Source organism: Enhydra lutris, unplaced genomic scaffold (assembly GCF_002288905.1).
Source record: "Enhydra lutris kenyoni isolate GAN:26980312 unplaced genomic scaffold, ASM228890v2 scaffoldscaffold68, whole genome shotgun sequence".
Lineage (NCBI taxonomy): Eukaryota > Metazoa > Chordata > Mammalia > Carnivora > Mustelidae > Enhydra > Enhydra lutris.
The window spans coordinates 11,658,246-11,772,708 of NW_019154152.1; the positions used below are offsets into that span (position 1 = coordinate 11,658,246).

Here is a 114,463-nt window from a genome sequence, read left to right on the forward strand (position 1 = left end):
AAGGGCAGACTGAGGCCATGGAGTATCCCTTGGCCTTCCCAGGGGAAGGCTGGTAATTGGCAGAACATGGATTTCACGGAGGCTCAGCCTGAAAACTCCTGGGTGACTCCCTCTGGCTGGGAGCCAGGATGGGCCCGCATCTGAGTCTTGGCAACTGAAGCCCAGGGGTGAGGGGGGAAGTGGGGAACTCGGCTCCATCTCACAGTGCTTCTCTGCCTCCCACTCAGCCAGGAGGATGCCACCTGTGGCTTCAAGGACAATGGCTGAAGGAGCACCAAGTCCTCACCAAGGGCCTGGCATACTTCCCTGTGTTCCCACACGGAGGACAGACCCCATCACGCCACAGGTGACAAGGCCCTTGTTGACAAAGGAATAAAAAGCCATGCCAGGCTCCAGAACAGCTCTAAGTTGTATGGCTTCTTCAACACCTTGGTAAGGTGGCTCTGGGGACCCAGAACTGAGGGTTGAGGCACTGTGTGGGCCTGCTTCAGGTCCAGGATCAGTCTGAGCTGCCCCATGAAAGAAGGGGTGACCTCACACCGGGGTAGTAAGCTCCCCACTCCTGCTGGGCAGGGGAATGAAGTGGTGGAGCAGATGGCCAATTCAAGAAGGGGAGAGGCAGTCAAATTTCAGTCCCTCAGCCCAGAACCCAGTAACGCTTCCTGTCTCCACTGCCCTGTGGATTTGGTGGGAGGCAGGGGGTGCTGAACTGGCCCACTGAGGATGGAGAGATTTGGGATGGACAAAGAAAAGGAAGAGAGGGAAGTTAGCCTGAGATGGGGCTAGACCAGATGCTTAGAAGGGCCTTCTGCCTAAGGTCAAGGTCATCTCCTTGGATGTCTGTCTGGAATATGGACCAGGCAGCACAAGATGCCAGAGCCAGTGGAATCCAGCCCCTTATGGTGCAGCGGGGAAAACAGGCAAGAGGGCAGAAACATGCCCAGCTCACACAGTGAACAGAAGGCAGGCCAAGACCTAGGACCAGGGACTTGTGGCCACTGCCCCACTCCACTACCTCCTCCTCCATACCTCTTCTGCTGGGGCACACCGCTAGGAAAGAAGGCTATGGATATAGCTCCTGACCCTGGGGAGGTATCCCCAGGAATGTGGCATTTCAGCAGGATAGGTCTGAACAGACGTGGCTTCCGTGGCTTCATACTCTGGGGAAGGTTTCACCTACCCTGGGGTTCTGGCCCTAGCTTCCTCACCTCCACTACCCTCCAGTGAGGCAATTCTCCTTCCAGGAGGCCCTGAGCTACCCACTCAGCCCCAATCTACCTCTTCCCCCTTAACTCCCCGCACCTGAGCGGGGGCGGGAGGGGGTGTGACTCAGTGGGATAAAGGCAGCTGCTATATTTGAATGATTACATAAGCCAGGAGGGAGGCAAGGTCGGTAGACAAGCTGAGGCTGGGCCCGGGAAGCAGGGTCTCCTCCATCACACAGCGCCTGCCTGGGCTTGGACAGGACTCCACGAGGACCTGGGAGGTGTGAGCTTGCATTGCTGGACTGTGAGGGATGTCCTCCCTACGGCTAACCACAGTAGAAAGGCTCTGTTCCCTCTCCACCTTCTTAGAAAAATAACCCTGGGGCTTCTAGAAACCTTATGGCCAAACTTAGACTAAGCCCCAGATCCTCCCCTTGAACTCTTTCCAGAAGGAGACAGAATGGACAACATGGTTTGTCACTGACTCAGAGAGTGCTTGCTGGGAGCGGGGCACCGGGCCTGAGGCTTTGCTCACCTGCACCTTCTGGGAGGGACCTGTGTTCCTTCTCAGCCACGCCACTTACTAGTCACCTGACACTGTCAAGTCCATGCCTTGGTTTCTTCACCTATAAAATGAGAATACCTTCCTCATGGGGTGGGTTTGTTGTAAGGATCAAATGAGAAAACACAAGCAAAGCCTTAGCCCTGGTGGCGGCGGGGGGCTTCACTGTGGCTCTTCAGTATTACCATCTGCGCCGCTGTCATCGTCAACACTAAGGACCGGCTGGAGGCCTCCCAGATCGGAATGACGCCTGTGCCCCAGTGACCAGTGACCCGGGTGGAAGGTGGGAACCCAGAGGAGAGAACTGATTCTGAGAGTCAGGAGCCAGACTTGCTGTGTTCCCCTAAGCAAGCTCCTGCCCTCTCTGGTCCTCAATTAGTAAATGAGCCCTCAATGAAAGACCCCCGAGGCCCTCAGCTCTGGAGCTCATGTTTGCAAGAGAATCCACCCTCCCCCCAAACTGGGGATTCGTGACTTGCGGCGTTGGAAGCTGCAGTGCTTCAGGGTGGGGGTATCCTGGGCTGGTATGAGCTGGGGGTGGGCGCCAGCACAAGGCCCATCTCCTCAGAGCTCCTTGGCAGCTCCTAGAAGGCCATGGGGGGCCCCTAGGAGGAGGAAGGCTGTGCCCACCCAAGCTGTGTTACCATGACGCTGGTCTCCATGGTGCCAGGCACACAGGAGGAGGGGCTGACGTGACAGGATCTGGAGGCTCAGGCCCTTGGGTCCCCTAGGCCTGTCCCTCGGTCCCCATAAGCCCCATGAGGTCCCCAACCTAAGGCCCCCAGGAGGGAGGGCAGGAAGGAAGCACAGTTTCTACCTCAGGGGGTCGAAAGAGTGCTAAGATGACTCGGAATGACCGAGGCACAGGGGGAGAGAGACAGGAGCAGAGAAGTGGCAGAGAGGGAAGGACTGAGGAGCTACAGAAACAGACGGAGAGAAAAGCGGGTGGTGGGGAAGACGGGTGGGGGGGAGGAGGACGCTGTCGTCAGGGAGTGGGCTGTGCCTCCCAGGCTGACAAGCGGTGGGAGGGCTGTCCAGCCCATCTCTTTGGTCTCAGTGTCTTGAGGTGGTTGGTGGTGGGAGGACAGAGTGGAGGAGGAGGAGCAGGGTGGGGGCAATTTTCCTAGAGAGCTTTGTTGTGGGGGCGTTCAGACACGTGCCATGTATGCGTGTGTGCGTGTGTGTGTTGGAAGTGCAGGCTGAGGTGTGCAGGCACGTGTGTACAGGGCATGTGTGCGCCCGTGCCACTGTGTCTCCAGGGTGATAAATACAGCAGGAGGAGCTGGAACCAGGGCAAAGAAAGTGCGGAAATTTCCACAAGCTGAGAGTGGTGTGGGAGAGGGGACATGCCAGAACTGGACCAGCTCGGGCTGACTGGGGAACCCTGCCCTGGTAGCTCCTCCCTGGGCCAGGCCCTAGCTGGGGTCAAGTGACTGGACACAGGCACACATACTCTTAAGTGCACACAGTATGGAAGAGCAATCCAGAAGAGCTTCCTGAAGGAAGTGTCCTATTGGAGGAGAGGTTGGGAGGTTCATGCCAGCTGTACTTATGTGTATATGTGCGACAGACAGACATTCCCCAGCAATTAGGGCCTGGATCACACGTTGGTCACAGAGCTAGCTAAAGAAACAGGAATTGTTTCTGGTGGGGGAAGACCCCAAGGAGCCCATTTGACTAGGATATGGTTACATTTAAGAGGCAAGAAGGGCAAAACCCCAGCACCAGAGGCATGGGGAAGAGGCCCCCAGGGCACTAAGCTGCACCACAATGGGCTGTTCATTGCAGGGTCACAACACCTTGCCCTTGCATCATGCTGTTCCGTCTTCTTAAGACACCTTTCCCCCTTAACTCCACCTGTAGAAAGCTGCTCATCTTTGTAGCCTCACCTCCTCTGTGGAGTTTTTCCTTATCAATACCCCTCCTGGAAGTGCTCCCCCGCACCGGAATTTACTTATGTGTTCCCCCTCAGTGTCCAGTAAAGCTCTGTACACAGTAGGTGTTCAAGAAGGGCTTGTTGAAGTAAAAGATACGAGGCCTGGAGAAGACTCTGGATGCCAGGTCTCCCTAGACATGTGCGAGAAGGGGATTACCAAGGGATAGTGCGAGTTACTTCACACATATTAGCTCATTTAATCCTCCCATTAGTAGGTACTATTAATACCTCCAAAGTAGACGTGAACAGTGAGGATCAGAGACCTCAGGAACTCAGCCACGGTTCCAGAGCTTATACATGGGAGCGTGGGCATCTGCCCAACGGGTGTCCAACACCCATGTTCTTTCCCAGTGAGCTGTGGGCAGGGGGGGAGCCACCAGAGCACGGGGCCCGGTGAGAAAGTCTCCACTCCAGGCCTCCCTCCAATCCCTTGGATCTGGGGGAAGGAGAAGGCAGGGCCCATCTTCCCCTCCCCTGTCCTATGGATTTCTTGCAGAGCCTGGGGGTCTCCCGAGGCCCTCCAAGGCTGCAGAACACTTTGTAGGGTGAGCGGGTCGGGCAAGGAGGAGGTAGGAGAGAGAAAGAGTGAGACAGACAGATATCCCACCCCATCGCCCAGCCCTTTCCCTCTTCCCTCCTCCCTCTCCATCCATAATGCTCTCCACCGACTGACTTGCCACAGCCTTCTCTCCCAGGGCTCACTGTGGTCAGGCCCAGACTTGGGTCACCGGGTCCTTCTCTCCAAACACCTCAACCCGCCCTCACCCTGGCTTGAACCCCTTCCTACCACGTATACCGGCAAGGCTTCCAGTTTTCAGGGCCAGCTTGGGGGTACCTCCTCCTCCAGAAAGCCCCCTCTTCTCCAAGAGCTGCTTCCCACCCCTCAATAGGTCTAGTTCTGGGATCTTGACACATCCTACCCCTCCCCCACAACCCCAACCTTAAATGTGAATATAAACCACTCAGGGTCCCAAGAGGCCCCATTTCTTAGAATCCCTGTGACCAAGACCAGCAGAGTCTCCTGCCCAAAACCACCCATCACGCTGTCGTCATTGCCGTAATTCATTACAGTTGAGACCTGAGGCTCCTGTTGGGATGTTGTCCCTGATCCCAAGGGAAAGCACTTTAAGTTATCATTAACTCCTGACAGTTCAGATCCCCTCTCCCAGTGGACATATGGGGCCACTTATAAGAGGAGAGAGAAGAATTTAAATCAGGAGGGATACAGAAGAGGGAGACTCCCTCCCCCTGAAAGAGTGACTATAGAAACGGACCTCAGGTTTGATTCAGGAAAGCTATGTGACCTTGCACAAGTCACTTCCCTTTCTCTGAGCCTCCCTTCTCTGAGCCTCCTCAGGAGGAGACAGTGCAGAGAGCAAGGTGCTGACCCACAGTGGGTACTTGGAAAAGCGCTACTCTTTCCTTCTGGCTCCTAGATTCTGGGAGTCCAAAGCACTTGGTGTTGCCTTCCAGAACATCACTAGTCTTGGAGTCAAAGGCAGGGCTGGGTCCCACCCCACACTCCAACAGAACACCACCTGGGCCTGGACAGCCACACTGGGGTCTCCAGAACCTGCTCCAGGACGGTAATGTTGAGCTATCCATGGCTGCCCCCTGGTGGCCCAACTGAGTCACTGCAGCCAGTCCCTGACCCTGGGCAGCAAGGCTGGCAGCCTAGCATTGGGGCATTTCCAGTCTTACCCACCAGACTCTCTCTAGGCCTCAGAACTAGCTGGTCAATCCAAGGTGAGATCCAGGGAAGAATTCCAGCCCCTGAGCACTTGGACGACAATCTTGTCCTAGCTGCAGGCAGAATGGTCGGACTTTCAATCTGTCAGCCTGGCCCAGAGCAGCCCACCTAGGGGAGGATAAGAGTGGGACTCAAGGGGCTTAGCCCCAGCCTATGAAACTGGCCAGGAGACCTATTCCAGTCTGACATCCACTCCCCCTCCTCAAGAGCCTGGAACACAGAACCTGGAGGAGCTTTCAGCTCCCCAACATCCCATTCCTACACCATTCCCCAGAGTGGGAACATATGAATCAGAGGTCAGGTGACCCATCTCCACCCCCTTTGCCCAGCCCCCACTGGCTGAGGCTAAGGTTGGGAGGTCAGCCTGTCTGCTGGGCCCCTGGAGAGAGGGCAGTAATGAGGCTCTAAGCAGAGGCAGGAATGTGGTGTCTGGCACCTTCCCAGGGAGTCCCAAATAGGTCTCTGAACAGCTCATTATCTCCCCCGCTTGCCAGGGCCTTGTCTTCCTGGAGGAGGCAACCAGGGAGTGCCCAGTGAGGGCAGCCTCCAGGGGTAAGGCAGGGCCCATCTCTGGAGGGCCATGCATAGGGACCAAGGGACACCTGAGGCTCTTCTTCCTAATTTAATAAAGCTCCTGTGACTCTGTGACCTTGTGTCTCAGAGGGGTTGGTGGGGGGCTGCCCTGAGTCACTCACGGGCTACACCCAGGCCCCGGCCCAGACTCTAGACTGCAGCCAGGAAAGGGGCTTGCTCCAGCTGGGGTATGTCCTGGCCAGGGTCAGGATAGGCCTTCCCAGCCCGGCTGCACAGGCGTGCAATGGGGATGGCATGGAGCTGGGCCGGGGCTCTGCCTGGGGCAGGAGGGAGGGGCTAAACAGCTTAGGGCCCCGGGTCCCCCCAGCTTCAGGGCACTAGGCACTCACCTTTGGGCCTCCTGAACTCCTGGCCCTTCCTACACCAGAGCACCTGAAACCCCCAGCCAATCACAGGCCTCAGCAATATAGGATAAAATATACAGATATATTTATATTATCAAAAGGCCCCCAAAGTGGGGAAGGGGCACCAGGAAGCCTGGGCCCTCCCAGTCAGGCTAGACTGGAGGGAGCTCCTGAAGTCCCCCAGGCCTGGCTCTAGGCTACAGAGAAACATACCCAAGAGCTCCCTCCCCATCCCAGTTCAGTGTTCCTTTAGAGCATCCACCGCCGTTTGCTGCTCTGGAGTCTGGGACAAGGGGTTGGGCACCCTTCCAGCGGGGCCCCAGGGCCTTGGGCCTCTGCAAGGATGGTGGTCCTCCAGATCTCCTGACTGATGCCCATCCCATCTCTCCAACCCCTCAAACTCAGTGTGGGTGACCCTGGTTGGGGAGCAGGCCAAGCCAGGGGCGCTGAGCACCTGGACAGAGCCCATGAGAGGTTCCTCCTCAGGCAGACCCTGCTGCCCTCCGCTTCCTGGCCAGGGAACCCCATGCTGCAGTCAGGATGCGGGGTGTGGGGGTGAGGCTTCCTCATGCACTCCCCGCTGGCTCACACTGGGCACGCAGGGCACGAGGGTGTCTGAACAGGAAGGCTTCATGGCAGCAGAGTCCCAGAGGCAGGGGCTGGCTTTTGCACGCTCAGACGTTGCGGAGGAGCTGTGGGAAGCCACAGAAGGCCAGATTCCATAAGCACGCTGGGAGGGTTCACAGGGCCGGTGGCCTGCTTAAGCTTTTGCAGCTACTTGGGAATGCCAGCCTGGGAGTACTCAGGTCAGCTGGGTCCCCCAGGGCCATGCAAAGAGGGGGCTCCTGTGAACTACACCAACCGATAGAGCCTGTCAGGACGCGGAGGAGGACGGGGGGTGTCTGGCAATCAGGACAAGTAGAGAGGGGACTCAGGCGGAAGGCACACCCCAGCCAGGCCCCAGCCCTCTGCCCACAGGGACAGAAAGCCACTCACGGAGAGGGGGTCCGCAGCGAAGGCGGCCACACTCCGGCGCATCTCGTTCTCGCTGCCACGCAGGGGGATCAAGGACACGCTGCCCAACCGGACCTCAGGCGCTGCCCGGGACACACGGGAGGGCTCCGAGGGCCACACCAGGCCGTCATGCTGGGGAGGAGGTGAGAGGAGGGCACTCGGCTCCCGATCCACCCACCATTCCCAGAAATGCCTCCAGCTCTGAGCTGAGGGGACACCCTCAGCTTTGATCCCAGGCAGTATAAGAAGCAGCAGGTAGAGGAGAACATGACTGTATCCCTGGCAAAACGCAGCCAGTGATGTTGCTCAACAACTCCCACCTCCAGGTCCACAAACTGCTCCAAGAATACGGTACCCAGAAATCAGTTCTAAAGGAAACACATGTGCGCCTCCTTCCACTGGGAGCCAAGACTATGGAATCCACCTGTTTTCCCTTTAGGCTTGACTACCAGGAAGCTCAGGGCCCTGGTACAGTTCTGTCTCTCTTTCCCCCCAGACAACTCTGAGCTCTCGTTTAAAATCTATGGCTTGAGTCCAACCTCCTCCCGCCACCCCATCCAACCCCTTCCTGGCCTGTTCCCACCTGGCCCAATGTGGCGACCACCTGACTCCCTCAGTCTGTCCTCCCCTGCAGGCCGCATCCAGAACGAGCCCTCTCAGACAAACCTGCACACCACTTTCTCACTTCAAACTCTCCCTTCAAACTGCTGACGAGGTTGAATTCGGCTTCCTGGGAATGGCCTTCAAGGCTCTGAGATCTGGCTCCTGACTCCCTCCCTTTCCAGTGTCAGCTTCTGGCACTCCTGGCCTCTCTCTTTGCGCCCCACCATGCAAGCTGTAGTTCTCTTGCCATGCCTTTCCATCAGCTGTTCCTCTGCCTGGAAACCCCCCCCCCCCCCCACCGCCTTTGCTGGGTGAAGGCTCTGTCACCCTCCAGCTCAGCTCCCATGACGCCCCCTCCCTGCTGCCTTCCCCACCCACCCGCCACCTTCCCTAGCTAGCAGGCTCCCTGGGCTTTTTTCTCTATCTCCACACACTGACCACACCAGGCTATTTAACAGGCCACTTCAAGGTTTGTTCCTTTGCACCTGCGGAGGCCCGAGGAAAGGGGCTGCACCCTTGGTCTCTAGCACGCCTGGCTTGGGGATGGACCAGAGGGGCCTCTAGGAAGGGCTTACTGAGTGAATGAACAAACCAATGAGTTTAAAGCAACTCAAAATCTACTTGAAGCAATTGGTGGCCACTAAAGCAAAGGAACAAACAGACCCATCCCCCAGAAGGATGCCTCCCAGGACCCCCTCCACCTGGTACCTGCACGAAGAGGAAGGTGGCAAACCACTCCCGGAGTTCCATCTGCGTCTCACAGCAGAGGTACCTGCAGGGTAGGGCACAGATCTGGACACTGCCAATCGCCTTTCTCCCCAGCCCACGGCCTCCAGGCAGGGCGCAGAAGTGGACAGTGGGGGAACCCCACAAGAGGGGACACGTAAACATTTCTCCACAGCCTGGGGTCTGAGGCTAGGGCCCTCACTCACCACTGCTGCTTCTCATGCTTCTCAGTCTCGTGCACCACCGTAAAGCCCCAGCTGCAGAGAAGGGCCAGATGGAGTCACATGGCCACCCACAGAGGCCTCCCAGCCCAGGTGCCCAGGACAGAGCCCAGATGCCTGGGGCAGAGCCGGGGGCAGACGTCAGGGCCTTCTTGCAAGCACGGCACATTCTGGCCACTGCCTCTTCCTCTCAGCCTGTACCCACCTCCACCCCACCCCCAGGCCTGCCCTAGTCCCTGAGAGATAACCAGGCACAACCCGCAGATGAGAGGAGAAAGTCAGGAAACTAGGTCAGGTGACCGCAATTCATAACAATAATAGCGGCTAGGCATCACTTTCCATCTCAAAAACATACACCACCCTCTGAAACAGGTGTACCATTATTCTCTGCGTTCTACAGATGTGCAAAGTGAGGCCCAGAAAGGTCCCAGAGGCAGTCGGTGAGGACTTCAATCCAGGCCAGTGGCATGCAAACACGAGCAAGCATAAGAGTCCCCACGACGTCTTGTTAACATGGACTGGTGGCCCCACCCCCAGGACCCATGACTCAGCAGGTCTCGGCTGTTTGCATTTCCAGGTGACGTTGCCACTGCTGGTCTGGGAGACCACACCCTCAACACTACAGAACCAACCCCTGTCAAGTTCAAAGCCTCCACTGTGCTGCACCCCTGACCATGGGTCCTGAGCTCTCACAAGCCCCAGCCCCAGCTCACCAGGTGGGGGGCCGCAGTTTCTTCTTCACTCCCAGGTAGACTTTGAGACTCCTGACAGGCCACTCCTTCTCAGGCCGGTGACTCTGGGGTGAGGGAAGGCAGAGGGAGGGCACTCAAGTCAGCTGGGGCAGGAACTGCAGGGACCTCCCCCTCCCTTTCCCCAGCCCCCTTTGCATCCCAGCACAGGGAACCTCCTCCAGGAAGCTTTCCAGACAAAGCCCTTCCTGTTCACCATCCAGCCCAGCTGAGCCCCCCAGGCCTCTCTCCCTGCAGCAGTATCAGACAGTCAACCCTCAGTCCCAGCAGGACACAGAGCAGTGATCCTCAGGCCCTCCCTGCTGCCCCAGCAAACCGGAGAACTGACCCGCAGCACCATCGCTGAACCAGACTGTGGAGGGAGAAGCCTGCACGTCATCCTCTGGCACCAAACTGAATGAGCGTGTAGGACCTGAGAGCCTTGGCTGGCTGCTCGTCTGTCTCTGGTTATTTATTCCTCACCCCTCTCCACCCCACGGAGGCTCCAGGGTTGACCGTGTGAACAGAAGACTTGTGGGGTCAGTAGCTACTAGCTCTTTGGTTCCACCAGGGGAAGGCTAATGACTCACACTGAAGCAGGACAGCTGTTTGGTAGACCAAAGGAAGAACTTTCCAGTGGTCTAGGTCAGGAAGCAAGAGACCGATGTACCGGGGAGGGTCAGTGGCTCATGGACAAGTTCGCCTCTGGCCCCCCTCTGCATATGGGTCTGGGCTTGGAAGTAGCAGGCTGGCTCTGAGGCAGAGGTACAGGGACAGTGACCCCCAAGGAAGAGGCGGATTGGGGGTGAAGCTCATGAGCCTTCCTCTTGCTTCGGGGGCCACCTGCTCGAAGCCCTGCCCCACCAGGCACCCCAGGCACCAGCCAGGCGCCAGGGTGGATGGTAGGGGACGGGGACTCACTTACAACCAAAACTGGGGGTCAAAGACTGAGCCACCTCCACCCTGCTCCCACCATTGCTCCCGGCCACCCCCAGACATGGTTCCTCTGCAGGAACAAAAAGAGGGGACTAGAGGTTGGCTGGGGACTGGCAGACTCCCTGTGAGGCTGCATAAAGGATGAGCAGAGACCTGGGTGCTGTCTCAGGGGATATAGCTTAAGAGGACTTACTGGCCCTACTGCCCTGCTTTTACCCTGATCCTCCCTGAGAACCAAGGCCCTGATGGGGGAACCCTATGTCTCCTACACATGGCACCCGACCTGACAACGGCCATGTGCCCAAGATGGCCTCGAGCAAACTGGGCTGCAGGCAGGAGAACATGGGGCAGCAGGATGGGAAATCAGGCTGCAGACATTGGGCAAACATGGTGTGGGTAGACACAAGGAGGAAAACCTCCACGCAGGCAGGGAAAAAGAAGGAAGGCAGGGAAGAAGCCAGGCCCAGAGCACTGAAGACATCAGACGGCAGGTTGGAAGGAGCCAGGTCACGGGGATGAAAAGACTTGAGACAGAGGTTGTGAAAGAAATGGGTCTGTGGGCAGGGAAAACAGCAGGCTCCGGGCAGGACAGGGGAAAGGATGTGTGGAAAACTAGGTTGCAATATGGAAGGCAGCAGGCTGAGAGAATGGAAAGCAGGCTGAGGGCCGGAAGAAGTTGAGCTGTGGGTGCCAGGGAAAGAGAACCAGAAGCAAGGGGTAGAGGGAGTTGACAGGGGAAGGAACAAGCTCATGGGTGTGACACAGGAACAGGGATGGTTCCAGTCAGGGTGTGGGGAGAACTGTGGGAATCAAGGAATTCAAACCAGGCTATGGCTCCCTGAGGATTCGAAAAAACTGTCCTCAGACTCCAATTCCTCAGGCTCTGGTCTGTGCGGTGTATGCATGGCACGTGTGACAGGAGTGTGGCTGAGACAGGGAGGGAGAGGGGGACATCAGTCAATGTGGGGCTTGGTTTCCAATCAAAGAGCTCATGTTTCCAGCATCTCTGAGGTATGAGGTCACTAGAAGAGAATACAGTTCGCCCCTTGATGCTCAAAGAACTCTGCAGAAACCAAGATTTTTCTAGAATGTGACTTTTCCCCAAATGCCTCCAGGTCTTTAACAACGGAAGATGCCTGGGCCGAGGCCTGGGTGTTTGCATATCCTGAATTGCCGGGTGTTGTCCCAATTTCAAATATTCTGTCTGTTGTTCCATAAACCAGCAAATACCAGAATTACCAACACCTAGGTAGCCAAACCACACCCTCCTGGGATTCCTATCAGGGCGCAGGGGCTGGCTGCCATTGGGCGAGCACCACTTGGCCCAGCACTGATCAGCCCAGCTACTGAGGCCTTGATTCCTGTACTTCAAGGACCAAAGAACTGAACTCTAATGCTAACAAATCTGGGTCTGAATCCCAGGCTACCATCTAGAGATTGCCTTAGACAAGTCACTTGAAGCCTGTTTTCTCCCCTGTGAAATGGGGATGATATTCCTCCTTGTAGGACAACAGTGAGATTAGGTACGGGGAGGGCTGGGCACCAAATGTTGCTCAATAAACATTACCATTTTTTCCTTTTTCTAGTTCTCCTGCCTTTTCCCCTCTGTGCTAAGGGATCAGCAGCTGCTTTTCCAGGTGCCTCAGCCATCCTCCTTCCCCTCTGCCCACAATGATGGTCTTGTTCTGCTCCGAGGGGCTCGTATAAAGAGGGGGTCAGGGACACATGAAAAAGTGCTCCACATCACTCGGCATCAGGGAAATACAAATCAAAACCACAATGAGATATCACCTCACACCAGTCAGAATGGCTAAAATTAACAAGTCAGGAAATGACAGATGCTGGCGAGGATGCGGAGAAAGGGGAACCCTTCTACACTGTTGGTGGGAATGCAAGCTGGTGCGACCACTCTGGAAAACAGCATGGAGGTTCCTCAAAATGTTGAAAATAGAACTACCCTATGACCCAGCAATTGCACTGCTGGGTATTTACCCTAAAGATACAAACGTAGTGATCCGAAGGGGCACGTGCACCCGAATGTTTATAGCAGCAATGTCTACAATAGCCAAACTATGGAAAGAACCTAGATGTCCATCAACAGACGAATGGATAAAGAAGATGTGGTATATATACACAATGGAATACTATGCAGCCATCAAAAGAAATGAAATCTTGCCATTTGCAACGACGTGGATAGAACTAGAGGGTATCATGCTTAGCGAAATAAGTCAATCGGAAAAAGACAACTATCATATGATCTCCCTGATATGAGGGAGAGGAGATGCAACACGGGGGGTTAAGGGGGTAGGAGAAGAGTAAATGAAACAAGATGGGATTGGGAGGGAGAAAAACCATAAGTGACTCTTAATCTCACAAAACAAACTGAGGGTTGATGGGGGGAGGGGGGTTGGGAGAGGGGGGGTGGGATTATGGACATTGGGGAGGGTATGTGCTATGGTGAGTGCTGTGAAGTGTGTAAACCTGGCGATTCACAGACCTGTACCCCTGGGGATAAAAATATATTATATGTTTATAAAAAATAAAATTAAAAAAAAAAACAACATAGCAAGAGGAAAAAAAAAAAAAGAGGGGGTCAGGGAAATAATATCCTGGAACCAAGGGAGACTGAGTGGAGGGGTGAAAAGACCCAGAAGTAAGTAATCACAGAAGGAAGCAAAGGAGAAGAGAGGAAGCATTCCCCACAAGGGTCTGTAGGAGCCCAGATTCATTAATAGAGGTGGAGCGTGCAGAGAGAGGGAGGTGATGGTCCTAGTCTGCCTGCTTTGCTTCCTCCATGGCAGCTAGGCCTGTCCAGTGTCCTCAGACGAGGCGAGGGGCAGGAAGTGCTGGAATCACTGCTAGGGCAGCAGTAGGAGCTCAGGCTAGAACCCTGGGCTTGGAAACACATTTCTGCTGCCCACCCCTGTGGAACAGCTATGCTCTGTGGCTCCTGAGGCATAGCTGGGACCCACAGGGTCATCACGGGAGGCAGGTTTTCAGCTGAACTCAAGTAAGGGCCTTCTCCCAGGTGGAACTATCCCCTAAAGACAGGGAAGTCCCGAGGGATGGATACAGTCCCTTCTCCCACAGAGTATGCACGTAAGGGCTGGCCAGCAGCCAGGGAGGATGAGCAGGGGCTCCTACCAAGGGAGGATTATACCACAAGCCTGTGGAGTCCCACCCCAGCACTTAAGAATCAGGGCAGTAGCACGGACATTCTGATAGCCTTGAAAGTCTCTCCAGGGTTGGAAAGAGGAGGACCCCAGGGGTGGCGGGAGATGAGGGCTGGGGCTCTAATTCAAACCTAGGGGCCTCCATTACTGGCCCCACAGATCCTACACAGAGTCCTCTGGAAAACTGTAAAGCATCACACTGATGGGCGTTCTACCTTGGGGAAAGGACTCTGGGGCAGGGTTGGAGGTGAAGGGCAGGAGTCAGGGTGGGAGCCAGTGCTGACTGGTAGGGGGTTGGGGAACCATGCCTGGAAATGGCCAAGAGCTCTGACTAGGTCCCCAGGCTCCCCCCAGGCTCACTTGGCCCCCAGGCGGTGTAAGGAAGCTGCAGCTGACTCATAGCTACTCACGGTCTCAGGGGCCCCGCTCCATGGCCTCTGGCTCTGTTTGATAGAGGATCAGGGTTATGGAAGAAGGAGGTCCAGGCCCAAAGCCAGGACAGTGTGTGTAGTGGTACATGGTGGGCTGTGGCAGGGACGTACAGAAGATGTTGGGGGCAGGGTGCCAAGGTCTGGGAGGATACCTGGCATGTGGACAGAGTGGGCATGGAGGAGGGACAGCCTGTGAAGTGGCGAGGACTACAGGGGCCACAAGTGGGGGCTGTCACCATAGGGCACATCCTTGCGGGTGCCGTGACAAGGCCCAGGCACAGGCGAGATGGCAGGAGCCTGATGGGATGGCATCCAGGTGCCACAGGGCACAGAAGAGTGGGCCTGAGAGTCTCCGGCTCTCCCCCACCACTAGCCGTCCTAGAGTCCCGCCATGGGGATGCTCCCACTGGTAGACACCAGCAGATGTTTGTGAACGGGTGTGTGAGCACACGTGGGCGCCAGTGCTCGCTGCACGGCCAGACCCACTGGGGCCACTTACCCGGATCTCCTTGTAGAGCCGGAGGCAGCTGCTGTTGAGGATGAAGTACCGATCGTGGAAGCCCCCCGAAGGCAGGCCCAGGCCCAGGAGGCTCCGGTCCTCACGGAACTTCATCATGCCGTGCTTGGTGTCACCCACGTGGCTGGCTGGGGGAAGACTGGAGTGGCCATGGGCTGCCCTGACCCCCAACCATGGACATGGACACCCAGGGAAGGGTCCCAGGATGAAGGAAGCCACTCCAGCCTACCCCAGCTGCCAATGAGCCCGCGGGCCACCCTCTGCCTGAGCGGCTCTGCCCGGCACCACCAGCTCCCGTCCAGGCTCCAGATAAAGGGGAGCCCCCGCCTGCCCAGTGCTACGGGCACTGGCCCCCCAGAGGCACCACCACCTACCCAGGTAGAGCAGCATGGCTTCCATGGACTGGTGCTTCTTCACAACCAGGTAGCTGTCTGTGCCCAGTCCATGCAAGATGGGCAGCACCTTCTCCGCAAAGTGCAGGGGGCGCTCTGGGGGGAGGGCACACCCGCTGTTACTGAGTAACGGGCCTCACAGCGCCGAGGCCTGGTGCGCACACATACCACCTACATGGCCACAGGCTCCGTCCACGCCCAACACCTACCAGCACCACCACACCCCAGAGCTTGAGGCTCCACACATCTGGCTGCGACCAAAGCCGACCCAACCCACGCATCCAAATCCAAGCCAGCGATCTTTCCTGTGTGTCCCCATCAAGGAAAACACCACCCACCAAACTGCTCAAGCCAGAAACAAAGCCTCCCCATCTTCCCTCCATATGTTGAATCTCTTTGCTTCTGTCCATCACTATTGACACACTGGCCCATGTAACCATTTGTCCTTGGACTAACCGTGGCCTTCCATGTGGTCCGTAGCACATGTCTCCTTCCCCGCCCCCATCTCTCCCTACCCAACAACAAGGAACAACCTCTCCCTACCCAACAATAAGGAACAACCTCTCCAAACTCCCATCGCTAACCCTTCAGTGGCCTTGCATTGTGGTCAGGCCCAGTGGCTGCCTCTGAGTCTATCTCCCACCCGACCCCGTGACACAAGCCCTTCACTGCCACCTCAGGCTCCTCGAAAGGGTGACATCCATGGCTACCACAGGGCCTTTCCCTGTGCCATTCCCACTGCCAGGAGGCACTTTTCTCCCCCTTTAGCATGTAACTCCTACTCTTCTTCACCTCCTAGCACAGGGACTTAAAGCCAGAGAGCCTGTTGTGAGCTCCAGCGGTGCTTTGGCCGTTTCCTGCAAAGCGGTCCTCACAGCCTCAGTTGTACAGTTGTCGCGGTGATCATGGCATTGCTGTCCATTCCAGACCATACTAACCCTTGTGAGGCGAGGGACTGTGTCTGGCCCCCCAGCCTGGTGGGTGGCACTCAACAAATCACAGGAAAACAAATGAACAGATACACGCTCATCCACCATCCTTCTGGGCACCTGGGTGGCTCAGACCTTAAGCGTCTGCCTTCGGCTCAGGTCGTGATCCCAGGGTCCTGGGATTGAGCCCTGCATCGGGCTCCCAGCTTCCCAGGAAGCCTGCTTCTCCCTCCCCAACTCCCCCTGCTTCTGTTCCCTCTCTTGCCGTCTCTTCGTCAAATAAATAAATGAAATGTTTAAAAACAAACCACCCTTCACCCTAAAATGCCCTTATCACCCCCTTCACCACCATGGCTCCCTCACACCACCACCTCCAGCAGCCTCAGGAATACCACCACACCCAACCCTGCCCCATCCCTCCTACACTCATCACCACCTCCTACTCCCTTCATCACCAATGCCATTATCAAATTCAGCATCCCCACCCTTGCAAGCAACATCACTCTGACACCAAGAAGGCATGGTCATAGCTGACGCCACCTACCTCCTTCATGGTCCTTCCCATCAGCCACATCACAGCCATCTCCTCAATCCCTGCTAGCACACTATCACCACCGTCACTGAGATGACAGTGTGACAGCAACACCCGTCATCCAAAACTCCCTTGACCACCACTGTTGCCACACTGTGGGGCGGGGAAGACAGACTGGGGATGCCGCCCAGACAGGTACGGGCCATGCCACTCTCCGCGCCAATCCTGGGAGCCACCCACCTGCCTCCTCCCTCTCATTGACCTCGAAGCAGGTCCAGTAGTCTCTCTCCCTGATGCCCACGTTCCTGCGGTCCAGGATCTCCAGGGTGAGCTCCTCAGCCGTCATGGATGCTGGGATCTGCGGTGGCCGAGAGAAAGGTCAGCCCACCCTGCCCCTGCCCCTGCTTTGCCACAACCTCGTTGTGTGATCCAGGGGCTGAGCCCAGCCCTCTGGTCCTCTGGAGTCCTGGGATGCTGGGGAAGTGTCTCTGAGTGGGCCTGAGGAGCTGGGTGGGGACGAGGCAGTGGGACAGGCTCAAGCACCAGCCACATACAGGTTCCAAACTAGGGCTCCCCCTTGGGATGGAGGCTCTGGTCCCCTGGTCTCCTGAGGCTATGCCTGGCCCAGCCTGACTCTTTGGAACCCTTGGTGGCTAGGTCCCAAGCCCCCACCTTGACATGCTGTTCTGTGTCCGCCTTCTTCTCCTCAAGGTACACTGTGCAGATGAAGTCACCGGCATGCTGTGAGGAGACAGGGCTCAGATAGAGGTCTGGGCAGTGGATGCAGGCAGCTGTCCTGAGCACCCACCCCCAGGCCCTATCTTTCACCTGGGTCCCACTGGCAGTGCCAGCCACACGCATCTTCACGATGGCAGTGATCTCCTCCCTCTGCTTCCTCAGTTCCTCCTCATCTACCTGGAGGTGGGGGGAGACACACAGAGACAGATGACCGCTGCCACCCGAGACGCTCGTCCCCACCCTCCATTGCCCGCTGGCCAGAGACGCACACTGAACACCACCACATAGTGGCCTATGAGGTCTTCCACCACTCGGCCAGCCTTGTAGTCCTGCCCGTCAGTCTGGAAGAGCGTGGGCCCAAAAACAATAGCCAAGTTGTGTGTGTTCATCTGGTTTGTGTCTGAGAAGCACTGGACGCTGGACAGGGGAAGACAGGAAGCTTGAGTGAGAAGTCCAGCCCAGAACTTCCCCACTTTCCCCTCCCAGTTCCAAGCAGGTCCATGACCAGCTCCTGGAGTCGGGCCAGGGAAGGTCCTGGTCAGAGTATACTGCTAGTTAGGGAAATAGGAATGGTCTTTCTGGCCACGTCTTGGGTCCTGGGGAGGAACAGAGCTGGGAAGCTGGGAGACCTGGCCAAGGTCCCCTGGGTCCTAGCTGAAACCTCCTCTATTCCTCCACCCTGCAGATCCTCCCCCCCGCCCCGCCGCCCTGTGCAGGAGGTTGGGAGACAAAGTGTCCAAGATCAGGGCACATCAAAAGTCAACATTCAGTTCCCAGACCTACCTGGTTCTGAGGAGAGAGCAGTCGGCCAGGTTGGAAGAAGAATCTTTTCCACCCCATCCCCTAGAGCCATATAATAGTAACGTTCCTCACCAGTACAGGTGGCTGATAAGGGCCTTCACTGTGGCACGGTTGACTGGAGGCAGGCGTGCCAAGAGCTCTCGATACCTAGAGATCTTCTCCTCCTCATCCTCAATCTCTGGGTGGGGAGAGAGATATCAGGTCAAGAAGTCCTCGTCCCCCCCCCCCCCAAAGCCCTCTCCCCTGTCCCACCCCTCTGGCTGCTCTGCCTCTAATCCTTGGGGACAGCATTTCCTGGTTCTGTTTAGAGTGACAATGGAAGGAGAAGCAAAGGAAGGGAGGGGAACTGGAGCTTGTCCCCTGGGGCATGCCTCGTCCAAGTGTCCAATCCCGTGGATGGGGAGTGGAAGGGAGGGAATCCTGGGACAGCAGTGGCCAAGCCAGCAGCACCAGCCCGAGTCTCAGGCTGGACAAGGCCTGCGGGGCCCACCTGAAGTGTCCAGCCAGGCCAGGCGCTGGGCGCGAGTGAAGAGCCCATCGGGCAGGTCTCGCAGGAAGCGCTTGAGTGCGGAGGATACATCATCCACGTGCTGCTCCCCCTCCTTGAGGCGCACAGACCTAGCGTCCTGCCGCAGGCTCTCCAGCAGCCGCTGGGTCTTTGACGTCTGCCCACACTTGCGGTAGATGCCCTCCGACGTCAGGCCTGGAGAGGGGTGGGACTGAGCCAGGGGCGGAGCCTCACAGCTGCTGTCAGAGGCCTCCTGGGAAGGTGGGGCTTGGCCTAGAGGGGGCAGATGGGAGGGAGTCTCCCTGGGTGGGGCGGAGCCTGTTCCAAGGGGGCAGGGCTCACCACACTGCGTGATGTAGTCCACGCAGCGATACACAATCACAGGGATATCCGAGTCTCCGAGCTGCTGCTCCGACAGCGTGTCCCCGGAGCTGGCCGCTGCTTTCTGGATGGCCCCCAGCCAGCCTGTGAAGTCCAGCCGTCGCTCCCCCTGGATATACAGAGTCCTGGGTGGGGAGGGGGAGTCGGTCACTTGGGAGCTTACCCCTGCCCAACCCCTCCCAAGTCTCTCAGACTGCCACAGGCTTCTGAGAGGGAGCTTCTGCCCCAGGAGTCCAGGGCTCACCTCCTTCGCTCCACCAGCACCAGCACCTGGTTCTCGCTGTCCCCTTGGACGGCTGTGGAGGGGCCGGTCAAGGTGAGGCCCTGTTCATGGTCCCCAACCGACTCCCTCCAGAGGCTCTCTGGGTACACACATCCCTGGGACCCACCCCCAATACACGGAGTTGCTGAGATATACCCCAAGGGCAGGAGAGGACATAGGAGGGCAGGCTGGCTCCTTCTGGCCAGGCCAGGGTAGAGTTCAGACTTCCAGGAAGGGGCTGGGGGCCTGGGAGCCCAGGATAGGGTGCCCTGGAATTTAGGGGCCCAGGGCTGGGTCCACGCACAAAGCTCCTGCAGTTTCCGAAGTTGTAGCGGCTCCTCACAGGGCCCCTCTGGGAAGACAGCTCGGAGCTCAGAGCCAGTGAGGGAGAACCAGCCCTCCTGGGCCCGCTGTAGGCTCAGGCCAGCTTTGTAGGGTAGGCGCCCAAGCCGTTCAAAATCCCGGGCCAGCAGATCTTCAGCCAGGGGAGGTATGAATGCCTGGTGGGGAGGCCAGGAGAAAGGGGAGGTAGCCGAGGAGGCTGCATCAGCCCACAGCACTACCTGTCTGGGACCCCCCAGCTCTCTGGCTTGTGGGCACGTACCGTTCCCCCCCAGCTGCCTCCTCTCTCTTCCCCAGGGCAGAACGCAGCACTGTTCAGGAACTCAGGTATCAGACCCCACTTCGTACCCACTCTGATGTGTCCTCCCCCAGACAACGTTCCCAGACACCTTCAGGGATGCCCTCCTCTCCCCTGTTGCAGCTCTGATTACAGTATTGTCACTGTCTGGGCCCCATCTGTCTCTCCCACCAGCAAAGGAACCACTGAAGGGCCAGGACCAAGACTGGTTCAGCTGGGTCCCGAGGGCTCAGAGGGCTGACCATCAGGAGGGTCACAGAAGACTGATCAAGGAACAAGTAAGTAAGAGTCACAGGCCCTCACAGCATAGGGGGACCCCATGGGGCACCTGGCTCTGGTCCCCAGGGGTGAGCAGCCTTCTGCCTCCTTCTTCCAGAACAAGGAGCTCACTCCTTCTGGAGTCAGTACTGTCCATTCTAAGATGGCTCTGTTACTGATTATTAAACATGTACTGAGCAGGGCACCTGGGTGGCGCAGTGGGTTAAAGCCTCTGCCTTTGGCTCAGGTCATGATCTCAGGGTCCTGGGATCGAGCCCCACATCAGGTTCTCTGCTCAGTGGGGAGCCTGCTTCCTCCTCTCTCTCTCTGCCTGCCTCTCTGCTTACTTGTGATCTCTCTCTGTCAAATAAATAAATAAAATCTTAAAAAAAAAAAAAAAAAAAACACCATGTACTGAGCACCTACAGAGTGCAAGGCCCATAAGCCCTTCTTCCACAGGTCTCCTGACCTCTCTCCCCACTAGGTGACTATAGATTGTCAGGCCCTTGGCCCAAGAAGCCTGCCCTATGTCTGCTCCCTGCATTCATGAGGTAGGGGAGCTGGGGTACATGGAAACAGCCAGGAAGTCCTACCCTGGGCTGTCAAGACTCCCCACACCTGCCCACTAACCCAGGCCCACCTTAGCAATGCACTTGACCCACTCACGAGCCAGCTCTGCACTCTCCAGCCCAAACAGGTACAGCCGCTCTCCCTCTGTGTACACCTCAAAGGTGTGCTCAAAGCTGCAGATACACAAGCCAGGATTCAGGCCCAGCCAAGACCCACCCGCCCTGCCTCCATCCCCTGCCCACTGACTTCTCCTTGGCTCCCGGAAGAAGTGGTGGGAAAGCCCTAGACTGGGGCCTTAGGAGACCCAGCTCTAGTCCCAGGTTGCTGCTGCATGACCCTGGGAAGGTTCTGGCCCTCTCTCGGCCCATTTCCATTTCCTCAATCGTGGGGTGGGGGGGGTGTTGGACCTTATGGCAATAACTGTGATTCTGTGATTCTGCCCCAGGGGTGCTCACCCGTGGGTGTCAGTAGGGGGTACTGCCAGGCACACAATCTCGCTGGCCCGAATCTCACCGTTGGGGGTCACTGCCCGCTCATTCTCATAGTAGCTCAAGACCCCGTCGCTAAGGACACACCAGCGTCGGCTGAACTCTGGAGAGAAGTTGGGCAGGGAGCCATGAGGGAGCCTCCCTCCTTCCCCTGAAAACCACCTCTGTATCCTCCCTGGGCTCCCACTCCCACCTGACCCATGTTCTCTTCATTCTAACTCACAAGCTTCCCCCAGTTCCACCCTCCTCCCTGCAGCCTGCCACCCCAGCCCAGCTCACACCTCTCCCCTGGACTACTGCAGTAACTTATTCACAGGTTTCTAGCCTCACTTCACCTAAGATTCAAAAGCGAGGTAAAACCTGACTCCATCCTTCCTCTGCTTAAAACCTTTCCACGCCCCTCTCTCCTTATCCTATACCGCTTAGGCTGGCATTCAAAGCCCTGCTGGGTCTGCCCCCACTTACCTCTCCAGCCACCTCTCTGACTACTCTTGGGCACCCCACCTCCCCACTTTTGTTCACCTTGTTCCCTCCACCCACACCTTCCATCCCTCAAGTCCAGCCCGTATGCCGTAGGAAGCTTCCATGGCTACCCTGCGCTCTCACCCTCCCCTGCCAGTGGTACACGTTGCTCTATACTCTGTCTCCTCCTATAATGGCTCTGAGGAAACTGACAAGAGCCCAGAAAGGAAAAGAAATGGGAATCTGGACCAGGAAAGGCAGGAGAAAGAACACAATGTCAAAGCCATGCAAGCTCACAGAGTTCACAGCTTTGAGCTTCACATTGTCTCAGAGCTTCCTGGCACCCAGGGCAAAAAGGATGACTCAGGCAGTTACATAAATGACATTATCAGGCAAAGGGAGGTAGACTAGGGGCAGTGCCTGGGGGGGCAGTGAGGTGGTAAACAGCACAGAGCGCCAAAGAAATCTCTTTGGGTGCTAGTAAGCTTCACAGAGGGGTGCTGAGGGATACAGAGAGCAATGATCTCAACAATCTTCTCAAAGCAGACACTGTCTCTTGTCCTGTCTGCAAGGATATGACCTCTGTCCTCTGACAGCAGGGTGTCCCAGAGCCTTCCCCCCAAGGCTGGGCCCCTCGAGGAGCACCAACCCTGCCTCCATTACCCTTCGTCCTACAACGTCTGCCAAGTGCCCACCACGCTAGGAGCTGTTCTCGGTGCTGGGGCTACAGCGGGGGCAAGGGAAGCTAATATTCCAGTGGCGCACAGAGAAACACTAGACACATGTATAAACAGACAAATTAATGTTAGCTAAGTGCTGTGAAATTAGGGTAAAAGAAGGGTAAATAGGGCATGCTATTTTGGATAAAATGGTCATGGATGAAGTCTCTAAGGAGTAACATTTAAACAGAGACCGGACTGAAGCGAGGAACTGGTCACGCAGATATTCTGCAGAAAAGCCCTTTAGGTGGGGACAGAGCAAATGCAGAGGCCCTGGCGGAAGTGAATATATGCGGCTGAGAAAGAGCAAAGAGGCTGGTAATGCTGCAGCACAGTAAGTGAGGGGGGAGGGGTCACAGGTCATGGGGGGGGAGGGCTGACGTGCAGGTCCTTGAGGGATGTAGGAAGGACTGAAGGTCGCACTGAGTTGGGGAGCAAATGGAAGGCAGAGATGATAAAGGGATGGGCTCTAAACTTAGCTCTGTCTGGCTCCAAATGCCAGCTGCCCAGCACCCAGCAGATGCTCAATAATGGCTTTTTTAGCCTAAAGGAACTCTAGCAGTGACTTGCTCTGCAGTACCAGGCCCTGCTCCCACCCCACTGGCCTGTTTAGGAAGCATCTACTGTGTCCCAGAGACGACATCTCAGAAGCCCTCTTAGGGTGACTCTGCCAGAGTACATTTGGCACCTTCATGGGCCTACCAGCCCAGCCTGCCCTGGCTGCTCTGGCCCTGCCACCATGCCAGAAGGCCCTGGCAGCAACGGGGTCTGGCCTGGCACCCACCTTCCCGGGCACGGCGGTCCTGCAGCAGCTTGCCGGCCGAAGCGGTCTTGTAGAGAAAGCCACTGTGGCTCACAGTTGGCAAGACAACTGAGTAGTGCTTTTCCAGGGGCTTCACTGAATCCAGCCGAGGTACCTCTTTAGGAAAGGTTTTGGGGGTAGGGGGAGGAATGGCTGCTCATGCTCGCCATCCCAGGTACCCCCCTCACCCCCACCTGGGTTGAGCATCCAAGCTTACATTCAAGTCACCAGCCCCCTGTCACCCTCAGGCTCTCATTGCCACATCCTGGGCTCTGCCCAAGTCATCCTCCACCTCTCCCCACTTGTGCAAATTCCACGGCCCAGCTCCAGTACCTCCCCTGCCAGGAAGCCCTCCTGACTCCCCAACCTAGCCCACCCCGTTCTCTCTGCTGAGGCACAGAGTAAGCACGCTAGAATGAGGGGTCTTAGGCAAACTCACTAACAATCCCCAGAAGGAGGTTTGTCCCACACAGTGCAAAGCCTAGGGAAGCAGCCCGGCTCCAGCCCTCCTCCCAGCGGTCCCAAAGCCCAAGCCAGCTGGGTGGTCTCCTGTGTCTCTCTGGCCACCTGGGCTTGCTCCAGCCCAGCACGCCCCACCCACCCGTGGCCTTGAGCCGAGCTCTGGCCGCCGAGCTCCACCCTCCGTCCTAGGATATGGCCCCAGAGGCCAGCCCTGAGCCATGACCAGCAGGGCTTATCCCCACCGTCCCCTCCTCACCCAGCCGGAGAATGACAGCCAAATGGGACCCAACTCCAGCCTGTGACAGAGCCCCGCCCAGACAAAGCAGCAGACAAGGCTGCCATCATGGGTCACCCGCACACGGAGAAATGCAATCCCCACACAGCGACTCAGACACTCTGTGGCTGCACAAACCCCAAAGCCCTCAACGCCCCCAGGGATAAGGAAACCCAGATCCACAGTGGCTCAGAGATGCACAGACACTGGAGCACAGATGCCACCCTGAAGGCCTGCACTGCAGGTCAGGGAGGGACCCACAAGTCCTGAACGAGAGACATAGGGACAGACACAAAAAGACACACAGGAAGGAGAAGCCAGATGCACCAATGAACACTGACACGGCAACCCAAAGCACACACTGCTGTGCCGGGGCCCTTCACGGAGCTGCACTCACGGCTCAAGCGGCGTGTGTATTGGGGGCCTCACAGCACCCCCATCACAGGGCCAGGCCATGGCAGCAGGGAGGCCCATCCCTCGAGGTAGACCGTCCCATTCGTCACTCACCCGTGGTCCGGTTGTTCCGAAGGAATTCCATCTGCAGTATCTGGCCGGCCTGCTCGGCAAGAGCCAGGGGCGTGGGAGCCTCAGGGTCCCCTGAGAAGCAGTTGACCCCGGCCCCACAACCCAGGAGAGCCTGGGTCTCAGCCAGGTCTGTGGTAGTGACTGCAGCACACAGAGCCTGAGAGAAGGGAGAAGCCGGGAGGGGAGGGTCAGCCTAAGCTGGAGTGGGGAGCCAGTGGGCATGGGGAACTGGGGGGAGGAGAGGAAGGAAGAAGAAGGAGTCACCCAAGTCTGGAGGCCCAGCCTCAGGTTCAAAGAGAAGAGCCAGGAAGGAGGACAGAGAGAGAGGAGAGGGGGAGGATGAGAAGGGCCAAGGGCATAGGAGGGTGGGTAGGGGCTGTTCCGCAGAGGCTGGGGGTCCCGGTGGCGCAGAGCTCACCCCTACTAGAAGCCTCTGGGACCCAATCAGCTGCCAAGCCTGTTCTCTAGAGGATCTCACGCTCCTTCTGCCTTGTGGAAGGCCAGAGGGGGGTACTTTGTAGCTCATTCCTCCCACATTTGAATTCCTCACTGCCTGCCCAGCCCTCCCGACCAATGGGAGTCCCTGCCCCTCCTAGCTGGCGGGCTAGACTGGGCTGGGCTGGGGGCTGGACGCCTGGGTTCCTGGGAGGTGGAGGCCTGGCTCCCACTGGGCATCCAGCCGGCCTGAGCCTGCCTGGGTGGGGCCGCTTGGGGGGAGGGGGTGAAGGCCAATCAGAGGTCACAAGTGGCATCCCCCTGCCTCAGAGCCGGCTGCCTCCCACTCAGGCTGAGCCAGACCAGGGCCCAGGGCTTGGCTCCCAGCCTGTCAGGGCCTGAGGCCCGTCTGGGGCCTCAGCTTGAGTGGGGTGTGGATGGGGGTGGGTCAGAGCAGCCAGCTGTTTTTCATGAGCCTGACAGGAAATAGCATCCCCATCAAGTTCACTCCTTTTGGCAGGATTCACAGGAGCAGGACGGTTCAGGAGACAGAGGAATCAGGAGGGGAGGGAGGCAGACAGATGCTGGGGATGTGGACTTGGCCCAAGGGTCAGGCCTGACTCCTCCTTGATTTGCCACAACTCTCCCTTGGCTTAGGCAGGGCCCTTCCACCCTCTGGGCCTCAGTTTCCCCATACGCCAACTCATCATCACTGTGAGCTGATGGAAGAGATAAGCTGCGAAAGAGAGAGCAATAGAGGGGGGTAGAAAAAAAAGTGGGTGGTCTCCAGGGGTCCCAGAGGCCCAGTGCCCTGACCTTGTCCAGTTCCTCCTGGTTGCCGAAGAGCGGGTGGTAGCGGCGGTACTTGCCCTCACGGTATTTGGCCTCCAGGTGGCACCGCCGGGCACCAGGGCTGCTGTTGGGCTGCAGAGCCTCACTGGGGGGCACATTGGCTGCCCAGAAGCGGTTCCCCGCACCATTGCCCAGCTGTAAGAAGAGCTGTGGGTGGGGGCAAGAGGTCAGACGGGCAGCCTATGGCCCGGCCTGAGTGTCTGGTAAAATCTCTGAGGTTGTCAGGAGAGGGGCTGGGCGAGCCAGGCCACCCACCCACTTTCCCATCAGGGAAGCTGAGGGGCAGCCTGGCCAGTCAGTGGCTATGGGCCCAAACCCAGCTCCTCAGCTCAGTGACAGGACGAGAGGCAGACAGTCCGACAGCGGGATGCCCCAAGCCTGGTGCCTGGCTGGGGCCCTTGCTATTTCCCCCACCCAGTCCCACATCTGGAACTCTGCATTCCTGAGGCTATCACAGCCTGGGTGAGGGTGGGGGATGGGGTAGCTAACCTGTCCGCCAATGGGGTAAGGATTGTGGAAACCTCTCCTGTCCTTGACATTCCTTTCTGGGCTCAGGGGAGGAGGGGCAGGCACACCTGCTGGGGGCGCAGATGCAGGGGGCCAGTCATCGGGAGCCTAGTTTATTAGTCCTTGCCCTCTGCTGACCATTTGTCCCACAGCCATTTCCTGGGCCCCCCATCCTGCTTCTGTGTCAGGTCCTGTGTGGGACGCTGGATCACAGAAGAGAATAAAGCAGAAACAGACCCTGCCACCACTGACTCACTCAGCGACTGTGGGCAAGCCATCTTCTCTCCCTGCGCCTCAGTGTCCTCATCTATAAACTGGGGATTCAAAGCCTAACCCACAGGGGTTGATGTGACAGCCAAACTGCACTGGGGCCTGCAGCTGGACGGGGCGACAGGGAGGCCCTGCGTGGTCAGCCTCCCGCTGTTCTCCTCTGTAACAACTGCATGCCTCCGTGTGCGAACCCCACGGAGACAGGCACATATGCACATTAAGTGTACCCCCAGACATCCGTACATGCGTGCAGAAGAATTAAAGAGTTCAGGCTCTGCACGACAGTTTCTGTTGCATATGCCTTTTTTATTTTTCTAACCACCCCTTTAAAACTGTAAAAACATTCTTACCTCATGGGCCAGTTTGCTGACTCTGCCAAAAATCGCCTTTTCCAAAATCCCCACCCACTAGATGATCCCAAAACTCTCTGCTAGCTTCAGGGGGCCAAGGTCTATGAGGGGGGACAGGGTGGAGACCCAGGCAGTGGCGGAGTGGAGCGGACCCCAAGTGCAGGTGGCAAGCAAGGCCTCCCCACCTCGATGAGTGTTTCCGTCCACACCTTCCTGTCCATCTTCAGGCTCCGCACCTTGGAGACGCCAGCGCCCAGGCCTCGGTGCTCCCCTGCAGACAGAGGGCCCTCACCTTCACAAGAGCACTTACCTTCCTGCCCTTCCTGCCTCCCCATGAGCCCAGGCAGGAGACAGTGGGGGGCAGCTTCCAGTGCTAGCCACACACACCCCTGCTCCAGGCACCAGGGAGCTGAAGTCACGGGAGTCCTGCAGCAGTAACCCGCCCCCGCCCCACAACCAGGCCACTTTGCACAGCCCAGCCACAGTAGTCTTTTTGATCTTTTTTTTTTTTTTTTTTTTTAAGTAAACTCTATGCCCAACATGGTGTTTGAACTCATGACCCCCAACCCCGACCCCCACTCTGAGATCAGAGTCACATACCAACTGAGCCAGCCAGGTGCCCCCAGTGTGATCTCCTTAAAATGCAAATACCCTTTTTCCAAATCCCTTCTTTAGACTCAATGGCACCCCAGAATTAGATCTAAATTTCTCCTGCACTCTCATCTCAGAAATCCCCCCCCCATTCCAATCCTGATCAGCCATACTCTCTCCTCCCTCTTCTAATCAGCCGACCTGTTCCTGCCTCAGGGCCTTTGCACTCACAGCTCTTTCTTCCCCCATCTCCCCAGGGCTGGCTCCCTCCTCACATTCAGGTCTCAGCTGATAGATCATCTCCTCAGAGAGGGCTTCCTGACAAACACATTCTGTGCCTAGCACTTTATTACCTGATACTTCTATTGGTTCATTTGTGTATTTTCTGCCTCTCCCCACTAGAATGTAAGCTGCCAGAGGGCAGGAACCTTGACTGTCTCCTTTAGGGTGTAGCCTCTGTATGTGCTTAGAACAAAGTCTGGCACCAGTGAGCACTCAGGACATCTCTGTGGAATGAGAGGGCAGGGTGAGCTTTGGCTGGAGGGAATGTAGCCTTCCTCAGCTACAGGTCCCAGGAAGGAGCCCTGTCGGAGGGAGGAAGCTGGGGCACTAGGAGCACCAAGCACCATCTTGTTCTGGCTTCAGCCTCACCCCCCCACCCCCTGCAGTCTCCTAGGGAGCACCTCACCCACACCAGTCATCTGCACCCCTCCACGAGCGGACACCTTTCTAAATCAAGTCATTTCTTTCCTTCATGCAGACCTCCCAACCCCAGGCCTCCTGGATGTTTGCCCTCGCTCAGCGCCTTCCCCAGAACTATCCCCTGCCCCAGATCCCCATCTCAAGCTGCCCAAAGCTGCTCCCTGGGCACAGCAGCTCCCCTGAGGGCCAAACCCCAACACCTCACAGTGTCCAGCACAGCACAGACCCCCAGTAACTGCTGGGCAGAGAGATGAATGCATCTTGGGCCCCAGCGTGTCTTCCTCACCCTCCTCATCGGATCTGTCACAGGGACTCTGACACCACAGATCCTGTAGGTCTCTCGAATCTTTTCCACTGCTTCCCCAGACCAGGCCTCGGCCTGTTCCTCTCTCTCATGGAGCCGTCAACAGCCTCCCCACTGGTCTCCAGTCTCACCCCTCCAACTCAGGTCCCACCCGCCACAGAGTCTGAGGCCCGGATCTGACCGCAGCCCTCCCACCCTGGCCTCCCATCTCCTCCCATGGCCTCCCATTGCACGCAGATCCCTGCCAGCCCTTCCTGTCTCATCCCCTTCCACTCCTCTGATGTGATGGGGGTGGGGAGGGGTGCTGGACCCCAACCGGCCTGGGCTCAGTTGGGCAAGACTCACTTGCCAGGCCATGCGCTATGCACCATTTCCCCTCCCCGTGCCTCAGTGTCCTACCCACGGCATGTGCAGCTGAACCCCTGCATTGCGCTCTCCAGACTGCAGGCTAATCATGCTGGGAGAGGCCCGGTGCACAGACGCAGCTTCATGGACAAGGATCAGACTAGCGTCTTGGCTCCGGCCGCTCCAGCCAGACAGGCCGCCGGCCACACCGACACACCAGCCGCTCCAGCCAGACAGGCCGCCGGCCACACTGACACACCAGCCCTGTTGTGCCTCAGCCTGGCATGCCAGCCCCACACACCTGCACAGCGTTTGCAGATGACGATGCAGAGGTTGATGGAGGCCCAGTCGGGCTGGGCAGCCCCGCAGTCAGCGCAGAACCTGTTGGGGGCCACGGCCCAGATGCGCTCAGCCACCTCCAAGGTAGACAGGGCCTCAGCGATGGCTCCCTGCATGGCCTCCAGCCACTGTTCCTTCTCTAGCTCCGATTCAGCCGAGAAGCTGGGGACAGAGGAGTGGGGGGTGGGGGGCAGCGTGAAGAGGTGCAGCGTGACGTGGACGGAGCAAGGAGCTGAGCCCTCACAACCGGAAGAGGGAGGCACCCTGGGTCTGTGAGGAAGGTGGGTGTGGACAGAGGCAAGGGTACCATGAACCTAGGAGACATGTGGGGGCTGGGGGATCCCAGAGCAGGTGCTGCCCGCCACCACCCCCCCCCCAGGAAATAGAAAAGACTCCTGGGAAGAAATGATGCCTTTGCTAAGCCTTGACAGATGATGTGGAAAACCATCCTCTCCCATTCCAGAAAGGGAGCAGCATGGCACATGGGGCATTCCGGGACCCACGAACAAGACAGGCAAACTGGCAGAGAGGAGGCTGGGAGACATACAGGGACAAACCTGGGCCAGGCAGAGGAGGTCAAAGTGCACCCAGAGGACAAGACAGAAGCAGTGGAGGGTTTCAGTGGGACGGGGAAAGGGTAAAGAGACGTCTTCCTCTGGTTCTTTCCCTGCTGCCACTATCCCACCCATGTGTGTATTCAAGATACGGCTACCCCTATAAGCCTCTACCATGGCCAGAAAAGGCGTCACTGCTAGAGATGTGACAGGCGCTAAGGTGGCCTGACCAGAGGCGCTGAAGACTGTGCTCATCCATGAAGGCCTCACACGTGGAGTCTGCAGGCTGCCGAGCCTTAGCCAAGCACTCCGCCTGTCTTCGTGTTTACATCCGATGGTCTTCCCCCGCATATGTCAGGCTGATGGAGGCCCTTGGTGATGAACACCGAATCAGCCTAACTAAGGCTGATGACCACAAGACACTCGGTGAATAGGCGGGCCTCTCTAAAACCGACAGGCAAGGAAAACACTGGAAGGTGGCTGGTCCCTGTTGTGTGGTCGTTAAGGAGGAGGCAAAGACTCTCAGGCCAACATGTCATCCAACATTACTTCAAAGGCAGAAATAAACAAATAAAAACTTGGCTTTCAACAAAAAGAAAAGAGAAGACCCCACTGGCAGTCACAGACAGGCAGCTGATGCATGAGGCGGAGCCACCGCTGGGTCAGAGGTCCCCTGGCCTGGGACAAAATGGGGATGGACAGAAGGGAGGGGCCAGACAGACGTGAGAGAGCCAGGGTGGTGAGGCAGAGGTGGTGACAGGCACGCACGGGACTGAATGGGAGAGGCAGGCATCCCCGTGGGTGGAGACAGGGGCCTGGGAGGTCCAGGGAGTCGAGGCAGAAGTCACAGGGGGAAAGACATCCACAAAACTGTTGGACATGCAGGTCTGGAGCTCAGGAGAAAGTCCCTGCGGAAGACAGAGAGCTAAGCTAAGGGCAAAGGACATGACAGCGGAGGTGGGATGGCGCTAGTGTTTACAAAGACAGCCGCAGTCTTACTCCCAGAGGAAGAAACCAAGGCACAGAAAGGTCAAGTGATTTGCCCAGGTCACACAGTGACTCGGTGGTAGACCTGGGATGTTATGGACTGAACTGTGTCCCCCAGTGTGACTGCATCTGGAGACAGGGCTTTTAGGGAAGTAATTAAGGTTAGATGATGTCATAGGAGTAGGGTTCGAATGTAACAAGACTGGTTTCTTTATAAAAAGAGGAAGGGACAGCAGATAGCTCACTCTCTCTACCTGCACACAGAGGAAAAGCCGTGTGAGGACATAGTGAGGAGGTGGCCATCTGCAAGCCAGGAAGAGGGGCCTCACTGGAAACTAACCCTGATGGCTCCTTGGACTTCCAGCCTCTAGAACTGTGAGAAAATAAACTTCTGTTGTTGGAAGTCCCACCCCCACCCCATCTGTGCTCCTCTGTCATGCACCGCAGCCAAGCTGACTGATACATACTGTGACCTCAGGCATGGGCCAGCCCCTCAGGACCACCTGGGAGTGAGTGAGGGGAAGGGGGACGGTGATGGTCAGATGGGGGGTGGGGTAAAAGTGAGATTTCTTAGAAGGGAGGGGTCAGAGCAGGTTAGTGAGTGGGCAGGAAGGACCAGGAGGGTGGGCAAGGCTGGGAAGGGGAGAAACCCATTCTAGAAGAAGGGGCAGGTTTCCACATAAGCAAGAAGATCCTGGCAGGGAGGGAGGATACAAGTAAGTGAGAGGAGGCGGGCTTACCTGAAGATACGGTAGGGGGTGGTGAGGTCGAAGCTGCGCCGGTCTGCTTCCTTCACGTTGCCTACACTCATGTCAATGAAGGTGATGCCAATGCCCAGGTGGTACTCCTGGCAGGTGGGGGGAAGAGGGGTGAGGGCAAGGCCTGGGGGCAGGGCCTGAGGCCCAGGGAGGGATAGAGACTAAAGGGAGGTAGTACCTTAGGGACTAGAAAGCACCTTGGAAGGAGATGAAGAGGGCTTAGGAATCTGGACATTGGTAAATGGACCCAGGCTCAGGGGCCATGCAGTGATAGGGAGCGGGAACAGAAGGCAGGGCACAGATGGGAGGATAATCCTCAGGGACCAGGCAGGGGACAGAGTCAGAGCTAGAAGCAGGAAGGGTAGCCAGCACAGGGCTGAGCTTAGTCAGGGGAAGGAAGAAAGGGAAGGGGCAGGGCTGGGGGACTGGGTGGGCAGGAGGCAGGTCCGGGGGACTGGGTGGGCAGGGGGCAGGGCCAGAGGACCGGGTGGGCAGGGGGCAGGGGACAGATTTAACAAACTGGCTGACCCCTTCGCACCTCCAGATTCTTATATAGCTGCACTTTGTCCCCAACCACGGCCACATACAGTTTATTCTTGAAACCACGTAGTTCCAGGCTGCCAGCACGGTCAGGCAGCTCTGAGCCTCGAACACCCAAAGGATAAGTGCTAGACAGCTGGGCCCGGGCACCCTGCTCGGCCACTGCCTGCTGCAGGGCTTGCAGCCACTCCTTCCGCTCCGCTGAGGGCACAGGGGAAAGAGTGAGTGTGAGCTCAGTCTGGCAGGCAGCCACCCAAGGGCTCCCCATTCCAGGCTCCTCAGGCAACACCTCTGCCAGCAAGCCCACCCAGACTGGCCCACCTACCTCTGACTATCTCTGAGTTTTCTGACTGGACAAGCTACACTGGGGAAGCCACTTTGCCTACCTGAGCCCATTCCCTGTAAATGGAAATCTATGGTTCTGAGGCCTCAGTGGGTATCTCAAGCACAGAGCCAGTCCGAGAGTGCCCCCTGCTCTCCCCTACCTCGTAGAGGACTGACTCCTCTCTGGGTTTGATGTGGGGGGAGCAGAGGTGCCCTGGTTCTCCCCCACGCCCCCACTTAGCAGGCCAAACAGCCAGCATTCTCCCTGCCCCGCTCCTCACCATCACTCTCTGCCCGGAAGGCGAAGGTCCGGTTGTTTGTGATCACTTCAAACTTCTGGTCCCCGATGGCAGCCACGCGGGAGATGCAGGCCACAGAGATAAAGCGCTTAGAGTAGGCGTCCTGAGGAGGAGAAGGAAGCTGTCCTGTAGGGGGTGGGGCACCCGGAGGCCTAGCCCCTCCTTGGCTCCCTCAACCTCAGCCGAGAGCAGGCTAACTAGAACCCCATCTCCCACAGGTGGCCAGGGACAGCCCCTACGCTGACCCTGACCACAGCCCACGGCTGGCCGAGTGGCCAGAAGACACGGCTCCAGGAGTCAGACTGGAGCTCTGGTGAGGACTCGTCTTGGGTGGGGGCCTCCACCTGCATCCAAGGTCAAGGGTCGGCCTAGGGCCAGACTGGAGCAGGGGTCCCATCAGGGATCAACAGGGGCCTCACCTTGTTACTGTCAAAGTACCGCAGGTGATCGGCGTCCAGTCTCACCCATCGTTTCTGATAGATGTAAGATCTGGAGAAACACAGGCAGAGGGACAAGAGCAAAGGGTTGCAGATTAGAGGATAGGCTCTAAGATTATCCCAGCACCCTATGGCAGCAAAATACAAAGTCAGCACAAAAGCCAGGCTCAAGGGAGGAAGGAACCCAAACGGTCAATGAGAAGATGAACTTTACCTACAGCAAAAATGACTGAAGTCAGACTCAAAGTACGACTTCCCAATTTTAAGGGTACTAAAACACAAGTCTGGTGGGGATGACCGACTGTTACAGTCTGCCTGGAGAGAGACCTCTTCAAATAACCTAGCCCCTCTGGTTTTCAGATCTGGCATACCAGTATCCTAGAGCACTCCCATCTTCACGCAGAGAACCAGCAGGACCTAACAGGCATCACTCACCCCTGTGGTGGGTTCTTGTCCAGCCAGCCGGCCTTGATGACCGGTGTGATGGGGGCGGGGCCCCCAGGATGCCCGTCCATGGGGTGTGGTGGGAGCTCGGGGATCAGGAGGCTGCTGGGCAGGGATGAGCTCAGGCTGCTGGTGTGCCATCCACCACTGGGGAAAGAGGAGAGGGAATGAGGGAGCCTAGGACGGGGGCTCCCCTGGGGGGAGGGGCCGAAGAGGTGGAGGGGCCAGGCTGTGCTTGGGAACAGAGGGTGGCTGGGTGAGACAACAACTGGGGAAGAGGGGACACTTACTTGGGGATGCCCTCATAGGCATGGTCATTCTCATCTTCATCTCCTTGGTCGTCGTCCTCAGACAGTTCTTCCCCCTCGCTCAGCAGACTGGCCACACGCACAGCCCGTGGGATGTGGCTCACTGGGAGCTCCTCCTGGCACCCCCCACGCCAGACCCACTCAGCATCATGCTTCCCTTCGAGCCCCAGATCACACCCACCCAGGGACACCCCCCGAGGTCCACTCCATCAGGGACCCACACAACTCCGCACTTCCCCTGCTGTTTCCACACCCTCTCCAGGGACCCAGCCAGACAGCATCAAAGACAGAAGATGAAGGGATAGTGAAAAATACTTAGGGATGGAGAGTTAAGACACCCATGGGGCCCAGGAACACAGAAAGTGAAAGAGATCAAGGGAGACTCTCCAAGGAAGAAGTGCTCAGTATCCCGGGGGAGAGAGGAGGCCACACACAACCGTCCAGATGTGGCTGGAGACTGGAACTGAGGCCACCAGCAAGCGCCCTCAGACCCCTGGCCCAGGACTCAGGTGCTGTGCTCCATCCCCAACCCCCTCGTGGCAAGACCACAAGGGGGAAGGAAGCTCTCCCTGGAAACTGAGGCACTTTCTCTCTCCAGTGGTCCCCAGGGTCTGCAAGGCAGCTGGGCAGCCCACCCTCCCCTCTGACAGACAGCCCAAACCCTAATCACCACCTGCCCCACCTTCTTGGTCATCAGGCTGGCTGGGGCCCCTGGGCCCTCCTCTGGAACCTCATCGTAGTCAGAGTCATCTGAGGAGAGAGGGGTGGGGGCGGGAGGAGACTCAGAAGGAGGAGCCTAGCCTCCTCTCCTGGGCACCCTGGCCTGGCTTCACATAAGCCACCCTTGGCTGGAAAGACACCCCCACTCCAGCCTGGCTTTCAAAAACAGGCACAGGGGACACAAAATGCTATTTACACTCTCAGGGCCTCGTAGGACAGTACTAGGGGGGTGGCCAAAGGAGAGGCCAGACTATCACAAGGAGGTCTGAATAGGTGGTAAACTTGTGGGTCAGAGGCAAGGGCTGTCTAAAAAGAGGCTGAAAAAGAAACAAGAAACAAGAATCAAGAGAAATGGACAATCAAAGGAAAAGCAAACCATTGACAACCAAGGAAAATACTCCTAGACTTTCAACCACGAGCCACTCAGAAAGTCTGCCACATACACTTAACAGTCAGTAGGTCAAGATAGGTGGGTGCTGGGGGCGCCTGGGTTGGCTCAGTGGGTTAAAGCCTCTGCCTTTGGCTCAGGTCATGATCCCAGGGTCCTGGGATAGAGTCCCGCATCGGGATCTCTGCTCAGCAGGGAGCCTGCTTCCTCCTCTCTCTCTCTGCCTGCCTCTCTGCCTACTTTTAATCTCTGTCAAATAAATAAAATCTTAAAAAAAAAAAAAAAAAGATAGGTGGGTGCTGGCTCCACTGTGAGGGTAAAGAGAATGAGGCTCACCTGTCCGGGGCCACACTGTGTGAGTGGCAGAACCTGACAGAAAGTTCGATCCTTGCACCCTTGCCGATTCTTGAGGAGCCCGGATTCCAGGCTACGCACTGGGAGCCCCATGCCTGGCTATGGCACTCACCGAACTCTGGGGGCAGGCGAAGAGGCTTTGGGGGGATCTCCGGGGGACTGGGAGGTGGAGACGGGGGCTGTGGAGGCCCCCGGGGGAAGGTGGCCAGGGGCTCCTCAGGCTCTGGTTGGGGAGGGGATGACAGCGGCGGTGATAGTAGATCCTCTTCTTCGGAGGGAAGGCTGGGAAGAGAACAAAAACCAGGCCCGGTGGTTAGCTCCAGGCGGCTCAGTCACCGGGCTGGCTCACTACACAGAGCCAGGACCCAAACCCCCTGAGCCTTGTCTCCCCACCACCCCTCTCACCTGAGCTACAGCAAAGCGCATTCATTCCACAGACTCAGACAGGAACCCCCCTCCCCTCACACCAGGCCCCCGAATCTCCGAGCTCCTCGAGCTTAAAGGAAGCAGGCCCCTTCTTTGGCCATGAGCTGGCCCTGCACTGCTCTGGCAGGGTCACCTGTCCCCAGAGCTCTAGCTTTCAGCCGCATGTACCCATAGGGTCTCCAGAGCAGAATGGGCTGGAGGGTGGTGTGCATCCCAGGCTGGGAAGTCAGGGAAGACTGGAGAAGGGGACATCTGACTGAGCTTTTAAGGATAAGAAAGCATTTGGTGGTGAGTGGATGGGTCAGGTTCAAAATGGGCATGCAGGCCAAGGGCACAGACCAGAGCCTTAAAAACCAAGTCCTAAGGCCCTGAGCTGTGGGGCTCTGGCTCAAGACCACCTTCTCTCTTGCCCCAGACATGCATGTTCACCATGGTGCCCTCAGACACCTTAAACTCACCTGATCCCACCATGCCCCTCTATTTTTTTAAATTCCAGTACAATTACCATACAGCATTATAGTTTCAGGTATACAATACGATGATTCGCCAACTCTACACGTTTCTCAGTGCTCATCACAGTAAGTGTACCCCCTTTCCCCTTCGCCTATACCCCCTACCACCCCCCCATGCTTCTCCCCTCTGGCAACTACCACTTTGTTCTCCGTATGTAAGCCCTGGTTTTTTGCTTCTTTTTTTTTGTTATTTGCTTTGTTTCTTAAATTCCACATATGAGTGAAAGCATATTGTATTCGTCTTTTTCTAACTTATTTCACTTAGCATCACAGCCTCTAGGTCCATCCACGTCGTTGTACATGGCATGATCTCATTCTTTTTTATGGCTGAGTAATATCCCATTGCAAACCACCCACCCACCCACCCCCACACACACACACTACATCTTCTCTATTCATCTATCGAGGGACACATAGGTCGCTTCCATATCTTGGCTATTGTAAACAATTTTACAATAACCATAGGTCTGCATCTACCTTTTTTTTTTTTTTTTTTTTTTGCATCTACTTTTTTGAATTGGTGTTTTCATTTCCTTTGGGTAAATACTCAGCGGTGGAATTACTGGATTATATGGTAGTTTTTTTTTTTTTTTGAGGAACCTCCCTTCTGTTTTCCACAGTGGCTGCACCAGTTTGCTTTCTCATCACCAGTGCATGAGGGTTCCTTCTTTTACACGTCCTTGCTAACACTTTCTGCCCACCCCACTTCTCTTGCATACCAGCCCCTCATCTCTGCTATCACCACCCTTCTCCAACTCCAGGGCCGGGTTCAGGACCCCTTGGGCTCCCACAGCCACAGTGCTCTGTGTATCTGTCTCTGCAGAGATCACACTGCTCCCTATAGGCTGTGTCTCCTGGCTTTGACATCAGATACGAGTTTGACCCCTGCCTCAGTCCTCGATCCTGTGTGTCCAAGGGAAAGCACTCAGCATCTCTGAGCCTGTTTCCTCTTCTGTAGAGCGGGGACTATGTCAATGATCTGACAGGGTGTTTGGAGAATTAACCAAGACGAGGCATGCTGTGCGCCCACACAGCTGGAACAGGACACCTAAGCCCCAGAAGCCTGGCCCCACCCACTGTCTCAGCCGGCGTCTGGCAGGGGCCAAGGAGGAACATCAGAGTGGGTGAGCAACTTGTCTTACTGGTTATTTTCAGCCTGGTTATTGCCCCAGCGTTCCTGGCAGTGATTGGCAATGCATGTCTATCACAAAAGCAAGCAAGGGCTGGGGGATGATCATGATGCCAGGCCTTTGTTCCTGTTGTCTCCTCCAGGAACCCCTTCCTCCTGGGCTCTGACTAGAGAACATCCTCTTGTCCTTTAACTCCAAACTTAAGTTCTGCTTCCCTGAAAGTCTTTCCTGAGCCTTCTCTCACACTCCCCCAGACCCTGCCCATCTTCCCCTCTGTTACAAGGGGATTGATACGACCAATCACTCCGAATCACATGTATTAAAGTAGCTCTGTCCACTGTACCCGGCGTCCTGCCAGCAGCTAAGCCAGGACCTGAACCCCGACTCCACCAGAGAACCACACTCCTAGCACACATGCCTGTTTCCCTATTACCCTGTCCTCTAATCATCTCCTCTCCGTGTGTGCAGAAAGAGTCCGACCTGCACTGATCTTTCTCATACTCCCCCAGAAACCCGCAGCAGCTGGTGTGTCAGCCGTGCTCCTTGGTGACACCGCCTTGGACAAGAGTGGCCTGAGTGAGGCAGTGTACCTAGACCAGAAACTGCAGGTGGGCTCTCCACCTGGGGGAGAAGCTGGAGCTTTGGGCTTCCCTGAGGGGGCTGGCATGTCACTGGCTACATCCCATGCAGGAACCTGAAACCACACCTGTGGGGTCATTAGAGGACATACTGGACCCTTGAGTCAAGATGTTTAAGGGTGGCTCTCACACCTATCTGTCGGGAGTGTCAGTTCCCTACCTCTGTGCACTCTCCTGGGCGGCCACAGAGAATGGCTCCCGGATGGCAGTGTGAACAGGGGCACTGACTGCGACCGGGACCCCGCAGCAGAGGAAGAGTGGCCACGACCCTGGTGGCCAGCCCTTCCCTCCCTAAGCACGTCTGGGGGAATTTGATGCCAGGTGGGTCTATGGTATTCTTGAGAGCCTTCACGTTTAGCTGGACCTAAGAAGACCCCCAGGTGGGCACCGCACCATATGTCTCCCCTCCTTGACCCTGAGTCTCTTTAGGCCAGGGACAGCCTCAGACTTGATTCTTTACCACCACAGCCCAGCACAGGAAGTGGCCAAGTCAGCAACAAGAGCATGCTGAGTGGGTGGCTAAGCAGGCAGACGACCGGGTGGACAGATGACAGAACAAATAAATGGCTGAATGGATGGGTGGGGGGTGGACAGAAGGGTAGGTGGATAGGTTGGCCATCACGGTCGAGAGAAAAGTGAATGAAAGGGGGAAGAAAGACCTAGAGACTAAGTAAGTACTCACAGGTCCAAGGGTGTGACCCCCAGCTGGTCAGCTGCAATGTCCAGAATTATCTATCACACACAGCCTCCCAGACCCCAAGCAGGAGGGGCCCCTGGGGGCCTGGCCTATGATCAGCTGGGAGCAGAAGTCCAGGCTCAAGGCCAATGCCAGTCAGACTGACCCAGAGGAGGTGGGGATAGGCTCCGCCCCTTCAATGCCGAGCAGCAGAGCATCCTCAGAGCTGAAGAAGCAACGGGCCCCCCATCACTGTCCTGACTATCTGCGAGGGGTCTGCCCATCTGAGGCCTATCTCCCTGGCCCGTAGGTTCCCTGAGGCAGGTGCCACACCTACCATCTTCCCTACTGCATGCCCAGCACTCAGGGATGAATAAATAAATGAAGACATAGATTAATTAACTCCTCTGAGTATTGTGTATGTGTATATATTCCCAGTTGTCTTCCAAGCACTTTACATGGCTTCATTCATTTACTCCACACAAGGGCTCTATAAGGTATGGCTGACTGTTATCCCCACTTTATAGATGAGGAAACTGAGGCACACAGACACAAAGTAATTTGTCCTGGATCCCACAGCTGGGATTTGTACCCTAGTACCACAGCTGGCAAACTCCACCACAGGGTCGAATGAGGCCACGGTCAGGATCTGAGAGCTTCTCTGAGGCCTGCCTCCTTACACTGGCCACCCAGCTCAGGATGTGGGCAGCTCCCGAGTTGCCATCCAAGAGAGCACGTGACCACAGCTCTGATGGCTGTTGTGACCATGGCAAGAAGGGAAAGGGGAACAGTGCAAACAGCTCCTCCTCCAGCATGGTTTTTGCAGGCAAACGGCTATGTGCTAAGCAAGTGGAAGCAAGAGGAGGGGACCTCCCCACCCCAATGGACCTCCAGGCCTCTCTCTAGCCACTTCTTCCAGAAATCTTCCTGGCTGACTCCCGCCTGCCTACCACAAGGGACAGGGCCATGCTGAGTCAGGGCCAGGCCAGGAAAGGAGAAGTGGTATCCGGAAGGCACAGTATAGTGGGAAAACCCCAGAGGAAGGGACAGTGCCTGCAGAGCGCTCCCACCCCAGTTGGGGTCCTGGCCACTCAGTGCCGGCAAACCTAAGGGCCACCTCAGTTCCAATCTGTACCTGAGGCCCAGCTGGGCCATTTCCCATTGACCTCTGGCCCATTAGGCCAGAAGACTGGCCACAACCCCGAGCCCCAAACATGAGCACGCGCACAGTGGCCTCCCCTCCAAACCTCGGCCTACATCGCTTGCTCCGGCATCACCGCCCTCTCCCTACCATCTCAGCCCATGGAAAGCCCACATGTACCCAAGAACACAGCTCAATGAGCCTGTCCTCAGCGGGCCTCCCCGTCCACCTCCGCCCCTGCTAGCTCCCCTGTTCCTTCAGACTCTTTCTCTTCTGTCCAAGTGACATGCAGACACATCTGCTCCCCCTACTATGCCTGAAGCCAGCCTGGGCCACTCCTGGACAGGGGCAGAGGCTGATTCGCCTTGGCATGGGACCGCAGCCTGAGAAGGTTCATTTTACTGAACTGGGGCAAATACACACAGCCAACCTTCAACGTGAAGGCTTGGGGATATGTGAGGGTCCCAAGTCAGAATGGGGAAGAATAGAGTGACCATACAATTAACTGTATATTAAAAAAAAATGTATAAACCAGAACAGCTGACAGTCTATACTGTCAGTAACTATGTCAGAGCAACAGGTAAAACAGGGCCCGTCCTGGTGAAATGAGATGTGTGGTCAGTCTCGCTAAGAGACCGAGCTTTGGAGCCTGGCAGAGCTGGCTCAACCCACTCAAATCCCAGCTTGACTCTAGTCGGTCTTTGACCTTACAAAGCAGACTGCTTTACTTCTGAGCCTCGTTTTCCTGTCTGATCTACTTCCAGGCTTACTGACAATTCACTAAGGAAAGCCATCCCCACAGTTCATCAGCACAACTTTTCCACTCTGGCTGCGATGGAGGAGGCTGGGCCAAGAACCTGCTTCACAGCCTCCTCCCACATGGCGGTCCCCGGCTCTCCCTTCCGAGCTTTCTGTCTATATCAACCTCTGGCCAAAGGAGCCAGGCTTCACCATAAGGACAGATGGGCCAACAGAGCAGGGCAGTCTGAATATCTCGGGCTGGCCTTGAACTCATCCCTTCCTTATATTCCAGCCATGCCTGCCTGAGCTGTACCCCATAAATGTGTATTTCCAGGCATTTGCGTATGTGGCTCCCCCCATCTGTCCCTTCCCTGTCCACACTGTACATCCTTCCCCTTCATTTTGTGCCTCCTCTCAGGCTTTAGGCTGTGCTGGGACCTCCTTGGGGCTCCTCCAGCCTCCACACTTATGATCATTCAGGATGGCTGTCTGTCAATGTTTGCTTCACTGCACTGACCTCAGAGGACCAAGGACCCAGGACTACACCCTGTCTTGGATTCAGGACCTTCCCCCGAAAGTGTCACACAGGCCTTGGAGGAATCCAGCCGAATCTTAATCCCTGGGCTCTCACCATCGGGGCCGAGAGGCGGGATGAGGCCCAATGATCTGACCACCTCTGTCTCCTACCCTGACCTCCCCTTCTCATGGGGGCAAACCTTCCCAGCTGTCCACTTCCTCATTTATGCTCTGGCTACACAGGGCTCAGGCCTCACTCCTGTGCTTCTTGCTTCCTCCATGGCTGCCCCTGTCCTTCCTTCTCCATCATGAGACCCAAAGGTCAACGCCTCCAGCACTCTCCTGCTTCTGTTCTGTTAGTTGTGCCCAGGTCACAACATGGAAAGCCCTTCCTGGGCTTCCCCTTGCTAAGATGTACTCAGCCCTTGCGTATGCTGTGAGCCCCCCAAGCCGATCTCTTGCCAGGCCATGACATCAGCCAACACAGAGGGGGACTTGGACAGTGCATGTTGTGACTGAATGGCCAGCACCCCACTCACATCCTGATCACTGGAGAAGGGCAGTGGCTACCCTCCACAGAGCAGCGCCCCATTAACCTGGCATCCACCCTCACAACCAAGGCTCGCTCAGCTCTTAGCACTTCTCCCTGGAATGACAGCTACCATTTACTAAGCACCCACTATGTGCTAAGCATTCTTCCTGGAGGCCTTTTCATTTAATCCTTACAATGATCTAGATCTAGATCATCCACTCCATTGTGCTCAGGACATGCCTCTAGGAACTCAACTGCTCCTTCTGCTGAGCTCACACAGCCTGTTGGGCTCTTCATGGCAGGTGTGCCCCCAGGCCTACACTGAGCTTTCCACAGGCAAGCCGTGCTGTCGTGGGCAGGAGGAGGCAGAGGCCCAGCTCGCCCATGGCGGCTCTTCATGCTTCCCTGCTCTGGCCCTGTGCTGGTGCCTGAGGATTCTGGGGCAATGAAGGTCATCCCTGAGGGAGCCCATGACCGTATGGACCCTGTTCCCCGCATCCTGAGTACCCAGCTCAGGGCTGTTCTTGCAGGAGGAGAAAGTACAGGTAGGTGTCTGCTGAGCTCTGTGGAAAGATGAGCCAAGGGCACAGGGCAGGATGGGATGCACAGGCAGGACCTAGTGAGAGGTATCTCTACATCCCCAGGGACCCAAGCACAGGGTTGTTGAGCTCATGAGGGGTCCATAGCAACTGTGGGGAGGGATGGCGAGCCCAACCTCCCAACATCATAGGGACCCACCCCTCTATTGGCCCTGGGGAAGTCGGGGAGGAACCAAACCAACTAAGTGCCAGCCCTCGGTAGGTCTCCCTATTACCCTGGACTCAGTGCAAGGGCAAACGGGTTCAGGTAAGAGCTGCTTAGAGCCACAACACCCTTGTACTGGACAGCGAGAAAAGCCAGAATGAGATCAGCACTGGGTCCCTGAAGGGCAGACACCCACAGAGGCCACAGAGACAGTCCCTCAGGCACCATGGGCTCCCGGTGGGCCCAGGAGACAGATCTAGGGGAAGATGGAGGCCTGAAAAGCCCAGGGCTGAGGGACGGAAAAAAGAAGGGGAAAAAAGGAAAGGGCAGGAGAAAAACAAGATGTGGAGAAAGTGAAAGAGGAGAGAAAATTCTGAGAACAAAAAATGGAGGGGCAGAGGGAGTACCACAGAAAACCCTGCCCAGAGGGGACAGAAAGACCCTCAGAAAGGAGCCTCCCTCCCCGTGCTCTGCTGATAGCCCAGCCCAAAGCTGCCCCTCGCTCACCCTCAGATGTCCACCAGGTCCTGGGCCGGAGGACTCGCACAGCTCCGCTCGACAGTGCTATTGCCTGACCGGGCAGCCTGTCTGAGCAGGGCTGGTCTGGCAGACAGCCAGGCCTCTGTTCCCCGGGTGTGTCGGAGGTTGTGTCGGGGTCCAGGTACCGCTCTGTGTGGCTGTGATCACTTGTCTGAGTGCGTGTTTCTGTGTAAAAGTGAATCTGTCCAAGAGTGAGTGTGAGAGTGTGTGTGTGTGTGTGTGTACATCCAGCTCTGGCTCCCTTGGTTTCCTGCTCTCCACCTCCCCCACCCCCTGCCGCCCTGGCCAATACACACACTTCCTGAAAACACTGAGAAAGAGAAAAGTCACCCAGAATCCCCTGGGGCAGACACTTCCTCCCCGCCCCCAGCCTGCCCCCCCACACCCCAAGTTGGAATGGGACAAGCCACCCCACTGCTGTCTAGCAGGGCCTAACAGAGTAGATCCTCAGGAAGCCCTAGCTTTGGCTGGCCCCTCTCCACCCCCACAGGAGGCCCAGAGAGGCTGGGAAAGAGGCTCTTTGAAGGGAGCAAGTTCTGCCCCAGCAACAAGTGATAAGCCTTCGGGAAGACCAGGGATTGGCTGGGCTGCAGGGCAGGCAGGAGCACAGGTGGGAGGCCGTGCAGTGTGATCCCAGCTGGCAGCTGCCCACTCTGGGCAAATACTCCCTCTTTGGAGGTATCTCTAGGCATCTGGGGAGATATCAGAGGAGGAAACTGAGGCCCAGCACCATCTGAGAGGGGCTCTGTGGAGGGACCCTGGAACCCTGGATCTGAGAAGACCCCTCTACCACTCAGGGAAACAGGCTCAGAGGGTTCACATCTATGATACCTGGAGCTGAGTAGACTGGGCCCCAGGCCAGGAGGCAGGGTCTGAACACTGGCTTCTACTCTGCTGGGCTGTGTGACTCTGGGCAAGTTTCTCCGTATCTCTGGACTCGTTAACAAGTTTCCTATCCCAGGCTTTTAATAATGGTCGGGGGTACAGAGCCTTGGAGGGGTAAAGTAGGGTCATTCCGGGCCAGGCAGCTCGTGAGCCTTGTTGTGAGAGTCCTGACCCAGCTGGGGCAGGGAGGTGGCAAGCTGTCCCTGCTCATTGGCTGCCTGCCTCCTTAAAGGCCTCTGCCGCCTTCCTGAGATGTCTAGGGTGATACAGGTCGCCTGGTGGGAAGGGATATGGGGTGGTGAGCTTGGGGCCCTTAACCCTATCGTCTAATGGCCAGCGTGGGCTGAGGGCACTCTTGGTGCTGAGTCCACGTGGGTGGCAACCGTGCCAGCACTGGGCAGCATGAGACTCAGTCAGTCTTAATCTATTTGTGCACACAACAAATACTTCCAAAGGGTGCGTTAGGCACCCGGCACAGTTGCCAGTATTGGTGATACAGCAGTAAACAGAACCCACCAGAATCCAGGCCCTCATGGAGCCGACACTAGTGGGCTGGGCAGCATGTGGATACATACTGGCTCACGCCCAGGAGGACACAAATAACACATGTGCCAATTCACTACCCACAGCACATGCACGCACAAACTGACTCACGCCATTGGAGGTCCCAGTACGCCAGCACACATGGGCCCGTGGAGGTGTGCACACGGGCCCTGAGGAATTCACATGTGCACACACCACCGCGAGCAAGTAACCACTGAAACCACCTAAGTCCCCACTCCTGCGGACATACGAGGACCACATACGGCCTCCCTGAAAACTGGTGCAGAAGTGTAAATACACAGACATACCACAACCTTCACGGCTTATACAAACATACACACTTAGGGGTGCCCACTTACATGTTGGCTAGGCATGCCCTCCCATGTCCAGCCAGTACACACATGCACACAGTAGATAACCCCAGGTCCCACTGGGGAAGCTGGTGATGGGCTGGAGGCTGGCAGAAGTACTCACTCGGCGACCCCGTGAACTGGCATAAGAGGTCCTAAGATTCAGAGAGTGAGACTCCTGTCACTCAAGGGTGCAAGCAAGGACCCAAAGGCCACATCAGGAAGAAGGGACTTCTACAAAGGGGACAGAAGCAGGCCGGGTTGAATCGCCTTCTGCCGTGCCCCATGGTGCCTGTGGTCCAGAGGAAGGGGCTGTGAGGGAGAGCGGTCAGGCTCCAGCCCAGCCTCCAGCCCTTACACATACATGAAGCTCCATCTGCAGTGAGTTTTTCTGCCACTGGGCTTTGAAGATTTTGTATGCCCTGGAAGGCAGGGTGCTAAGACATGGAGATGTCCACTGTTCCAAATGTCAAAGACCCCAGGACAAGGAAGCCAGGCTTGGCAGCTCACCTCCCATCACACTCTGTCTGAAGAAATAGCCCCAAATTGTGAAGGATAATTATCTACAAATTCTCTCAGCATGGAATGAATTTTGGGTCCTCTAGCTACAAGGGGCCAGACTCCTGAGCTTGGCCTCCCCCACAGGTCAGCTAAGTGCCTAAGTTCAGAATGAAGCTCTGAAGAGTGGGGGCTGGTACTCTGGGGCATAGACAGGACCCTTGCTCTACCCAACAAGTCTCCTGTCTGCAGACGTTGGTACCAGGAGGGCCATGGAGGGCCAAGGAGGATACCCAATAGAAAAACAGGCCCAGAGGGGCCACTGCGCATCAGTCACACAGCTAGCTGGGCCTGCCCCGGGTATTCTGCCTCTGATACAGGAATCCAGGCCTCCACTTCCTCAATGGGAGGTTTGCCTCCTGAGCTTCTAATGGACAGGGTCCTGCCTCCTGTCCTTGTTCACCTATTCCTATCCCTAGAGACAGGTGGACAAACAGACACAGACACACAAAGACACACAGACACACAAACCTATGCTCTCTCTCTCAGCCCCCTCCATGATGATGGAATGAAAGGAAACAGAAATGGAGAGGGATGCTTGGGTGGCTCAATTGTTAAGCTTCTGCCTCCTGCTCAGGTCGTGATCCCGGGGTCCTGAGATCAAGCCCTAGGTCAGGCCCTCTGCTGGGGGTGGGGGGAGCCTGCTTTTCCCTTTCCCTCCGCCCCTCTCCCACCCCGCTCATGCCCCCGTTCTCCCCCACCTCATGCTCTCTCAAGCACGCTTTCTCTCTCAAATAAATAAAATCTTTAAAAATAAAATTAAATTAAAAAAGAAACGGCTCATGCATGTATAAGAATGGCCACTAGAGGGCATAAGGGCTCCAGAAAACTCCAAACTACACAGCGCGCCAAGCTCCTAGGGGTATACCTAGTACCATCCCTAGTTGTGTAAACCCAGGAAAGCCAAAAACCCTTTTCGTGCTTCCAGCAATCAAACCTCAAAACACCACAGCCCTGGCTTGGCCTTCAAGGCCCCCTTACTATCAGAGCCCTTTTCTGGGTGGGGAAAACCTCCCGGACACTCCCATGGAGCTCCCTGAGCACACACTCGACATGGATCCAGTTAATGCTCCTCTCCGTTTTCTGAGCCTGTTTCCCTACTTGAAAACAGGACACAAATTCCCCCAGAAGATGTGAGCAGGAATCAAACAAGATTGTGTAAGTGAAGCACCCAGCACAGTGCCCAAGAGTAGGAAAAAGGAGATCTCCCTCTACCCATCCCTTCCTCCTCCAAGAAGCCTTCCCAGATTAGGCTGACCTGGGTCCAAGTACTGCAGTCATCTCCATTACACCCCTGAACACATATCCAGCACCAGCTGGGGATGCTCCCTCCCAGATGGGCAACCCAGCAAATGGCAGGAAGGGAAGACATATGTGAAGGAGGTTAAAATAGGCCATCCACAGAAGTAGGAGGAAACTCAAGGAAACAGAGGAGTATGGGGAGCCAGAAAAGGGGAAAACAATTCTGAGGAGGAGGGAGAGTGTATAGGTTGCAGCCTGAGAAATGTCCCTAGGATTTGGGGACATGTGGCTAGAGCAGTGAGGAGGGGGAAGACAGGAGCACAAGCACCAGGCCCTGGGCAATTCCTGCCCCCCGGGGCGGCAAGCTCATCATCCTAGACTGTTTCCTCCACATGCTACCTACTGACTCAGAATGTACTCCCATCTCCCAGTGTCTCATACTGACCAGGCCCCAAACAGAACTCCAGGCTTCCTCCCTGGGTATGCTTCTCTCCCTGGATCCCCAGATCAGGGATGGCACCACTCTCCACCCAAGATGGAATCATGGATTCTGTGTAGCAACCTGTGCCATCTCTGCTTATGTCTAGGCCATCCCCAAGGTTCATCCATTCCAGGGCCAACATCTCACTCCAATCTGCCTACTTCTCTCCAACCTTATTAGCACAGCCCGAGTGGGGGCCTCTCCTGAGAGCCTGGGACCTGTCACTTGTCACCCAGCCTCCTCCTCCAACAGCCTCACCAGCCCCTAGTCACCTTTTTAGTATTCAGCTTTTATCCGATTGTTCTGCTTGAAACCTTCCTGGCTTCCCACCTCGCCTTCACAGAATGTCCCACCAGGGCCAGCCGCAAGCCTCACCCCCACTTACCCAGTTTAGCTCCAGTCTGCTCAGAGTGCACCCTCTGACAGTGCCTCCCACCTCCGAGCTTTACACAAGCCGTTCCCTCCACTGAGGGAGCCTTCCTTCCCCAGGGCCGAAGGCCACAAATGTCCCCTCCGCTTTCTAGGATCCTTGACCGAGGTGCCTCCCACCACGATGGCACCCACTCACCTCACCAGCAGGCACGGGGGCCCCGTGCGGGGGGGGCACGGGTGGAACACTTAACTCTGCCAAGTGGCGCTTGGCAGGCAGCGGGGGCAGCGCAGGGTCCGGGGCTGCTGCAGGTGGGGCGGAGAAGCAGGCAGGCGGCAGGCAGCTCCTCCGGGGCGGGATTGGGGGGGCAGTGGGCAGCCCCTCCTCCTCTCCAGCCACGGGCTCTGGCTCCACGGGCACTGGCGCAGCAGGAGGGGCGGCCGGCGCGGGTGGTGAGCGGAAGACATGTCGCTTCATGGGCACAGGCCGTGGGCTGGGGCGGGGCGCAGGGGTGGGGGGTGTGTGGGCACGCAGCAGGCCAGCCAGGATGCGGCGGCGGTGACCAGGGAGCAGCATGCCCATGTCCAGCAGGCGGGCATCACTGAGGCCTTGGCACTCTGTGGCCCACACCAGTCCGTGCTGCTCGAAGAGCCCGGCATACTGCTCCAGGTGCAGCGCCCTCAGCCACTCAGCCACAGACAGCGCTACATCCCGGGCCTCCGCCATGGTTCCTGCCAGCAGAGGCCAGCCAGTGGGGCCCTGTCCAGACCTGCAACAGAAAGACAGGCACAGGTGAGAGGCAAAGCTGCCCAGCCCTAATTTCCTGATTAGCAACACTCTGTGGCTCTCCCATGCCATGAGGTCAAGCTCTGTCCTTAAGCTTTCTCCCTGGTGCCCCCTGTGCCAGGCAAGGCCAGATACTGCCAGGTCCCTGAACACACAGGCTTTTCTCTCTGCCTGAAACCTGCCACCCCCACCCCTGCAGCCTCCTAGCATCCAGCTCACATCTCCTGCAGGAAGCCCTCCAGAACCTCCAGAGTTGGTACCACCCCTAAGCCCCATCCACAGCCAGGGCCACTGCCGCAAGGCTGGCCAGTGGCTGTGTCTACTGCCCTCTGCAGGACCTGGGCAAGGGCCCAGTTCCTTCTGAGGCACCAGTTCCCCGCTGATGGCCAGGCCCAGGGGCTAGGCGAGTATGCGTGGGGTTGCTAGTCTCCCTGCAGGCCCCGTGTAGGGGTTGAGCTTCATCCCCTCTCCACGCCCATGGAGGAAGCAGAATGCTCCAGGAATTAAGTGAAGCCAGCATCACCCAGCCTCTGGGGTCCCGGCCCTGTGAATGAGTCACCCCTCCCACCGCCAAAGGGGTTAATGTATAGGAAAGGCCATCCCCTCATTTGTTCATTGGAGAGAGCCTCGCACTGGGCGATAGGGACTCAGGTCCCACCCCTGCACTCCAGAACTCCTGGCCTGGCAAGAGGCAAGAGACAGATGACACAGAGAGAAGGAGATTAGTAAATCAAAACAGCAATTCACCAGATCATCTCCACAGATATCAAAGAAGCAAATGACAAAGCACAATGTCCAGTGTACTTAACAAAAATCTTACTAAAATAGAAATATATTGGTACTTCCTTAAACTAAAAATCAGCATCTTGCTTCATGGGAAAACAATGGAAAAAATTTCCATTAAAGTCAGGCATGAAACAAGGATATCCATTTCGTGAGTGATTATTATTAATCATGGGATTAAAAATTTAAGAATATAGCAAGTGAGCTGGATTCAAAGCTAAGAGAACAGAATGAATATTTATAGGCAATAACCAGGTAGAAACCAGGAGGAAGAGCCTCATTTACAACAGCATTATAAAACCTAAAACACTAAGAAGAAACATAAAAAGAATTGCGCGAGATCTGAGATCTGTAGGAAGAGGCAAAAAGAAGAGACCTAGACAAATGGAAAGACACAGTATGCTCCTGGGTAGAAGGCATCATGAAGATAGTAATTCTCAGTTAATTTTTAAATATGCACAATTCTATTAAATACACACATAATACTGGAAAAGGGGGGAGGGGACCTAGACAAGCAAATCTGAAAATTCATGTGGAAAAGTAAACAAGCAGAAAGAGCCAGGAAAATTCTAGAGCAGGGGGTGGGGGGAAAGAAGGGTAAAGGGTGGGAACGAGCCTCACCACATATTAAAACATATAAAGCCATAGTAATTAAAACAGTACATGTTACCAGCACCTGAACAGATGAATCAAACAAAACAGAAAGTTCAAAAATAGATCTAAATACATAAAATCATTTAGTGTCCAACAAAAGTAACATCTTCAAACTAGTGGAGAAAAGATGCATTATTAAATTGTTAGGACAGCTGCAGAACAATCTGGAAACAAAGTTAGGCTCCCTACCTCACACCTTACACCAGGATAAATCACAGGCAGATCAAAGATTTCATTATAAAAAAATAAAACCATGAAAGGATTTAAAATATCTTCTGAGAGAGGCAAAAGCCTTTTGGAAATGATGCAAACCCAGTTAGGTAAAGAGTAAAATATTCCACTATATAAAAAACAAACATTCCTGCATAATAAAAATGCACCATAAACAAAGTCAAGAGATAAACGACAAGTCAGAGGACATATGCCTCTCATATCCCAGACATAGGACCGACCAATTTTCCTAAAAACTGAAAAGCATTAGAAATAAGAAATAGGTGGAGGAAAATGAAAATGTAACTGGTTCTCAAGCATATGAAAACTAACTTAACCTCCTCATACCGTGAGGTGACCCGGTGAGGCATTGCCCCACCAGCTAGTGGGAGTGCCTCTGGGAAGGGCAATTAAAGCCACAATAGCTATGAAAACCCCAAGTCCTTTCGCCCTTTGATCCAGCCACTCCCTAGGCACTTAATTATCCTGCAGTCTTCCAAGGTGACTGGCACCAGTGATGTGTACAATAACAAAAGATTGGAAATAACCAAAATACCCACCAAACTAAATTATTGTGTAGTCATATGGTAAAATACTTAGCAGCCTTAAAAAAATGAGAAAACTCAGGGTGCTTGGGTGGCTCAGTGGGTTAAGTGTCTGAGTCCTGGTCTCGGCTCAGGTCATGATCTCAGAGTCCTGAGATGGAGCCCTGTGTCGGGCTCTGTACTGGGTGTGGAGTCCTGCTTGAGATTCTCTCCCCCTCTCCCTTTGCCCCTCCTCCACCTCCCTCTTGTAAAAAGAAAAATAAAAAATATCAGAATACCTTTATCCTTTTATAATATACACAAATATCAAATCATTATGTTGTACACCTAAAAATACAATGCTTTATGTCCATCATATCTCAGTTAAAAAAAAAACTTAACTGGAAAAACAAAAAATATCTTCCTTTTGTAAAAATTTCCAAAACCACATGCACACAGTGTCTAGGCCCCTCCCCGGGCCTTGGAGGCTCCATCAGCTTTCTTGGAAACCCACCTCTGGTGGGAGGGAAACTTTTCACTTTACATCTTTATCAATGACCTACATTTTGAACATTTTGAACAGTTCTTCAAAAAGGCTGCTGAGGGGCCAAAAGGAAGACACAAACAGAAATACGCTGGATGTTCTAGAATAAACCAGCTCTCTACATTATGAAAACATCAGTTCTTCCCAGGTTAAGCTATAACCAGCACAAAACACAATCCTCCCAAAATTACCATCAGACAGATTCTAAAGCTCATATAAAATGATAGTAAGGATTTGTTAGGTGGAAAAATAAGATGCAAAGTAGTGTTTTGTTATGTAAACATCTAGGTTAAATTAAAAATGTACATATATGTCCTTCTGTATATACATATACATAAGAATGACCCCAGATGGGTATACAAGAAATTGCCTGCCTTGGGGGAGAAGAACCAGCAGGTGTGAGGACAAGGAGGGAGGGTTACCTCTCACTGTATGTTTCCTTACCTCCAACTTTTCTACCACTTTCCAAAAAATAAGTACAATTTAAAAGAGAATGTGATCAACAATGCCCACCCACCTGCTGGTCCCTGCCCTACCCACCCCTTCAAAGCCCTTCTGAGGCTCTCTAGCCTCACCCTCTTCCTGCCTCTCTGCCTATTTTCAAATGAAAACTGGGACCTCAGCTCTGGCCTCCATGAAGCCTCTTGTACATCAAAGTTGGGGCTTAGCCAAACACACCCAACCCAGCTCCCCGCCCCCTGCCTAACTCACCTGCTGGGCTGCCCAGGACACTGGGGATCCTTCCAGCGGCAGCAGCTACTCTGAATGGCTCCTCATCTTGGTCCACGGTGGAATCTGCAAGGAAGGAACGGGGGAGAAAGTCCATGAACCAATTTGAGCCGCTGGATGCCGGGAGGAGGAGGAAGGAAGAAGGAAAGGAAGAGGAAGAGGAAGGAAGAAGGGAAAGGAAAAAGGGAAGTTAGAAGAGAGGGAAGGAAGCAAGAGATGGGGTAGATGGTAGGGGAAGAAGGAAGGGATCAGGGAGTCTAATGGAAGTGGCGGGGGGGCGGGGCATGAAGGTTAAGCCAGAGGAAGGCCTTCACATGGGAGGGAAGAGGCGGACAGGTAATGGCTGCACGGGTGGCGAAGAGGAGTCAGGACTTCCCATGCTCTGGCCTCACTGGACCGGTGTGTGGTCCCCAGGCTGGGCTGTGCAGAGGCCAGGCTGCGGTGGGAACTGCCGGGTCTGCCTGCGCCGCCCGCAGGGAGGACTGGGCGGGGGCAGATGCAGTTCCCACTACAAAGCTGAGCCTGTCAGTGAGAGGTGGGGAGCAGGGGGCGGGGGGGCGGGGAAACATGACACTCTCAGCGGGGGCTAGAAGCCTCGGGGTAGGGTGAGGGCAGAGGGGGCAACTGAGGCACAGGTGTGAGACCCGAGGCCCTGCTCCTAAACATGCGTGGGGGGCCAAAGCAGGCTATTTCCAGGCAGGAGGAAAAGGAAGTGGCCATCCCCGACAGCAGGCCCCCAGCAAGCTCAGGTGGCCTGGGCTCCGTGTGAGGAGGGTGGGGAGTAGACGGGCACCATGGGCCACAGCACGTTTCCTGCCACAGGGTGGGGTCAGGGTGCACCTGTGACCATCTGAATTTACTAGCTAGGTATTTATCTAAGTAGACTCTACAGCTACTTCTTAGGATGGAGCTAAAGTAGATATATGCTTCAAAAGTATTTTTTTGAAGATTTTATTAATTTATCTGAGAGAGAGAAAGAGCGCATAAGCAGGTGGAAGGGCAGAGGGAGAGGGAGAAGCAGACTCCCTGCTGAGCAGGTAGCCCAGCTCGGGGCTCAGTCCCAGGACCCTGGAATCATAACCTGAGCTGAAGGCAGATGCTTAACGACTGAACCACCCAGGCGCCCCTTCAAAGCATTTTAAAAATAAACTTCAGGTAATTAGTACCTCAAAAAGAATTGGCAAAGAATGGCAGTGCTACTCAAATGACCATTTTTTTTTTTAAAATAAAAGACAACCTAAATAGTCATTATACACCAAGTATCTAAGCAGTTTTTATTAACTTCCTGAATCCTCACAGCAACCCTATGAGGTACACAGCTCATAGTAGAAGATGAAGAAACTGAGGCACAGAGAAGTTAAGTAATTTGCCCAAAGTCACACAGCTAGGAAGGGGCAGCTTGAATATAGTCTTAGATCTGCTCTAATACAGTAACCAGCCGGAGCCCCACAAGGCCACGAGCCCTGAAGACATCACCACATAAAGAGGTGTGCTGTATAATGTACACACTGGAATTTGAAGATTTAGTACAAAAACCAAGAAGACAAAACATCTCTATTGTTTCTATTTATTATACGATGAAAGTATACTATTTAGGATATTTAGATTAAATACATTAAAATTAATTTCAAAAAATTTTAAATTGCTCTTGTGGCTCACAATGCATTTCTCCTGGATGGTCTAACTCTGGATTCTTTTTTTTTTTTTTTTTTTTTTAGATTTATTTATTTATTTGAGAGAGAGAGAGAGCGAGCACAAGCAGGAGAGACAGAGGGAGAGGGAGAGAATCTCGAGCAGACTTGGTGCCGAAACCAAGAGTCAGACGCTCACCAGACGATGCCACCAGATGCTCCCAACTCTGCATTCTTGGCCACTCTGCTTCCTGCCTCTCTAAAGTGATCATGAACACCAAGAGAGCGCCTGTTCCACCTTGGGTCCCGTTCTATTCTAAAGACTCAACGTGGACGACTGATGTCCCCAACCACGCTACTGGAATGACCAGAGCTGGGAAACAGGAAACCACTTCCAACCCTGAGAATGGGTCAGACTCCTCCGGGGCCTCCCTCAAGTTCCTATTCCTGCACTAAAGACTTCAGACCAAGGTCAGACTCAGGGACCCACCCTGACACCCCTCTACGACACCTCATTCAAGGTTCTAGAAGTACAAACCCGACCTCAGAGACCTGGACTGGCTCTCCAGGAAGCTCAGGCTAGAGGGGGTCAGACACCATCCAGCCAATGAAAATAGCCCAAAGGGCCCTCACCAGGCTGAGGGTCAGGGAAGGCATCCTGGAGGAGGAAGCTCCTTGAAAAGAGAAGTTTGGAGCAGTGCCCAGCTGGGCCCTACTAGAGTCTGAGGCCAAGAAGGAATTGGCAATACTAAACCCCTTTATTTAAAATTTTGGTATCTTACCTTAGATTTTTCTCATTTATTTTGATTAAAAAAAAAACACACACAGCTTAAAAATATTATCTTGAATACTGAGCTTTTTGGCCATCCCCGCCCCTTACACTTGGTGCCCAGGGCAAGTGGCACACTCACTGTACCCTAATCCTGGCCCTGGTTTGGAGGTGTATGCCCTCCAGCTACTGTGTGACACATCCCTGAGTCTCCACCTCCAGGGGAGCAGGGACCTGGCAGAGGGGAGTGTAGTCCTATTGTGACAGCAAGGCCACAAAATGGGAGGTTCCCCTCCTCCTCTACCCCAAGGGCCCAGCTCAAGCCTCAACACACCACCACTCCACTCTGCCCCGCTTCTCCAGTCTCCCTCCAGCTCCCCTCTGCTGTGCCAATTAAGATCCCACTCTAGCTCAAAACCGCTAAGTCCAGCCCCTCGTCATTGTCATTCGACCTGCTTCAGCAGCGACATTTACAAATGAAGAAACAACACCCGCAGAGAGGAAGTGACTTGACGTAACCCAAGCCCTAACCCAAGCCCCAACCAGCCGGGCTGGCCCAAGACTCCCTCCATGTTGCTTTTTGCACCAGGCAGCAGCTGAGCATAGGGGACCCCCGAAAATGCTGACAATGAGTAAATGAGTCACAGCCCCCCACCTTCAGGTGCTGACTCCAGACTGCCTTCTCTAGCAAGTCCTCCCTCACCACCCGCCTTGGGCTCCTAAACCTGGGAAGCTGAGCCCTGCAGTCGTCCACTGCTCCTGATCTGCTTCTAGTTGTTCCATTCCTGGAGGTCCACCTCCACCTAACCCCCACCTGGCCTGGGGTATCCTGAGGGTCTGCACCCCTTCTGATTCCCTTTGTTCTCCACAATGGAGTCCAGGGCCTGGCTGGCCCAGGGGCACTCAGTCCAGAGGTAGTCATCCAGAATCATTAATCCTTGCCAGCCGGTCCTTCTTTTGGTCTGACCTGAGTATCTCTTGCTGGCGGCCAACCTTTCACCTTCTGTCCTCTGGCGACCATTTCAACCCCCATCACAGTTTAAATCTCATTGCCCCTTCTCTGTTCCAGCCCGGCATCCCTTGCGCCATACCTACCCGTCCAGCAGGAAGGCAGCCCAGGGGGCAGGCACACTCCCACTTCCTCCATTTCCTAAGTGCCTACTGCATGCCCAGCCCTTGCCAAATCTCCACCCTTATCTCACTTGTCCTCGGAACAACCCCAAGGCCTGAGATCCTTGCTCCATTTCAGGGAAGCTGTGTGGGGTGGAAATTTGCCCAGGTCACTTGCTGGAGTCAACAGGACCTTCCGAGAACGTGACCTCCTCTGTCTAGAGAAGCTGGAGAGGCTTCCAGAGGGACTCCTGGGCTGGGCTTTGAAGAAGTAGGAGGTTGCGTTTCCGGCCCAAGAGAACCGAGTGTGCAAGGCTAAGGGATAGGAAAGGACCTGGCAGTCAGAGACAGGGTGATTTCAGTGGGGCAGGGACGGGGGAGGTGAGAGGATGGTAGTGATACCCCGACAGGTCTGGGGACTCCCACAGGGGTGGGAGCCTCCTTTGCATTCTGATATGCAGTGAGTCAGGCCTGAGGGCAGCCTTGAAGGTCCCAACTCCTTCCACATTGGGCTCTGAGGTCCCCTCAGCCCAGATCCTGCCCCCCTTACCTTCCCAGAATGGCATCTTCAGGCCGCCTCTGCACAGAGCTACACTCTGGGTTCAAGGGAAGGCCCAGTGATTGTGTGGGGGGGTAGAGAGGCAGAGGAAGGCAGGCCCAGGCTTCACACTCGCTCTGTCCTTCCCTGCGCACCCTCCCCTCCCCCTCCCCCTGCTGCCCCAGGCAGGCCAGTCAGGGACCCTAGCATCCAGACCTCAGGAAACCCCTCAGAACGTCCCACACAGGAACCAAGAACAGTACTCATGCAGCCTCGGCCAGGTCTACAAACCACAACCTAGCCATACCACAACTTACACCTCACACAGCCCTGAGGGACACACACCTCGCACACCACTCGGCAGCCGCACAGATGATCTGCCCCTCCACTGCGCACACACCCTTCAGCCCCCACACTCCCTACCAACCACCCGACTACATACAACTGCCCTCCTGCCCCACGATGCCCAGTATCCCCCAACCGCTCCCTTCTGCCCAGTCACCAGGTGATACCTGTGGGCAGGGCCGCATCGCATCTGCCACCCTCCTGGGACTCTGCTAACCAGGCAGCTAACCAGGCCAGGGGCCTTGGAGACACTTCCCTCACATATGAGGAACTAGGTGGGGGCGGGGTTCCCGGCGCAGAGGGTGCAGAAGTGGCCCCCGCCTACGGCCGCAGCTATTTCCCTCCAGCCCTGCGAGGCAAGGCAGCAGGTGCGGCCCTCAGCCAGGCAGCTGACTGATCCCTGGGCCAAGAAGCCCACTTCTATCTCTCAGGGATGGAGGGCCACTGCATAATGCACCCAAAGAGTTATACTGGAATCACCCACCTCGCTGCCGCTCCGAATCTCTGCCTGTCACTTGCCCAGGCACCGGGCTTCTACCCTATCCCATCCATGGTGTGAGCCGCGTCTGGGGTCCTCTGGGGTCTCAGGAGTGACTGAGGCAGATGAGGAGCAACACTCAGGACAGTGAGGACTGGGTCGGGGCCCCAGCATCTGGGTGCATGAAGAGTGGCCTCACCGGTGAGTCCCTGGGGCTCCAGGTCAAAGCCCGTTCCACCCCAGGAGGCAAGGCAAGTCTGGGCTCCAGTCCTGGCTCTGTCACTTCTGGCCTGAAGTGCTGGGCGAGTCTTGTCACTTTATGAACCTCAGTTTCCCCCTCCATAAAGCAGAGCTGTCATCCAGATGACTATGACACGTCACCATATATGTACCAGAGACCACACTCATTTGTCATCCACTCCCTCCTCTGCTGCAAAGACAGACACTTCCTGTTCCTTAGGCCCAAGGACTTGGCTGGTCCCGACCAGCGGAGCCCTTGGTGTTGGCTTTGTTGCCAGGCTCTAGTCTGGACCCTGCAGCACCCTGGAGCTCTCGGTCACCCCAGCTCCCGGTGACTCTCACACCCTGCCTCCAGCCACATCCCCCTGCAGGGCTCTAGACTGGATACCCCACTGCCCCCTGGACTTCTGTCTGGGTGGCCCCGGGCACTGCACATGCCCACCCACCATGCACTCTCCAGGGAAAGCAAGGCTACCCTGCGACCTAGGTGGGGCCTTTGAGCAAATTAGAAAAAAATGCCTCTTCCTTCAGGAGCCCCACAGCAGGACCTGCAGCTCAGCAAAGAGGACAGGCTGGGTTTCAGTACCCCTCTCCCAGCTCTCACCTCACCCCTCCCAACCAGATACCCTGGGACAGGGCACAACAGGCACATTGCACACAGTGGATCTGGTGAGAGGCAGGACATTTAAACAGCCTCCTCGGGGCAGCTGGCTCAGCATCACCCCAAAAAATATAAAACCAGTTTTATTCGTGCCTGTGGTGCATTAAAGACTAGGGGACAGCAGACATCGCTGAGCTCAATTTCAGGCTTAGCCTTAACTCCCACCCCAATCTTGAAAGACTATCACTTTTAAAACCTTCATGTCTGTACTGTTTAAAGTTTTCATAGTTGTGTATCGCTTTTATAATTAGAAGGCAAAAAAGATAAAAGTATCTAAAGTCTGTTAGAATTGAGTTTGTCCCAACTTGTTCTTCAAAACCATTATTAAAAAGTACCTTCATGAGTTTAAATGTAACATGAGTAGACGACTAAGAAAACAGTTACAAACGAAGCTGATTTCCTGGGCCATCTGGACTGGAGAATGAAAAACTGAGACCCCCAAACTCACTTCCTCCCTCCACCATGACCTTATCCTCCGGAAAGTCTAAGACACCACCTAGCAGATAAGATTCCCCCTTACCAGGACCTGAGGGCCAGTGGCAGAGTGCAGCCCAAGGACTTTCAAATGGGAAATGGACTGAGGGCCATTAGTAAACATGAGACTTCAGAGTCCCGTGGTTTGTCCTCTAGACAGCACCTGACCCCATCCTAGCCCTGACTGTCACCCATATTCCCCCAAACCTCATCAAAGGGCCCCCTCATGCCCAAGCCCCACCCCGGAGAGGGTCAGCTGGGAAGGAAGGTATGGAATCAAGTGTGATTATCTGGAGTGACTCACTTGCAAAATAACGAAACTGAAAGTTAAATGATTTGAGGTTTAGGCCTTGGCAAAAAGTCTGTGACATTCGAATCCCCCTTGGCCGACCATGTACTCTCACCCCCAAACAGATCGGTCAGGACCATTCTGGGCCACTCCCTCCCATTTCCCCTAGGCCTCCTCATTACCTAGTTTTGACACATACCTCCCTCTCCATCCCCACTGCGCCCATCCACCCCAGGCCTCTCCTGCAGGCCTGTATCTCTGGGCCCTCCTCCCTGCTTCCAGCCCTTGCGCCACCTTCAGCCAACACACCCCTGCAGCCTACCCTGTAACCTGCCCCCACCCCCCAAGGCAGAGCTCCTCACCTAACCCGGACCCCACAGCCCTGACCCACACCCACCTTCCCCATGCCCCAGCCCTTCACTGTCCAGGCGCAGCACGTGACACCTGGGACACTCCCAGCAGGAGCACAGAGGGCTCTGCCTGGTTCCCTGACCTCAGGCATACATCATCCCCTCCTCAGCTGGGGACTTCCCAGGCAGGGCTGGGCCAGAGGTGCCACAGGGTGACTCCAGCAAGATCCTCCTCTGTGTCCACTGCTCCCTATGGCAGGAGGTGGTGGGGACAGCGGGGCCTCTTAACACTATAAATGAGGCAGAAACAGAAAGAAACAGGGCTGACCACATAGTGGGTGGGAGTACATGGGGCTGGCAATGGGCTCCCAGGCAGCCGGTGTGGACAGAACCAGTCACACGGTGGGACCCTCAGAAGGGTTGAGGGCTAGTTTTGGCCCTGGTGTGGGAGAGGGACAGAAAGCCACCTGACTCCATCCTCTCTGAGCTGCCCCCAAACCTGATGTGCCTACCTACCCAGGAGGAGAGACTTGGCTCACCTGCACCCTAGAACTAGCAGCCTAGGAGGGCAGGGACCTGAGCCTCCCTCTCCCTAGGTGGCCCCTGGAATGGAGAAGCCCAAAGATAAGCAGACCACTTGCTGCTAACACCCAAAAGGGGGAAGCTACCTGTGTTGATGGGGTAGAGGTGATTAACTCTTTTTTTTTTTTTAAGATTTTATTTATTTATTTGACAGACAGAGATTACAAGTAGGCAGAGAGGCAGGCAGAGAGAGAGGAGGAAGCAGGCTCCCTGCTGAGCAGAGAGCCCGATGTGGGGCTCGATCCCAGGACTCTGAGATCATGACCTGAGCCGAAGGCAGAGGCTTTAACCCACTGAGCCACCCAGGCGCCCCAGGGTAGAGGTGATTAGACTGGCAGGGTGGGCGCTGGCAAGGAGACAGAGACCGGGTACCAGCCACACAGGCTCTGGCCTCCAGTGTGATGTGTGACCTCAGCCTTCCCAGCTACAGAGTCAGACAGAAGATGGGAAGACTCCATGACTCGGCCTCCCCTCTCCAACTCACGGAGAACATTCTCACCCACTTACCGCGCCTGGCCATCCCTGCCTACTTACCTGGCCTGGCCATCCCTGCCTAAAATAACAAAGGTGGTGATTATGGAAGGCTCTCCATCTGCCAGGCACTGTGCTAAACACAGTGTGGGGACTGCTTTATACCACCCTCATGACAATCTAGAAAGTGAGTGGTTTTAGCCCACCTTATGGATGAGAAAGAAACTAAGTCTCAGAAAGGTTAAGTACCCTGCCTAAAATAACACAGGAGCCAGCATCTGAGCCAGCATCTGGGCCCCTCTTTCTATTCCATCTCCTCGGAGGGGACAGTGCAGAGACAGGCAGAGAGCAGGGAGGACAAAGGAGGTCGGGTGGGCAAGAGAGAGGGAGCATGAGCACAGGCTGAGAAGGGCCTTGAAGGCCAATGCTAAGACATCTGCCCTTACTGTCCAGACAGCAGGGCACTTCCAGGATGGATCACAGGGTGGGGGGCTGGCAGGTACACAGGAGTGCCGGCTGCTAGGAGACTGGGAATTCATAAAATTTCAGAGTCTCTGTTTCACCATCTGCACAATAGGGATTATGAGAGCTCTACCATGCACACTTGTGAGAAATAAATGCACACCTTCAAAACACAGCCCAAATCTGACCAGCTCTCACTCCCCAGTGACTTTCCACCTCCCTCAGTAAACACCACAGCCGCACAGGTCTACAGGCTGTGTGTAGTCCATCCCCACTGCCTCTGTCTCCTCGCTGTTATTCCAACCCACTCTGTGTGTGCTAACCTCAGAGCTGGGCCCTGGAGCTCCTCTGCCTGGAATGCTCACCCAGACATCTGATGACTCACTCCCAAGCTCTTCCAGGCACTTTCTCAAATACGAGGCCTTCCTTCCCTGAACACTCTGCCTAAAAATGTGCCCCCTGAGTCCCTGACCCTGTGTCATCTTTCAGCTTTATCACTGGGGGGTTACAGACCTGGATGCCTGTACCACTGCTGGGGCACTGGACTACTGCATTACACATTTATTTGTTCATTGTCCGTCTCCTTAACCAGAGGACAGGGGCGCTGTCTCTTTCACAGCCCTATCCCCAGTGGCTAGAAGTGTCTGGTCCCTGGAGGGATGGAGGAATGGACGTCCACAAAGGCCTGGCTCACCTCAGTCAGGAGCCTGGGACAGGGGCCTGCGACCTGGGTAAGGAGAGGGATGGTTGGGTGAGGTGGGTTGTCAAGGTTCACAGTGGAGTTCTAGGAGTCAAAGATTCAACTCTGAGGTTCCTTGGCCCCCTCTGTGGTTGGGCTTCCCCCTTCTCTCCACCTGAAGCTGCCCCATCCACTTCCTGCTGTGCTGGCCTGATAAACATTGCTCAGGGAGCCCTCAGCTGCAGAGAGGAAGTGCTGACTCTCAGATAATACCCCCCAACACTGCTGACCACCGGGCAACTGTTCCCCAGAGCAGGTCAGAACCTCCTCGGACTTCCAGGAGTCTCTGAGGCCAGCCCCACCCCCTCTGCCCTGTCTACCCCTTCCATGACTTTCTGTGTCATCTGGTGGGGTTCAAAGGGCCTCCACCCCCTGGCTCCTGCCACTTACTCCTCTCCCACCTCGTTCCCTCCACTCGCACTGCCTGACACTTGACCTCCAGGTCTTTGCTTATACCGTTCCTTCTGCCTAGAACATCACTCTACCTTGCTCTTCAAGGCAGAGCTTCAAGTTCACTTGAAGTTCAAGTGTCAACTTCAAGAGTCACCTACTCCAGGAAGCAGTCTCTGACTCCCATGGCCACAGCCCTGATCATGCAGGGATGTCATTATCTGTGACTGTCTCACCACAGACTTGGCTGGGTGCTCCTTGAAAGCAGGACCAGAGTCTGATTCCCCTGCATCCAGCCTGAGGCTGGCAGGCAGGCAGTGAGTATCTGCTGAATGAATGAACATCTCCTAGTTTTGTACTTGGAAATTAGTTCCCAGGCAAGTGATGACTTGCAATCAGTGGCCACAGTGTGGCTCGAACCTGTCCTCCAGCCTCCTCGATCAGGCACCTCCCGTTTCCCTAGTGCCCACCAGGTATAGCTGTAGTCTCCTGCCTGCCAGACCGCAGGCCTGCCTTCCCCCGGCACTCCACACCCACCAACCATCCACTCCTCAGGCACGGGGGGACCACCTTACCCAGCCCTCCCTTCCTTCAGAGAGGAAAGTGAACCCCAAAGAAGTGCAAGAAACTAAACTAACCAGGACCCCAGGACAAGTCAGGGCCAGGCCCCAGGTGCCCCAGATTGGACCCCCTTCCACTAGCCTGTTCCTTGGAAGAAGTGAGAGGGTCCGGTCCCTCAGGGAACCTCAGAGATACCGCAGCAATGCCCCGACTCTACCGGGCTAGGCAGGCCCCTCACTGAGAAATGTGGGTTCTGGGTTTTCAGGTCACTGGTGGTAGAGGCAAATGAGTGTCCTGGTTCATGTCCTGAAACAGAAACTGGAACAGAACTGCAAACAGCTAGATGCTCCCTGGGCTCAGCATGCCCATCTTCAGAGCTGAGGAGACAGAAGGGGGGAGGAAGAGCCCCAGTCTGAAGGGAGAGGTAGGCCTTTAACTGGGGCTCTGGCACCCAAAGCTGTCCTACTGTCATCTGGCAAAGCCTCATCCCCAGCCCTGCTCTCCGGGGTCCCTTTTCCCCCACCAGACTACGGTTGGTTTTGGGAACAAACTCTGGCATTTTGGCTGCAGATCCCCAGTGGGCTGCCTGGGGATCCACTCAGATGGATAAAAGCCTTCTCCAGCTCGCACATCTAGGAGGGCAATGCCCAGCACCTCCTACCCCAGTCCACCAGGATGCTGAACGCTGACCACACCTGCACAAAGGCGCAATCACCAGGTCCTCTGAGGATGCGTCTGGGCCCCCATGGCACACACAGGCACCTGCATGGTGCCTGCCCAGAGGCATGCGTGGCAGGAAGGAGATGGGAAGCACAAACCAGGAAGGAACACACCAGCCAGGAAGTTTCCAAGGAGGAAGGCACTTCTCTCAGAAGAGGGAACAGGCCTCCTCCCCACAAGGTGGCTCCTGTTCTCATGCCCACGCCCTGTGAGGGCAACTGCTATGCCCACAGGCTCAGAGGGGGCACCAGCAGGACCAGGTGCAGGTGGCAGCACTGCAAAATATTCAAAGGCCCTGAGCCAAAGGCCCAGCCTCCCTGCCCCCCAAGGAGGGGCAGTGCCTCCTTGAGGGATCCCAGGCTTAGGTCTCCATCCACCAGTCTATCTCCGCCCTTGAGCTTGGCTCTGACCCTCCAAGACGGGTCCTGGGCCTGCTGAGCTACACTCCATGTTGGTCCTAGGAGGACCTGTTTCATCCATCAGCATGACCCAGACCTTGCTCTCAGACCCAGCCAGCCATCAGCCCTCCCTGGACCCTCCCTCAACCCCATCTTGGTACCCAGCAGGACAGCCCCAGTGCCAGAAAATGAAGAGGTTGCCTGGCCTCTGCCTGTTCCCACCCCATTCCCCACCAAGATGGCTATCTCTTCTGCTACCGCCTAGTCTCCTTTCCAGGGTCTGGTTCTCAGATTTTCTTTTTCTTTCTTTCTTTCTAAGATTTTATTTATTTATTTGACAGAGAGAGAGGCACAGTGAGAAAGGGAACACAAACAGGGGGAGTGGGAGAGGGAGAAGCAGGCTTCCCGCTGAGCGGGGAGCCCAATGCAGGGCTCGATCCCAGGACCCTGGGATCATGACCTGAGCTGAAGGCAGATGCTTAACAACTGAGCCAGCCAGGCACCACATGGTTCTCAGATTTATTGAAAGGCGAGAGCTGGGTGCTCTTGCTGGGGATGGTGGGTGTGGAGAGCACACAGAGCCTGGAGGCCAGTTGCACCACTGAACCCCAGAAGTAACCCTGAGAAGCTCCGGGCCTTGTCTGTCTGGCACCAGCCAGCCAAGGTGGGGCACAGGACTCGGTCTCACTCAGAGGCCACCCAGTGCAATTCAAGGCTTTCCAGGCTCTTGGAACCCAGAATTTTGGAAATTCAGAAGCCAGGAAACACCAGCACATAAAACCCTGGAATCCTTGAATCCCCAATGCCTAGGATCTGTGACTCAGAATCCTCCAATCCTAGCTGCTCTGTGTGGGGAGAAGGTGGATGGGAAGAGAGAGGAATGGAGAAGGCCCCCTACCCCACCTTACCTGCTCTGTTTGATTCGTTCCTGTCCTGATCGGTCCACACCTAGGGACTGGTGTGGAAGCTGTTGCTTCCTGGTCTCTTTGTGAAGATCAGGGGGAGCTGAGTTCAGGGCCCTGGCCTGGCATTATGGTGGAAAGGAGGGGAGGGGAGAAGAGAAGGCCAGGAGCAAGGCAGTGCCCTCTGGGGCAGTAGGGAAGAAAGCAAAGGAGACCCAGGCATTTGGGGTAGCAAGATGAAGTGGGCAGCTCCCCCATCCTGGGGGCTGTCCCACTCCACTACTGGCCCAGCCAGAAGGAAGTAGGGCCAGGCCAGACTTCCCCACGTGCAACTTCTAGGTCTTTCCCCTGGGAATGGAGACAGAGGAGTGGCCATGAGAGGTCCCAGTGCTCCTCTCTCTCCCCCTTGCCCTCACAACAATGAAGATAATAAGGAGGAGGATTTTGCCACATTCCTCCCTGCTGTGGTCAGGGGACGGTGGCCTCTCTGATGCCTGAGTCCTCCTCTGGACCCCTCTGGCACTAAGCACACTCTTGACCACAGCTGGTCCCTGCTTCTTGGCCTCATGGCTCTGATACCATGTTCCCCAGGTTTGTTCATTCGGCCACTGACATCTGGCTGTTCCAATTCCCAGGCACCGTAACAGAACTAGGTTTGGTCAAGGAGAAAGACCTGGGCCCTGTGACAAGGCAGGTTGGCCGCATCTGAGGCAGGTCAGGGCTTCAGAGGCCCAGGATGCCCTGACCAGGCCCCACGCATGCAGGCCTCAGAACTTCTGCCCGGGTATCCCTTCCAGCTCTCCCTTTCCTGGGCTGAGAGACCACAAAAGCAAGTACCTTAGCTTCCACTGACCTCAACCTCCTCATCAGCAAAACAGGGCCTGGGAGAGCTGTCATATTCAACAAAGCCCAGAGAGGACAGGACAGAACAGGGGCAGCAAGCAGACCTCCAAGAGGTGCTTGTCTGAGGGCCGGGACCCTGGGGGGCTCAGAAATTGATAGCAGTTGGCCCCGTCTACAAGCAGGATGCCTGGGCAGGCCTGCCATCCCCACAGTGGGCTGCCAGCAATGTCACATGACCATGTGGCCCTCCACGCCCTGCCCGCCACCCAGATCAGCAGTTCCCAGAGTAGAGCAGGGTCTGGATCTCCTCAGATTACAGTGTCTCCCAGCGCTCAGAGTTCTCACCACAGAGGGGGAGACATTCAGACTCCCGGCTCCTCCCTGTAATGGGTGATTGTAGGCAAATCACTTCACCTCTCTGGGCCTGTCTCCTCATCTGTAAAATGGGAATGGTACCTACCCCAAGAGACTTGCTGAGGATTAAATCAGTCAAAAAAAAAAAAAATGCTTCCACAGTGCCTGGCACAGAGTAAGCTTCCAAGAAACACTAGCTACTGCCACTATTATTACTACCATTCAATAATAATGCTGTTACTGAACTGGTCACTTAAGCCCACATCCCCTCCCAGCCACTCGGATTGCCCTAACAGTCTGGAGCAGATGTCCTGAGTACAGGACAGATCTTTTCCCTTCTCAACTATGTTCCAAAGGCTGAGACAGAGGAAAAACTCCACTGTTCCCCCAGCCCCTGGTCATCCCTGACACCTGAGGTCATTGGCCTCCTTGGGCTGTCCTCCCCAGGGCCCTCATCAGAATGTACAGGTCTGGGGGCCTGATGGGGGCGGGGGTTGAGGGGACAAGATGTCCTCTCTGATCAGGGCTGGGGGGCCTGGTGTTGAGTTAGAGGCAGGGCCTGAGCTCCATGGGCAATGTACTTGTAGGGGACCTCTGAGGGCCCCTCGTGCCTTCCTGCTGTTCAGATCCTTGGAGCAGCCCCATTAGCACAAAACCCCTTCCTGAAATATGAAACACCCCTCTGTGCAGGACTACAAAGGGGGCCAAGGCCAGCCAGACTAAGACCAGAGGAGGGGGTGAGAGGGCCCACCCAAGGGACTGGTTTCTACTCCTCAGGGAAGGCGGGGTCTGTTCAGCTGGGGTCACACTCTGCTCAAGGCCGCCTTGGCCACCACCCAAGGGAAAGCCCCTCACTGAGCAGATCCCAGACTGAGCTCAAGGGGTAAGGTCAAGCTGGGGGAGGGGAAATCAGGCCAAACCAGGCAAAGGAAACTCCTGCCTGACCCTGCCTCTATCACTCAGTGGCTGTCTGGGGAGGATGAAAGTGGTTAGCATACATAATAGTGCCTTCAGTGCTATGTGCCTCTTTACTGACATCTTTCTCACAGATGTGATTCCTCAGCTTTCTGAAGCTGCCCCCCCCCCATATTACTGGGCAGTGATCCCCGTCTCATGGAATGGTATGAAGTTAAATCAAGTGCAAATGTACAGCATCAGGCATATAATAGGTGCTCAAATCAAACAGAACTCCCTCCCTTTCCCTCTTCTTTCCCCAAGAGGGCCCAGACTAGGGGTCGGATCTGTCCTGACCCTCACCCACCAGGGCTCATTGTCTGATCCTGGTCTGATCTCTGGTCCTTGGCCTCAGTCTCCCCATCTATGAAAAAAAGCTTCTGGGCCAAGTAGTATCTGAGTGTCCATGACCCTATCTATTCCAGTCTCCTTCCCACCTCCATTCCCTCCTTCCTTCTCCATTTCCAACTCGTGTCCTACTGCATCCCTCCTCCTGCAACAGAACCTTTGGGAGCCTAAAGTTGGGTGGAGGAGACAGCTGGTGAGCAGCAGGTATGAGCCCTCAAGCAACCCAAGGCCCACCCCAGGCTCCCAAGGGTTAAGATCCAGAGTGAAGGGCGGGAGGGAGGGGTGCATGGCAGGGTCAGCGCTGGACAGGCGGGCCTAGAGCCCAGGGCCTGCCTCCCCTTCCCCCACCCTGGGAACAGAGGCTACTTGTTTGGGCATCAGCTGGCTGGCTTTGAGCTTGGCTAAAGGAAGAGTGGGGTGGGGAGGGGAGAGGGCCCCAGAGAATAGAGGGGACTCCCTTCTCTTTTAGCCGATGCCCTAGTCTTAGTACTAGGCTAGTCCACCACCAGCCCCTAGGACTCTCAGAAGCCCCTTACCTCTCTGAACTGACCCCTTCCCTCCAGTTTGTCTCTTTCCTTCATTCAAACTAATTTCAGAGAACAAGATTTACTCTCAGGCCCAATTCTTGCCCCAGCGGTCTCTCTGTAGAGCATGAGACCAGGGCTTATCACCCCATCCTGCAGATGGGGAAATGGGGGCTCTAAGAAGTTTGGGAATTGAAGAGCCACATAATGTTTGATTGCTGTGCAGGGACTACCCCAAGCCCCAATCATCCCCAGGGCTCTGCAGGCCCTTCCACACAGAGCTCCAAGGAGACCCTTCCCAAGCTGTGACACTAGGAAGGATTGAAAGGTGAGGAAGGAAGAGGCAATAAGCAACCCACCTGTGAAGTCCCAAAGGACACAGATTTTTGGATGGGGAGAAAATTCTGGAGAGGGAGGGTGGGGAAGACAAACAACCTGCACAAAGGACCGAGGTTTCAGGTACAGAAAAGCATGACTGGAGCCTAAGAGGTGGTGGGGGTGCAGCTGGGCTGATGAAGCCTGGGGGCAGTCTGGGCCCCAGGTGACCTCTGCCCACTTCCACCTCACTAGTTGTCAGAACTGTGCCTGGAATGACCCCCTTGTGTCCGACTCTTGGGAGGAAGTGGTGAATGAGGAGGCAAGGTCCCCCAGGCCAGGGTCTAGGCAATCCCCAACCAGCCATGGGACACATGGGGATGAGTTCTCGCTGCATCCTGCCCCAGCTACCCCTTCCAGCCATACCCATCTCCTTTCCATTCCTCAAATATACCACGAAAGTTCCGGCCTTTGCACAAACTGTGCTGTCCTCTGGGGGGTCCTTATCCTTGTTAATTGCCACTTCACTGCCAAGGCCTATTCCAGTCATCTCCTCCTCCCTGGGCCTCCAAAAGTCCCAGTCCCTGATTCTATCTCGGTACCTGTCTGCACTTGTCTTCCAGATTCTGCTGGGATCTTTCTACCCTATAATGAGCTTGCTGGGAGGTCTCCCCCTAACCTGGGCACTCTCCGCTCTCCAAAGACAGATATCCTGGGTGCCTCAGTTTGGACCTTGGTGCTCAGTACAGTCAAATCCTACCTGACTACCTCCACAAATCTGTACCACCCTGCAGCAACTTCCCCCCCACCCCCGCCCCTTCCCTGCGACCAAGCCTGGGGATCAAGGAAAGCTCCCAGGACAAGAGCTTTGGATGAGGGAAATGCATATGCCAGACCGTACTGTGATCGCTCCTGATCAGAGTTCCCCAACACCAAAAATCACACTTGGAGATCTTAGACCAAACACCCACCCCATGCCCCCTAGGCTGCACTCCAAGCCTGCTCTCTCCAGCGCCAATAACCCACTCCCGGCTTGACCCCATTCAGTGAACACACACCTCCTCTTTCCAGCAATTGGGCCAGGTAGGAGCTCTTGGGAGGCCATGCCCCCATTTACTGATGGTGAATTGAGGCACAGAGACCGGAAGTCGTCTGCCCAAGGTCACTGGAGCCCCAGGTCCAGGGCATAGGGTCATAGGAAAGTGCCAAGCGGTAAGGGTCTCGGCGGTCAAGGAGGTGGGAGCCTTCATTTCACAGATGAGAACAGCGAAGCGCCAGAGGGCGGGCTGGCTTCGGCTCCTGGGAACGTTCAAGTTAAAGGACTAATAACTGGAAGCCCCCTGACCCGCCGGTTCGCCCTCCTCCGGACCGACTCTGGCCCGACCGCGCATCCTCAGTTGGTGACCCTCTTCCCCATCACCACACAGGGGAGCAGACCACTGCCGCGAGAGAAACGCCCGCGGAAGTAGGCGCGGGGCGCACAACCCGCGCGCGGCGTCGGCGTTCCCTTCTGCGAAATGGGGAAACTCCGGTCAACACCTGGTAAAGGGGCAGCGGACGGGGAAGTCCCAGCAGCCGCACTTACTTGTTCTGAGCGAAGACTCCACGCGGGGACCCGGGGAGTCAGGGTCCCGGCGCCACCACTGACTCACGCCGCTGTAGTGAACTCGCGGCCGCTGTCCGGCTCGCCCACTCCGCGGGGTGCTTCCGCCTGCCCCACGTGACGCCCGGGGAGAGGGGAGGGCGGGGAAGGGGCAGGGATCCGCCCCCTGCTCCTCCCAGCCTAGTCGCGGTGTTTGAGTCAGCGGGCCTGGCCCGCGTAGCGGACAGGTCTGTCGGTGCGTCTCCCCCGCCCTTCTCGTTGCTTGCCTGTCCGTCTCTGTCTCTTGAAGTTAAGATCTACCTCCAGGGCGCCTGGGTGGCTCAGTGGGTTAAAGCCTCTGCCTTCGGCTCAGGTCATGATCTCATGGTCCTGGGATCGAGCCGGGCATCGGGCTCTGTGCTCAGCATGGAGCCTGCTTCCCCCTCTCTCTCTGCCTGACGCTCTGCCTACTTGTGATTTCTGTCTGTCAAATAAATAAATAAAATCTTAAAAAAAAAAAATCTACCTCCAACCTCCCCACACGCTGAGTCTCCATCTCTTCCTGAGTCTCCCAGCTTCTTGCCACCCTTCTCCTGGTGACTCTACCCCCGGGATGGGGCCGGGGAATGAGCCACACATTCCCAGACCTCCCCCCGCCCCAGCGTCCCAGACCCCCAGGATGGAAAGGGGCGGTTGGAGGCGGGACGACCTAGGTCCCTAACCTCCTCCTCCTGCATGTCCTTCCCCACCTCATTCTCTGAGGATATCCCACTTCCTTCTTGGAGGCCACATCCCCCAGGGGTAGCGTGGTGGGGAAGAGCCCTACACAGTCAAAGGGCTGAGGGATCCCTTGGCAGGAGGCTGTATAGAGCCTGAGGTCCTGGCACCAAGACACCTTCAGTGGCTGAGATTGGTAAGATGTCTGCCCATCCTACCAGCACATACACAGATAAGGGCCCCGGGTTTGGGAGGAATTCCTGGGTCCTGTGTTCCTGTCACTTCTGAGGCCAGCCAAGTCAAGAGACCCTGATTTCTCTGCACTTCTATTTCTCCAAATGCCCAGTGGATATATTTGAAAGGACAGCTCTCACCAGGATGGGGCGCAGGGGTTGGCTCTGAGATTAGGAGTCATTAATCTGAGCACCTACTACATGCCAAGCCCAGTGCCGGGCAATTTATGCCTTTTATCTGAATCCTCATACCTCTCCCTGAAAGCAAAAATCATCACCCCAGGTTAGGGATTAGAATATGAAGATCCAAGAAGTTCTAGGACTTGTCCAGAGTTACAAAGCCAGTATTGGGCAAGCCTGGGATGGGAACCCAAGTCTTGGAGAGTTGTAGAATCTCCTGCCTACCCTGCACGGGACATCCACCTCACCCCTCTAGAAGAGAGTCAATTCCAAATGGGCTGTATCTTTCCAGGAGGGGAGGAGAGGGCCAAACCTTGGAGAGAACTTCTCAGCCCCAAATTCATATGGGGTGCAAAAACACTGGGGAGGGCCAGAGCACAGAGCTCTCACCCTCCCATCCTGATAGTAGGGGTGTCCCTTAGGTGGCAGAGGGTACCTGGAGGTCACTGAGAACAGGTGAGATTCAGGCACCTCTCTAGATCTCAAAGCCTGGTCTTGAAAGCAGCCAGGTGGAACACAAGACCAGGGGACAGGCATCTGACCACTTGCAGAGGACTGCGAGCTCTACCTTTTCTGTTAACATAGGCCTGAGGTCTTCAAAGTGACTTGGGAAGTCTCGACTCACAGAACCTGGTCCCTCCACTGCACTGAAGTCTGATGACCCTCATCTCAACCCCCAACCTTCCTCCTCCAGAACATGTTGCCCCCAATCTTCATTCTGAGGCCCACAGCCATGTGGTCTGAGACCCAGGAACCTTTCTGCCTTCCTTCCGTGATGACTGGATAGTGTCAGACCCTCTACTTCCACAGCTTGTACCAGTGGGGCCTTAGGCTGAAGGTCACATGGAAGAACCTCACCCTCTGACCCCTGACCCCGGGCCAGACCTACTTCTCTCAGAGCCCTGAAAAGTAGCCATAGAGCCTAAAGCGAACAGGCAACAAGGACAGGCCAGCGGATGAGTAAAATGATGAACAGATACAAAAGAGAACACACTATGGAACAACCTCACGTACACCCCCAGCCGCACTTGGGGAAATGAGGGGTTGCCCAAAGGGATAAAGTCCAGGTGATCAATAATGAAAATTCACAAAATGAGCTCTAGAACAAGGGGATTAAGGGCTGCGAAGGTGGGTGGTCATGCCCCGGGGTGGTGGGAAGCAGGTACAGCGACGAACCAGCTGAGGCTGTGGGATCATTTATTGGGGCTGTGTCCAGCCAGGCCACAGCGCCAGCCTGGGCCGGAGCCCAGCGTCCCTAAGAGGCGCGGGGGTGGGGGAGGGGAGAAAGCGCAGGAGGATCCGCCACCCCGGCCCCACTTCATTTTGTCTTGGTCCCTGCGGTGGTGCCGCGCTCAGGTAAGCGAGGTGTCGTCATCGCTGCCCTCGCCGCCTGCGCCCCCCAAGCGCTCCTCCCGGCTCTCTGTCACAGCGCTCTCATCGATGTTCTCCAGCGAGTCCGCGTGCTGCACGGAGAGCTCCGACAGCGCCAGGCTCGGCAACGGGCTCTGCTCTGGGTGTAGCCACGGCTTGAAGTGCGGCTGATGCTTCTGCTTCCACTCCGGGTACTTGACGCATGCCTTGTACATCTTCTTCATGGCCTGTGGGGCCGCGGCACAGCTGAATCAGGGGTGGACGCGGAGCGGGACTGCGTCTTCGCCAAGTCCCGGCCTACGCCCTCCAGCGGCTCATTCCCCAGCTCTGGGTATCTGGACTCTGGCCCATTTCATGACTTCGCCCCTCAGCCCTGACTCCGCCCCCTGACTCCCAGTCCCCATCCTTGACCCACCCCTCCTCCGAACCCTTTCCCCCAGCTTCCGTACCCAAAAGTCCCAAGGCCACTCACCTTGGGAGCCAGGAACTGAGAAGATTTATTCACTACCCACTTGGGTAAGGAGCCTACGAGAGCAGGGAAAGGTAATGAGAGAAGGAAAGCAGCCGCCTAAGGGACCCAGCCCCCGCCAAACGTATATACCACCCCACTCCTTCCAGCCTGGGGCTTCCACAGAGGGTACCCTCTTCTCCCTGGGCGTGGGGGGAGGCTGTGAGTCAAGTCCTGTAAGACTGCATCATTCTCACTTTCTCTTTCCACCTCAGCCCAAGGTCTCTAGGATCAATTCTGTTGTATCCCCCCAAACCCACCCCATTCACCCCTCCCATCCCTCTGCTGCACCCCAGAGGACTACATGGAAGAAAACCACAGGATCCTAGGTGACCACAGGCTACAACTAGATTGAAATCATGACCCACCAAGCTCCCACCCACCACCTCCCCTCCACTGACATCCCTTCTCATACCCAGCCTGTGAACGGCCTTGATGCTCAGTCCCTCATCTACCTGTCCTTCCAGGTCCCCTGCCCCAGGAAGTCTAGCTGCTACACAGGCCCCTTGGCTGAGCACCCCACCTTGGCCCGACCTGGAATCCACAACACAGTTGTCTACCCTTTCTCATTCCCAGGTGTCTACTTTGCCTGACACCCATCACAGTCAGTAAGGAGCAAGAGGGCCCTGGGCCTGGTTCACTGGACCCTCGGTGGGGCTTGGGCACACCCAGGCAAAGATGTTCAGGGCCTACCCAACCTCTAGCCAGTCACCCATTCACTCACTCACTCCACATCCACTCCGTGACACCTACTCTGGGCCAGTCCCGGGAGCCCAAAGAACAGCTCACTGTCTGGGACCCAACAGTGTGCCAAGGGCTCTGCTGGAGGTGAATGGGCCCACCAAGCAGGGAGCCAGAGGTGACCTGGGTATCAGAGACAAAGGAGGTGACATCTGAAGCAGCCCTATGGGCATGAGTGAGGGAGGAGAGGTGTGAGGCTGAGGGAAACCATTGCCTACACAGGGAGGTGGGACCATGTAAGGTATGAGGGGGGACTGTGAAAGCTGGGGAGGGGGCTTAGAATTTACTCTGAGGGCAAGGGAAAGCCAGAGAAGAATTCTAATCAGAAGAGAGTCATGTAGAAATATGTGTTTTGGAGAAATTCCTCAGTAGCTGTAAGGACAGACAAGGTGGCCGAGTACGGAGAGAAAGGACAGATTCAGGAGCTATTTAGGAGGTAGAATCAATAAGAATGGGTGGCCAGATTTGGGAGCCGAGCAGAGGGGACTCCAGTCCACCCCCAGATTCTTGGCATGGGTGACTGGGGGTTGGAGGCTTAGGAGAAGGCATAACCTAAAGGAGAGAGAGTTCAGCGTGGTGCACAGTGAATCTCAGGTCCTGGAAGACATCTGGAGGGATGAATCCAGGAAGCCAAAGGCTGCAGGGATCTGGATACTAGCAGAGACGCACGTCAGCTGGCCACAGAGCCTGGGGAAAAGAGTACTCGGTGGACATGGAAAACTCAGGCCGCTGGGATGGGCAGAGGTAGGAGCCAGCAAGACAGACAGGGTGAGAGCAACTAGTGAGCAGGAAACAAGTCAGAGCCAGGGCGCGGGGGCCCAGGAAAAGAGCTCCAGTCCTCGTCGCGAGCAGCACCTACCACCTTGGCCTTTGTTTTTCAAACCATTATCAAGTCTCAAACCTTGGTTCATAGGATATTCTGGATGGAGAGGCCCCCAAATACAAAATAGCTCCAGACAGAGGCCCTTTTTGATCCCTAGTAGATCAGGTCACATCCCCTGTGGTATAGGAAAGGATCTCCTGATGGGCTACTGGGGCCAAGCCCTCACCTTTGGGGTCCACCTGGGCCAGGTAGGTGATGACGCAGCTCTTGGGCCCCGTGCTCTGGATGAGGTAGCCCGTCTGGATGGACACAGCTCGGACCAAGTCTTTCCGAGGCGGGTATTTCTGGGGATGGAAGGCAAAGGGAGGTGAGACTCAGGGTTGGGGCAAAAGAAGTGTCTTTGTGAGTATACACACACACACACACACACACACACACACAGGTAGCTAGTTCAAAACCCCTGGCATACACTCCAGGCCAGGCCTGATGCAGGGGTGAGGAGAAAGGGAGGACTCAGACTAGGTCACCCCTGCCTCTCTTAAGCTCCCCCCGCTCTCCCCAGGAATGCCCCCAGTCTGCGGTCAGGGGTCATGAGCACATAAGTGGGCAAGCACACACACTCCTCTTTGCCCAGGCCAGAGCAAGGTGGCCCAGCCTCAGAGAGGGTCAGAGAGCCCTGCCTCTCACCCCTTGTACCCCCTTTCCCAGCCAGCCCATCTCACTTGCCCACAGGGATGGCCTACATCACCCTCTTCTCAACTGTCTGAGAGCTGAGCAGGGAGACCAGAGCCAATATTCTCACTATGTAGGAAGGAAACTGAGGGTTGGCGGCCTCTTCCTGGGCCAGGCCTGCTGGCCCAGCCATACCCGGCCCCTTCCCCTGTGCCCCCAGAAGGGAAGGCAGGTAGACTCACGGGGTGTTTGACTGAGTAGTTCATAATGATGTAGTCAGTGCCCATGGGGAGCCAGGAGCGGAGGGTGATGACATCACGGTTCTTCAGGGGCTTTGGACACCTCCCTGTGAAGTGCAAGGGACAGTTCAGCCAGGCCACTGGCCTGCCTACCTGCAAGGGAGGGCACAGCTGAGGCCAGGCACAGAGATGCCTTGTCAACTGCCAGTTCCCCCTGATCTGAATGGCTACCCCAACCCCTGCCAGACCACAGTCCCAGAGCTAAGACTAGGAGAGAGAAAGGGCAGAACACTCTCCTCTCCCCTCTGGTCTCGGGGACCACCTCACTGCCTCCCGCAGCTCTTCCCTTGCTGGCCTGGCTGTTTGTGTGATCGTGAGTATATGGGAGAACGATGTTACCGTGAGTGTGTGTGTCTGACGATGTAGGACTGGGAACATGCGGCATGCGGCCATGGGCTGCAACGTGACTATGTACACATGTGTGGAATGTGTATCCATGAACATGTGTGTGTGGCTGCGTATGCCAGGGAGGGCGACCCTCCATCTCAGCACTTGGGTGTCGGAGCCACCTGGCCACAGGAGTGAGCGCAGGGTGGGCAGGATGGAGAAGGAGGCTGGGCTGGAGGCCTGGATGGGGGCAGAGAGCTGGGATCGTGCTTGTGGCTGCTCACAAGAGTAATAGCCCACGTCAGCATTGACTGTCAGGCGGGCGATGTCGAAGGTCTCAATGACGTTGCTGTCCCACTTCTTTCGATACTCAATGTCGTGGAGCACGTCATAGAGCGTCTCGGCTGGCACGTCTCGGCATTCCATCCGGCACTGCGGACACACACAGGGGGTGTCAGGGCCACACAAGGTTCCACGCCCTGGCCAGGAGACCCAAGGGGGGACAGGCAAGAAGGGGAGAAGACGGACAGAGAAGAACAGCAGCTCTGAGGCCAGCATGGGCTGACCTCTTGCTGTGAGCCCTGTCCAGCCCTCCCAGCAGCCACCTGTGCTGGGAGACAGACAGCCCCTGGATCCAGAGACCATCTCCCGTCTCAGCCCCCAGCAAACCTCCCCTTACGTCCCAGTCTCCTTCTCCAGGAAGACCTCTTGAATGACCAGGCCAGACCTTCTGGACTCCCAGACACTAAATCTCTCTGTGCGGTCCCAGACCCCTGAACATCATGGCTGAGGCTCACAGCTGACTCAGCGCAGAATGTGGAATAGGTACATGTTAAATGAATTGAAAGCATAAATAAATGCCTAAATGGATGGTTTCTTTCATCCGTGATACTCACTACCATATCATTTGTATGCTTTTTTTTTTAATCCAACAAACATCTCTGGATTTTTAAAAAAGATTTATTTCTTTGATAGAAAGAACACAAGTAGGCAGAGAGGCAGACAGAGAGGGAGAAGCAGACTCCCTGCTGAGCAGAGAGCCCGATGCGGGACTCAATCCTAGGACCCTGGGATCATGACCAGAGCCGAAGGCAAACGCTTAAAGGCTGAGACACCCAGGCACCCCATGGATTTTTTTTTTCTTAAGATTGTATTTATTTATTTGAGGGAGAGTGAGTGAGTGAGTGTGGGGTGGAGGGGAAGAGAAGAGGGAGAGGGAAAAGCAGACTTCGCATGGAGCACAGAGCCAGACACAGGGTGCTGTGCAATCCCAGGACCCTGAGATCCCAACCTGAGCCAAAACCAAGAGTCAGATGCTTAACTTACTGAGCCACCCAGGTACCCCAAACATCTTTGGGTTTCTTACAGTTTTTAGCCTTGTTCTCAAAGAGCTTTCCATCTAGGGGAGAAAAGAACCAAGGATACTTTTTTTATTTAACCCTCAAAACAACTCTGTCAGACAAGAAATCCAAGGAGGAACTTGAGGCTGAGAGAGGTTAAGTACTTAACTTGCCTGAGGTTGCCCAGCTGGTAAGCAGCAGAGCTGGGATTTAACCTAGATCATATGTCTGTAAAAACAGAACTATGTTAAGTTTGCACTCAGCAAGATGAAACTTAGTTCATGTCCTTGTTCCGTGATTTTTCTTCACCTCAAAGCCCCAAACCCCAGGATCATGTTCCCCTCAGCAACTGGATGAGTTTTCTTGTATAGTTTAAAAAGTTCTCCCAGAACTGGGCATTCAGATGGTGCCAAGGGAGCCACACATCTTACTAAAAAAGGGGATCTATGCAAACATATGAGGGCGAGTCATACTACCTTTCCTCTAACCTTGTGTTAGGCCTTGGCACACTAATAGTGAGGAAAGGCCACAGGAAGGGCACATCACCACCTACTGGGTATTCTAGGCATCAGTGAACTCATCAAGCCTGGGATATACTTCACTTTACAGAAAATACGGAGGACAGAGAACCAGCTAAATTTCACAAGAACACAACTGAAGGCAGACGGGGAGGCACTCTCCAAGGCCACTGATCCAGTCACTTCTACAGGTCAATGTCATAATGAAGGGTCTGGACTAGACTGACAGGACCCAAGAACCAGATAGAAGGTGTGGTCCTGGATTGCATGCTGACCTGGACGAAACAGCTCTAAGGGCTATATTTGAGATGACTGGAGAAATGTTGATATCTTCTGAGTATTAGGTGCACTGAAAATTTACTGAAACAAAGTGGTAGAATGCTGCCTGAGGAAAAGCAGGTTACAAAATGGAATGCGCAGTATAAGCTCATTGTGGAGGAAATCTATGCACAGAAAACCCTCAGGAAGAATAATCACTGAAGTGTTAACAGCAGCAATCTTGAGATGACGAGAATATGATGGTTTTCTTTTCGCTGTATTTCTTGTTTTCTAAAATGTATAGTACTGCTCCTACAATAGTGACAAGATTTAAGTAGAAAGGTCGCCCAGAGGTACTGAGGGGTGCACTCACCAGATGCCAGGTACTACTCTCCCCCTAGACCTCTGCTTCTCCTCTCCACCCCCTTCTTCCTCCAGCCACCGGCAGAGGAGAGAGTCTCCCTTTTCCCCCTCCAGGTACTATCCTAAGTGCTTTACACACATTACCACATTTTGTTCTCACAGAACGGCTCTGAGGTATTAGCCCCATTTTAGAATTAGGACAGCCCTCGAAGTTCCCTTTCCAACCTGGATCTGGCAGAATGGCTCCTGCAAAGAAGTGTGGTGAGAAGAGGAAGGGCCATTCTGCCATGAATGATGCAGTGACCAGAGAATATGCCACTGACATTCATGAATGCATCTGTGGAGTGGGTTGCAAGAGGCGTGCCCCTCAGGCACACAGAGATCTGGAAATTTGCTATGAAGGAGATGGGGACTCCGGATGTGCGCAGTGACACCAGGCTCAGCAAAGCTGTCTGGGCCAAGGGAATAAGGAATGTTCCATACTGTACTCGTGCGCAGTCGTCCAGAAAACATAACAAGGGTAAAGTTTCATCAAACAAGCTTCATAGGCTGGTTACTCAGGTGCCTTTCAAAAGTCTACGGATGGTTCATGTTGATGAGGACTAACTGCTGACTCTCAAAGAAAGGTCTAAAACGCAAAAGGGAGGAAGGGGGGGGGGGGGGGGGGGGGGGGAGGAGGCAAGGAAGGAAGAAAAACCAAAAAGAAAAAAAGAAAAGCTCAAGGACAGACTCCAGCTTGCAAAGGTTCACTGTGTGACCCTGAACAAGTCACCTTCCCTCTCTGCTTTTCTGCTGGATGAAAGGGTATGACTCCAGATCCAATCAGTTAACTAACAGGCCCCAATTCCAGCCTTGTGCAGAGCACGGAAGAATCAGAGTTGACTCAGGCCTGTGCTCCAGAGGCTTTCAGTTGAGGGAGGAGACTAACTTGACAATGGAAAGGTAGTCCAAACCACCTGATGAGGGCACAAAGGAGGTCAGCTCTGCAAGGTGAAGGGAGGCATCGGGCTGCACAGAGAAGCTGTCTGGAAGGCAGGTGTCTGCCGAGGGCCCCGGAAGAGAGAGCAGCCAGGGAACAGGCACAGAGGCAGACGAGAGTGAGGTGTGTAGGCAAGCCAAGTGTCTGCTCCAGTCCCTCTGGTGTGTTGTAGCCTAATGGTCAAAAGGTCCTGGTTCCAGGTCTTAGAGAAATGTGTGATTCTGGGGCTGGGTCAGCAAGTAAGGAGAGCAAGTAAGGACACACTCACAGAGTGATAGGGACCTTGCCCTGCAGACACAGGATCCAGCATGAAGGGCTCCCACTGGTTCAGGGAGCGACTTGTCAGGGTTTGCCCAAGGCTTTGCCAGTTTTAGCAATGAAAATCCCACATTCTGGGAAACCCCTCAGTCCCAGACAAACTAGGACAGTTGGCCACCTACCACAGGCTAAAGCTGGGACAACCCATGTATTAAAATAGTGACAACAGATTGTATTCCACAGAACAAAATAGGAAACCAAAGGAAATATAGGTATGAATAAATAAAATTAATGTCTATGGGGCGCCTGGGTGGCTCAGTGGGTTAAGCCGCTGCCTTTGGCTCAGGTCATGATCTCAGGGTCCTGGGATAGAGTCCCGCATCGGGCTCTCTGCTCAGCGGGGAGCCTGCTTCCCTTCCTCTCTCTCTCTCTCTCTCTGCTTGCCTCTCTGTCTACTTGTGATCTCTCTCTGTCAAATAAATAAATAAAATCTTTTTAAAAAAGTAAAAAAAAAATTAATGTCTGATGAGGAATAGGGTATTTACATAGCTTCAAAGTAACTTCCCATCAAATACTTATAAATTACAAAGGGAAAAATGAGTAACTTCACTGTAGAGAAGCAGGGCAGACACCTTCTGAACCAAGTGATCCCAGTGAACTTATTAGTAAGGAGATAAGTTGGTACTGGCTGTCGCCTGACAGGACGTGATGAAGAGAATACAGGCAAAACTCACGTGACATTTCTGCCAAACATGCATAAACACAATCGAATCATTAGGAAAATCAGACAAACCCCAAATAAAGGACTTTTACAAAAGTCCCCCCTGCTGAGCGTCAGGGTCTGGACAGGCAAGGAAGGACTAGAGAACTCTACCAGACTGAAGGAGACTTCAGATGGACTGACTGATGGACACAGGAGTGAACGCTGTGGGGGCAGTGAGGGAACAAAGCGAGGGGAGGACTGGGACGGAGAGAAAGGTGGTGGAGAAGATGGCAGAGGTCAGACCAGCGATGACAGCTGTGGGATGACCTCTACCCAGTAGGCCCGTGGAGGTCTGGATGCTGCAGTGGCCTGTCAATGCACACGCACGCTTTACCCCACCTTATGAGTGGGCATCACTCCCACACTGCCAGGTAGGAGCCCAACACCCAGGAGCCGCAGCAGCCAGAATCACAGGGCAGCAAAGGCAGTCAGCAGGGATCCAGAACCGGCTCTTCCTGTCCTCTCAGCTCTCAAGGAGCACTCGAGGGCGGCCTCTGGGGAAATAGGACTTGTCTAACCAAAGCCAGCTTGCAAAGCTGACTTGGCTCTGCAGGTCCTCAGAGGTGTTCTCTGGGCCCTGAGTGTGTGTGGAGGGGCCATGACAACAGGATTCTGCTCTTCGCTTAGAACCCTACCTAGGACCGCCTCCTCCCCCTGGCCAGGCTCAGCGTTCCGAAGGCCTGGGTACACACTGAGAGGGGACCCACACTGCCCAGACGCTTCCCATTTTCCCTAGGGCCTGGGGCTCCTGTGGTTTCCTGAGACAGCAAGCGGTAGTCCGGTAGTCCAGGTGTGCACAGCTCTGAGGCAGACCCCGCAGGTAAGTATAAACTCTGCATTTCATCTTTTAAATAAAGAGGGAGGGATAAACAAACAAATAAATAAAAAGGGAGGGATGCCTGAGTGGCTCAGTCAGTTAAGTGCCCGAATCTTGATCTCAGCTCAGGTCTTGATTTCAGGGTTATGAGTTCAAGCCTCTCGTTGGCTTCCATGATGGGCACAGAGCCTACTTAAAATACATACATACATACATACATACATACATAAACAGGGAAATGTCAAAGGTTTCCCAGGCTGGTGGCAGGCTCCTGGGCAGGCCAGCAGCGGTGCCCTGCTGGCAGGGCAGGAAGCCTGGCGGGAGCGGGGGCACTGTGGGTAAAGAAGCAGGCAGGCTGTCTGGCTGGTCCAGAGAACGGAGTGGAGAGTGACCATCGGTGTTCTCACCCTGCCTGGCTCCAGGCTGTGCTCTTTCCACAGCCTCCTGGAGGCAGCGCAGCTGTGCCAAGAGGGGTAAATTACACCCAGCATTGCTCCTGCCCACGGTGGCAGCCACCACAGGTGTGAGCTATAATGCTAAGAGGCTCCAGGAGGGATGGTGCGGGTAGGGATTTGTCACTGGAGAGCACCCCAGGGGGCAGGCCTATCACCGGGACCCACAGCCATTGAACCCTGGGCAAGTCAGTCACTTGGGCTGGCCCTCTGGGAGCTCCCCCAGCAAACCAGAACCAAAGGGGGGCTGCTTTGGCTACTCAGTGAGGGTGCCACCAGCTGCAGAACCCTCCGAGCTTGGGTACAGCAGGGAAGCTGACTTGTAGCTGAAAAAACTGAGGCCCAGAGGGAGCAGGTAACACCAGGAAACTACAGACGGCGTCCCCCCTTCCCTTCTTGCTAACCCCAGAAGGCAGAAAACAGAGTGCTCAGAACCCCAGGACTACCACACCCATAGAGCCACAGTCAGCAGGGACTGGCCAAGTGAGGAAGGTCCTCAGGGAAGACTCTAGCAGGTTATGAGTCCAGCACTCCCATCTTCCAATTCCAGTTCCTCCTCTGGGCACAAACTTCCAAGTCTTAGTTTCTTCATATGAAAAATGAGAGTAATAATAGTACCTATCTCATGGGGCTGTTGGGATCAAATTAAATGAGATAATGGGGTGATATGCCTGGTACACAGTAAATACACAAACACAGCGGCTGCTCTGGCTTTAGCAGGCTTCCGTGAGCAGCGGTTTACCCTTCCACAGACCAGGACCAGGTCCCGTTGGCACGTGCTGCCTCGTATTTTGTGCCCTGCGTGCTCCTCTTGCCTCTTCCTGGCCCTGCCCGTCTGTCCATTCATCCATTCACCATTCTCTGGAGTCCGCTGTGTGCCAGGCATGTAAGTGGGCAGTAGGGCCTCCAGAGTGAACCAGGAGCCCCAACAAGCGGGTGGCACAAGGGACAAGGACACAAAATCCCATTAGAGGATGAGTTGGGGTCGGGGGAGAGCAGCACAGTGACTGTGGGAGTAGAGGGCAATGAAGCTAAAAGGGAAAGGAGTGGAAATGCCTCTAGGGGGGAGAGGGCGTTTCAGCAGAAGGACTGCTGGGCACCAAGCTGTGTCTCATTCTGCCCCTCCCTCTGTCCCACCCCTTGCCCTGTGCTTCTCTGGAGGGCTTCCCAGGGCTCAGCTTCCTAGAGAAGGAAGAATCTCCATGGGAGGGAATAAAGTGGTAGGGAGAGGGGCTGCAGTTTCTCCCAAGACCCAGGGAGATAGCTGACCCCAGACAGGGGAAAAGAAGTCAGGTCACCTCCATGGGGCTGCCATAGGGCCTTGAAGGCCAAAGGTCAGGGCCGTAACATGCAAACTGACGGGGAGGTGGACCCAAGTTTGGTCCTTATCCTCAGACCTCACACGGCAGGTCTCCAGTATCCTTGCCTGTGGGATATATGGGGCACACGTATTATCCCAAAGTCCTAGCTAGGGACCCAGGGGATGAGCTCTTCTCCACCACTCTTCAGTGACCACTGGGGAATGTGCGGCCCAGAGAAGGTAAGGGGTCTGTGTGGGCTCTTACCATCCCACAAGCCATGTTGACTGCTCACCACGCTGCATTTTGGTAGACAGTGTTGTAAGAGGAATAACTGTTATGCAAATCATCCGTTCCCAACAGAACCATATTCAAATCAAAGGGAAGTATTCCTGCCTGCGGGTGGGTCACTCAGTATCAAATCACTCATAGCCCTGAACCATAGCCACAACCTCAATAACCATTATCATGTATTAAGGGCTCAAAATCACTACCTATTTCATCATCACAAAGGAGACAACAGCTCCTGGCCCATGGACCCCACAGGAACTGACATTTAGGTCAAAGTGCCTCTGCCAGTTGTGAAGGTCACCAAGCTGCAACCTCTACACTAACACTGTCTCTGAGCCTCCCAGCCCCACAGTGGGTATCATCATCCCCATCTTACAGATGCAAAAACTGAGGCCCAGAGAGTTATAAGGATTGACCTCAAGGCTAACAGTGGTGAAGCAGGGAAACAGCACCTGCTTGTGCCTGACCCCAAAGTGTCAAGACTTCCTGCTACCTTCCTCAGGGGGCAGGACCAGCCCAGCCCAAACACCACTCAGGAGCTGGAGACTTAGCTAACTGATGGTTATTAAGCAGAACTCACTGGATTCAGATGGCTTGCTGCCCAGGAAGGCAAGGCCCATATATTCTTCCTTGGAACAAAGTTCTTCACTGCATCCTTGGACCTCACTGGGCTCAAACACAGAGCCTTTCCAAAACTTAGCCCTGGAGCTCTGCACCTGGGAGACCCCTGAGGTAGTTCCGGTCATCACGCTGCCCAGCCAGACCCAGCCAGGCCCCACGGCTCACAGCTGACTCAGCAGATCCTTTCTGGCCTTGGCTTGGGCAAAGGACTTCAGCTCTGAGTCCCGGTTATCTTCATCTGTCAAACAGAGATAATCCTCCCCTCAGAGAGGAGCTGCGAGGATTAAATGAGTCTTGTACATAAAGCCCGGGCAGCAGGTGCCCTTCCTCCAGCCCCAAGCCCCGGCAGCTTCCCCGACTTCTCAGGCCCTGCCGACAGGAGCACCCTCTTGTTAATCCCCAAAGGGCAGGACATGCAGGGCCAGGGAACAAAGTTTAAAAACACAAAAATGCCCTAGATCCCTCCACAGGGTGGACGAACAGAGAGTGGGGTGGGTGGGCCTCTTCCACCAGGGAAGGGCCCTACACAAATGCACCAGCTCCCCACTCACGGCCAGGCAGCACAGACTCCATGTCAGCCCGGGTGCTGAGAGATGCAGACTGGCCTGGGGCACAAGGCCTATGAGAAGTTCCCCTTCAGCAGCCCCTCGACCCTCTCTGCTCTGGGTCCCCTCCCAGGACCCCCACTGTCTGTCCCAAAGGCCCCAAGAGGCCTGCATCGAGCTGAGCTGATGGAGAACCTACCCTTGCCTCTAGATTTCTGGGGCTCCCAGAACGGAGACTTGTAAGCCCTTCCTCTAAGGCCCCCCACCAAATCTCAAGAAGAGCTCAAGGGCACTGACACAGGGGCTCAGAGAAAGTGGGCAGTGGGGTGTGGGAAGAGAGAGGTCTGATCAGTCCTGCTTTCCCAGGGCTTTCCTTCCCTGGCTCTTTCCCTATTTTGTTTCTGAACTTCAGCCTGGCTGCAGCCCTCCCGGTCCTTAAATCCTTCAGGTTGGCCTGGGGCCCTCCTTCCTGTCTCCTCTACCCCCCAGGCCTCCCTCCATCAACACACACTGCAGTGCACTGACTTGCCCCGGCGCTATGGCCCCTTGTTCATCTTGGCCTCCCCTGTATCTGGCATGGTTTAGTCAAGAACTGTTTCTGAATGGAAGGGATGGACAGATGAGACAACGAAGAGCTTGTGCCCATGAAGGCTTCCTCTGACTTTCAGAGTGCAGCTCTGAGCCATGGCCGGTGGTCCTTAGTGCTTCTGTGGAATCAGAAAGAAGAGTCGTCGTGAAAACCTCCTGGACTCTGGTAGAATTCTCTATGGCACTCGTGGCTGATGACTCCTTCTGCCATTACCCTTGCATGAAATGCAGTGTGTGGGTTGGGGGTGGGGGGGTCAGAGACAGGCTTCAGGGAAGATTCCTGGACTTGCTGAAAGATCTTTCATAGTTCCGATAAAATAAATTTAAATTATACCGAGGTCCCAATTTACATTTAGGAAAATAACAAAAATATAGAAAATACCCATGGCTTGTGAGGAAATGGTAAAACTGTTATATAGTTAGTGACAGCAAAAATTGACTCCACTATTCTGAAAACCAATTTGGCAAATATTTTTAAAATCATAAAAATGTCTTTCAGGGGCGCCTGGGTGGCTCAGTCGGTTAAGTATCTTGCCTTTGGCTCAGGTTGTGATCCCGGGGAGCTTGCTTCTCCCTCTCCCTCTGCCTGCCGTGCCCCCTGCTTGTGCTCTCTCCCTCTCAATCTCTCTGTCAAATAAATAAATGAAATCTTTAAGAAAAGAAAAGGAAAAAAAAGAAAAATGTCTTTCAACTCAGTTCCTGGAATCCCAGGACCAGAAATTTATACTCAGGAAAAACATACCAAAAAGCTGTTACAATATTCATGCCTATATTATTGCATTTATAATTAGCAAAATATATGGAGAGCGACCTGGAACAGCACCCACAGCTGGGCCGGGTTGGGTTAAGACACATCACCGATGACGACTGCCCAGCTACTGAGAACTGGGGGCTCCCCGGGGCAAGGTTGGCTCTGAACCCTGGGAACCTAGACTAAGACAGGCAGGGAGCAGCTGAGGGAAAGGTTAAAATTAATAATTCTGGAGCAATATTAGAAACTTTTACTGATGTAATGTTAAATGAACGAAAGAAGATACAAATCTGTATCTGTGCCAAGGGCTAAACCATGTATAAATTGTCTACATCATCGAATGAGAGTTGGAAGAGAACAAAGAAATGTTTTGCACAGGAATTGAAGCTTTGGGTGATTTTTCGTTTTTGGATTCTTGGTACAACACAGTTTATACAAGGCATGGAAACTATACTGTTTCCCCCTGCATAGAGAGTCTTGTCCAGAACCCAGAGGTCCTCATTCCCTGGACCTGGAAGTCTGGGGGGAGCTGAGCTGGGGCCTGAGGCTGCCCAGGCTGAAGCTGAGTCAGCCTGGAAATGCTCCTTATCACCTGCTCATGCTGGGAGTGGAAGGAGCGGGGGGAGGGGGGGCTCTGTGTCCTCGGGCTGCACCAGGCAATGAGGGCCACGGGCTGGGGGGCAGGCCAAGAGGGAAGCCAGTCCACAGCTACAAGGCCAAGCACTCAGTGGAGTCCTACAGGATAAAGGGAAGAGCAGAAGGCGCTCAGATGAAAACGAGGGGGAAGAGCTCCGGGCAGAGGTGCCAGTGTGAGTCTGGGCCTGGCAAAGACCTGGACTGGCTGGAGGAAGGGGAGGAGGGGAGGGCTCAAGCAGTTCCATCAGGTAACCTGAGCGAACAAGGAAGGAGGCGGGAGAAAACAGAGCCGTCCCTTGAGAACCTCAGACTGTTCCTTCATTCATCCATTCAGCAAATGTTAACAACGTGCCAGGCTCTGTGCTAAGAGCTTTACAAATTAACTTAATTCCATCCTCTCAATTACCTGGGAGGAGGGAGATTATGCCCATTTGTAAATGGTGGCCCAAAACAGTGAAGTGAAGGAACCCACCCAGACCCCAGTATGAGCCCCAGTTGCCTCCTGAGTCTGCTCCAGCTGACCACACGGGGCCCTGTGATGCTCTCCGTCCAGGGCTGAAAGGCTTACACTGGCTCTGCCTCCTTCCTCTAGCACCCCTGCCCTGTCCCAGTCTCTAGCAGCCTCCATGGACCCCAGCACACCCCTCAGGCTCCAGACCAGCAGGCCCCAGCTCTGTAGCAGCGAGCAGCATCAGGCACGAACATCACACAAGTTGACCTCCTGGCCTGGAGTTCCTGCCGCTGTGCTCCAGCCCTGGGGGAGGTAGGAGAGGCGGACAGAGATGGAGTTGAGGGCAGGAGAGCTGGGAGAGGAGGACAGTGGGTGGGCCTGGAGGAGAGGGAAACAGAAGGGGTGACTTGAGAGACAAGACAAGGGCCAGGGCTAGCACACAGACACAAAGACAAAGACATGTTGGAGAAGCACCTTCTAGGGCTTCAGGGACTGCCAGGGGCCTGATGCTCCAAAGCACTCTCTCTAGTAAGCTCCAGACTTCATCTTCCATGGCCTCCTGGGCATCACACCCGAGCACACACTCACCCCATCCAGTGCTGCCATATTATCTACCCCAATGCCCACTGCCCTCCCCTCTCCTCCGGCACCTGGAACCCCGGCACGGTTCTGGACTCGTTCCTCACTCCAATCGGAGTTCCACTCAGCCACCACCTTCCAACACCTCCTGCTCACCAATCCGAGGCAGGCATCCCCATCCTCCCTTGAACCACTGCAGCCGCATCCTTGTCTCTGGTTTCCTGGCTCCCAGGCCAGTGCTTCCCCTGCCCAAGGGAACTTTCTAAAAGCCAGAACTGAGGGTGGCATAGGCTTGAAAGTCCCTGCTGTCTCTCTCTCTGCCTTCGGGCCCAGATCCCAACTCCAAAATGTCCTCCTCCTCTCTGGCTCTGCCTCCGCTCCTTCTCACTCTGTCTGTACTCCTGCCTCTGGGAGCCCTTGGCACTGAGGGATTCGTGGATAACTGCTCAGCTTGCAGCCTGGCTCCTGCCAGGCTCCCAAGGCCCTGCCCAGACAGCCCCCGCCACCACCATGCTGTCTGCCTTGGGGTCCCCACCAGAGTTCTCTTGAAGGGCTGTCCCCGTCACCGTCGGTCTCCCCGCTAGGCCTCAGGGGTAGGGCCTGGGTCTGACCCATCTTCAGGTCTCCAGCACCCGCACACTGGCTGAGGTGGGGCAGAGTGGGTGGGAGGCATGAGAAGAGGTTTGTTGACTGAATAAATAACAGGGACAGAAAAAAACATGGATGGAAAGGGACAAGTAGAGACATGAAAGAAGAGGTGGTAACCCTCAGACATGGGGACAGAAAACACACCCCAAGAGGAGACTCTGAGAGCCAGAGGTAGGCCCAGGGGCCAGGCCAGGAGGCTGGATGGAGGCAGGGAGGGCAGAGCTGTGGTGGAGCCAACCCTGAGCCCCAGGCCGGAGCCGCCAGGAGACAGCTCAGGAGACATAATTGGATCAGAGACAACTCTGCTGCAGTGAGGGGGCGTGACTCACACACACAGTAACACCAGACACAGAAACACACAGTCCCACATTCAGAGGCACATACACACAACCTCAGACACGGGCACGGGCGCGTGCATGTGCGCATGTACACACACACACACACACACACACACACACACACAATACAATTTACTGACCCTCGTCAGAGCTGGCACGGGGGCACCTGGGAGGAGGCTCATATCACACACACAGTCACCCGCAATCCAGCTCCCCACACAGAAGATGCACACGGAGAAGGCCAGACAAGCCCTATCACATCACCCTGTCCTCATGACACACAACCACCATCTGGCATCTTATTTAATTATCGGTTTGCTTCTGTTTTCTCTGGTCTCTGCCTCAGAATGTAAGCCCATAACAGCAGGGTCTGAGCTGTCTGATTTGCACTAAATTCCTAGATATAACACAATACTTGGCATACAGTATATGCTCAATACAAATGTGTTGAATGACTGAATGTTGGAGACACACCTGGGAACTCCATCCACTCTGGTTGTCAGGCCTCTGCCTTAAGACATCACTTCTGGGACACCTGAGTGGCTCAGTCAGTTAAGCATCTGCCTTCGGCTCAGGTCATGATCTCAGGGTCCTGGGATAGAGCCCCATGTTGGAATCCCTGCTCAGCGGGGAGTCTGTTTCTCCCTCCCCACTGCTGCTCACCCTGCTTGGACTCTCTCACACTCTCTCTGTCAAATAGATAAAATCTTAAAAAAAACAAAAAAAAAGACTTATCACTTCTTTGGTCCAGAATCAGGTCACAAGCAGTCTGGGGAACGAAAGATAGGGATGGGGTGTCCAGGAGATGGTAGAGGGGATCTCAAGAAACCAAGGACAGATGCAAGTTGTGGCATGCAACCCAAAGGACATGATTTCAATGGCCCAGGACCACAGTACTCATCCCACTTCCCGTGTGTGTGTGTGCGCGTGCACGCATGCGTGTATATGTGCGCACATGTGCTGCGGGGTGGGGAGGGGCAGTGAACATGTGCAGGCATTGCTCACCTGCCCCAGGACATGACTCTAGAGACGACAGAAGTAGCAAGTCTTCCAGGAGCCCAGGCTGAGAGGCAGAGGGGCAAATGGTAGGCTAAAGCCCCAGAGAGGAGCTCCAGGTTCTCTTTGTCACCTACCCCAGGCTCTCTCATGACAGGTGAGAGGAGCTTGGATTTGGCATGGGACCTACCACTAAGTCCTAGGCCTGCCACTTTCCTTCACTGTCTGTGTTTCTGAAGGTCCAGGGGCCCCAGAGCACTGAGGCCAGCCCCAGCATACCAGAGGGGATAAAGTGAGGCACCAAGAGGAATAGCCTGACACGTGGTCTGAACAGCTGTCCTTCCGCCTGTTGATGCAGCAGGCTCTTCCACCCAGTCAGGGGCAAAGGTAAAGGGTCGGGGCTGGAATGAGGTTTCTAGCCTGTCTATCATGGCAGCAACCTGGTTGCCCAGCCTGTGGCTGCTGGTCCCTCAGAAACAGGCTGGAGTGGCCCAACCAAAGGTCCCAGCTCACGGAAGACTGCCAGGCTTCCGGAGCATGGCGCCCATGGCCCTGGCTCCAGGTGGCCCCGCCAGGCGTGGAGACACAGGAGAAGAAAGAAAACCCATCTGTCTCCAGGACTCCCTCCTTTCTCTCATCTCCTGAAACTTTAAAGACTCTCGGCTGGAAACTGAGCTGGAGCTTGTTAAAGTTTAAAAGCCAGAGCCTGGGGAGCTGGGCATGGACGTACAGAGCCAGCCTGTGGGCTGAGGGCTCTTCTGGCCCCAGGGGGACACTGACTAGAGGCACCCACCTTCACCCCACTCACACTCACGAGGTTCTCGCCCCCAAGGCAGGCATCAGGGGGCTGTACAACCACACCCTCTCACAGCCCAGCCTGCACAGCCCAGCCTGCACATTGCAAAGGGTCATGCTAAAACCGCCAGCTTCCATCCATCCTAGCTCCTCCGTCTCGCCAGATGCAGTCCCCAGCCCTGGAGGCATTCCCCACAGCCCACGCTTTAGCATGGGCCCTGGCACCTCTGTCCAGACAAATACAGATTCCTCCTCCTCCTCCTACCTGCCTTCTTAAAAACCATCCCCTGGCATCCTGGCACCCAGGACCTGCAGGACCCACATCGTAGGGCCTTGGTCCAGCTCTCTACTCACCTCTAACCCCCTGCGTCCCCAGCTCTATCCTAAGCCCCCTGCCAGTCTCCTGATGAGCTGCTCTAGGTCCCACCTCTGGGCCTCCACGCAGCTGCTTCCCTGTCCGGAATGCTCCCAGGGCTATCAAACATGTACATCTCATTCTCCACCCAATTCCAGACGTATCACCTGAGCATTCCAGGAAGACTTCCCCAAGCCCCAGGGCTGGTTCAGGGCCCGCCTCCGGATCTCCACAGCTCCTGTGATGAGTGTCCATCCACACACAAGGGAGCTCCTTGAGAACCAGGCATGGGCTGGAGTCCTCTCTCTGTCCCTTACCTCCCACACAGGGCCAGGCAGAGAGGCTATAAGTGAGTGTTCGCTGAAGGAGTGACTGGAAGAGATGCCCTCAGAGAGGCCCCACTATCCACGTCTGTGGAATGAGGAAGTTAAAGCCGAGGTGGCGGCAGCAGCATGCTCAAGGCCGTGTGGCTGGGCCTCCAGACCATGTGCTCTCTCCCCTATAGCCTCAGCCTTGCCCAGGGACCTCTTCCAGAAAGACCTCCCTCAAGTTTCCAGCCCCCTCTGACCTTTCCCTTCCCTGAGCTCCCTCACCGGAAGGTCCTGACCCTGACTATCTGGAGGCATGCTCTCTGGGAGCCTGTTTGGTGAAGTAAACAGGCCTCAGCTCTGAGCCACTGCCCCCAGTTGCCCCCACACCAAGTCAGAGCTAGAGCCAGCCAGGACAGTCTTCAGGACCGAACCCTGGATCCAGGCACCCCATCTAGAGAGCTCTCTGATGGCACAGAGTGGCAAGGCCTTAGCTCACCTTCCTTACTCTGTGCCCAGTGGTACAGACCCCTCTAGCATGGTCTAAGGCCCAAACAACCTCTACAAACCACCTGCCCAGCAGCTTCCTGTAGAGATGGGGAAACTGAGCCCCAGATGGGCAGAGTTCCAGCCTGAATCTGAACTCACTGAATCCAAGGCCCTAAAACCAGATTAGCTCACACTCTTGCCTCCACAGAGAACACTGACTTGGAAAAGTGAAGTGACCTCCAAGGTCCCACTGAGGACTGGGCTCTTGGTCAGCTGGGTCCCCTCCAGGGTGTCCTCCCAAAACAACACTGCACAAGGAGACCCAGGCAGTGGGTCTAAACACAAAAGGGCCCAATGGTATTTATAAGCAAGCCCAAGGGAACAGAGAGATCTCAGCTTTGGAGATCCAAGGGCCTGCATTTTGATCCTGCCTCAGCCAACTCTAGCTGTGAATTCCTCGCACAAGTGAATTCCTGCTCTGAGCCTCAGTTTCCACATCCGTTCAATGGTGTTAATAAGACCCACACCACAAGACAGCTGTGAAGACTCAGTGGGAAGCCATAGGGAAAACATCTGTCCCTGCCCCCACATTCCCCATGACCCTGGGGAGTCTGTTAAGAGTGGTAAAACTGTTAAGAGTGAGAAGGGCCAAAAATAAATAAATAATAAATAAAAATAAAAATAAAGAGTGAGAAGGGCCCTTGGGGATCCGTCAAATAATCCCACATTTCACAGGGGAGCTACTGAGGCACTTAAGAGGGAACAGACTTGAAAGCTTAAAACCTGGAGTAGGAGTGGGGGTGCCTTGTGATATGGGAGCCAGGGGACAGAGAGGTCAAGAAGGGAGGGGCTGTGAAGCTCTCTCCAGAGCAGAAGGGGAGGAGCCGTAGGAAAGGAAGTCAGAGAAGACAGGTCCCCACTGCCCAGCTTCCTGTAGCAAGAGGAACCTCAGGTTCTCAGGCACACTTTCCCAGGAGACGTCCCACCCCTGCTGCAGCCAGCAAGCCCCTCAAGGCCCCCCGATTACTGGGCCCACTCCTGCCTCTGTGGTCCGCCTGTGGACATCTGCCCCATGCAGTAGGCAGGGGTCACTTGCCATTGTCATTCCTCTCTTCACCGGGTTCTGGAAACTTCTGAGGACAGGGCCAGGTCTCCTCCACATCTCACATGGCTGGCCAAGCACAAGGCTAGGCCGGCTGCAGCAGCAGAGAGCCTGAGCACAGGAGCAGCAAGGGCATGACTTGGCAGGCCACATCACCGCCTGCTCTCTGTCCCCTCACTCCTCCTTTCTCCCCCACTGGCCCCAGCACAGGTGTTCTTAGAGCTGGCACAGAAGGAGAAACAGCCCAGAGAAGGGCAGGGACCCACCTATGGTCATACACTGAGGACACCACCACCAGGACTGGACCCGAGCTGGCCCTGCTTAAATGACCGGCAGACCCCTGAGTTTTGCATTCCTCATACACTCAGACACCGGCCTGGGCATCAAGAGACCTAGGTCTGGGTTCCAGTCTGCCTTCCGCCTTAGACCCAGGATTCGTGTTCAGCATCTGCCGGTGGGACAAGGCCTGCCCTCTCAGGAGGTGGTGTCTGCCTCCTGGCCAGGGCCCAAGGCATAGTACAACCCCCAGGCCAGGCCAGGCTGGAGGCCAGGAGGGAGGGCAAAGGTGGAGGTGGCCTCCAACAGCCCCTTCCCTTTGTCTTGGCTCTGAATGCTGGTCCCAGAGCCACAGTGGCTCTCAGGGACCTCTGGATACAGGAACAGGGAGAAGATAAGTCTAGGGGAAGAGACATGAGAGATCAATCAGGTAGACAGATAGGCAGGACCCCGCGCCCCACCCTGGGATCACAAGAACAAGGCATGTCCAGGGTGCAGGCTGGCTTTCCCAGCTCAGGGGGAAGGCTCCCGACAGGCTGGGGCAGAATGGCGTAAGGGGCCGAAGCTCAACAAACAGCTGTGGGTGAGTCCCAGTCCCCCGGAGTGACCCCATCAGCCCTGGGTCTCTGGCTTCAGACATGCTGTGTGACCTTGGCAGGCCACCTCCCCTTTCGGGGCCTCCAGCTTTCTCATTTATCAAACAGGAATGGGATTATGAAAACACCGCAGTACTTCAAAGAGTTATTGATGGGGTCAAATGCTGTAATGTTGACTAACAGAGTGAGCCAATCGGACAGGGCCAGGTGCTCTGGAGCCAGGGTGGCCTGGGTCCTACTTTTACCTCAGCTGCTCTGGGACGTAAAGCAAGTGACTCTTGGCCTCAGTTTCTTTGTAGGATGGAGACAAGCCTGCCCAGGACTGGCCAGAGGGTAAATTCAAAGGTGGGGAGAGACAGTCCCTGCTTGGCTCAGGGCATGGGCTCCTGTCAGAAATGGGATTCACTGCATGGAAACTGGGACTCCTGAAATCCTGAGGATGGGGAGCTCAGAGACCTCTGCCCATCTACCAGAGCTCCACTGGGCTATGCTGAGGGGATAAGGAGTGGGGACTGGCCGCATGAGATACCCATAGCCAAGGCCCCAGCCTCCATCCTAGGCCCCAGCTCTGCTCACCTCCTGTCCCCAACTCTATCTCCACTGTGGGGAGCAGAACAGAGAGAGCTAGGCTAGGAGGATGGAAATCTGGGTTCCAAGCCTGGCTCTTCTAAGACCTGGCTGTGTGACCCTGGGCTGGTCCCTGTCCTCTTCACAGGCCTCAGTGTTCTCACTTGCGCCCCAGTGAAGAGGGAGTATGAAACAGGGATGGCAAAGGGCCTTCTGGCCCCCTCCAAACTCCTCTCAGTCTGAGAGGGAAGGAAGATCCATGCCCTGCCTGGGTACCACAACACCCAGTTTTTCCAAGTCCCCTTCTCTCCCAAAGAAGGCCACCTGACAAGACTGATCTGACCACAAGGGGTCTCTTGTGGGAGTCTGGCCCTAAGACCCACCAGCTCCAGTCCAGTACTGGGCTGGGTTTATTCATTAACCAAACCAGATGGAGGAGGCAACTCAGCCCTATTGACACAGAGGGTGGGAGTATACTGGACTTAGTTCAGACCTTCTGCTTCTGGGGAGCCTTAAGTCTTCCCCAGGTCAGTCTGGAAAAGAACCTTGTTCTCAAAACAACCTTGCTCACCTTTCATTCAGTTTGTTCCTTCCTTCTTTCCATCCTTCTTTCAACCAACATCCCTGCTCTATCTAGGGACACAAAGAGAGATAGGATCTGTCCCTGTCCTCAGAGAGCACCAAGCTGGGACACATCAGCTGCCCTTTGCTCCCCTGCTCCTCAGCATCAGACACAGATCAGGTCTCCAGGAACCCCCTAGCCCAAGGGCCCTCAGGCCTGGGCAGAGTCCCAGATGGAGAGACACACACACACAGACACCCAGAGAGAAAGAGATAGTCAGATAGCTGGGATCCAAACGGAGAGTCACGGTGGCGGGGGGGGGGGGGGGTGGGGGGGGGGGGGGAGGCAGAAGGGATGAGCTAGAAGGCCACATGGGATAGATGAACAGAGCTGTAAATGACGAAGATACAGTGAGGCAGAAAGGCATGGGGTCAGAGAGGGAAGGTCAGATATCTCCAACCGTGGAATGAAGTCAAGATGCCGCAGCTAAGTCTGAGAGTAGATCCTGGGCAGAAGTGCCCTCTGAGTCCCCTGCCCTTCCCCTCCGCCCCAAGAGAAATGCACTTCTCCGCACTGAGGAGGAGGGCAGCAGAAAGCGGAGAGCAAGGGAAAGGCAAGGGAGGCGAAGGGCACAACCTATTGCAAGAGCCCATTGAAGGGAGACCTGCCCCCCTCGAAATGCGGCATAACAGTAATGCCTGATAGGTTGGAGGCAGCCGCTGAGGCCTCTAGACTACAGTCTTCACCAGCCTCTGCCCCGTCTCATCCCGCAGGGGAGGTGGGCTCATGGGGTCCCAAACCTCAAGCCTGTCCTGCATGGAGGAAAGTCACAGGGCTGTGTGGAGTGGGGTTGTAGGCTCTGAGGGAGCTGATGTACCAGCATCTGACTTGCACCTGCTGGCCTCCCTTGGCTCCCTCCTCCTGGCCCTGTGTAAAGCACGGACATCCAAGCCCTGACCTCAGGATCTGCCAACTAGGATCCGGAGTCCCTGCAGGAGAATCTGGGTAAGCAGGGGAAAGAAGAGGGAAGAGCAGGGCATCAGGCGGGAAGGAAATCGGGTCCCTGGCACCCAGAGCTGCAGAGAGTGGAGACAGAACCAGGAATTAGGGAGAGAAAGGCTCAGTCTCCCCACCTGGGATAACTCAAGTTGGGGAACCAGTGAAGTCTTGCCAGGGCAGAATGGTCCCAGAGGGAGACCACTCCCCTAGACGGGCCTGGCAGCAGCCCAACTCCCCAGGAGCAGGCAAATGCATGAAGAAGACTGGGCTCTGGCTGAGTGAAGCCAGAATGAGTCACACCCCCTCTTCCGGCCTCAGTTGGCCTCTGTGTAATGAGCCCTTGCCCAGCAAACTGTGCCTCCTCCTGGCGGGAGACTCCTTCTGAGGCCAGGTGCACAACCAGGTGTCTGTGGCCCTGCGGGGGAGCAGAAGACTCCCTGTCTGAGGCGGCTGGGCGCCCTGGAGGCTGCACGTGGGGCAGGGCAAGCCTACCTTGATCTTGTGCAGGGTCCGATCCATCTCCACAGCCTGCACCCACACAGACACGCCGGCCTTGCTGTAGGTCAGATTCCAGCCCTCCTCGGCCTCACACTCCAACCGGAAGCTGCGGAAGTCCTGGTCGTCGGGCACCTGGACGCTATCGCGGCCCAGGACTGGCCGAGGCCCTTGGGGCTCTGTTGAGGCAGCGGACTTCTCCATGGGGAGGCCCAGGGCCCTGGTCCTAGTCCAGCTCTCCTGGGTCCTCCGCGGAGGCTCCGACAACGTCGACGCGGCTGCAGATGCTGACGCCACCTTCCCGGGACCTGCAGGACCGGTTTGAGGTCGGGAGTCAGTGCGCTGGGGGCGCGGGTGGGGCTGTCCGGGGTCCTGGGCGGATGGAGAGTTCCAGACCGGCAGGGACTGGCCCCCTAGTGAGCGCGGACCAGCACGGGGCAGTCACGGGGCCACCCCCAGAAGCGACCCCGGACCTCCCTGGGGCCGGAGTGGGGGCTGCGTATCGGGTGATGGGGGTTCCGCGAGACCTCTTCGGGGACCCAGGGGAGGCCAGGACCCGAGGTGACAGACGGTCCGGCGGGGGCTCCGCGCAGCGCCGGCCGGACCCACTCAACTAACTCGGCAGCGGCGCCGGCGCGGGCTGAGCGCCGGGCGGGTGGTGGGGGCGGGGTAGGGCGCCCGCCCAGCCGGACGCTCACCTGTGCCCGCTGCTCCGCCGGGGCTCGCCGGGGCCGGGGGTGCGAGCGCCTCCGCCGCCGCAGCTGCCGCCGCTGCCCGGGCGACCGGGGCCGCGCGGGGGCTCCGGGGGAGGAGCAGTGGGTCCCGCCGCCCGGCCCCGCCCCGCCCCGTGCCCCCCGCCGCCCCGCGCGCCCCCTCCCTTCCTCCCTCCCTCCGGGCTTGGCTCGGGGGCTCCCGGGCTCCGCTCCCCGGGGCTTGGTATTTTCCAGGCTGCGGAGGTACAGCTGACAGAGCTCGGAGCCCCGCCCCGCCCCGCCCCGCAGGGTCCTAGCGCCCGCCCCCGCCCGCCCCGGGAGGGGACGTGGCCTGGAGGGAACTAGTCCACAACCCGGGGTTGGGCACGGGGCAGGAAGGGGCCAAGTCAGGATGGACTCTGGGAGGAGAGGTCCTGAGGTGCTTGAAGAGCGATTCTGGAAGTTAATTGGGAGCCCATTCTCCATCCCCCTCCCATACGCACAGTTATACACCCCTGCAACAACCTACTTACACACAGGCACGCTGTCCCCAGACATCCCAGAGACACCCCCACACGACACTCCAGAGACCCAAACATGGGCGCACACCCCCGCCACAGTCAAAAGCAACTCGAGATGCCGAAGCTTACATCCCCCACCAAGGACAGGCACACCAAGCCTACACACTTCTAACCCAGTTCCAGTGAGGTTCGCAAACCCAGGCGGAAGTTGATCGAACCCACTAACCTCTAGGTTCCCAGACTGACCAGACTTGGGTAACATCTCTGAGTCTTACTCCAAAGTGAGAGCTTTAACCAAGGCCCCCTCCAGCCCAGGACTCCGGCCATTGTCCACCACCACCCGTCCTGAGCACCCAATCACCTGCCCGCACACCTCCCATGGACTAGACTAGGCTCTCAAGAGCATCCCCTGTTCCTCCCCAGGCAGAGCTGGCCAGAGCTCCAAAGCCAAGGCGGAGGGGGGTTACCTCCACCAGTACTCCAGCTGTCCCTTCCAGCCTGGGAGGCTGCCATCTACCCCCTGGGTCCTAGTGCCAGCCCTGCCTCCAGCCACTCTGTGTGAACTGAGGCCAATAGTTCAACTTCTCCCAGGCCAGGCCAGAATGAGCATGGCAGATGGCCCAAGGCTGAGCATTCAGTCACACTAGTGACTGGCCCTTGACCACCAACGGGCAGGGAGGGCCCATGGGAGCTCACCTGGATGGGCAGCTTACTTGCCCAGGGTCACAGAGCAAGTACATAGTCATTCTATAGAATACCCAGATCTCAGCCTCCTCCCACCCCAGAGTTCCTTTTCCTGCTCTGGCGCCTCCATCCTCTCTGGGCCTTAGTTTCCTGTCCGTAGAATGAAGGAATCAGAATGTATAACCTCTTATCCTCACCATCCTAAAGTGCTGGGATGGAATAGCTTTTCCTAAAGGTGCTAGAGAAAGATGAGTTGTCACAGTGGGTTCACAGATAGAGGTGTTTCTTCCTACAGAGCTTAGGGCTCCAAGCCCTTTGTGAATCAGGCCTGATTTTACAAGCACAGGAGGGTGAGCAGGAAGATGTGACGGCAGGTGACCTCAAGGTTTATTCTGCAAAGTAAATCCTGTAAAAGGAGTTGCAGGTCCCCATGAGGTGTGATCACCTTCGATCTCCAGTATGTGGGGGGCATAGTCAGATAATCACCCCACCCTTTCTAACCCAAATTCTTTAAATATGTGGGAGTGGGCAGCAGGGGGGATGGCTCAAAGCTCAGGAAACCAAGCCTATGGTTCTCTGCTATGTACCTCCTCTCTACTCTATCTACCCCAACTCTAGACAGGTCACTGTCCCTCCCCTGGCCTTAGTGGTTTTATCTGACAGCCTCACAGTCAAGAGGCTGGGAGACTCAAAAAAGGAATCCACAGAGACTACTTTGTGAGCTGTCGCCTCTGGGATCTAAGGAAAAGAGATGGGAACAGTGGCCTGGTGGGTCCTGCATTCTTAGGGCGCCAGCAACATCTCAGCAGACAGCAAGTACCAGAGCAGTAAACCTTTCATGCCCATCACCCAGTCTGGGGTAAAAGAGGTAAGGTGGGGTGACAGCAGTAAGGGGCAGACTGATGGAGAGCTGCCAATCTGAGAGAGACCATAAACTCGGGGAGGTACAGATGGCAGAAACCATCGATTAACCAAGAATGAATCTTCCTGGTCTTGGGTCAGAAGAAGTAAGTGGCCTGGTACCCCTGCTTTGATGGCCATGACTTGGGCTCAACCCTGGGTTCCAGGTTCAGGCCAAGCTAGCTAGCCAGTGGATGGGCAGAATCACTCCCCATTCTATTCATCATTCATTTGTCCTTGCAAGCTCCCCATGTCCCCCCAAATTTAGGTATCTCTAGCTCAGGAGTTTATCACAACCTCTGAAACATGACCGCCAAACACCCCTGAGCAAGAGAGAAGGACCCTGTCTGCTCAAGGACAGAAGAGTGAGCCCAGGCAGGTTGGGACAAGGACCTTGGAGAGGAGTCTGGAGAGGAGTTCTAGAACTTGGCCACCCCTGCTTCCCATAGCCTGGCAGTGCAAAGGGCCTGTGGACCTGAGTTCAAATCCAAGCTACACCATTTCCTAACTGTGTGACCGAGGGCAGGTGACAAGTCCCCTCTAAGCCTGTTTCTTCTTCTAAAATAAAAATACCTACTCTCTGAGAATTATTGCAATGAAAAGAGTTGTACGTGTGGCAGTTTCACCCCCAAATAGTCAGAAATATAACTGGGAGGGGAGGTAGAGAGAATATACCGTCCAAAAATGATGTCTCCAACCAAAAGTGTTAAGGTAACCACTCATTACGATGGTGGTTAAGATTCTCATGAAAGATTAAACAGTGGAAATGTTGGCAAGGTATGCCCCTTGCAGCCCCCTACCCCAATCATAGGGCCCTTCCACCGGAGGTAGATCCAGGTATTTCTTTGGGCCCCCAAGGCACGGCCCAGGTCTGGCTCCTGTCTGAGTCCCAAGCCCCAGAACAGGGCATCACAGAGTCGGAATCAGAGTGGGTGTGGAAGGCAGGAGCTTATATGAGAAGGAGAAGGTGCTTAGCAAACTGAGAGACATTATGGGTATGTGAGGAGTCATTACCTAGAGCACTGGGCAAGTGCTGGGCCTTCCACATGCCCCTCACAGAGAGAGCAGAACTGGAGATCCTCAGACTAATGCTACCTGCACTGTACAGATGGGGAAACAAAGGCCCAGCTAGCACGAACAAAATAGAGGTAAGAACCTAGGTCTCCCAGCTCCTAACCCAAGGCTCCAACCCTGCTCCCCATTATATGCCACCCCTTTCACTCCCCTGGGGCTGGGGATGTGGGTACAGTCACCAGCCATTCTTCTGTCTTAAGATTCGGCCTCTGCCCAGAGCACCCACCCTCCCCAGTGTCCTGGACAATGAGGGCCACCAAGTCTTGACTTGCTCCTGGGTGTTCCCTCCTACTCACCATCTAGTCAGACAGACGGATGGCTGCCCCGATCTCCCCTCTGGGAGATTAGGAGAAGGGCCCCCCTGGCCCCTTCTCCCCCCACCCCCTCCTCAGTGGTAACCCGGCCTGCCAGTTTGGGTGGAGAAATTCCCAGGTTGCCTACGGCAACGAGGCAATGTCCTGGGGGCACTGTTCTAGAAGATTAAGCAGTGACCTGTGTGATGTCACCAGGAAACAGCAGAGTTGAGAGGTAGTTCCAGAGGCCCCTCTGGAAGGGCCCAGGACAGAGCACTCTGAGGCCCCCAGGGCTGGCTTGGCCTTGAGAGACATGTGCCCTTTACAGTCTGATGGCAGGTGGCCATAGCTCTGCAACCCAGTCCCATGTGGAGCCGGATCTAAGTGTTTGCCCAGGGTGGGTCCCTACCTTGCTGGGCCTCAGTGAGCAAACAGCCCAAACCCTGCCCTGAGGGGGCAGCTAGAGCCTGAGGGAGTCCCAGAGAGCCCACAGTTACCCACATCCTGTCCTCTCTTGGTGACACTGTCATAGCCACAGACCTTTACACTGGTGTCCTGTCACAGTCCCACACAGCTACATGCCCCCTCAGTCTCCTGCATGGCCAGCCGCACCCGGCTACATGGGCTTGGGCACACCAGGTCACCCAGAGCACCCAAGGAGTGTTGCCAGATAAAACACAGGACACCGAGTGAAATTTGATTTCCAGGTTGGCAAAGAATCCTTTTTCGTATAACTATGCTCTCGATACTGGCTACATCTGGCAACCTGTCACCCACAGCACAAATCCTCGGAGCTCTGCCCGCTGGCACGTCAGTCCTCTCCAGACTTCAATCCCCAGACAACACCCAGGAGTCGCAGCTGTTACGTGTGCATACCTGTGTGCGTGCACACACACGCACATACATACACACGGCCCCCCCCACAGCCCCTCTGTGAGGAGGTGCTGGGCCAGAGTAAGAACATTCATACTCATGTTGTCTGACTTTTACAGCAACTTGAGGTGGAAGGTCAGTCAGGGACCATTAGCCCCGTTGGACAGATGAGGAAAATAAGGCCCAGCAAGAAACAGAACCTACCCTTGGTGTCCCTGTGGTGGTCCCCTGGGTGTGGGGCAGGAGGGATGTGGGGGAAGTTTCGTGGGCCAGGCTGTGTCCTTGGGCAGGTCCCAGTTCCCCAAGCAGGCCTGACAGAGGACCCTCTACCTCAGGAAGAGCAATAGCCCCTCCCACAAGCCAAAGGGTGATCCGAAGTGCTCCCTAGAGGCCCTCTCATCCCAGGGGGTGGAAACTTGCCTGAGTCAGGGTGCTGTGGGCCCAGCTGAGATTAAAAAATAAGAATCCGAAAGAAGGAAATTGTGTGGGCTGCCAGAAAAGGGGCACTCGTGCCCGTGCTGGGTTTCTTGCCTGGGTAGAAGAGCCAGACAACTTTGTCCTTCCTGAAGACATGCAAGGACACCTCTACCTGCACTGCTAGTGGCCTGAGCACAGCGCCTCGGGAAGGGCCGAGGGTCAGGCAGATGGATCAGGAGCCTCGGACAGGAAATTCCTGGGCATTTGGAAGGCTGCATCCACCCAGCAATCGAACTGGATTCCTGGAGCGGCAGAGCTAGATTGACAACATCAGCAGGGGAGACCCAGGGGGGCAAGGCCATCCAGGTCTGGGGCCCTCCCATGGAGGGGGTCCTCATGGTTCTGCTTCAGTCTCTACCTACCCTGAGCACCTTTCTAGGCCTGTTATCCTGTCAAGCAGTGGCGTTCAAGATTCCCCCACCCCGCCCCTGACCAGGCTGAGGGGGGCCGGGGGCTCTGTACATTGTGAGGTCCTGCATGGTGTGGGGATCTTGCTAGGCTCCTCCCTCCCCCAAACCTGGGGGTACCCTGGGCAGCAAGACCCTGCAGGCCCAGAGCACAGCTCCCAGAGCTCCAGGACGCAGGGACTGGAGGGTGTGGAGGGAGGATGGGAGCGAAGGCCGGGCAGACGCCGTGACATACACCTGCTCAGCCCTCTGACCTGATGGCTAAGCGCAGGAGCCGGGAGCCGGGGAGCCGGGCTGTCTGGCTTAGAACCTTTTACTGTGTGATGGAGAACAAGTTACTGAAGCTCTCTGTGTCTCAGTTCTTCCAGTGCCTGGCAAGCAATGAGTGTTCAATAAAGGCCACAGCTCCTGAGCCCCCTTCCCCTGAGGTCTGACATCTGTCCCCAAGGATGGCCTCTCTCCTGCATCTTTGTTCCCTGACCTGGAGGTAGGACCTTTCTCTTCTGATGTGGAGAAAAGAAGCCACCTGGGTTCATCTGGAGCCTGGAGGTAGAGAATCAAGCAGAAGTGATCCCTAGGACATTCTGTCCCCCTTCCTCATTCCCCTTTCCCAAACAGCTGCCAAAGGCCTGGATGGGTCCCCTTCTGGAGGCCTTCACTCAGGAGGACATTAGCTCCATGTCCCCACAGATGCCCCCCCTCCCCCGCCACCAGCGTCCGACAGCTGTATACATGGGGAGCATGGCCGTGACCAGCCAGTGGGCAGGACAGAATTGAGATGTCCACGTGCCAGGGCTGGTTCCCAGGACCGGAGGAAGGGCTGGTGTGGGGAAGGCACACTAGGGACCCTTGTCTGAGGATGGGGCTAAAGGCTCTGCCCTGGCTCAGTGTTCATTCTGGGGTCCAAATCCATATGTGGTCCAGGCCCGGGACAGGCTCAGTTTTCACGAGGCACGTGTTAGAGAACTCGGGGCTGGTCTGTCAGGAATATGTAGGTGACGGGGCGCCTGGGTGGCTCAGTGGGTTAAAGTCTCTGCCTTTGGCTCAGGTCATGATCCCAGGGTCCTGGGATTGAGACACCCCCCCCACCCATCGAATCCGGCTCTCTGTTCAACAAGGAGCCTGCTTCCCCCTCTCTCTCTGCCTGCCTCTCTGCCTACTTGTGATCTGTCTGTCAAATAAATAAATAAAATCTTAAAAAAAAAAAAAAGGAATATGTAGGTGAGGATCTGCTGAACAAGGAGGTATGATTGCCCACATGGGGTTGGCTGGTAGCTCTCTCGGGATCTGAGCTCCCACTCTGGGAAAGTGAAAACCCTAGGTCCTTTTGATTGAAGGCGCAGTTTCAGTACACTCACACAAAGGAAGTCAAGTCAGGGGATGAATTACTTTCAGATCCCAGAACAGGCTCAACGAGCCAGGGAAAGGGCAGTCCTCCAGCTGGTTCCTCAACCAGCAAGGGACAGAGAGCAGGGCCACAAGCCCCTATTTCTTCTAAGGAAGTCAGGGTGGAGGTCACTAGATTTTCACAGGCTCAGCTCTGAGTGGTCATTTGAAGTGACCAGGAAGAGCCGAACAGGAATTTGTGGTGGGAATCCGAAGCTCAGGTCCTCATCTAAATGTCCAGATTCTGGGTGTGAGCAGGGTTGTGAATACTTGTAAAACACCTAAGCAGCAACTCAAAATGTCTGTTTTCTCATTACAAGGCAAGGCTGCATGGGCAGCTTCCCCCAGCCCCTGCCCCCTGCTCTGAGGCCCTGGTGCCCCTGCTCAGCGGGCATCTCCACGGTGCTCTCCCCTGGGGGAGGCTGCCTCCTTCAGCACCTTCTAAATTTAGGGCTGGGCTCTGTGACTCATTCCTGAATCTGCTTTGCTCCCCTCCTCCAGGAGTGTGCTCCCACGGTATTTTTATCCTCTGCTGCCTCAGACCGATTAATAAGGCCCTGGAATCCTGCAGCAGCCACCACACCAGGAAGAACTTCCCCAGGGCACCTGTCCCAGGTCAGCTCTGGGCCAGTCTCTGACTAGGTCCTCTACTCCGCCTCCCCTTACCTCTCCAAGCACCCACCTCCCCGCTGCCACTCCCCAACCAGGGTTCCCCCAGGTGGTAGCACCGGGGCTGATCCAAGCAGGGCTGAGGGGGCGCTGGGAGGGAGCAATGGAGCTATGCCCTGCCCTCTCCAAATTGATTGCCAGGCAGAGAGCCCTGACCTAATGTCAGGAGACCAGAATTTCGGTCCAGACTCACTCCTACCTCACTGTGGAGCTCTTGGTGAGTTCTTGGTCTCTCTGGGTTTTTCTCTCCTCCTCTGTAAATAGGGGGTTTGAAGGAGACCTCCATTATGGAGGCTTGGACCAGGGTTGAAATTACCACTGGGCCAGACCTCAACCGTCTAACAGGGTGAGCTGGGGGCAGGGTACCTGATGCCAGGCCCACCTGGGCCCCTCCCTGCCCTCCAGTCCTTGCTTTGAAGGGGGTGAGGGGGCAGGTCAAGCCCCTGCTATTAGCATTTTTGGACTTCTGCCTTGCAGGGAGGAAAGATTGTGCATGACACCAAAGCCTGATGGGGTTAAAGACCCCAGTCAGTTCTGAGTCTGACTGCCCAGGGCTGTAACACGTGGCTTTGAGCGAGCATCACCTTCATTCTGGACCTCAGGTTGTAGGGAAGGGAATCGTGTTGCATGTGGAGGTGTAAACACTCTTTGAGGCACTTGTTCCTGGCCAGGTCTCCAGGGCTAGAAGAGGAAATGGGGATGTGGGTCCCCATCACCCCCCACCGCCTCCTGACTTCCAGAAACACAGGGTCCCAGGGCACAGAGGAAAAGTATCTGGGAGCTCAGCAGACCTGGGACTGCAGCATCTCTCCCCCTGCCTGGCTCTAGTAGAACCCGGCTTCAACCTGTGTTCATGAGTAACGACAGTGGCTAATGTTTACTGAGTGTGAACCCCATGCCTTGTGCTGTTCTTGGTGTTTAACAGCTCCTAACTCAATTAATTCATAGTCACACCCCAGCTAGGTCTTACTACTGCCACTTTACAGACGACTTGAGGCTCAGAGAGGTTGTGACTCACCCAGGGTAACAGCATTAAGTCACAAACAGGGCTGATTAAAAGCCAGGTCCAATGGCAATCCTGGCTCCTATTTGCTACCCCAAGGTAGCTGTTCTCAGAGTATACATCAGACACTCGATAAATGTTTGATGAAGATGTTTGATCACTGCCATGTAATGGAAAGATCCCTATCCTAAATTGGTTCTACCCCAACTCCTTGTGTGTCCTTAATGGAGTCCTTTCCTCTGTAGCCTGTATTCCCTGCTGAAAACAGATAAGTGTTAAAGGCCCAGGGAACTAGATACTTGGAACTGAGAAGAATCTTAGATTTCCAGTTCTACAAACATTTGCCTTGCATGACTTGCCTGAGAAGTCTCCATCTGCAACCAGAACTCAGGGTCCCCCAGACTCCCCCCACCACCTATCCCCAGAACCTCTAAGGGCAAGCCTTCCAGAGAGAACCAGCTGGGTACCACTCAGCTCCACCACTACAAGGGACAGAGAAAAGTTCACTTCTCTGATGGGCAGCTGCCTGATCCTTGGGGGGTGGGATGCTGTGCCTGTGGTACCACTTGGCTGCTTCACCTGGCCAGGAGAATGGCTCCTACAGCCTCAGCAAAATGAGCATCTCTTCCTCTCCTCATCACCAGCCCAGTCTATATACTACCTCCAGCTGTCACTGGCCACAACTGGCCACCTGAGTGCCCATTTCCTCCCAGGCTCTGCAACAATGCCTCAGGTCCTTCCACTCCTTCCTATTCAGGGTCTATTCCCTTAGCACTACCCCCTCTTCTGTCACACCTGGGCTCCTTCCCTTGCCTGGACCACGGTCCTGAGAAGCAGAGTCTGTACGGTTCCAGCAACACTGTTCTTTCTCCAGCATTCTCCAGATCCTCCTTAGCTTCCTGCCTCAGGTAGCCATCTCAAGAGAGCAGGGCCCTCCTTCATTAGGGCCAAGTTGGGTAGGAGAAGGATTGGGAATAGGGACTTTCCCCAGGCTCTCAGAGTAAAGTCTATCTCTGAGCCTGTATCCAACAAAGACACTGATCTTTGGGGTGCAGGGAAGGGCTGCCGGCTCAGTGGTGGTAGGGCTGGGCTTCAGCTCTTTCTCACAGACTGCTGATACATGCAGCAAGCTCCTGCACCTTTTGGGTCTCTCAGTTTTGCAATTTGTAGAATGAGGAAATGGGCCCCTCAATCTGCAACCACGGACTATAATATTTTGCCTGTATAGACTGCTTGGGAATTTAGTTTCACTCCTGGATCTCATTGAATCCTCCCAACAACCTCTTTACATTTACAAACTAGAAGGCTTAGGTTCCCAAGGGTACAGAATTGCCCAAGGTCACACAGCAAGTGAGAGGCAGAGCCTAGGCTACCGCCTGTGAATCCTGAACCCGTCTTTGGTCCTTCACACTGTATTATGCTAGGACTCTGGCTGTGTGACTTTCTCTGACCGGTTGTCCCATTTGTAAAAAACCTGCTGTGAAATAATAAGGATATATGATAGAAAACTAAAAAACATTACACCAAAAACGAAACAAACCCAAACCCCAAAACCTATCATCCTGCTATGACGATCAAATTAAGACGGGCAATGAAGGGGTCTGAGCTTTACAAACCATAAGAAAAAGGACAACAGAAAGAACACAAGACCTTCAACGATACTATTTATTTTACTGATATCTTCGCTAAAGCGCCCCCCAAGTGTTGATCCCGAGACGCTTCGTTAGCGCAGGCGCTCTTCGGTGTTTACTGAGGCCGCGAGGTCCCGCCTTTGCGCGTGCGCATGCGCTGGCCGCCAGGGGCCGCCCAATGGCCCTCAGGCTGCTCCGCGTTGGATGCTGCTTCCCAGTCCCTTGGTGTTTGTGGTGGCTCAGTCACCACGGCGCCCTGGCGCCCCCATCGGCTCCACTTTGGCTGAGCAACGTCGCAGCCGCAGAGCGGCGGCGATCTGAGGAGCGGCAGGAAGAGACCCTGCACAGCTGATATCCTTTCTTCCCTGAGGACTCCAGCATCTCAGCCCCCGCTCCATTAAACCCTGGGTGTCCATCCTGTTACCCCCTCATGGCAGACCGGACGGGACCGCAGTGACCCACGCACTGCCTTATGGGAGCCTTAGTTCAAGCCTAGCACCTTTCCGGAGTTGGAACGCTTTAAAAAAAAACTACATTTCCCAGAAGCCGAAGAATAAGAGATGTTGAAGCCCGCCGGGGCACGTTGGGAGATGGAGTTTGGGGACCATAGTGAGTTTGCCCGGGCAGGCAAAGGCAGTGAAGCCGCGGAGCCCAGCGCTCTGAGCCGGGGATTGTGGGCTGGAGGCACGCAGGAGTCACGCAGTAGCTGTTACAGGAAAATAGTGCTGTTAGGGCTGAGTTTTAGAAAGAACACCGCTCGCTAATGTTTGCACCTCACCCCCATCACTCCTTGAAGACTGTCCTCACAGGGATCACCCTCACTGGGACTCCCATTTCTCTTACTGCTGTTCAGTGAACCTTTTGTGGTGATGGAAATGTTTTGTATCTGCACCAATATGGTAGCCACTAGTTTGTGGCCACCGAACACTTTGACATTTGGCTAAGTGCCATGGAGGAATAAAAATTTTAATTTAATTTAAAAAATATTTTAAGTTTAATATAATTAATCACTTCTTTAAAAAAAAAAAGATTTTATTTTTAGGGGAGCCTGGGTGGCTCAGTGGGTTGAGCCTCGGACTCTCGATTTTTGGTTCAGGTCATGATCTCAGGGTGGTGAGATAGGGCCCTCCCTTGGCCCATCTCAGCAGGAGTCTGCTTGAGATTCTCTTCCTCTTCCCCTGCTCCTCCCCCACCCTTTAAAATAAATAAATGTTTAAAACATTTTATTTTTAAGTAATTTCTACACTGAAGGTAGGGATCAACTCACAACCCAGAGATCAAGAGTCACATGTTCTACCAACTGAGCCAGCCAGGCTCCCCTAATTTTTTTGTTGTTGTTAAGTAATCTCTGTATCTAAGGTGGAGCTCAAATTCATGGCCAGATCAAGAGTTGGATGCACCACAGACTGAGCCAGCCAGGCATCCCTGTAATTATCACTTTATTATTTTTTTAGTTCCATTTTTAAAAAAAGATTTTACTTGACAGAGAGAGAGAGAGAGAGCATGCTCACACAAGCAGGGGAAGAGGCAGGCAGAGAGAGAGGGAGAAGCAGGTTCCCCACAGAACAGGGCACCTCATGGGGCTGGATCTCAGGACCCTGGGATCATGACCTCAGCTGAAGGCAGACGCATAACAACCACCCAGGCGCCCCTGTAATTATCACTTCAGATTAAAATCTAAATCACCTAGTTGCAGTGTATTGGAGAGTAGCACAATAAACTAGACCTCCTTAGTAGCATTCAACACCAGTAATCACCCTCATGCTTTGTCAGACTTAAACTTTGGTTTTCTTCCTGCCTACTCACTCTTCTGTCTTTACAGATTCCTCTTCCATTGTTTGTCTCTTGAAAACCTAAACATTAGTTCGGACTGTAAAAATCTGCCCTGCTATTTATCAGGCTGGAATAACAGACACGGATGAGCCAGCTGCAAAGTTAACAGGATATACTATTTTCCCTAGGACATACAGCAGCTATAAAATATCATAATAACCCCCTCCTTTGAGTAACTACCTCTTTCTTACTCACTGAGCAGCTTAATTTTCTAAAATCATAGACTATCAAAAATTTTGCTGCTTAAAATTATATAAGTAAGAGGGAAACTTTTGCCTGGAGTATCTAACTCTCTAAATGGACAAGATTTACAGCCCAGATACAGAGATTCAGATAAGGGATTTCTGAACATAATATATCACATCTTTTTAAACTTGCTTGTTTCTAAGGTAACAGGCCCCTGGCTCCACCTAGCAGCGGATGTTGGCTCCTTTGCACATAGCTCTCTTTGCTTTGAGCCTTCAAAATATTGCTTCATTTAAGTTTCACCTGATGCTCCTCTCTCTTAAATCCTGTCATGACTCTTTTGTGTTCAGTGGGACACCCCATGGTTCCTCTGGTGCATTGTCTTGGCTTCACTGGACTATGGATTTGTCCCTGGTGCTGGTCTTTGGCTGACTGGGCTTCGGCTGACTGGTCTTCCAGTTTCTGTAACAAGCCCTCTCTTCACCTTGCATACTCTTTGGATGACCTCATTCACTTCCACCCAAAAGCTGATGACCCCACCCCCAGCCCCACCCTACCACCAATCTCCAGCTCAGGACTTCTGGTTGTTGTTGTGGTTTGTTTGTTTTTGTTTTGTTTTGTTTTGTTTTTTTGAAACCACTCTTCACTACTGTGTTCAAGTAAGAACTAGGTTTTGAATATCTCTGACCGTTAGATGGGTGGGGACCCTCCTCACCTGGGTCAGGTACCTCTTTACCCACTAACCTCAAAACTGCATCACACTGAATGAGCGGAATTTCACATAGGTCGGCATCCTAAAACCCTTTAAAGTTGGGAGGAATGGAGGGAAGGACAGGTAGAAACTGGGTCCGAATTACTCTGTCCTTTGTCCCTCATCCTTCAACGAAGGATGGGGCCTCAATGAGGAGGCTGCTGAGGAGATCCCAAATGTCTTCCCAACTGTCTCCTCCTTCTCCTCTTCCTTATGGTCCCCTCCCCGTGAAGCCTTTCCAGTTGGTGTCTCCACCCTTTCCAGTACCTAGTCCATTTAGTGCCTTGGGAATTTCACAGCCACCTGCCTTCCTGGAGCTTGACAGCCTTCTCCTTGTGCCAGCTCACTGAGGGGCAAGATGGGGCCTGCCTGCTGCTGGGAAGGAAGGTGAGTACTGTGGAATCTTCTGTAGGGCTGTGCCTGGATTTTTCCTTGACCACATCTGAAATCAAACATACTTAACATCTTGAGGATTTCACTTCCTTGTGAAGGACCCTCTGGCCACCTCCTCCCACTCCACTTCTGCCATATTTCATCTACCAAAGAAGTTTGAATTCCTCTCATTCACATAACTTTCACCTGACTTTGCAGAACAAAGTGGTCACTTTCTCCTTTCCTGCCCATTTCAAAGCATTGTGCACACTAGCTCACACTGAATGATGCCCAAATTACCACCCTGGAAGTATGATCACTTTTGAACCTGGTCCCTTAACTTTTGCTAGACTACAGAAGGGACAGCATCACGCTCCAAAGGATCGCTGCACAGTCCTACCACAGTATTTTTTTAAAAGAGTTTATTTATTTATTTGACAGATAGAGATCACAAGTAGGCAAAGAGGCAGGCAGAGAGAGAAAGAGAGAGGAGGAAGCAGGTTCCCTGCTGAGCAGAGAGCCCACTGTGGGGCTTGATCCCAGGACCCTGGAATCATGACCTGAGCGGAAGGCAGAGGCTTTAACCCACTGCACCACCCAGGCGCCCCTTACACAGTATTTTGAAGTAGCCCTCTAATACTTCACTTCAGGGGTGCCTGAGTGGCTCTGTCCATTATGCGTTTGCCTTTAATTCAGGTCAAGATCCCATGGTCCTGGGATAAAGCCCTGCATGGAGGGCGGGGGGGTCTCTGCTCAGTGGGGAGCCTCCTTCTCCCTCTGCCGGCCTGCAACCCCCTGCTTGTGTTCTCTCTCCGTCTCAAATAAATAAAAACTTAAAAAAAACAACAACAACCCTAACTTTAAGCAAAATCCTTTAGCTGTACTTTTAAGGTTTTTAAGAATACATGTATAGGGGGCGCCTGGGTGGCTCAGTGGGTTGGGCCTCTGCCTTCGGCTCAGGACATGGTCTCAGGGTCCTAGGGTAAGAGCCCCGCATTAGGCTCTCTGCTCAGCAGGGAGCCTGCTTCCCCCTCTTTCTCTGCCTGCCTCTCTGCCTACTTATGATCTCTCTCTCTGTCAAATAAATAAATAAAATCTTAAAAAAAAAATAATACGTGTATCGTCATCAGCTTAAAAAACAAATAAACAAAAATCCAAACAGCATACTTGTAGAATGTAATACTCAAACTCTTAGTGCTTCCTTATGGTTTCTAGCAGGATTTATTGTTACTATTATTGGGGTTTTTTTTGGAAAGGGTTGGGAGGGTCTTTTATTTTTGCTTTGAAATAAAGAAGCGAAGTTTTTTTCTTTTTTTCTTTTTTTTTTTAAAGGAAACTTCTCTTTTTATATATATATATATTTTTTATTTATTTATTTGAGAGAGAGGCAGTGAGAGAGAGCATGAGCGAGGAGAAGGTCAGAGGGAGAAGCAGACTCCCCGTGGAGCTGGGAGCCCGATGCAGGACTCGATCCCGGGACTCCGGGATCATGACCTGAGCCGAAAGCAGTCGTCCAACCAACTGAGCCACCCAGGCGTCCCGCGAAGTTTTTTTCTTAAAAGATTTTATTTATTTATTTGACAGAGAGAGATCACAAGTAGACAGAGAGGCAGGCAGAGAGAGAGGGAAGCAGGCTCCCCGCTGAGCAGAGAGCCCGATGCGGGACTCGATCCCAGGACCCTGAGATCATGACCCGAGCCGAAGGCAGCGGCTTAACCCACTGAGCCACCCAGGCGCCCTTTATTTATTTTTTTTTGACAGAGATCACAAGTAGGCAGAGAAGAAGGCAGAGAGAGAGGAAGGGAACCAGGCTCTCTGCTGAGCAGAGAGCCCAATTTGGGGCTCGATCCCGGGACCCTAGGATCATAACCTGAGCCGAAGGCAGTGGCTTTAACCCACTGAGCCACCCAGGCACCCCAAGAAGTGAAGTTTTTAAATAATAAAAAAAAAAAAAAGAAAGCCCAAATCACTACACGTTTGGTGAGTGTAGCTTCAGTTCATGTCATCCCAAACTCTGTCTTCCCTGTGAAGCAATAAACAGTGTGTGTATGTGGTGTGTAGGGAAAGTCAGGGGCCCCAGAACCCCATTAGCTATAGATGAACTCACTCCGTTCAAACCCTAAGTGTCTGGACCATTTCACATACACTGCAGTGCAGCTGCTGGGTCCAAGGGGATGCATGTGTGTTATACGGCCCGGGTGCTCTCCCAAGAGGTTAGACCTATCTATACTCCCACCAGAGGAATGATGGTTCCATTTCCCATGCCTTTACCAACTCTGAGTATTAACTTCTTTTTTTAAAAAGATTTATTTATTTATTTGAGAAAGAGAGAGTGAGTCAGGGGAGGAGCAGAGGGAGAGAATTTTCAAGAAGATTCCCAGCTGAGCACAGGCTTGATTTCACGACCCTGAGATCATGACCTGAGCCAAAACCAAGAGGGTGTGATACTTAACCAATCGAGCCACCAGGTGCCCCAAGTTTTAGTTCTTTATATATTCTGGATACCAAACCCTTATCAGATATATATTTGCAAATATTCTGTCGGATGTCTTCTCATTTTCTTGATAGTATCCTTTGATGCACAAAAGTTCTTAATTGTGATGAAGGCCAATCTATGTTTTCCTTTGTTGCCTGTGCTTTTGATATCATAACCATAAAATCATAGTCATGAAGATTTCTTTCAATGCTTCTTCAAAGAGTTTTGTAGTTTTAGCTCCTAAGCTTAGGTCTTTGATCCACTTTGAATTAATTTTTGTACAAGGTGTGAGGTAAGGGTCCAACTTTATTCTTTTGCATATGGAAATCCAGTTGTTCTGACACCATTTGTACAAGAAACAATTCTTTCCCCATTGAATGTACTTGGCATCCTTGTCAAAAGTCAATGGGCCAGGGCGCCTGGGTGGCTCAGATTGTTAAGCATCTGCCTTCGGCTCAGGTCATGATCTCCAGGTCCTGGGATCGAGCCCCATGTCAGGCTCCCAGCTTAGCAGGGAATCTGCTTCTCCTGCTCCTTTTGCCTCTCCCCCTGCTTGTGCTCTCTCTGTCTCTGTCTCACTCTCTCAAATGAATAAATAAAACCTTTTAAAAAAATTCATGGGGTGAATTGAAATTGGCCAGGGGTGTCTGGGTGGCTCAGTCATTTAAGAGTCTGCCTTCAGCTCAGGTCATGATCCCAGAGTCCTGGGATTGAGCCCCATGTCAGGCTCCCTGCTTAGCCTGGAGCCTGCTTCTCCTTCTGCCTCAGCCCCTTTCCCTGGCTCATGCTCTCTCCCTCTCACATAAATTTAAAAAATATTAAAAAAAAATCAATTGGCCATAGGTATATGGGTTTATTTCTGGATCTCAACTCTAATCTAATGGTCAATATGTCTATCCTTTGCCAATTCCACACTGTTTTAACTATTGTAGCTTTGTAGTACATTTTGAAGTGTGAAGTCCTCCAACTCTGTCCTTTTTCAAGATTGCTTTGACTATTCAGGACGTCTTATGATTCTATACAAATTTGAGGACTGGCATTTCCACTTCTGCAAGAAAGTCTCTTGGAATTTTGATAGGGTATGGTGTCTTTGTTTTTTTAAAGATTTTATTTATGTATTTGTCAGAGAGAGAGAAATGGAGAGCAAGCACAAGCAGGGGGAGCGGCAGGCAGAGGGAGAAGGAGGCTCCTCCCAAGCAAGGAGCCCAACATGGGACTTGATTTCAAGACCCTGGGATCACAACCCGAGCCAAAGGTATATGCTTAACCAACTGAGCTACACAGGCATCCCAGGGCATGTGTCTTTTATTCAGAAATTTTACATTTTGATATGTTTAAAATATCTACCTTTTTTGTGATAATTTTTAGGTTTTGGTGTTGTTTAGGAAAGTCTTCCCTATCCCAAGGTTATAGATAAATTACCCTAATTGTTTCTAACATATTTATCATTTGTATAAGTCATAATGTAGTATCTATTTGGAATTTACTCTTTTTGCATATGGTGTGAAATAAGGAATCTCACTATGTATTTTTCTCTAACTGGATAAATAATTGTCCTTAGTAAATTATTGACTAGACCCCTCTTTCTACTTATTTGAAATTCCACCTTCATCACATATTAAATCCCTACAGGGGAGGATCTATTTCTGGTCTCTGTTCTGTTATTAATCTTGTCTATTTCTGAACCAACAGCACACCATTTTCATTATAATAGCTTTCCCTATTCTTAAAATATTTTTTTCTCAGGTATTCTCTTTTGAGATGAGTGTCAGAGACAACTTGTCAAGTTCTATAAAAAAGGTATGCAATTGGGATTTCAGTTGGGAAATAATGAATTCATTATTTGTGTAAACTATATTTTTATTTTTAGTCTTCCCAACATGAAACATTTTATGTATTTTCTTTCATTCAGTTATTCTTTTATGGCCTTCAGTTAATTTAGTTGGTTACATTAAGATACATTAAGTACACAACTGATAAAAACATTCAAATTAGGGGTACCGGGGTGGCTCAGTGGGTTAAAGCCTCTGCCTTCGGCTCGGGTCATGATCCCAGGGTCCTGGGATCGAGCCCCGCATCAGGCTCTCTGCTTAGCAGGAAGCGTGCTTCCTCCTTTCTCTCTGCCTGCCTCTCTGCCTACTTGTGATCTCTCTCTCTCTCAAATAAATAAATAAAATCTTAAAAAAAAACCATTCAAATTAAATTTTGTTGTTCACTTGCGGCTTGTAAATTTTTTTTAAAGATTTATTTTTATTTGAGAGAGAGAGAGCAGGGGCAGAAGGAGAGGAACAGGGGAAGCAGACTCCCCTTTGAGTGTGGAGCCCAGCATGAGGCTCGATACCATTACCCTGAGATCAGAACCCTGAGATCACGACCCTGAGATCATGACCAAGCCAAAACCATGAGTTGGACACTTAACTGACTGAGCCACCCAAGTGCCCCTGCAGTTTGTAAAAGGATCATGAGCGCTACTAAGAAATAGATGTATTAAATAATAGAGAAACAAAATACCATAGAACAGCCTGTCCCATCCTGACCGATATGATGGTGTGAGGCAAAAAGTCTCACGCTTGTACTATTTAAATTTTTGGCTGTGTGCATGTGATTTATTTTTCAATTAGATATAGCTACCATTTTGGTTTTTTATTTTCAATTAATTAATTATTGTTTTATAAAGATTTTACTTATTTATTTGTCAGAGAGAGAGAGAGAGAGAGAGAGAGAGAGAGAGAGAACACAAGCAGGGGAGTGACAGAGGGAGAAACAGGCTCCCTGAAGAGCAAGGATCTCGATGCAGAACTCAATCCCAGGACCCAGGGATCATGACCTGAGTCGAAGGCAGATGCTTCACCGACTGAGCCACCCAGATATTCCCTACTATTATTTTTTTAAGTGGGCTCCATGCCCAGCATGAAGCCCAATACAGGGCTTGAATCCACTAATCTGAGATCAAGATTGGAGCTGAGATCAAGAGTCAGACGCTTAACTGACTGAGCCATCAGGCACCCGATATAGCCACAATTTTGAATTCACAACTTCTAAGCATTGGGCCATTAAAATTGGTTTTGTATAGTTTTGATGCCACAGCAACAGCAATAAGTATTTATGGATCGCCTTCTCGGTGCCAGGTCCTGTTCTAGGGCTGAAGACCGTGCCGGGATCAAAGCGGACTTGGTCCTGGCTCTCCTGAATCTTCCAGACAGGCTGGAAAGACAGATCAAAAACAGCTGAACAAGCACAGAAAAATGATCCTCTCTGGGAGTGATAAGTGCTCTGAAAGGAAGAACAATTAGATGATGTTGTAGACATTGATTGGAATAAAGCCTATTTCAGAGTGGATGAACAGGGAAAAAAAGGGGCTGTGTCAGCTCTTAAAAGATCTGAAGGAAGAGCACCCACCAGGAATAGAGAATATCCCAGGCAAAGGTGCCAACATGGAATGAGTGAGGCAGTTATTCAGTGTTGTGAATAAGGCTTTGTTCACAGGATAGAAAGAGATAAGGTCAGAGATGTGAGTGGGACCTTGTAGGCCATGACAAAGGATCTGAGATTTGTTTTGAATATGCTGGATGGAATATGCTGGAAAACCTTTTAGAGGGTTTTAAAGAAGAGTGCCATGAGCTGATTTAGGTTTTTTTTTTTTTTTTTATTTGTCAGAGAGAGAGAGGGAGAGAGAGCAAGCACAGGCAGACAGAATGGCAGGCAGAGGCAGAGGGAGAAGCAGGCTCCCTGATGAGCAAGGAGCCCGATGTGG

General features: G+C 54.6%; 2 protein-coding genes and 1 pseudogene across 3 annotated transcripts; 1 reads left to right on the forward strand and 2 right to left on the reverse strand.

The window, feature by feature from the left end:
* Positions 1-6,465: 6,465 nt before the first annotated feature.
* Positions 6,466-56,141, reverse strand: LOC111159369 (ArfGAP with RhoGAP domain, ankyrin repeat and PH domain 1). The gene is given in 36 exon segments (XM_022521778.1): positions 6,466-7,083; positions 7,388-7,537; positions 8,717-8,780; positions 8,941-8,991; positions 9,669-9,751; positions 14,203-14,235; positions 14,723-14,868; positions 15,115-15,228; positions 16,834-16,951; positions 17,266-17,334; positions 17,422-17,508; positions 17,601-17,748; positions 18,205-18,310; positions 18,623-18,835; positions 18,983-19,146; positions 19,266-19,317; positions 19,588-19,783; positions 20,822-20,924; positions 21,207-21,342; positions 23,205-23,339; positions 24,466-24,640; positions 25,735-25,917; positions 27,083-27,168; positions 29,141-29,340; positions 31,460-31,566; positions 32,016-32,218; positions 32,623-32,743; positions 33,060-33,129; positions 33,513-33,668; positions 33,812-33,945; positions 34,512-34,579; positions 35,404-35,573; positions 47,515-47,549; positions 47,551-48,085; positions 51,529-51,612; positions 56,107-56,141. Coding segments are annotated over 34 exon segments (4,386 nt in total). The 5' UTR covers positions 48,043-48,085; positions 51,529-51,612; positions 56,107-56,141; the 3' UTR covers positions 6,466-7,065.
* A 14,745-nt stretch (positions 56,142-70,886) lies between these two features.
* LOC111159604 (StAR related lipid transfer domain containing 10) lies at positions 70,887-96,101 on the reverse strand. Of its 2 annotated transcripts, none has more exons than XM_022522142.1 (7): positions 95,707-96,101; positions 94,479-94,789; positions 74,732-74,879; positions 74,064-74,167; positions 73,376-73,493; positions 71,550-71,602; positions 70,887-71,304 (listed from the first exon to the last, which is right to left on the reverse strand). In XM_022522142.1, exons 1-7 carry the CDS (start codon positions 95,954-95,956, stop codon positions 71,059-71,061), a joined length of 1,230 nt encoding a protein of 409 aa, XP_022377850.1. In that variant the 5' UTR covers positions 95,957-96,101; the 3' UTR covers positions 70,887-71,058. The 2 variants fall into 2 exon arrangements, with proteins under 2 accessions (XP_022377850.1, XP_022377851.1); XM_022522143.1 differs by lacking the exon at positions 95,707-96,101 and adding an exon at positions 95,180-95,237.
* On the forward strand, positions 77,166-77,532 carry LOC111159605 (annotated as a pseudogene).
* Positions 96,102-114,463: the final 18,362 nt, after the last annotated feature.

Bases quoted from the DNA above. Each gene is read 5' to 3' on its own strand.
- LOC111159604 (XM_022522142.1), bottom strand. From the start codon at position 95,956: ATGTTACCCAAGTCTGGTCAGTCTGGGAACCTAGAGGTTAGTGGGTTC. The intron at 71,603-73,375 runs GTGAGGGCTTGG...CTGCTCTCGTAG, and splicing joins GGCCCAGGTGGACCCCAAAG to GCTCCTTACCCAAGTGGGTA. The intron at 71,305-71,549 runs GTGAGTGGCCTT...GCGGCCCCACAG, and splicing joins CTCAGTTCCTGGCTCCCAAG to GCCATGAAGAAGATGTACAA.